A 136,688-nucleotide genomic window follows, 5' to 3' on the forward strand; every position below is an offset into this window, starting at 1 on the left:
GGCTGTAGCTAGCTTAGTTTGATGCTTTAATTTGTAATATAAAAATGCATAATTGCTTTCTTTACATCTTCTAAGAACATAGAAGGAAGGCATGAAAGGCATGCCTGTAAAAGGAACAGAAAAAGGAGATGAGTAGATCACATCTGCATACTTGGCCACCATCTGCTTGATAAAATGCATAAAATATATAGCACTAGTAACAAAATAGGCGTTTTACTTTTCAGTAACTGCATATGCTCTGCACATTAGTTGTTCTTTTTTTCCTCCCCCCCTCCCCCAATTACGGGTTAATTAAAAGGTTTTTGTCAATCTCAATGTGATATTGACCAAAAAAAAAAAAAAAACAAAAAATCTCTAAGTGCTATATCACCGCGTATTCAAAAAAACTATATATATGTCCATGTGTTATGTGTCAACAAATATAAGAAACACGAAAATTAGGCTCGTTCTTCGTTTTGACAAATGTGATAAACACTTAAATTCCAGAACCATAGTGAATATTACGATATGGTTAAAAAGGTGTTTGACAAAATTGGACCAATGGACAAGGAAAACTAATTTGCAGGACTTTGAATTTTCTATGTTATGAACTAGTGTGCTAACACATATATACTTGCTTAATTCATGCATTGGTCAAGTGTTTGATCCACCCTCGTGAAACTTCTGCCATTCTCTGAGTCTAAACCTCATGAAACACCCAAAAAGAAAGTTAAATTAACAGAACCAATAGTGAAAAAACAGAAGACTAAAAAGATTGAAGTTGTTCATGCATTTTCAATAAAACCAAAATACCAGAGAAAACCAACGTGGAATTGATGCGGTCTTTTGTTTCAGGTATAAATTGCGAACTTCAACAAAGCTTCAACAAAGCCGTCGACTTTCTAAGTATACCTTTTTTCCCTCCCTAATTGTACAACTTCTTACTTTACATTTCTATACATGGAAACCACAACCGAAAAAACAAAAAAGTCCTAAAACATGACCTGTGTGAGTCCTAAAAACAATTTTTTCTTGTTTAGGCTAATGAGTCTCGGTACCACACTTTAAGCATTTTAGGGTAGGTCATTTTATTTTTTGTCTCCCCCACATGGGTTAGGGTGTGTTTTTCATTTTTACTAAGTTGGTTTTTTTCCTTTTTTTTTTTTTGAGGGAATTTTTTAGAAAGGCAGAGAGAGAAAGATCTAAGGCTAAATTAAAGCAACCCAGCCGACAAACAAAAAAGGAGTGGCTTAGTGGAGAATCACTTCTTTCCTTTTCAAAGGGCTTTTTACATGTCTCATAAGGTGTCCGTACAATTGCTTGTTTTAATGGCTGGAGCAAAGTATGGGTTTTGATAGAAAGACCATGCCAGAGCACAATGATGTTAACTCAAACCCAGCCTCACCAGTCTGGATCTAATTTCAATTTTCTATTCTTACGTTGTAGTACCAGTTCAAAATCAAACAGAAAATTTTTTCTAATGAAATACAGGACAAAAACTGGGGAAGTAATCTAAGAAATACAGGACAAAAACAAGGGAATTTTAGAATACATCAAAAAAAAAAAAAATGCTGATTTAAGCTAAAATAAGAAATACCCTTTTGTTTCTTTGAATAACAAGCATTGAGATAAAAGATCATATTCAGGTCAGACAGGAAAAAAAAAAAAAAAAAAAAAGGAAAAAACAAACTATCTTATTAGGTCAAACTATGTGGGGACTCAGCAGGGAATCTGCAAATTTCAAATCCTTGTGGGGGAAAAATATGGCCAATAAGATTTTGTAAATCTGTCTGGTTTTTCCTACAAACATAATCATTTATGCAAGGAGCAAGGAGCCAAATGCTGATGAACTTAAAAAAATAATAATAAAAAAAAAAACCCAGCTATCGAGTTTTATTGTTTAGGTATTTTTACAGAATTAACCTTTTCCATACACGGACTGGTGGTTGTACATCTAGTCTGATTATGTACGCTGTTGTTGAATCTTCAAAACAAGTCGCATAATTTGGGCGGCACAGATGATGTGCAATTGTGTAATTTCAATTCATGGAAATGTCAAAGGGTGTGGGCCGATCTTATACAATATATATTTTTCTCTTTATTCCCTTTTGAATGGAACCAACTAATGTCTTGACTATATTACCAAAAAAGAAACTAAAGGCTTGACTACCTATGAACATGAATCATAAACAAGAAGCAGAAGAGTTATATTTTGTTTAAAAAAATAAATAAAATAATTTTCTAACTCTGTAAAAAATTAAAACAGAGGAAACAATCACTTTCAAGAAATATTTAGGTTTAAGCTGGTAATTTTTGAAACAATGTTTAATTCCATCTGTCTCTCTCTTTAACTACATTCACCAGCCCAAGATAAAGTCATTCCACCGCAGAATCAAATCCTACCCACATGAGAAAATTGAGAACCTATTTTATTCCTCAAATTTTTAAATAAATAAAAATTCCTGCAAATTGGGTCAAAAACAATCACACTAAAATAAGGGGTCCTCTTTTTATTTATTTTATTTTTATTGCAAACTTTTTTTTTTTTTTTTTTTTAATTTTATTTCGTTATATTCTCTAGTTGTAGTGTGTGGCAGATTAAGAATTGTGTAATTCAAGTGGTGTAAAAAAAAAAGCCAATCTCCAAGCACTTTTTGGGACTACAAATACGCATCCCAGCCTTCAGTTTTCCCTCATGCTCAATCCCCTATCCTCTACATCTCTCTGTCTCTCTCTCTCTCTCTCTCTTCGAACCTTTTCTATTCTAATCCATAAGCTTCAAATCCTCTGTTTTTGCTCTGCTTCTCTCTCACTCTCTCTTTTTCCTACTAAACAACAACCTTCTATCACCCACAAGTCCTTTTCCTTTGATTTTCCATCAAAGACACTCAGTTTCTGTTTTCCTTTTTCCTAGTCGGAGAAGTCCAGACAACCCTTTTTTTCCTTAGCCATTTTTGTGTAACATTTTCTATATACAGGGGAAAGAATTATGGCAACCATTGTATGCCAAGGTTTACAACCATGTCTAGAATCTCATATTGTAGAACCAAGAACACTGAGGCTCAAACTTTCTTCTTCATCATCTATACCTCAATTCCCACAAACCCATGAATTATCAGCCATGAAATCCTGTTTTATGGATTCAAATACAAGAGAATTTGCAGAGAAGAAGCAGATCATCATGAATCATCATCATCATCATCTTCAAGATAACAACAATCAAAACTCCAAGAACTCTGATTTGGGTGGTGGTTGGAGTTTCCTCCAGGCTCTTTCTCACCAAGTTGTTCCAAAGGTGGACAAGGAAACCATTTATGTTCACCCTCTTGTCAAACGCTCATCTTCCACTCTGAGTGAGAAAAGCTTGGAGCTCTGCACTGAAAATTTGGGAAACGAAACGGGCACCGACATGATCGAAAGCAACATTTTCTCGGAGAAGGAATTGTCTGTGGACTGTTTTTCAACGGTTGTTGGGAATGATTATTTGCCGCAAAAGGAGGAACAGAGTTGCAAGGAGGAGAAGCAGAGTCAGCCTTTTGTTGCTAAGAAAGCAACAGATCGAAGTTTCCCACCTCCTTTGACAACGATAAGAGGCAGAGATTCTCTACAAGTTAGGCCCCAGAGAGAGAATGGAAGGCTAATAATTAAGGCAGTTAAAGCTCCATTAAAGCAGAGTTGCTTTCAAGCTGAAAGAAGCAATGGCCGCCTTCGACTGTGCTTGTTGGAAAATTTTGCTCATGGTTTTGACTCGGAATTTGAAAGAGCTACTATTAATGGAGAAGAAATATTTAGTGAAAATGAAATAGAAGAAGACGACGAAAATGACAGCAAAGAAGAAGAGGAAGAAGGAGAAGAAGAAGATGATGGGGAACAAGTAGGTGAAGAAAAAAGAGATGAAGTCGAAGTTGGATTGGAAAAGGAGATGGATGGTAATTATGTAAAAGCTGGGGGTGAAACTGGAATAATGGAGAAATATGGGAGGCCAAGCTGCAGATGCAAAGAAGGAAGTGAACAAGAGAATAAAACAGTAGTATTAAATTGGGAGCCTTTGTTGGTTACTTCTTAAAAAAAAAAAAAAAAAAAAAAAAAAAAAAAAAAAAAGCTTAATTTTGGAACGTTACTAATTCTCTATAATCATTTAAAAAAAAAATATTCCACAATTTTATGTTTTGTCTTTCTCTCTTTTTGTTCTCTTTTTCACTTCCATGAATTCTCTCTTAGCTTCTTTCCTTGGGAAAATAGAATATGCTTGTGGTTGGCAGTTATTATCGTTACTCTCTCTCTCTCTCTCTCCATCTCTTTCTCACACAAATCCATTCTTCTCTTCTTTTAGCAAGATCAATAATCAACTGAAAACAACACACTGCAGTACTATATGTGGGTATATCTGTGTATATGTGTGTGTATAACTATATACATATATGCATATTATAGAAAGTCGCACATATAATTTTGCTATGGCAAATTTGAATATTTATATAAGGGCGTAGACAATCTCTTTTCAACAAAAGATTAAAATCTCTGCTTAAATTATGTATAATATGGGTTCATACACATAGTAGGCATATAAATTCACTATGGCATAATTGTATATATAATTAGTGAAAATAATATATCATCAAACAAAGAGATAACAAATTTGAGGTGCCAACATTATCTTCTTCTAAAATACTACAAATTCCATCCCCATTTTATGGTGTTGGTTAATTTTTGGTGAGAAAACAAAATTCCTGTTAGAAGATCATTGTTCGAGTTATATATATTATATAGTTGTATTATATTTGTTCCTAAAAGTTAAAAGTAAGTTGATTTAAAAGCCAATCATTAATTTAACTATTTATAAACTATGAATCACTAAAACCCACTTAAAGTGATACAGGGTATATTAAAATAATTATACAGCAACAGGTTTTAATGTATACATATGAAAATATTTCAATTTGATATGGGATAAATACTTTTTTGCTACAAGATATGAGATAAATACTTGAGCGGTCTGAGCTCCATCCACAATATATATATATATATATATACACATAAATAAATTTTTTTTCACCAAGGAATATTGATTCCTTGATAGCAATCATAGAGATCACAGGCAATTTTCTTATGAACACGAAGTAGTAAAAAATAATGAGCCTCTGGGTAGACTTTATTATATACCTTTTGTGACTTTGTGTGCCACGTAATAATCAAAATAAATTTTATATAAGGTAAATGTAAATATAGTGTGTGCTTGTTCTGTCAGAATATATATATATGTAGATAGCCAAAAAGGTGGCTAGCTAACAAAACAAAGGCAGGGATTCGTATCGCCTAGCCGTACAGCTTTTGGGGACCAACAGATCCATTTGTCCTACGCCTATAGATCTCTCTCTCTCTCTCTCTTCAATCTTCATCATCAATGAAGATCACAAAACAGACTCAGACTCAGACACAGCTCTTACGCAGCATAAAAAAAGATGAGTTGCAAGTGGGTACGAGAGACATTATTATTATACACCCACATGCAACTTGTTGGAGGTTTATAGTACCCTTTAACAGAGCTGCTTTCTTCACCACCCTTCAAAGCCAAACATATGCACCGACCGTTTCCATTATCATAACCTGTTATCAACTAGTTTCAGCACAAAAAAAGTTATCTGTACGTGTATGTATGTATATATACATATAGAAAACAATTATCACATTAGAATATCTATCAAATTAATCATGATAATATATACACCCAAATATTAATATGGACATAAAAATAGAATTAGCGGGATATGAATCGCCTAATACTTTACAAGGTCATATGGTATATATATATATATATATATAATACAAATAAAATTTTGTAAAAACAATCTCTAGTTGATGATAAAAATATATACTAAAATAATAAGTATATATATTTTCAATTACATTTTTAATTTTAAATTAAATTATTAATTAAGATGCCATTTGTAATATTTGACAATTGTTTTAAAAAAAAAAAAATCTGTTTGTATATATATTTTGATTAGGCTAAGCATTGACTTTAAGTGAACAATGCATGATATATATGTGTGTATATATATATATATATAATATTAATGCTGATCGGCTTGGGCTTAATAATCGGAGAAGATTTAGTCTGACACCATATGATCGGTATCTTTGTCATGATGATCACGATCGATATCGAGTGCATACAAATTCATTTTTGACAAAGTTTGAAATATAGATTGGTTTTTTGTTTAGGATATTGTGCAACAACACCTTTTAATGTGTTAAAAGAGTTTTCTAACTTTTTCTTGAGTGAAGATGATGCCTTTTCAGACATTTTAACGATATATGTTAGATAATGAAAATCATCACATGTATATATAACGACAATTTATTTCCGAGAAGAGAGGAAGACACTGTAGAACCGTGGAGTTAGGCCATCCATTCATTTGAAATATCGGGCTGCAAATGGATCATGCTATTTATATTCCATTCGCGTTCAAAAACCTTCACTACTTGCTACACACATCAATGGATATATCAACTCTTTTACTGATATTATCATTTCCCAGTAATCGACAAAGTATATTTTTTAAAATAAAATATATGTTCGATGGTGTAATAATAGTTTAAATTGTGATTATTGTAATGTCTATTTTTAAAAAGATTTTTGACTTGTGATGATATTATTCACATGTGGAATGATTATATTAATTAATTATTAATATATTTCATTGTCATGAATGAAATATATCCTATAAAATTGTTGCAGGATATGTATGACTTAAATTTTAAAATGTTGTACGATTATTTTTTCTAAAACTTTTGAACTTTAGCATAAATTTGCTTTATATTAATTTGGACACCTAGGCATTGATATTTTTTGGGCAGAAGAAAAATATCTTCTTTGTTCAACCTCTCTCAACAATATAATTCCATCACCTGTAGTAATGTCCAGTTCATCGCTAGCTAGGCATATACCCACCACATGGCAATAATTATTAGGGCTTAAAACTCAAAAATTTGAGAGATGATACAATTAGCAAATTTTATATATATATATATAGAGTTATTTTTTATGTTAAGATATTTTGATTTTATTAAAATACACGTAATTATCTATGTATGATAAGGTTTAAAATTTAAATTTTAAACCATACTGCATGCCATGAAGGTGTATCCTAACTTTAATAAAATCTTATACATAAAGAGACATGACAAACAAATCTTGTGTATAAGCTTTGCTGCTTTCCACGTATATAAACCTACAACGAAGTTTCACAAGAGAGCCGCCATTATAATACATGTACACCGAGCTCTTTATTAATGAAACAACAAATAAATTTTGGTATATGGTCCTGGACATTTGAAAAACATTAACGCATATCCTTCCAAATGTGAAGCACGAGCTGGAAACAAGAAATTAAAAATAGTCCACATTCCCTTTTTCTCTATCCACAACGTCCCTACCAAAATAGACAACAAAAGTGCAATTTAATTATTTACAAAAACGTTGCTCTACTTCTTAAAATTTGCATAATCACACTCTTATAACTCATTCGACAGTATTGCTGATGCCATTGATAAAAGCCAAGTCATATAAACTAATTAAAGGCCATTTGAAGGACTTTAGAAACCCAATTTTAATAATTAGCTCTTTAAAATTTCCAAAATGTATATGCTGTATGGAATCCACCAAACCATATATATTTGTTCTGATCCATAACACATTAAAGACCAATAATGCATCTCCAAATCATATATACATATAAAAGTTTAATTAGGTGGTTTTGGTTTTTTTTTTTTTTTTTTGATGGTTAAAGAAAGCTAATTAAAGATGCATTACTATTGGGTTTTTATGGAGTCTTTAATAAAGGAGCTTAATTATAAGTTTCTTTGTAGTTAAGGGACTCGAAAGTTTTTGAATTTCAATCCCCTATTTGTGCAAACCCACAATATGGAAGTTCCACTATCTCCTTTTGGTAAACAAAGTTTTTAAAAGCCAATAATTACCCCCCCAAAAAAAAAAAAAAAAAAGATTTGAAAAGCCAATTCGGATTTTGAACCACTCAAAAGCAGCTTTCTAAGGGGGAGATTTTTGTTTTTCCTTATACTATATATTTACAGGTGGGTTGGTTACAATATGAATAAAGAAAATTTTATATGGGGAAAGTAAACTAAAATACTTAATTTTAAGGACCACTTAGATTTGCTTAACTTTATTATATTTAATCAGTTAATTAATCATCAGCAATAAATTTTTTTTTTTTTGGTTGTTGAATCATCAGAAATAATTAGTTTCCGTATAGGGAAGTTTATGCATATGCTTAGAGCTACTAACCAAAATTAATCCATTTTGAGACTGCATGAACTCATGAGTAAATAATGATGACGAAGTTATTTCCATTGATATTGGAGAGAATTGAGGCAATTTGTCTTGGAAAAAATAAAGAGGATAAACAATGCAAATTTTGGAGAGAGAAAATGAAAAAGAAAGAAAAGAAAAGTAAGAACAACAAAGTAGCTTTGATGGGTCTAAAACAACAATGGCGTCACCAACAAAAGGAGCTACTTTTGTATACGAAGAGAGCAACCTATCATTCTCTGCCTTAATACCCCACCCACCATATCCACATTGGATACAAATTAAACCCCGTTCCTCAAAAGGACAAAAACATCAACAAATTGACTATTTTAGTCTTTGCTGTGGACAATTCAAGGCCCCATAGTAATAAATAATTTTAGTAAAATAATTATTATTCTAGAAATTTAAAAAAATTAAACAAAAGTCATGCAGAATGACATATTTGCTCTACTGAACTTTAAGAATAATTTTATTTAAAATAAATAATGTTTAAAAAAAATTGTATTGTTTTGAGGGCCTCTTTTTCTTCTTCCGCACAATAAATCCTTTTTTTTTTTTTTTCCCCCTATATTTTCAAATGGATAAGAATGTAAACGAAGGTGCAATAGTGACACCTAAGAAAACATATATACTATTTTGTTTCCAAGTAAACGTGATACAAGCACACACACGCTCATACTCATATATACACAAGAATCATATTCATTCTCAACCTCATTGTTCAAACATTAAGATCCAAATATTTCTTTCAATTTCTTGTGGTTTTTATGATACATTGTGAAGATTGGTCATGTGGGGATGAGTTATGAGTTTGATTCTCTCCACATAACAAGGTTTTGAATTCTTTTCCAAACCCTCTTTTTTTTTTTTTTTTTTTCATGAAGCAGTATTAACCATTACATTATCCAGGTTGTATATCACTGTCTCTTTCTTTGAATTCAAATTTTATCAAATAATGGCTTTAGAAAACTAGGAACCTTTCAAAAGGTTTATAATTTTTACATCGATGCTTATAAATTAAATTATTATTGACGTTTCACTTTGTATGTATATAATTATACTTATGTATGAAGGAAGAAAAAATCTTTTCTAAGATCGTTAGTATTTTCCTAATCTCAACAGCTTGAAGTTCTATGTTCTTATCCTGTATTTCTCTTTTATTCCTTTTTCTTGTATCTTAATTTTTATTTTTTTCCCCCATACATGCATACTTTCTATTTAATGTCACGGTGACATGAAATACATATTATTTATCAATATTCTACTTTACTTTGACCAGAAAAAACAAAAAAGTTTGCACAAAGAAAAAAAAAAAAAAAAAAAAGAAGGACAAAAACAAAAACGTGAGGAAGACACGAAAAGGGTCTACAAGACTTATATATAAAATGAGACTTAGAGGTAGAAGAAACAGAGAATTACCTACCTCACCAATAAAGGAGTACATTCATGATTAAGTCTTTGCCCAAAACAAAAAAGAAAAAAAGAAAAAAAAAAGTATATTCATGATCAAGACCTCGAAACATTCTTATAAACAGAGAGGGATGGTCCACCTATCACAATCACAAATTACTTCTTGGGTTTTTCAAGCTTGTCTAAGTTGAAAAGATTCATCATGTAAAGTTTTCTTTATAAAAAATAAATAAAAAGTGGTCGGTTTATTATTTTTCACCATCTGGGCAGCTAATGCTAGACAAGATACAGCTCAATGAAATTAATCTGAATTTCCAATGAATATTTGACATTAATGGAAGTAATTGATACAACTTCTTTCTTTAACATAAAGGTTGATTGGATGTCAATTTTTTGTTTGGGGGGGTGTACAATTTATAGACATGTTAATCACTGAAAGATATGTAAAGGAAATTTGGTTTTGATAATTGACCCCTCTAGAGTTCAAACATTCAAACAGCCTTAGAAAATTATTTGAAATTACTTTTTCATCTTTTTTTCATGTTGCATAATCTTCTTTACTTTTTTTCCTTGAGTGATATTTTCGTTGTATCATTATCTAAATCTCCAAGAATCCAGGTCTTTCACGTTAACAACTTCTTTTTTACTACAAAAAAGATAAAAAAATAATAATATTAATAATAAAAGATACTCCCACTACATCCCCACAAACATCTTTTCATGCTCTATTGCCCTTCAAATCATTCAAAATTTCCGCACCTCATTCAAAAATTTCTGCCTTTTTTTTTTTTGGTTATTATTATTATTATTGTTTTCATGTTTCTGTGTTCCAGAAAACTTTCTGCCAATCAATCTATTAAAAATAAAAAGTTTTTGCTTTCAGTCTTTTGACCATCAACAGCCAAATTGTTAAAAATTGCCTGTTAATTCAATGAATTTTGAGAATAAGGGAGGAACAGAAAGAACTTTTTATCAGAATTTTTATTGCTCTTTCTGATGGGAAATCATGGATTCACCGTAAGGTTGGGTCTGATTGGCCATTTTTGTACAAAAATTAGGAAACAAGGGGACAATTTAATGGAGACCCATAAAATAGCTCCATGCTACTCATAAGACCCACATCATCATATTCATTTCCCAACCAAACTCATGCTTCTTTGACTTCAAATTATTAAAAAAAAAAAAGAAAAAGAAAAAGAAAAATATGTTTATTGATTCTTTGCTGTATTTTGAAAACATATCATGTTTTCAAAATGTATAAAACAGTATAATATGGCACACCGAAATTAAATAGCACAAAACAGTATTATTCTAAAGTTTTCAAATATGAATAAGAAAAGAAAGAAAAATATGACATATAACAAATTAAGAAAAAGAAACATCCCTGTTATTGATGGGCTCTTAATCAATGCCATTTATCCAGCCAATCTGGATTCTGTAGGCCATAATATATTTCCAAACCCCTTTTGCTTCTTTGACTTCAACAAAATATTAAAGTTTGTCCCCCGTTAAAAATATTTTTAAAGACATGTTTATGATTTTTAAATCAAGAAACAAGATATGTTATAACAATGGCTATCTCACTTTCGCTGAATGGGCTCTAAATCAATAATGTTTCCATTCTCTGCAGTCTATTTGGATTCTTAAAGTCAACATATGAAATCCACGAAGGTACAAAAATTTAGCCCGTGATGGTTGGAAGCTTCTCTATTTTTAATTGGTCTTATGGATTCGGTGGGATTAGGCAAAACACTAGTGCAAAAATAATGCACCGAGTTGTTTACCAACTAACTGGCAAAATAACGAGATAAATGAATGACATACACATCAGTTTGCTAAATCTGTCGGTAAACAAACTTTATAAAACACTATGGTACCCATAGCATTAATCAATTAAAAGCTTGAAATCTTGCTCATGAAATCAATCAACTATGTTTTACGTTCCTATTTGACATAAGTAAATTTGTCATGTGTTCCTGTCCAAATGCTATGCCATATGATTTTGTCCAAATGTTGTTTAAATATATACTAATATAATAACTAGCAAGTATCAATCTTAAGTTCTTCTGTGGTGCATCAAATGGAAAATTAATATAAATGTCAAAGAAAAAAAATCTTTGTAGTGCATTAATTTATTATACCACTCCAGAAGCATCTAAAATGGGATATATTATACCTCTCGAATAAAGCAACAATTAAGCATAATCATATACCCAATCATACTAATATCGCTTTATTAACTTCTGGTTAGGATTGGTAAAACAAGTAAGACAAATCAATTTTCATTTTTTGTGATCAGTCATGCCGCTAAATCTGACTAAAGTAAAATCAATTTATTTTTTTATTTTATTTTTGGGGTAATGGTTATAAGGCTTTGTAGCAGGGTTATCACATGTATAAATCAACGGAGAAAAAAGTAAGAGGAACTTGGGGATGAGGGTCGCACATGTTTACTAAAAGCACTGGACTCTTGGGCAATGTGCAAAATATTTATATATGATTCACACAGACTCAATTATTTCATCTTTCCTATTCCGTAAAATAACATAAAGACTTTATATAGAAGATAGAAATTCAGAAAGACATATAATATATACAAAAATATTTGGTTACTTATAGGAGACATTTTTTCTGCCAAAACACAAGGGACTTAATAATACAGTGGGATTGAGAGGTTGCACAACCCTGTTATTCATGCAGATTTGTCAAGGTGACCCAACTGTATGGGTCAATATCCGCAACAATAACAGTTCATATAAATACGCCAGCAAGTCTAATCATCTCTGCATATTACACTTTCCTTAAGACCCGTTTGAAAAATTTAAAAATTATGTGCTTTTCATCCAAAAGTGATTGAGAGAATCATGTTTGTCACAGAACAAAGAACAACCAAATTTTGAGCTTCTTTTCTCAGTATACCGTTATAACTTATAACTAAAGCACAGGATTTCATTGTGTTAAATCTATTTACATGGAACATGAGGTCTCACAACTTGTGCTAGAGTTTGTCCTTCTTTTTATGAAAATAAAGTTTTTTAAATTTTATGCTTACTTCAGCTCAACCAAGGAATCCAACTATTTATCACTTGCCTCACTTCCTCTCAAGCTCTTGAACAAGTTCTTCTTTCCACTTCCTTTGTCCCTCAGAGTAAAACCATTTTGAAAAAGTTATAAATAATAAAGAAATCATGTAAGGAAACATAAGCTAAAGTAAGCCACTATAGAAACAATTAGATGGTGAGCCTTGGCCTAAACGGTCCTTCATTCATGATCATCAAGACGAAGCTCTTTCCATTTGCTAACTTGAGGTGGCTGGATTTCCTGTAGAGCTCTACCATGCAGACCACTAGCATCTGATACAATTTTGGAATGACTTGCAGTCACAGGGCTTGCAGTTTTGGCAGCATCAACCCTTGCAGAGAGTCTTCTACTAAGTGCTTGTTTGGAAGACCTGCTCTTAGGAGGCAAATTCCAATGAATTGAAACATTTACACCATTCGCAATTCCATTCACACTTTGAGGATCAGTTGCATTCAATGTGCAATAGAGCTCTTCACGTAGAGGGGTCTTCAGCTTCTTCAGCTAATGCTTAATATAGTTTCATAAAGCATGTTTAGTATTTTCACAGGCATCATCTGCAATATGCTTGCTTACAGATTTTTAAACGACATATATATATATATATATATATATATATATTTTTTTTTTTCAACTGATTCTTTAATGACATGGAATTATTGAAAATAAAAGGAATCTTCGCGGTAATCTTATCAGTTATCCATATGGTTAAAGACCATGGTGAACAAAATCAACACCTTTTCGAGGACAGCTCTAAGACTCTGAAACTTCAGATCATCATCATCTGCCGATTGCCTATGAGCAAATTCAAAGTCACTTTCCTCCTTTTCAGATGCTCTGGGATTGCGAGCAGCCTTATGAATTGTCTGAGCAGGAGATAAGTTTCCACTTCTAGCCAACTCTATGCTTCCATCCGACTTACTTGGCCAATCATCAGTCGGTTCATACATACGATCAAAAATCTGGTAGAAAAGAAAAATAAAATCCAGCTATCAGTATTTAAATTTAATACTTAAATAACATGTAGAACAGAAAAAAGGTTCATTACCTTGGCTAAATCATTAGACGCTGAGGCAGATATGAACTAACCATAAGATCATCTTGAACATCAATCTGACATATCACATCATCGTAATTCATTTGTCCCCAGTAAGATCTCACTCCTGACAAATTCTCAGGATACATATATATATATATATATATAGTTAGAGTCTCACACTACCCAAAAATATCCTTCAAGCCTGCACAGGTTGACCTTCTGCTTGCAGGGTTCAAGCTGCAGCATTGATTAAACTCAAAAATCCAGACTGCCAACAACTAGTAATCGTTCCACAAAAGAAAACAGTTACAAAGTTCCTAAGATTTGCCCCAGGTGTTGCCATATTGTTTCTAGATTCCTGATAAAAGGATAGTCATGAGAAGGAGAAAAAGTGTAATAATAGGACAACTTTACCGACCATAAATGAAGTGCGGAATACTCTATGAGATTCCTGATATCTCCCCAGTAACAAATGGATATTGCTGCGCACAATTAGCAAAAGTTAATTGTGTAATGAGTAAAACTAAAGGAGGATCATGTACATGCACATAGAGTTGGAATAAAGATATGTAGGTATAGATGTGTGTGTAAGTTTTCATGCAGTTAATCCTGATTGCTGCTTGTTCTATAAATGAAATTCACTATGAGCGGCTGCAACAAGTCTGACGCAGCAGGCCTTACATTTGGTTCCCTCACACCACATTTATGTTTAAAAGGAGAGACAATGAACAAAAAAAAAAAAAAAAAAAAAAAGAAACACGCATGTTGTCGGCTTTCTAGAATATGCATCAGCAGATTCAGAGGAGCTAAAAAGAATATGCATGTTGTCACCTCCCTAGAAAACATAGAGAGTGCTATAAGGGATTTACAATTTACTCTTGTAGCATTTCAGTAGAAAATCTTTGGCTTCAGCAGAAAGATGCTTAGGGTTTGGTGGATGTGATCTTGTTGCTCCAACATAGAAGAGAGCTAGCTGCAACCTGAAAGAAACAACTCTCTTAGTTGAGAAACAACTCTCTTAGTTGGGAGAAAAAAGAAAAAAAAAAAAAAGAACAGCTTAAAAACCTCTTATAAATTCTACTCATCAAGCAAACTAGAAAATGTAAATCTGACAAGCAGCTCTATATGTGCACCTCCTGATACCCCTGGCTCCAAGGAGGCTTTCATGTAGCCATCTCAATCACAGTGTATCCAACATTACGTATATCAGTAGAGAGCTTCATTACGAAAAAGTAATCTAGATTTTGATGTTTCATTACACAGCTAATTGGAGAAATGAATAGATTATACATTGCATGAGAGCTTGGAAATATGTTTGAGATTGGAGGTCAGAATTACAGAAATTTTTTGTTTGTTGTATTCTTCATATAGTATCTTGATAATACATAATAGTAGTCACACCAGTGAACTTGATTCTAGTTATTGAAAGTATGGCTTAAATTTTATTGTCCTTGGTAGAAAGGTATGAAATTGGTCTTACAAGCTATGCCCAGTTTGGAGAATAACTTTCTGAAGCCATCCAGTGTGAAGTAGCCTGTATCAACAGATAAAAAACAATTCACTAAATGTAGTCTTTAGAAAGTAGATAAAATTTGTGGATAATTAAAGACAAAGTCATACCAGCTCAACAACTTTCTTTGATGCACCAAAATCTGCCAGTTTAATGAATTTATAGAGCTATTAACGATATTTAGTCTCTTTATGAATCATCAGACATAAGTAGTATCCTTATAGGGAATTTCATGCATGTTTAGATCTATTAATCAAACTTAATCCAGTATAAGAGACAAAAATGATGAGTAAAACAATGATGACAGGCAATTTATCTTAGAGAGGAACCAAAAAAAAAAAAAAGGGGGGGATAAAAGGATGCAAATTTTAAAGAGAGAAAATTAAAAGAAAAGAAAGAACCAGAAAGTTGCTATGGTTGGTTTAAAACCCCACCACCATATCCGCATCGGATACAAATAAAAACCCCTTCCCCAAAAGGACAAAAAACTTCGACAAATTGGCAACTTTAGTCTTTGCTGTGGACAATTCAAAGCATCATAGTAATAAATAATTCAAGAAAAATATTTTTTTTAATACAGAAATTAAAAAAAAAATCATGCAGAATATTTAATTTACAAAACTTTGAATATAATCTAATTTTACATTATTACATAAACATGTTTAATATAATATTTTCCTTAAAAAAAAAAAGAGCTAATATACTATTTTAAGCCTCTTTTTCCTCTTCGACAAATTGATTCTCAACTTCATTATTCAATCATGAATACCCAAATATTTCTTTCAATTTCTTGTGGCTTACATGCTATATTGTGAAGATTGGTCATGAGGGGATGAGTCATGACTCATGACGTTGATTCTCCCCACTTATCAAGGTTTTGATTTCTCTCTCTTCCACACTCTTATTTTCATGAACTAGTCGTAACTATTACAATGTCCAGCTTGTATATCATCGTCTCTTTCCCTGAATTCAAGTTTCATCAATAATGGCTTTAATTAGGACCTTTCAAAATGTTTATAATGATTAAAGTGTTTAACTATCTATGTACATAAGATTGAGTGTTTAGGAAGAGTAAGATTTCAATGTATAATTATAACATCAATTTGTATAATCTTATCAATCAAATTTTTTTTTTTTTATAAGAATTTACAAATCATTGTTTTGATTTGTAAAGAAATTACTTATATATGAAGGAAGGAAAAAGCTTTTGTAAGAAAGTTGGTATCTTTTTAATCACCAACCACTTGAAGTTCTATGTTCTTATCCTGTGTTCCTTTTCTTTTCCTTTTATTTATTTATTTCCCGACACATGCATAGTCACGGTGACATGAAACTTATATTATGTAGCAATATTTTACTTCCAATTAAGAAACATAAAACGTGAGGAACAGATACCAAACCGGTCTAGAAGATTTAAATCATAGATAAAATGAGACTTAGGAGGCAGAAAAAAACACAAAGAGAGAGAGAGAGAGAGAGAGAGAGAGAGAGAGAGAGAGAGAGAGAGACATCTACCTACCTCACCAATAAAAGGAGTATATTCTTGATCAAGATCTTGAATTATTCTTATGAACAGAGAGTCATGGTCCTACTAGCTATCATAAATCACAAAAATCACATCTTGGCAGCTAATGTTAGACAAGATAGCTCAACGAAATCTGAACTTCCAAAAATAATAATAAGGAGTGCTTTGAAAAACAAAAATAAAACAAAAGAAGCAATGTTTTGAAAAACAATAAAAATAAAACCAGTGTTTTGCCAAAAAAAAATAATAATAAATAAATAAAAGAAAAATTAGCTGTGCAGCGTGAATACTCTTTTTAACTCTTAAGCCCGATTATTGCATAGTCCACCACATTCTTTTCAGCCTGATTCTCTTGAGAGTCTGTCTACTCCAATCCTTTTGAGCCTAATTATTTGCAAAGTCCTTCCATCTCGCATGATTCTCTACAGCCTGATTGCATGTCTTCAGAGTCCACCACACTGTCCAAGTATATCCTTTTTTCCTGTAAGTAGGTCAGACTTTCGGCTATCCCTTCCCGTTGTACATCATTACAAACACCTGAAATTACTATTTTTGTTGGAGCCGCTTCTCCACTTACGCCGGCGACGACGCTGCTTCGTTGGCAGGGCTGACTTTGCTAACAGGAGGATCACCACCAAGAGAGAGTAAGGGTCAACAACTACATGAGTTCAGGCACAAGTTCCAACCAGTTTGGTCTTTCATCTTCAGCCATTGGAAAAAAATAAGAAATTGAAAACAAGCTATTAACCAGAAACTAAATCAACTCGAGGAACAAAACGAAAGAAGAGTTGCAGAGGAAAGCTGAGAAGAGATATGTAGTAATGTTTGGTAGTGACTGTTGTAGCTAGTTGGTTTAGAAAATAATTTACTAGAAGCCAATGTGGAAGATTTAGAAATGGAGGCTGATAAAGATTAGGAAATGACCATATTTTATGTAATATGGGGCATATTGGGTTTAGAGTTTAAAAGTTAGGTGTTTAAAAGTTTAAAAATATTTGATTTAGATTTTGAAAAAATTTATACAAGTTTAATAATATTTAATTTAAATTTTAATAAATTTTATTATAATTTATATGTATTCAATTAAAATTTTGTAAAAATTTTTTAAAATTTAAATATATTTAAAAAGATATTTATTTTAAAAAAAATTTTAAAAAATGATGGATTTGAAAAAATTTTTAAAATGAAATTCTAATGAAAAATGTCAATACAATTTTGATTCTAAAAATTTTGTTGACCTTTTGTAAATTTTTTATATAGTTTATAAAATTCCACAATAATTAATCAATTTTTTTTAAAATCTTTAACTCGTTTTAAATCTTGAATATACCCTTAAGATTCTACCTTAAGAAGGGTGAATATTCATTTTGACTACTTTGTTTGTAATTGTCTTGAAGAAGGGTGAAGACTAAAAAAACGTAAATCAATTTGTATATTTTATTATATACATTTTTTTTTTTTTTGGGAGAAAACAAAAAGTTTGATTTGAACTTTTATCTTTTTTTTTAAAAAAAATGAAAACTAGTAATTTTGAGTTGGGATCCAATATTTTGATCGGTGAAATTGAAGATTGACAGATGATTTAGGTGATATTATTTTAAGCTTTTATGATTATAATAAATATAAGACAGTAAGTTTATTTGGATGTTATTTTTTATTTTTTTATTGGGGGATGATTTGAATTCGAGTCAGTGGTTTATTTTATTTTATTTATTTATTTATTTATCATTAGGATTACTTAAATCCACCACTAAATTTGTCTATCTATTACTACTGTTATCATTATCCCAGCTTAGTGATACAATATACAGACTTCTTACGTAATATTAAAAAAATAAAAATAAATAAATAAATAAAATAAAATAAAAAACAGAAGAAGAGTGATTTATAAAAGAATACAAAAATATTAGGTTTCTTACAAGTGACAATTTTTCTGCCAAAAACTTAATACAGTGGGAATAGGAGGTTGCACAGCATGCTACTCACGCAGACATAGCAAGGTGACCCTTCTAAATGGGTCACTGACTGACTATCCTCACCAATAACAGTTCATATACATACACTATCACTTCCCAGGAATGGAAAGCATAATTTATTTCTGTATGACAATGTAGATACAAAAATAAGGACAAACAAACTAACTCATTTTCCAGGGAATGCAACTCGTAGCCGCTCTCTCTGTCGAATTAGAACCGGATCCTTTGGGGATGATGTCTTTCCTCCTGCATGTCGCATCATCTCTGCATGTTGCACTTTCGTTAGGATCCATTTCAAAAAAATTAATAATTATGTTCTTTTCATCCAAAACAGATTGAGAAAATCATGTTAGTCAGAACAAAGCAGAACCAAATTTTGAGCCATTTACATGGAATGGAACATAAGGTCTCACCACACCTTGTGCTACAGAGTTATTCTTCTTCTGCTTTATCGACTACTATTCTTTATGAAAATTGATTTCTTTAATTTTATGCTTATTTTGGCTAAACCAAGCAGGACATATTATGTTTCAATGTAACAGAGCATTTGTGTTTCAACTGTAATTATGCTTATTCAGTGACCTATATAAGTAACTTGTGGTCTGGAACTTTATCACACAGAAATAATTAAATTTTGCACATCCAATAATCAAGACTGCACCATGATTATAATCATAACAGTGGCCAAGAAGGTCCTATAAGATATAAAAATAAATCACAACTGAAAGTCATCTCAGGAATCAAAATATATAACACTTGCCTCGCTTCCTTTCAAGCTCTTGAACAAGTTCTTCTTTCCACCTCCTTTGCCTCTCAGAGAAGCTTGCACTGCAAGTAAAACAATTTCAAAGAAGTTAAAGCAGAAAAATTAATTATGTAGGGAAGCAAAAGCTAAAGAAAGCCACCAGAAATAAGATCGTGAACCTTGGACTAAATGATCCTTCCTGAGCATCAAGAGGAAGCCCTTTCCATTCACTAGCTTGAGGGGGCTGGATTTCCTGTAAAGCTCGACTATGCACAATGCTAGCATTTGATACAATTTTGGAATGGCTCACAGTCCCATGGCTTGCAGTTTTTGCAGCATCAACCATTGCAGACAGTCTTCTACGAGGTGCCTGATTGGGAGACCTGCTCTTGGGAGGCAAATTCCAATTATTTGAAGCATTTACAGCATTCATAATTCCATTCACTCTTTGAGGATCAGTTGCATTCAATGTGTTATAGAACTCCTCATATAGAGGGGTTTGCAGCTTCTTCAGATCTAATGCCTGATATAGTTTCATAAAGCATGTTTAGTATTTTTCACAAGCATCTGCAATATACTTCCTCACGGAATTTTTAATGACATGGAATTATTGTAAACAAAAGGAACCTTTGGGATAATTCATTAGTTATCCATATAATGAAAGATTATGGTGAACAAAATCAGTACCTTTTCATCAAGAAAAGCTCTAATTTTTGACTCTGTAACTTCATCGTCATCCTCAGCAGCCAATGGCCCGTGGGCAAATTCAAAACCAGTCTCCTCCTTATCAGATGCCCCAGGACTGCCGGCAGCCTTTTGAATTGTGTGACCAGGAGATAAGTCTGTTCCACTTCTAGCCAACTCTAGACTCTCGTCAAACTTACATGGCCAATCATCAGTTGGTTCAGACATAGGATTAAAACTCTAGTACAAAGGGAAAAATCCACCCATCAGTGTTTAAATTTAAATACTCAAGTAATTTGTCAAACAGAAAAAAAGATTCATTACCTTTGTTAAATCATTAGAGACTGAGGCAGATTTGAACTTGACTAATGAACTAACCATAAGATCATCTTGATCATCAATCTGACACATCTCATCGTCACAATTCATTGGTCCCCAGTGAGAGCTCACTTCTGACAAATTCTCAGGATATACAGTTGAGCACCTCACACTACCCATATCAAAAATATCTTTCAAGCCTGCGCAGGTTGACCTTCTAATTGCAGGGTTGAAGCTGCTGCGTTGATTAAACTCAAAATTTCAGATTACCAACAACTAGTAAGAATTCCAAAATGAAAACACTTACGAGTTCCTAAGATTTCCCCCAGGTGTTGCCATCTGGTTTCCAGATTCCTGATAAAAGGAAAGTTATTAAGAGAATGAGAAATAGTGCAATAATAGGACACTCAACTACTACAAGATAAAGCAATTGTACGGACCATAAATGAAGTGCGGAATACTCTATGAGGTTCCTGATACTCCAAAGTTACAAATGGATGCTGCATACAGTTTGCAAAAATTAATTTCTGTAATTAGTAAAATAAAAGTAGGATTATGTACAAGCACACAGAGTTGGAAAGATATGTAGGTATATGTGTGCATGCATGTTTACATGCAAGTATTCCTGATTGCTGCTTATTCTGTGAACGAGGTCTAGCATAATATGCAATTCACTAGTACCTGCAACAAGTCTGATGCAGAGGGCCTTAAGTTTGGTTCCCTGCCACCACATTTAATGTGTAAGAGAGATAATAAACAAAAATATGAAATATCAGTCCGTAAATTATTGCTCAGCATATTCAAAGAAGATAAAAGAATATGCCTATTGTCACTCTCTAAGAAGAAATTGAGGGAGAGCATAGAAGAGTTAAAAAGGCGTATAGGAAGGGGAGAATGTTATAAAGGGTTTATAATATTACTCTTGTAAGCATTTCAACAGAAAATCTTTAGCCTCAGCAGAAAGATGCTCAGGGATTGGTGGATGAGATTTTGTTGTTCCAATATGGAAGATAGCTGCAACCTGAAAGAAACAATTTTCTAAGTTGGCAACCTTTTGGGGAAAAAATACAACTTAAAAACTTTTCAATTAGTAAACGTAAATATGACAAGTAGCTTTATATGTGCACCTCCTGATACTGCTGGCTCCATGGGGGCTTTCCAGTAGCCATCTCGATCACAGTACATCCAACACTCCATATATCAGCAGAGCTAAGAGATAAAGTTAAAAAACTCATCAGGTACAAAGTTAATTATTAAAGAGGAAATATTTTGATGTTTCATTAGCCTGCTAATTGAAGAAATGCATAGATTACGCATTGCATGTGAGTGAGGAAATTTGTTAAAGATTGGAGGTCAGAATGAGTTTTGTTTGTGGTATTCTTAATCAAATATCTTGATAATACATAAATAGTAGTCACATCAGTGAACTTGATTCTAGTTATTAAAAGCATGTCTTAATTTTATTATCCTTAGTAGATAGGTGTGTTGTTCTTACAAGCTATGCCCAGTTTGAAGAATAACTTCAGGAGACATCCAATATGGAGTACCCTTCATTGACTTGGCACCATTTATAGTAGCCTGTATCAACAGATAAACACTCACTAAATGTGGTCTATAGAAAGTAGACAAAATTCATGGCTAACTAAAGATGAAGTCATACCAGCTCAACAACTTTCTTTGAGGCACCAAAGTCTGCAAGTTTAATGCATCCCTTATTATCAACAAGGATGTTTGCACCCTATATGAACACGGCCATTGTTGGATATGAGAGAAATGGGAGAAACAGATCAACTTCGATATGACAAAGGGAAGTGAGGTTACCTTGATGTCCCTATGCATAATTCCATTCTTGTGAAGGTACTCAAGACCCAATAATAGCTGTTTCGTGTACATTCTTATGACCTGTTTGTTTAGCAGAACCAAAAGAAAAGTCAAGCTGCCATATAGCACCCCAGATACCTGAAATTTGTCGATAAAAAAAGTTACAATCACATACAGACTCAGGAAAGGATCCAAATTTCCCCAGTAGAGATGATATCGATCCACCCGGAACAAATTCCAACAGAATGTTCAACGACTCATCCTCTCTAGCAGTTCCCAAGTACCTCTGAAGATCAAAACAAAGATTGGAAAAAATTAAAAAGCGAACCATCGTCACTTCCACAAACACAGGGTAAAAAAAATGTACTCACAACTATATTTGGATGTGAAAGATTCTTCAGAAGCTTTACTTCTTCCTCCAACTCCCAAATCTGAGCCTAATTTCATGAAAAAATCAACAAAAAGAGAATTAGTAGTAGTAATTCGTTAACATAACAGAAAAATTCCTTCAATGAAACTAAGCTAAAAAGCAAAGTGTGCTTACAAACTGCCAATCATATAACGGTCAAAAACAGTTTTTAAAAAGTTTTCTAGTAAGAAGAATTTAAATGAGATAATATATACCTGTGTTTTCTCCTTGGAAGCACTATTTGCCGCGATCAGAACCTGAAAGTAATTTAAAATTTTAAGAAATTCAAAATTTTAAAAATTTAAAATTAAAATCAAACGCATACAGAACCAAAATCAATAGGGCAAAACAGAGTTAAAAAAAAAAAAAAAAAAACAAAAAACATAGACTACCTGTTTGATAGCAAGAAGCTCACCGGAGTCCAGGTTCATCCCCATGTAAACCCTACCAAACGCACCGGAACCAATCAACTCGCCCTTCCGCCACCGGATCGGCGGCGTATCGTCCTTCTTCGGAGCCGGAGGGAGAGCCCGAAGAGACTGTTTGGAGAACAATCCGATTCGCGATTTGCGAATGCTGGTGCCGATTTTCTCGACCAGACCACCGAATCCGCCATTATCATCCACACCTTGAGTTCGGAACACTAAGGACCGCCGGACCGATCCGAAGATGTCTTGCATCGGAGTGAGGGACAGGAGGTTTTGGTCGCTTGCTTGTGGCTCACTCAGTGGCAGTGTAAAACGTAGACGTGTACGGACGGCAAAAAAGCTAGGGTTCTATGAAGATCATTGTCTGAGACTTTGAGAGAGAGAGAGAGAGAGAGAGAGATGAAGAGAGAGAAAGAAGGAAAATTTTTTAGACGTTGGGAGAACAAAGAAATTTGAAAGGAGGGAAAAAGGAAAATGAGGATCTATTTCAAAAATAAAATAAAATAAAATGATATAAAAAAAAATGATGGTTTTGCAATTGTGCCCTTATGCTTTTAGTATTTTCAGTAAGAGGCCCCTTTAATTTATAAATTTTCAATGTTGGCCTCCATTTTTAAGTTTCTTGACATATGTGAACCTATTAGTTTTTTCTTTTTTTGTTTTTCCCCTTGAATTCTATTTAATTTAATATCTAAAATTTTTCAGAAAAAGTATACTAAAAAGAAAAATTCAGACAATTTTTATTGCTTGATGTTAATTAGAAATATCAATAAAAAAATTTAAAAATATTTCTTAAGAAATAAAAAAAAAAATTCCATCAAAGAAATTAGATGTGATTTATTAATGTGATTGTTTTCAGTTTTCATTTTTTATTTTTTATTTCCGTAATTTATTTATTTGAAATGTTAATAATAATAGTTATAATTTATCAAAAATTTTAAATAATTATAATTAAAAAAATAATAATTAAACATCATACAATTTAAAATTGTATTTAGTTTAATATATATTAGTAAATTTTAATTACTATTAATTAATATTTAAAAATTAAATTAAATTAAATTAAATACAAATGATAATAAAATTAAAAATCGACAACATCAACAAACGGTAACAGAATAAGGAAAACAATAAATTGAGTAGGAAAAAAATTAAAAAGAAAGAAAGTGGGGGGTAAAAAACGAAGGAAAATGGACCAACCAAAAAGGTGGGAAAGAAAATAATAAAACGGTAATAATCCAAGGCAAAAATATTCAAAAAGGATATCAGAGACTCAAGAGTGAGTGTGTGAGAGAGAGAGAGAGAGAGAGATGGAAAGCAAATTATTCACGTTTGCGCTTCCCAAAAAGATACACCAACTGTGAAAGCCAACCCTTCTTGGTCTGTCTGTTTGAGTCACTTTCAGTTGCTACTTCTCGTAACCTGCATATCTTAACTGGTCACCATACTCGGTTTCAATCTCCAAAGGCTGAAGCTTTCTTTTACTTCTTCATTCTCTCTTCAAAACCCATTTCTCTGTTGTACAGAATAAGGATTGGGATTTGAAGAAACGGGCTTTTGGATATGGAATCTCTGTCAGAGGCAACATCAGGAGCCATTGGAGCTCTGGTTAGCACCACCATCTTGTACCCACTTGATACCTGCAAGACTAAATATCAAGCTGAAGTCCGAGCTCACCATCAGCAGAAGTACAGGTTGGTTTCTTTTGCCCTTTGGGTCCCACGTAGTTATTTAATTTTTTTTTAATGAATTATTTATAATTCTGTGCTGTTTCTCTGTATAACTCTTTTTCTCGTAGTTTTATTTTCGTAAATTTGGATACAAGTTGACATTTTTGTCTCCGGTTTGTTGATTTTCATGGAGATTTTGATTGAAATTTACACGATATAAGAGCTATGTTCCAAGATTTTTTATTTGAATCGATTTGTTAGGACTGGATTTTGGTATTTTTGATATCATAGATGTCCTTGCATAGTAGAGGACTCAGGAAAGCTCAGCGTGTATAGATAGTCTTAGAATAGTTAAATCCTGTTTTTCTGTTTGCCCAATGTTGTAGTCTAATAATTATCCTGCCTCCTATAGAGCGGCTAGCTGATTAGCTTTTCAATCTTCAGCAACTGCTTAGAGATAATCTCTGCCTTTTTCAGGAGAATTTCTGATGTTTTATGGGAGGCAATTTCTACCCGTCAGGTGCTTTCATTGTACCAGGGCATTGGGACAAAGAATCTTCAAACCTTTATTTCTCAGTTTGCCTACTTCTATGGATACAGCTTCCTTAAGAGGGTGTATTTGGAAAAATCCGGAAACAAAAGCATTGGAACTAGAGCAAACTTGATTATTGCCGCCGCTGCTGGGGCTTGTACAGTCATATTGATTCAGGTAAGACCATGCATTCACATATTATTTATTTTATGGTAATGGAACACTTATTAGTCTTTGTACCATGAATATTAGCTGTTTCTGTGGGGTTCTACAAAGTTCATATCAAATTCCCTGTTAGATGCATATGATGGATGCTTGTTGGTCCTCCTTTAGTTACTACCACTATCACCAGGAAACTAAATAATGTCCTTGAAAGTAGAAACTGCATCTTTTCTTGTGGACATATAACACCTACCAATAAGGTAAAAAGCACAAACAGTGGTGAAACTGTGAGCATGTGCTGTTTCGTTAGATTCATTGATCCAATTAAAGTAGATTGCTTATAAATGAAAAACATTTTCACATCATACATTACAGAAAAGAGTTCTAGTTTAAATCCCTGCGATAGCTTAACTTGTTTTCACGTTAACTATTCCAGGCATTAATGTTTGACATATTATCTCTGATTATGCTCTTCAGCCCTTGGATACAGCATCCTCAAGGATGCAGACAAGTGAGTTTGGAAAATCCAAAGGACTTTGGAAGACACTTTCAGAGGGCACTTGGAAAGAGGCATTTGATGGTCTTGGCATATCTCTTCTTTTGACATCTAACCCTTCTATCCAGGTAACTTTATGTGGATTCTGGTGCATAAGTTGCGTATACTCTTAGCATGGATGTTTCTTAGATGTACTGTGCGATCTGTTTGGTAATAATTCCTATAAATTCTTGGAGGTTAAAGAGTTGGTATTGTATTGAGCTTTTGACGAGGTGGACTACGGCTCCCAACCTCACCATATTAGCATTCTAATTGCAACGTGCAGCTTTTTATTTGATAGATTTCCCATTTTCCATTGTTGCATATGAACCAAGAATTCCAAGAGATGACAAACTTTAAGTTGAAACTTGAACTCCTGTGGTACAGTACACTGTGTTTGATCAGCTGAAACAAAGACAACTGAAGGGGAAGCTGAGCAGAAAAACGGGCACAGAGTCGTCCCCAGCAGCTCTTTCTGCCTTTTCTGCTTTCATGTTGGGTGCTGTCTCAAAGTGTGTTGCTACCATCTTGACATACCCAGCTGTCAGGTTGACAGCCAATTCATTTCTATACCTTATGCAATCAAATACATAAATAAATGAATAACAGATATTGCATTTATTTGGTTATAGTATTTGGATGAAGGAAATTTTTCCAAATGAATATTTTTACTGTTGTTGGTTGCTTTTGTTCATGTTTATCAAGGCAAATGACAAATTTGAGTTAACAACCACAAACTGCCACAGGTGCAAGGTGATGATTCAAGCTGCTGAAACAGAGGAAGATGAGACCCAGGAAGCCGCTGAAAGACCCAAAAAGACAGTTTCAGGTGCCATTCATGCCATTTGGAAAAGAGAAGGACCACTGGGATTTTTCAAAGGATTACAGGCTCAGATCCTGAAGACTGTTCTAAGCGCAGCATTACATTTGATGATAAAGGAAAAGATTACAAAGACCACATGGGTCCTATTACTTGCACTTAGAAAGTTTGTTTTCATAAATCGTAGCCGATTAAAGAGTGCTTGAATTAGAAATGACATTGAAGTTGAATATATGAGCTCAGCTCCCCACATTGAAGAAGAGCTCCATTGAAATTGTCCTGCAGAAGAATTACGTAGCAGCAGAAAGAAATAAACAATGGTGGATATTAGAGGTCCATTTTATATCTAAAGAAAGGAAATCCAAATTGCGTAAAACTGTCTTCTTTTTTATTTATTTATTTATTTTTTCCTCCTTTTCGTCTATTAGATATCTGTCTAATAATATTCATATTGTTTCGTCCATTTTCTGATCTGGAAGTGAAAATTTTCAAGTATCTGAATCTGTTAGCAGCTTGTAAATTGTGTAACTAAGTTACTAATGGCATCTATAATTCAAGATGTTTTTCTTCTCAACTTGCAATAAAAAACGCACTTTCTCTTTTTCCAATTTCTTTTGAAACGCTGGGAATATTTAACATGACAACAACGCCAAGCCTTGTGAAACGAAAGTCAATGATCTGATTATGTAAACAGGTGTTTTTTGCAAGTTGGCGCCAATAGCTTCCCACCTAGGGAATTTAGAAGATTTTCTCTTTTTTACTTCTTGTTCTTTTTTTTTGTTTTTAACATTAAATTTTAAGGTGCTCGAAATATTTAGGAAAGAATAAGATATTAACACATTGGAAATAGTTTTTTTTTTTTTTTTTTTTTTTTTATTTTATGCATGAGAAGACAAAGCATCCTTGTTTTTTTCCTATGCATGAGAAGACAAATCATCCTTCTTATTTTCCATTTGGGATCCGGATTTTCAATATGATTTATGTAAACATTTTCCCACGAAAAAGGGAAAGAAAGATTAATGAGAAAATTTTGCAATGACATTTAGATATTATTGAATTACTGTATATAGAACTGTCTAAATTCTCTTGCATGAACAACATCTCAAAAATTGAGAAGATTGATCAATAACCGTGAACGACAAAATTCTACTCCACACACATCAGTCAACATCCTAGAACCAAATAAAACTTGGTGCATCAAATCAGCTCAAATGTTTACAAAATAAAGCAACATCATTCAAAGATTTCATTGTTTCTGACTCCGTTGGAGAAGCATAAAAAAATCCTCTTGTAAATTATAACATGGCTTTTGATTGTCTTTTCCAGAAAAAAAAAAGAAACAGGTGGTGAGCAATCGTAGAGTATAGCTATGCTTTTGGTTTACAACAGTAAGATAGAAGCCATCAGCAAAACTAGAAAGTTGTACATCTCATGGATATTGAGAAAACTGGCTGCACTGCTACCATTATCATTAGTGGCTGGCACAAAGCTTCCCTCAGGCGTTGATGTGGTCAGTACAACAACAATCCAGTCATTTTCAGAACCGATCCCAATTCCAGTAAATTTTGTGTCGTTGAGAGAATCAGAGTACTGAGATTTTGTGAAGTTTGATAGTACAAGAGTTGGATCCAGGTTGGGAACACAAGCAGGTAATACCATTCCATCCCTTGTGTTGGAGACATTCAAATGGCATTTAGCTAAAATGTTTGGATAGTTGGGGAAATTAGGTTCAGTCCCTGGTACTGTGTTAGCACCTGTAGTGTTAGTGCAGGGTTGATTCTTGAATTCCTCAGCTACTCCATCAGCAAGACACTCAGCATTTTCGCTGTTTGTTAGAGCCGACAAGTTTAAGGAAGTCCGATAACTGTTGATGCCTTTAAAAAGAGCATCTTCCTCATCTGCAGGAAAAAGGATGGGGCAAGTTCAGTATAAGAAATAAAACTCTCTGAGAGAAAGATCCAAGGGAGCTCATATCCGTATTAAATTACACAAAGCAATGCCGTTTAGTACTGTTTGCTAATAGCATCCACTTATGCAACATGCAAGTTACAATCATAGAGAAATGTTAATTATGGGTTATGCAGGATAGCAAGAAATTTTTGGTAAAATAATATGCTAAACCATTCAATAAAACCACCTAATAAATGGGGAAAAAAAAAATATATATATATATATATATATTTATATTTATATAATTTCGACCCAGTCAGAATTTACATTCATATTAGGCTATTTCCATGGCATCTATATTCCATTATCATGTATTCCACTTTTCGAGCTACAATTAGTATCACTATAGCAAACTATAAAGAACTTCCAACATTTCACGAGGACGACTACTCTTCATGTTCTTAGATCTCTTGTGCACCTGATCACGAAAGCCTTATAAAATCAAGCTCAAAATTACTAATTATTAAAGCAAAAGAATACATCGCATTTGCAAGAACCAGATCTACAATATCAGTAGCTAAACACCATTTGTTCGCTATATAGATTTTGATCGAAATGAGTCAAACACCTGATCAGATCTTGTCCAAGCTGGGTTTCAAAGCTCACATCTAAATTCTCACCAAGAAACCTAAAGAAACAAAATCTGATCGAAATATATATATATATACACACACACACACACAATTCAACCCCAAATGTGATATTTAATTAAAGCACAACTAAAGCCTCAGTAGCTAGTATATTAATTCAACCCCAAAGGAAGCTTACCATTGTCGGCTCTAACGGAGTGATTGAGCAAGAGAATGGAACAAAGCAAAAAAGGGAAAAGAATACTACGCAGCAAGGACTCCATTACCGGTGAAGAAGCAGAAAGAAACTAGTACCCCAAGAGATTTTGCAAAGAAAGACAGTAGGCAAATTCACCAGATTTCTCTGTCTCTGTCTAAAATGTCTGCTTTCTTCCTATTTCTTTAGGCTCAAGCTATGAAACCACTTTGGATGATGACCTTCTAACCGACAAAGAATACGACTGCGTTTTACATACGCTTTCTTGGTCAGAACAAAACGACCCAATTCTCGGTCCAAACTGGCAAATTTGCGTGTCTAAATTTGGTTTCATGCTAAAAAAATCTGATTTATACACGCTTTTCAGTCTTTTTAATTACCATTAATATTATAATTATCAGCAATAATCTCTGTTTGTTGCTGTGTCTAAGTCCTCCTATTGGCTTTACTATGTTTCAGTCTCACCTGCCAATTATTTGCTTTTAACTCCTCCATACCATATTGTTGATTTCTTGACAGCAGAATTGAATATTTTTCACAATATATATATATATATATTTAAAGTGACAGCTTTATTGCTAATATATTTATGTATGATCCTCTAGAAGATTGCAAGTTGTAACATCATTTGCTTTTTGAATATGTTCCATGAATGTTTCCTTTTTTCTAGACTTTAGATTTTTCATGTTATGGCTTTAGAGCCCTACTGGTTTGAATTGAATTAATTGTATTAGTGAAAAGTAATATTCCACTTTTAAAGAACTTTTTTTCTATTTAGTTCTATCTGATTTTTGCACATTCATAAATTAAATTGGAAACATCTCCAAGCAATTCACGAACACAATTTTAATCATTTTTTTTTTCAAAAATGTTTATTCAGCTAACAAACATTAATTATTAATATAATCATGTTTAAAATCAGATATATATAATAGATATTATATTACTTACCAACCATTCATTGTTATTAATGGTCAACGATGGCTCCTCACCATCAAAACAAAGATCAACGATGTCTTGTAAGTTCAGTTGCCGTTCTCCTGTTGTAATTGACCGGCCCTAGAAGGTCCGGTTGAGGTAGCTTCCTGGATCAATCAGAAGTTGGCCCAAAACCTGAAACACAGCCCAATGAGCGGTCCAAGTGGATTAAATGATTTTTATTTTATTTTATTATTTTCATGACCATCCTCTAAAGTAATACTTAGCAACCAGTTTAGTGAACTGCCTCCTTTTATTTTCTTTTTTATATTTGAATGGAGGATTCACACTCAAAATTATTATCAAAAATAGTAATTTTATTATGAAAAAAATGAACCAGAACTTGTTAAAGAATTCTACAGAGAATATAAATTCCCCAGAAAAAAAATAAACAGGACAAATTATTTGTTGAAAACACATATTAGAGATAGCATATATAGGAACAAAAACAAATATCATATGAGAAAATCATACAATTTTAGCCAAAAATTTAAAAAATCATACAAAATTGTATACATATCTCTTGGGAGAACCAAATATCTAAAAAAAAACAGCATCACTAGAATATTCCTTGCTTTGTAATTTCACTCCAAATTCAATGTTTGATCTGTACAAAATTTTCCTCCACGTAATGCAAAGACAAAAACACAAAATGAAAATTGGTGGATGCAATTGGTTTAGGATAACGTGGCCCAATCTTCCAATAGCATGCAAATTCCATGTAAGCAAAATCTCAGAGTCCTTCAACTACAAACACCACCACCATTGCTATACTTTTTGCTATAGCTCTGCCTCCTCCTTCAATAGGGGGGTCCAAATACATATATAAAACTTTGATTGAGCAACATATTCATGCAATTCCCATTTTCTCCTTAGTTTTTTTCTTTTTTTTTGTTTTTCCATATAGCCAAAAATGGCAGTGTCAGCTGATTGCCGAATGTCTCTCCCAGCTGCTACCCAGATACGTGGAGCAGCAGGATTGGTGGGGAGGAACTGGAGGCTTGTGAAGTTCTGTAATGGAGAACTAATGGGGAAGAAGCTAAAGCTTCAGGCTAATGATAGAACTAAGAATAATGTTACGCAACGTGTTTGTATGTCTCTCACTACTGATGTTGCTGTGGAGGCCAAGGTTAGCTCTTTATCTCTCATTTTAGCACTGTCGTCTAATAAGGCACTGGGCCATTGTCTAATAATGGCAACCTTTTTTCCGGTTCAGATAATTAATTGACTACTATTTTCCATTTGGGCTTTCATGATTGTTTTGTTTTGATTTGACTCCAAAGTCCAACCCATGATTAATATTATGTATCAATAGATTTTCCCATCTTATATATGACCCCACTGGCAGTGGCAGTAGCATTTTCAGTCTTGATAAAGCAGATTCTCAAAAATGAATTTATGTTCAGTGGCCATGTGAGATTAATCAGAGAAATGAGTAGTAATGTAAGAAAGTATGATTAATCACCAGTACCGATGAGAATGTTCACCTTGTCATGGTGGATGGTTCACCACCAGTAGCTATGGTCCACCATATTACCAACCTTCTTATCTATATTGACAGCGCCCCAAAAGATGTGGAATTTGATGTTTTTATTTTATGCAGTTGAGGGACTTAGACATGGAAAAAAGGGACCCAAGGACAGTGGTGGCAATTATACTAGGAGGAGGAGCTGGAACTAGACTTTTCCCTCTCACTAAGCGCCGTGCCAAACCTGCTGTAAGTCTTACGTTCTTCAAACTTTATGCATTCATAGTGATCATACATTTTTTTTTTTTTTTTTGGGGTCCTGTGTTTGATTTTTTTTATATGAATTTGTATGGTCATTTTGTGGACTCAAATGGGTCGGTAATATTTGACCTTATGATACTTGTCACTGTTTGGGCAGGTTCCTATAGGGGGATCATACAGACTGATTGATGTGCCAATGAGCAACTGCATCAACAGTGGAATCAATAAGGTTTATATCCTGACTCAGTTCAACTCAGCGTCACTCAACAGGCATTTAGCACGAGCTTACAACTTTAGCAGTGGAGTTACCTTTGGAGATGGCTATGTTGAGGTATGTCATGGATATTACATCAGTATGCACGTGTTGCATGTTTATGCATAAACCATGAATACCAACCTTTGCCAATTTTGTAAGTCAATGAGAAAATTTAGAAAAAGAATGTTTTGTGCCATGATCAGTACTTAGTAGTTCTTAAATTGTTGTCCGTTTGCCAGGTTCTAGCAGCCACTCAAACTCCAGGAGAGGCAGGTAAAAGGTGGTTCCAGGGTACTGCGGATGCTGTACGGCAGTTTCATTGGTTATTTGAGGTATTCACAAATCAAAATATTCAAACTTAATTAATGGATTAGAATGTAGCACTTTTGAATTGCTTATAACCTCTACTTTGTTAAAATATTCAAAGAAATCTTAGTGGCTGAATATTTTGCCAAATTGTATGTCAAGATTTCCATTTTTCAACCTACTTTGCTGTGTCTCTTATTTGGCATAAGCTATGGAGCCCTGTAAGCCACATTATAGTATTTCTCTGTTGGAGGAACTTGAAGTCAGCTGCTAATCCAGGCGCCAGATTCAGAAGAAGTAGCCTGCTCTATATTATACTTGTAGCAAATCCCAGATTTTCGAAGTTAACTTAGACCATATCCTGGCCTACTAGTTTGCTACATAAGCACATAACCATGGACATTTCTGAAATCTACTAGGGAAGCCAAGCAATACTGCATAGCGTTCTTAGCCAAATTTTCAGAGAGTTTTCATAAAGCAGAAATCAAGTACATTTTAAGAGGAGATTTATGATAAGCTAGCATTGTTACATGTTAGAATAAGGATATGCAGAACATTTTCTGTCTATTCAATATTTATTAACCGTGGTTATTTTGCTCAAATGATAAGTTATAGAAGCTTATAGAACGAAAATACATGGCTAAATTAAATCAAGAAGTATGATGATTTATAAATAGGCTTTTAATACTGCAGGATGCAAGAAGTAAGGATATTGAGGATGTGCTAATTCTATCTGGAGATCACTTGTATAGAATGGATTACATGGACTTCGTTCAAGTAAGGCAGAATATACATTTTAGTTTCAATGAGTAAGTTCAAAGGCCAAGTCTCAAATAAAATTTATCTGTCAATCTGCAGAAGCATCGGCAAAGTGGTGCAGATATCACAATTTCTAGTCTGCCAATGGATGACAGGTAGATTTTGTATTTTTCAACAAGTTAATTTCCTAAAAATTATCTGATACTGTAACAATTTTGACTCTTCAAAAGTTCCATTTAGTTATGTAAGCACACCAGTGTAATGAGCAGCGTATTTTCTTTTCAGTTCTAGTTCAATTTTGACAGTTTTTAATCACCAATTTTGAGATTTTATACTGTTTTCCCAATAGACGAGCCTCAGATTTTGGTCTTATGAAGATAGACAATAAAGGAAGGGTCCTTTCATTCAGTGAAAAGCCTAAAGGAGCAGACCTGAAGGCTATGGTAAGAGTTCCAACCTTAACTTTTCACTACAATTCAAATTGGTATTACAGTTTGACTGCTTATGCTAGTTTTAATAATTTTTTTAGGCAGTAGATACAACAGTTTTAGGACTTTCACGGGACGATGCTGAGAAGAAGCCATATATTGCATCCATGGGAGTGTATGTCTTCAAGAAGGAGATCCTTCTGAATCTTCTAAGGTACTGAAAAGCCTGAAGTTTTCTTTTAAATGTTATAACTAAGCATGAGAAGTCTGAAGTCAAGCACAATTATAAGAAAAATTAATGCTAGTAGTTTGAACCAGATGGCGATTTCCCACAGCCAATGACTTTGGATCAGAGATCATCCCTGCCTCAGCAAGAGAATTCAACATAAAGGTTTACTATCTGCTTGTTCCTGGATTTTTAACATACTATTTAGACATAAATATCCATAAACAACTAATTGGTGGGAAAAGAAAAACGTTGATTTGACCTGCTATATACTATTATTATGGCTCTAGCAGTTATTATATCTATGTATGTTCCTTGTAGGCTTATCTGTTCAATGATTATTGGGAAGACATAGGGACTATCCGATCCTTCTTTGAGGCAAACCTTGCCCTCACTGAGCATGTAAGCACCAAACTCTTTGAATTCCAAAGGACCATATCAAGAAAATTCTTGCACTCTTATATAAGATAAGCTAAATGCCTCGATTCCATGTTGTTTAATGATTTGGTCATAATCTTATGGTACTCTTTTAAAAGAAATGTAGAAATAAGGTGACCTCAGAGTGCTAAAATTAATATCTTATGTTTGCTTAACTGTGCCTTTCAGCCACCAAAGTTTAGCTTCTATGATGCAACAAAACCAATGTATTCTTCAAGAAGAAACTTGCCACCGACAAAGATTGACAACAGCAAGGTTAGTAGACCTTTTTTCTTCAACTTGATGAAGCTTTTTACAGAGATGGTGTTGAGCTTAGTTAGATAATATGTTTATGCGCATAAATGAAGTTGGAAAACACCAGTATAGAACCATGATGAAAATCCTTTTGGAAGTTAGCATGCATGTAGCATTTCGGCAACATTTCTCTTTGTTAATTACTGCATATTGCTTAACCTTCGATTGGCTTTTTAATCAACAATTACTTTTCAATCTTATGCAGATTGTTGATTCAATCATATCTCATGGAAGTTTCTTAAACAATTGCTTTATAGAGCACAGTGTTGTTGGAATCAGATCCAGGATAAACTCTAATGTTCAGTTAAAGGTTCGTTCTAAAAGAGTCTTGTTTATGTTGCAAGTCATTAGCTTGGTATACTAGGAGTGAGAAAAAAAGAAAAAAAAGAAAAGAAAAAGAGATTGGATTTATTTTTAAATACTTTTGGTACTTCACCTTTTACAATGATTTCTTAAAATACATGCAGGACACAGTGATGCTTGGTGCTGATTTCTATGAAACTGATGTTGAAGTAGCATCATTGTTATCTGAGGGAAGAGTTCCTATTGGAATAGGAGAAAATACAAAAATCAAGTACAAAATACTTAACCATTTTTTTTATTTTTTTATTTTTATCTTCCCAAAAATTCTCATCCACAAATAAATTTTAGAGTAACCTCTTGTGTTTAATCATGAATTTTGCAGAGAATGCATCATTGACAAAAATGCGAGAATTGGAAATAATGTTGTTATTGCAAACTCAGAGGTTCGAAAACTTCTATAAAGTTACAATTATATTTACACCCATTTTCCCAATTTCTTGAATGCATTTCCACGAATTAAAATATATTAGAATTTATATTGGTTTAGTTACCTTTTTTTTTTTTGTTTTTCCTCCTCTGTATCGCAGGGCATTCAAGAAGCTGATAGATCCTCAGATGGCTTTTATATCCGTTCAGGAGTAACCATTATATTAAAAAATTCAGTAATTAAGGATGGAACTGTTATCTGAAGCATTTCAACCTTCAATTTTTTTGGTTTGTAACATTTGGGTAGAGAAAATAAAATAAAAATAATGAGTTGCTATTAATTACTTTGACTAATGTCTGTAAATTGAGGCATCCTTACCACGTGGATGTTCATAATCCTTATTGGTTTTGTAAAATCTGCAACATATATTAATCTCAATTGGAGTGCCAAATCTAGTTCTACTTTCTCAAATTGAAATGGGCACAAGCTAATAATATGTTGGTCCCTGACTAACAAAAATACTCTCGTTTTAGATTCTTTAAGGATTGGCATGTGAATGGATATCAAAATTTCTGTACGGCGCACAAAGCATTACAAGAATAGGAGGAACCAATTTTACAAGAACCAATGTGGACATTAAATTGTTTCTATATAATAAGCTCTTCACAATTGAACATTAATTCATTTTCATATCTTTGCAAAACAAACCGTTCCTGCGGAGTTATAATGCTGGTAACAGTACATTTCTCAATGGAAAATGGTTTTCTTCCTGTTCGTCCGGCACGATGAAGATAATCTATGGCGGTTCTTGGCAGATCAAAGTTGTATATATGAGTAGTTTCCGGCAAGTCAACTCCCCTAGCAGCTATATCTGTTGACACCAGAAGAAAGCCGCCTCCTTGTCTTACTTCCTGTATTAGGTGAACAAATACATCAAAAAATATCGACATCAAATAGAGCATATGGACAATACCATTTTGCAAAACTTAACCGGCCCTTGTTTTGTCTGTTGTTCATGGTTACCTATTGATGGTCATTAAGAAAACTATTGTTATAATGGTTTTAGAATTTAGTCTGGTGAAATATTAATATAATAAGTAATATTTGACAGGTAATCAGGATCTGACAAACACTAAAAATGCTATAATTTGGTTTGCATCGGCACCGGCACTTCACCGTCATCTTAGTTTTCACCACGTGCTATGCAAACAGAAACAAGTTATTGACAATATCTGACAACTCAGCTCTATTCTCTTGGGATTATGATATAAATGAGATTTCATTTTCCCTATGTTTAGGTTTACCTTAAATAGACCTCACAGTTTGTCATTTTCCCATGGTTTATTTATGAAGACTGACAATTCAAATAGATTCCTGAAGGAATTGACTAGCACTTAATGATCGAACAAGAAATTGAATAACTTACCGATAAAGAAGCTGCTCGTGAATTGAAATTCATGTCTTCTTCTAAAAGGAGGATTTCTGAATCACCACCATATGAAGCCTTCAAAAAATTGATTAATAGAGTCGTTTGCGGAGCATTTCCAGCTTTCTTTGATTTTTCAGACTGAATAAATAGACAAGATATTAAATGGTTTGAGAAATCTGTCATTTAAACTGAAGGGATGCAAATGAAAAAAGACTGATTGTGCAGAATAAGCAAGTTCAAAAAGATTACATTGCCATTATTAGGATAACATTAAACAACTAAATTGGCCTCTAAGAAAAACTAACAATAATAAATTTGGAAGGATGTTACATACAAACCTGCTCACCGACAAAAATAATGCCAGAATCTGGTGCATCAGATTGTAATAATGAAAGCAAGGTTTGCTGCCTCCTGTTCTTAGCACATAACTGTTAATCAACATAGCGTTAGCACATTTTAGATGACATCTGAAATACAGACATGAATTCAAAGAAATCACTGAGAAAGATGGTAAGTGTTCAAAGAAATAGTAACAGTCACAGACATATATAACAAATGTCTGTCAGTAAAATAAATAGCACATGAGAGTAAGTTCTGTATTATAGAAAACCATACCACAAATCTATGAACTATGCATGTTGGCATGGGCTCAATTGCATTCACATGTACATGAACAACATCGCTCTGAAAGGTATAGATATCAATATCATATTTCAAAACACTAGGAAGCATAAATCCAAACAGAAGTAACATAGAAATAGTGGCAACCTTGGTCCATTTCTGCTGTATACAGTCATGTAAAAAATGCCTATGCTGAGGGATAGACGCACTGGCAAAAACAGTCTGACGATTACTGATTGTCGAATACGATGTCAAAAGTTTTCGAAGAGAACTGACTTGTTTTGATGAGTTGAACATGAAATCAACCTGACCAAAGAGTTAAAACTTATTTTACGATGTAGCAAGTAAAATATACACAATAAATAATTGGCACCTTTTTGTTTAACAGCCTGAGAAACAAATCCGTCTTTAACGTAAATGATTGCCTACTCATCCGTTTTTCAAGTCTCTAAATACACGTCCATAACATACTTTTCTTTCAAGCTAGAAGGAAATAAATAACTGCTAAACTATATGAGGCTTTCACTAAACCATTTAAAATCACACAGCAGTTTTTCTCCACGATAAATTCTCTTAAGAGGCTCTGATATGTATCAATGGCAGCAATATAAACTATTATACAATCTCATATTAGCTACATAAAAATTTATATTTAAAATCCTAGCATGTTAGATAATTCAACCTGAAAATGATAGCAAACTAAATAAAATCAAATTGAATTTCAATTTACCTCATCAATTACCAGTACACGCATTGAATCAAGAGTAAAGATTTGCTTCTCAAGCATCTGGCACAAACTCCCTATGGTCGCAACCACAACTGTAGGAGGCTCCGCCTGAAAGCTTCAAGAACTCAATAAGTTTCTCCATAAAAACAATTTATCTTCCTACCACATTTACAACGTTAGTTACCAGTTAACGCACAAACATGGAAAAAGAAAGAAAAAGAGAAGTTTACAAAACAAAAATTTGATAATTGGATAAGAAAATGGATTAGGTGTAAAGGAGTGAAGTGACAACACAAAATGCAGTACCTTTAGCCAACTCTTGTGTCTTCTCAACATTCCTCCATCTAAAAGAGCCATGACCGTGCACAATTTCTGATCCAATTCACTTTCCATAGGTCTTGCAGCTAACATCCGAGCAACTTTGGTAACCTTGGTTATCAAAATGGAAGAAACAATTAAAAAAATAAATAAACTAAAAATAATATTGCTGCACATTTCAATAATTCATGGATGGCATTCTTACTTGCATACCAAGTTCCCTAGTGGGCACTACGATGAGTGCTTGCACAGCTGATCTTTGAGTTTTTACAACAGAATATATCAACAGCAGGTAAGTGAGTGTCTTCCCAGAACCTGTCTAGAGGACCAACCATGAAAAAATAACTAAATTAGCTTTGTCTATAACAATGTGGTATATATTGTTAAAGCATTAAAGAAATCACATATTCATATTGCTAAAGAGCTAATTGGAACGCCATTCCCAAAATTGTATGAAGTATACAGAAAACTTAAAAATCAAAACTTTCAAAAAAAAAAAAAAAAAGGGGCCTAAATTGACCTGAGCGTGAAGCACACAATCGCGGCCGGAGAAGAGGGTAGGCAAAGCTTGTCTTTGTACATCAGTTGGTATTACATATCCAACTTCCTCTGCCCTGCAAACGCTGATACGCCATTAATGTTTGGTCGTTTGGATAACTAAATATAAATGTATTCAAAACTGCGAAATGCCCATGAGCTTGCCTTTTCAGTACGGGCTCAGGAACGTGGCCTTGGCAAATTTCACGGAGAGTTAAGGTCTCCTGCGATTGGCTAAGGATGGGCATGGAGCAGAGAGCTCTGTTTTCGCATGCAACAATGGAGGAAATGGGCCTATAATTAGGGTTTCGAGAATGGGAAGGGATATAAGAACGACATCGCTTTGCAGAGGAAAAAGGATGGGGAAGAAGAAGAAGCAGAGAAGCTGAAAGGACAGCCATTGACGCTCTCTCTCTCTCTCTCTCAAGCTCAGAGAACTTCGAGCAAAATTTTTTTAATTAATTAATTAATTAACTAGGATAATAAACTGAAAAAATCAACTGGGACCCATTCTAGAGATCGTCCAAAAGGTATGTATGATCAACGGTTCTGTTCTGATCAATATACATCTAAGGTATTCTGTAACGGACAAGGACGCGGATTGACGATAAGATACAAATCTATTACTTGCTATTATTTATGGAATATTAATTGTTATTTTATTTTATGTTTTTTGGTTTTATCTCTTTGTTGGATTTGTTAGACGGTCACATAGTTCTTAGATAACTATACTTTTCTGTATTGCTCCTTGCATTTCTTTGTATTTCTTAAAAAGTTCTTATTATTTTGAGTAATTTATGATTGACCCCCAATCTATTACCATTTATACACATATATTTTTTATTTTGACATTTTCAATGCCGCGTCATATATAACCAAATCTGAGCAATTAAGACTTGAATATCACGGCATATATGGAAAAAAACACACAATTAAACAAAGAAATTAAACATTAAAAGCTCAAATAGGATTTTAATTAATGTTTTTATCTCTTCTTTTATTAGCCAAGCTTTTAAATTAATTCCTTGATCATTAGAGGAAATGATAATACATTTATTATATATCACAGATTTATCACTTCTTTTTTGCTATATTTATTTATTTTTTTCCCCTTAACTTATCATCTTAGAAAACGATAATCAAATAATATATATTTATGAAAGTTGATGTGGTAGTAATTTTGAAATAAGATAATTGCAAGTACTTATTAAACAACACATTAAAAAATAAAAATAAAAAAAGAGCAAGAGATTAAAAATAATAAAACCGAAAAAGGAATTTTCTTTTTGATAAAACCGAAAAAGGAAATTAAAAAAAAAAAAAAAAAGAAAAGTGAGAAAGATTGATTCCATCAAAGCGTGCGTATGAATCGGTTGAATTTCCAGCGTCTTCAGGCAGTTGCTTTTTCCCGTAATTCCTTTCTTTGACCATTTGCACTTTGTTTTTTTTTTTTTTTTAGTTTTTTTTTCTCTCTCTTTATCTTACACTTTTCTAGGGTTCCTTTCTTCTTCGTCTTCTTGTTCTTCACATTCTTCTCCACAAAGTCTTCGCCTTTTTTTTTTTTTTTTTGGAACCTTTCCTTCTCTGCATCTTCTCACATTTTGAATCACTTCCTTACAGTCTTCAATGGCAGATTTCGCTTCCTCTTCTTCTTCTTCTTCTTTGAATCCGCTACTCTTTTCAGTTTCAACTCCTCCATCGTCGTCATCAACCAATGAGACCTCCGAAGAAGACTCTTGTAGTATCTGCCTTGAGCCTTTCAGCTCCGATGACCCTGCCACTGTATGATCCTTTGCCCAATTTATCACTATCACTAAAGATAATGAACGACAAATTAAACGGAAATTAAAAAATTTTCATTTTGATATATATATATATATATATATTGGTTTTATTCTTAGAGCTCTCTGATTTATTTTCATGTTTATTATAGTTTTGGAAGTGGTCTAATTTTTAGTTTTTTTTTTCTTTTTTTTTTAAATAGAGAATTTAGCTTATTGCATTGCCCAAAATTCAATGGGAAAGGATCAAAATTTGGCATTTGAATATCTGGAATAAGATTAAATATGAAATTTTTTTTTTTTTTTTTTGGGGTTTTGTAGTCTGCTTGATGTTCTCAATTACAGTCTGTGATGCTGGAATGAATCAATTGATGACTTTAGGAGGGTAATCGGCTGTGATCTATTGTCACTTGCTGTAGAATTTATTATTTGAATTGATTGTGTTGGATTTGATGATCATTTTGTTTATGCAGTATAAAGCGTGGTTAAAAAAAAAAAACAAAAAAAAAAAAACCAAAAAAAAAAAAATCCAGTTTTGCTTTATCGTTTTTTGGGTTGACTGGGGAAATTACGTCAAGTTATTTTTTCTTATTTTTCATGAAAGCTGTTGGCTATGAATGCAAACGGGTAAAATAGGATTTTTTATTTTTTATTTATTTATTTTTTTGGGTGGCTTTTTGCAAAACAGCAGATGTGTTTGAGAACCCACTTTTCTTGTTAGCTATTACCGTCGTTCTTTCCACGAAGTTTTATCAAATATATATATATATATATATATTTGGAAGGGTTGCAATTTATTTAGAGTTAAATACTGAATCTCTTAACCCTTTCCTGCTTTCAGATTACTAGCTGCAAGCACGACTATCATCTTCATTGCATTCTCGAATGGTAAGCCCAATTACATCAATGTAGGTTGTTCTTTTGAATTTATCATGATGGCGCTATATTTTTACATTTGTCGATGCATACTCTTATATGTTACACGATTTTAATGAGCATTTTTTTGCGACTATTTTATTCTTCTTAGGTCTCAAAGAAGCAAAGAGTGTCCAATATGTTGGCAGTCACTTGCCTTGAAGGATCCTGCCTGGTATATATATTCCTTATCCGCGATTATGCATAATTTCTTGTTTGTTATTTTGTTTCTGTTATTTATTAATTGATTAATTCTACTTGCATAGCCAAGAACTTCTAGCTGCAGTGGAAAGGGAAAGACACTCAAGGTCAAGGAACGTATCTTCTGTAGCATCACCGCCTATTCGTTATTTCCTTGACGACTATGATGTTGAGCATGTGAGAGTTTATTTTACCTCTGTTTTTATACATTATTACTGCTTGGTGAGAACGGATTCTAATGATCAGAGGCACAATTGAATTTTCAGGAATCTTTCTCAGATGATTCTGATTTTGACGGACGAATTATGCAGCATCTAGCTGCTGCTGCCACTAGAAGATCTCGTTATCGCGGAAGGGAGAGGCATAGGTCTTCTGCACAGGCTTCTTCTCCCCCATTTGTTGTTTTTACTTCTTATGTAAATATGCCTGGCTTGGAGCAAGGATGCACAACTTCTCCAGATGGATATCACAATTCGAGTTATGGATCATCACCAACTTCTGGCACACCACCGGCTGCCAACACTCAACCTTCGTTTCCTTCGCCTGTTGTTCCGTCTGTTGTGAATATGAGCTCAAGCACTGATGTTAATGATGGTGTCACTTTCGAACCCAGGTACGAGCCTATGATTAAATTTCTAGTTTGTATCTTTGCCATACATAATTTACTGTGGCAGGCCTGAATTAATATATTTGCTAGTAACATGGATAAATGTTTAGGCACCTTGTAAACAATGATGCTGGCAATGCACTGTATCAACTGGGCATTCGTTTTTCGTTTTTGTTATCTTCTAGCTTACTGTTTTTGCATCATTGTCCAGAGTTCTAAGCAGTCAGCCTCCACATGATCACCCAGAGAGACCAAGCTCATCTGAGATGTTCACTTTCCCGGAGTCCATCAAGTCTAAGTGGTCCGCTGCTTCAGCAAGGTAGAATCATTTAGTTCTTAGTTCTCTTTTTAGTCAGGTCCTTTCAACCTTTCCATACCGACTAGCATAAATATTTATATGACAGATATAAGGAATCAATCACAAAAAGCACCCGAGGCATTAAGGAGAAGCTAATGGCTCGTAATACCTCAGTAAAGGAGTTAAGCAAAGGAGTTCAGCGGGAGATGAGTGCAGGAATTGCTGGTGTTGCAAGAATGATTGAGCGCCTTGATCTTACCTCCAAAAAGGCTGGAGGCCCTGTTTCTGTTTCTAGTTGCGATGGGGGTTCTTCCAAAGGAAAGGGCGTCCTGGAGAATATGATTGTTCAGTCTCTAAATAAGAATACTGGTAAAGTTGCAAATGAGATGAGTTCAGATCCAACGTCATACACACATGTTTCAACACCAAGCAGGCTGGAAGTTTCTCCAACACAGGTTTAAAACTTTTACTCTAGAACATTGTTTTAGTGATTCATTATCTTTTGCTTAAATGATATAATACTTCATGAAACCATCTCAAACTTGAAAAGCAATTGAAACCTTATATATGCGTAGATTTCATTTTTATACCCAGAAGTCACGCTATTCAACTATATCATACAAGAATAATATACCAACTCCATTATGTTTGTTGATTTTATGTTCTGTTTTTGTTTTTCAGGGTGGGCATTAAATTGAGCATGGAGTTCACAGATCCAGTAATGACTGTTTTTTATGCGTCCAGCTGAAGGCATGCTGTGCAAGTGACGTCTAAATACGAAAGAAACCAGTCATCTTGTTGGTTTGCGTCCTGCGCGGGCATTCACCTCTCTCTCTCTACATATATATGCGTTTACTTAGACTTTATATATGTGTTCGCGGCATGAATATTGATGCATGGATCTTCTATTACAGTCTTTTTATTATTATTATTATTATTATTTTTAGTAAGTTTTCAATGGATGTTCTGCTCTGCTTGGTGTTTAGCATGTGTACTAATTTGCTTCACTTTCCATCCTGCTTTACCTCTAAAATGCTTGTGGATGGATGAATGAATATTCGATTTTAGCCGAGACATTGTTTCTCGGAGAAAACAAAGAAAAGAACCTCATGGTATTATATTTTTATATTGGTATTCTAAGATGTATACATATGTAACGAAGGCACACTACACCTTTCTGAGTACATAACCTCTTTATTCCTTTACGATGAGCCAAAAAGCTCTTTTGAAACAGCGCGCTATAGATTTATAGAATAAACAAACCAAGGAGGAATGTTCAAGAATTCACGATCATCCCACCTAATAAAAACAAAAAAGAATCACTTTATTGGCATCCCGGAATATATTCGATGTATGAGCATAGAAAAAATTGGAGACTTTTCACACATACCATTGGGATGGAGAACTTGGCCAGTGTAATAGGAAGAATCAAAGGATGCCAAGAACGCGTAACATGGTGCACAGCCCTTTCCATTGGTACGTCCGACCCTAAGCTCTTGATCATGTACTCTGGCATCGGTGCCGGTGCAGTGGAGTCCAAACTGGACCTGGGGCCACAGCATTAACGCGAATCCCCCTACCTGCCAGCTGAAGAGCCAGACCCCTAGTGAAGGCAACAATGGCTCCCTTTGTTGCACTGTAATCCAGCAGAGTTGGTCCACCAATACATGCATTCACTGATGTCGAGTTGATTATGCAGCTTCCCTCCTTCATGTGCTTCAATGCATGCCTTCCATTCCACAAAAACTGAGTTGCAAAACTATGCAAAAAGTCTTGGCTCCTTTTTCATTTTTTTTTTTTTTTTTTAAATGTTCAAATTCCAGTCGGGTAATGTCTTTTTTACCTGACCATAAAGAACTGAGAGAAAATGTTAGTCCTAAAGACCCTCTCAATCCGAGGCTCAGTGATCTCTTCGACCGAGTTGCTCAAATGTTGCTCAGCTGCATTGTTCACCAGTATATCAATCCGGCCAAAGCGTTTCACAACCTGATCAACAACGCTTTTGCAATTCTCATCAAACCCAACGTCTGCAGGTATGGCTAATGGTTCTTCTACGTGGCTTCTCCTTGCCTCTTTAAGCATAGTGAGTGTTGTATCCTTGTCTTTGTCCTCTTGTCCCTTTGACATAAGTAAAAGCAACATTTGCACCTTCAATGGCATAGCAATAGCAAACAGCCTTTCCTATTCCCGAATCTCCTCCAGTCACCAGTGCCACTTTTCCCTGCCAAAATTCCAAGTTTACATATTTTGTTTAATGGATTGGCTTGAAAATAACAGTAAAGGAAAAAGATAGTTTTAAGAAAGTTGAATTACTTGGAGCTTGTTGGCTGGCTTGTAGTTGGGGTTCATGGTTTGAGGAACTGGGTTCATGATATGCTCTTTGCCTGGCTGAGTATGTTGGCTTTGAGTTTGGAATTTTTCCCCATCGGATGCCATACTCCTTACCAGTCGAAGCTGAGAATGAACCAGAAAAGGTGTTGGAAACAAAGCTTTAGTTTTTTGAAGAAAAATGGGCATAGCCCACCTTAAACAGGGGCTATACATATATAGGGAATACAAAGAAACGAGTTGGTGATGTTGAAGGACCTTTTGATAACCTGGGTTTAACCATTCGGTGGGTCTAAGCAAGCGTCAGTATATTTGCCACGTCAACTGCATGCTGCAGTACGTATCAGCTAGGCTTTTCCACGTGGCAGAGTGGTCAAGAATGGAGATGAGAGATAGACGCCTGGGTTTTCTGTTATATAAAATGTGGACTAGAGAGGTTACTTCATTTGAGTGATGCCATTTAAAGACATGGGTTTGTAGGGGAATAAAAATTATATGTAAGAACTAGCTACACTTCTTTAGAATATGGTGATCAGGTATACATGGCGAAGTTGCCATGTGGCCAAATGAGTCATACGTGGCTTTCCTTCCAAAGTAACTGCTTCTAACATTGTTGCAAACCATTTTTAATCCCTTTTATTAATTTGCTGCACTCAGTTTTTAACCTCATTGGGATATATAAAACCTCTTCAGGCTAATTTTAACTTGGAAAAAAGACCCAAGTATTAGGTTTTAACAAATATTCTTGACTGAAATGGTTGTAATAATGCAGAAAAGATATGCTGTGATGGAAGTTTTCTATTGTGGGAAAATGCAAACTTTTAAACGAATGTATTGCATTACATTGCTAGTTAGAAATTCACTCGATGTTCGTAAAACGTATAAACAGGATTAGTGGCACATTTTATTTAATAGATGGCTAGAAGCCAAGACCGAGGAAAAGAAACCCAAAAGAAAAAATGAATAGTGTATACATATAAAACATCAGCAGCTACTTGATGCCATTTTGTCTAGAGGGTAATGGAGATGCTGTGATGATAGTGTAGTCTTGTGTGTACATGGCAATCAAACCAAGCAGCATTAGATCTGTCCCAAGATAACCTCTCCACCTGAAACCTTTACCTCAGATGGTGCTTCCTCTACATTAAGGGCCTTAACCTTCCCATCAACCACATAGGCCGACCATCTGCACCAGCAAAACCAACATCATAATTAGCCATAAGATACTGTGCATACCAGGCAAACCCCTTTTGATATGAATGGGTGAATTGTAAAAAAACAACCCTATGCTCTTCAAAAATGTAGGGGAAAGAAGAAGGTCAGCAGACAGATTATATAAAACAGAAAAATAACTCTGGAACATCCAAGGCCACAGCTGAGCAAAAGGCAACCGTTTTCCTCGACAAAGCTGCTTTTGATGATAAACAATTAGCAGCTCAGATGATACCTTTGAGATCGAGGTCCAAGCAAAGCAGCGGAGAGATCTTTATCCAATTCCAAACTTTTGTGGAAGCTCCCATCAAAGTCCCCATAAAACTCAATCTACAAAGGCAAATGTGCAAGTAAAACAAGCTGCTCAAATATTGCATCGAACAAAGAACAATGTACAATACGTCAATGCTATCATATCAAAGGCAAAGAATTGTACATTCTAGTCCAATAGCATGTCCATGAAAAGAAGAAGTGAATCAAGCAGCTGCTTTATAATAGCGTAGTCGTCCCGATTGTAAATTCTATACATATGTGACTATTAATTTGATTCAAGAAGCTCAGAATTTACCATGTTTAACGAAAGCTACTAGCATTAGAAGGTTGGTAACCTCAGTTGCCTAAATACTATGTACTTTCTTCTTATTTCTTTTCATGGCTTTTGTTTTTTGACGATGGAACAAAATTGACAAAATAGAGAACTCCAACTTCTGAGTCCTGAGAGACATTAATACATTAAACAAAAATACACCCAAAGAGACTACCTAACTTCAAACAGGTCATTTAATTTCCACACAACTCGCAGAATCATATGATGAAGTCTTAGGCAAAAGAACTTAACTTTATTAAGCGATTAAAATTCCAAGTAAAAATGCAAAGTGGACACATGCAAACAAAAAGCATTAAGAAGAGAAGCATGCTATTAAATATGAAAGTCACATGATATAATAATGAAAGCATTGGAATTTGGGCAAACAACTTACAGCATCTTTGGCTTCAAGTTTCTCTGCCCAAGCATTCATAGTGTATGGATCATTAACAGCTACACAAATTACAGAATCAATCCCTTTAGCCTTAAACTTGTCAATGTTGTTCTTGTAACTAGGCACATGCTGCTTTGAACAAACTCCTGTATATGCACCCTGGAATGTTGTAAATGCAAATATTATATAAATTATCTAACCATAAATATCAAATAAAGTATGTTCGTTCCATTTCCAGTAATGAGCTAGAAATCATCACTAATTATTTTGAATTTCAGCATTATATGAGATTAGAAATTAGCTTTTCTAGTATTGATTTGAAAATGGGATCGCTTGGCCATTATCGAATAATACTCCAATGGGAAAAAATGAAAACTTTATATAAACCAAAGGATGTATAAGCAAAAAAAAAAGTAACAGAATAAGTAAAAAATCCTGTATAGGAAGTGGCTTTATCTTTGTTTACATAAATTTGGAACCAACAATATATTACAGCAAAATATGAAGAGTAACTTACAGGGAGTCCAAAGATGACGACTTTCTTGTCCTGAAATACCATATCACAAACCCCCACCACCAAAAAACACAAAACAAAACAAAAAAACACAATCAATATCAATCCCAAATACCCACTTTTCATTAGCATTCTGAAAATACTTTGCTTGCTTTACCAAAAGAGAAATTGCATCCAATATAAGCATTCAAAAGCAAGAAAAATAATCCCCATACATCTTTTTGTTTAATTTTTTTGAACAATATAACACCCAGAAATTAAATTGATGACAAAAGTTAGGAAATTTTTATTTTTATTTTTTTAGAAAATTGAATATGGTACTGTAAGCTCAAATTAAGACAAAAATTAAATTAAAAAAAAACCTTGAAAATGTCTTTGACAGGAGTAGTGGAAAAATTCGATGAGACACCTTCGTCCCAGGAGCGAGCTTTCTGGAGGGAAACACTGGGAGCGGCCGAGACTATGTCAGTCCCAACTGCAACCGCCGCGAAGGCCCTCCATGACCCTCCGATTGCAAGACCCCCGGCCACCGATCTCATTGCTGAGCTCGTTCGCTTGAGTAGAGTGGACGCCATCGCTGCGACTCGGACTCGCAGACTCTGTCGATTGACCGATTCCTTACTGAGTTGCTGCTAAGTGCTACTGCTAGGCCACCGCTACGCTGTCCCCAGCATTGTGGAAGGTGGTTGTCTTATGTATGGGGCTAGAATGGGATTTTTACACTTGGATGGTTAAGACGATTTATTAATAGGCCCAGTCCAGATTAAAATGGGCTTCCATCGTTTGCTTAGAGGGCTACCCTGTCCACAATAAGAGGGTTTATCTCTGACAAATTTCATTCAAAGAGTTAATTTGAGGGTTTATCTCTGACAAATTTCATTCAAAGAGTTAATTTTGTTATATGATTATACATATTTATATAAATTCAAATCTCTTAAAAACATATTATGCTTTAAACTTTTAAACAACCATGTTTAATCATACTTAAAGAGTTACATGTTAATTTAATTAATCGCGGGCTTCTTTTCAATTTTAATTTATAAAAAAATAGTAATAATGATATGATTAGAAAGACAGAGAGAGAGAGAGAGAGAGAGAGAGAGAGAGAAGACAATGGAATGTCTGTGAATAACACAATATTTTAACCTCCAATTTAGCTGGTTTTACACATTAAAATAATTGAAATTACTAAAGCATCATCTAACAACTCAGTTTCTTTTCATTCATAAATGTTTTTTAATCACATAAATCAAGTGAAGCCATACTTTCGAGTTCATTATGCTACAGGGTAAAAATTTGAAAATTTCACGTCAGAAATTGCTTTAGAGATTCCCATTACAAATAATTTCTTAAACAGTAAAATAATTTATTACAGTGGACCATCAAAATACTAACTTCCTGAGAGAGGGCAACTTAAACCTACATCAATGATGGTTCGGTTCCCGAAACACCGATGCTAATCACCCATTTACAGCACCACATCTGCTTTCTAGCAACTGCAGCAACTCAAATGTCAAAAGTGAGTAAAATTGGGAAGAAATCAAGCACCCAACAACCTCAGGTCCCTGAAACACAAAAATATTTAACAACAAAATTAAGTATAGAAGAACCAACACCTTGCTATATTTCTGCAGGGGAAAATTTGAGAAATATATAGCACTCGTAGGGAAAAATATCAGATTCTCAGAATATGAAAATACCTTATGCATCTAGTCCAAACCGTTGTTGAAATGTAAAATCCTAGAGCTAAGCATAAGAAGGCAAGTATAAGCATGATGCGTAAAGCAATTAGACACACGGATCATAAAAATCGTAACATGAAGAGTCCTTGAATTAATTGTTTTCCCTTTTTTGCACTACAGAGTCTCCCTATTTGCACCAACATCTACACAGAAATAAAAAACTTGAAAATTCTAGACAAGTATAAATTAACCTCTAAGTTTGCAGTCCTTAATATGCTTGATTGGTATTATCTGTGAGGGAAGGGGAGGAATAAAAATTACCTCTTTATTTATTCTGTGAATGCCACTTCTCTATGCTTCCATACCAATTCCACTGGAAACATAGAGCCGCAACCCTCAATAACCCAGCTGCAACTACCTCAACGAAAGCCATTAGAAATGATCTCTGTGGTGAAAAACCAGCAGTTACTATAGCCAGTAAGTGACCCTCAGAATTACAAGGAACAATAAAGCTGCCAGATCTTATGCCATTAAAAGCTTTCTTAGCAACTTCATCAGGTTTCATTGCCCCAGAAGATTCAGCTAATATGCTGGTAAGCGGCGGTCGTACCTTGTTCTCTGCAACAAACCGAATTTTCTTAGTCGAGAATCACATAACAAAAGTCCCAGAAAACAGAATGATTTTTTTTATTTTTTATTTTTTAACCTTGCTCAAAACCAGGAGTGTCTGTATCGGGAGGGAAAATCAGAGAAACATGAATATTGTCTGCAATAACCTCTTGTTGCAAAGCTTCTGCTAAACCCCGAAGCCCAAATTTGCTCGCTGAGTAAGCAGTGTAACCGTAAATCCCCACCTAACCAGTAAAAAATTTCAAATTTTTTAATCAGAATTCGATGAAAAGTGAAGGGAATCGAACTGGGTTTTGATTGGATTTTTGGTTAAAAATAATACCTGACCAGCTTGAGAGGACATTAGGGCAATAGAGGCCGGTTCACGATTCCCTCTTTTCTTCATCCCAGGCAAAGCAGCTTTGATCACGTTGAAGCTGCCCATCAGATTCACGTCCAACATGAACCTCACCTCATCTAATCCCTGCTTCTCCAGCTCTTGAGGTACAAAAACCCCTTGATTCACGATCAACACGTCGATGGGTCCAGCCTCCTCGACCGACTTCCAAACGGCGTCGCAGTCTCGCACATCGGCGGCGAACACGGAGACGTCAATCCCGGTGGCGAGTCGTATTGCATGTTTGGCTTCCTCGAGCTTGTCGACGGAGCGGGCGAGGATGGAGACGCGTGCGCCCTCGGATGCAGCCCGGTGGGCCAAGGCAAGGCCGATGCCGCTTGATCCGCCGGTGATGAACACGTGGCGATTCTTGATTGGGATCCTGACTGGTCGGGGTCGGACTATGAAGTAGAGGAGGAGGAGGAGGAAGGTGAGAGGGAATAGTAAGAGGAGGAACCAGAGATAGTTGGAGAGGTTGAGGTCCGCCATTGATGAAGCTTCGAAAAGGTATTGCAAATAAACGGTGGTGATGTGGTTGATCTCCGTTTGTGGTAGTAGGGTCATGTTAGAGTTAAAAAAAGATATGAATCTCGTTTAAAAGTGGGACAATGGAGGCGTCCACACTGATCTTGCCACATCAGCATTGGGTTAATCGTAAGCAAATGTGTCCATTTCATCAGTGGAAAAAAGGGTATCTTTTTCTTTTTTCTCTTTTTTTATATTCAGAATTTTACTCCTTAATTTGTAATTTTTTCACACTGTAATAAGAAATATACAAAATGGGGAAAAAAAAAAAAGAAAAAAAAATTAAAAAAAAGCTCAAATCAACTTGTTATTGATCGAAATACATAGTGTGTAAGGATTGTTTATGATTTGATGGAAAGGGGGATTATGGCTGGAATCCCATTAATATTTAATTTAATCCACAATAATTTGTCACCATATTCTTTTTTTCTTTTTTTTCTTTTTTTTTTTTGGAAAGCGTTTACCACCATATCCAGGTGGTCAATTAAGACCCATTAAGCAAGAAATCCAGATTTGATAAGATAAATTAGAAGATTAGATTGAATATTGATCTCTCTCTCTCTCTCTCTCTCTCTCTCTCTCTCTCTCTCTCTCTGTATCTATATATATATATATATATATATATATCACTATCTCTCACCACTATGTATTTAAAATCCAAATTAATTAGCTCACAAAGACTTTTAGCATGCCTCCTTTAGGATAAAAGACAACTAAACTGAGAGCTATGGGCATTGCCAAATTCAGATTGAAAACATAATAGTTTGTGGGCATTTTTAAATATAAATTAATAAAGATCAGAAAAGATCATGTTATTATCCTTTGTCCTCTGAATTATATCAAGAGACTGAACCAGGCATAAGATAGTAAACAAGTTGGTTTTCCTCAGCAAAAATTGATAGTAAACATAGTTGGTTATCTAGCACCATCATCGGTCTATACGACATTCCATTGAAAATGAAAAATAATTAATGTTGGCCTCTTACTTAACAATAATGGCCCATAATTATTTACCAAAAAAGGAAATGAAAAAAATAAAAATTAATGGCCTATAGATTTAACAAACCCTATTTAAATTTCCACATAAATAATAATCTTAAAGTTAGAGAAACCAAAAAGATATTCATAAATGTTGTATATAGGATTTTTCTTATAGATATTCACTACCAGGTCAATCCAAAATTTAGATACTTTGTCCAAAATCTTAAGTATTTTATAAACAAATAGTACATTATTCATTCTTTGTTTTGTGCATAACTATTAAAAATGCTATCATTTAAACCAATTATACATGTAAGATGTCACGTCGAGTTGATAAGCACAGAGAATCTGAATGTTTTTCAGTTCATAAACTTTGTCGAGTGGTCTGCCATCCATGATGGGGTTTTCATGGGGTCATGATAAAACTGAAGCCCATTCCTTGAGTCCCTTTGTTTGTCACTTCCATTCTCCTTCAAGGTGTGTAAGGTTGCTTATGTTGAATGGATAGTTTCTGAAGGGTAAATTTCATTCAAAATCTTTTTAGTACTGTTTAAGATTTTTAATTATAAAAAATTAATTTAAAAAAATGATAGATAAATTTTGAATATAATTTTTCATAAATATGAATTTAAAAATAATTAAGATAAAATTGAAAAAATAATTTCATCATTTTCCGAATCATTCTAAATAAAAACCCAATAAGATATGCATAAAATCAATGAAAATACTGTTCCCTTGTCAATAATTTGCTTTGGTTGATGTTCACTTCATGGTTTTATGTCCTTAGTTGGACATTAGTTGATGCTTTAAGGAATCAATAGATTAGGAAAAACCCAATAAAGACAGCACAGCAGTGGCTTTCAAAGTTTGATTGGACGTGGAGGGATTAGGTCCACATGTTTGATAATATGTGGGGGTTTACACCTTCAGAGTAAGTTCAAGTGTTGCATCATCATCGATTCATCTTGGTCTGTCTTTGGTCTACTTGTTATTTGCGAGTGTATTTTACAATCTCCAAAATGGCAATTACTTTCCAGTGGGTCTTGAATTTTAGATATTGGGCACCAAAAAGATTCATTTTGTTCTTTCAATAATTCATCAAGTTTTCTTTGTGATTTAGTTAGCATCTTCAACTCGGTCAAAGTACTATATATATGCTTTTTGGATAATTAACTTGGGCAAGTACTATAATTCTAAAACAAGATCCAACCAAATATTCTCTAATACAAGCCATGAATTTTTCAACTTATGCCTCTTTCTTTCTCCTTTCTTTTCTTTTTTTGTTTTTTTAAGGTTGGGGGGTAGGGAGGTTCACTCTCAAAATTTAGAATTCCACTAAATATTGTATGGGAAAAAAAAAATTAATATATATATATATATATATATATATGTATGTATTACTTTTAAGGTGAGCACTCTGTTATTCTAACAGGGCAGAAAAAAAAAAAGAAAAAAAAAGGGCCATGTGAAATGAAGGATTGCTAAGCAAGGTACAATGAAAATTGAAAGTCATGTCGGAAAAAGAAATGAAACAGATGGCCCCAAAAAGAAATGGAAAAACATGGTGAGCTTGAAGATGACTATGAAAATGAAAGGAAAAAGCTTAATGAAATGAAAAAGTAAAAATATTATGTAAAGGGTATGAAATATGAAGATATTCTAAACGAAGTGAGAGATATTTACCAAAGCTTGTTTTTGGGTATCTTAGTTTCGCATTTACTGGCTCATATTTTCAGTTCTATATTATAGGATTTCAAATACAAGCTATGTTTTGAAACTTGAAAAAGGAAAGAAAATTTCATTCTCTTTCTAGGGCTGGTACTGTAAGAGGAAGTAGCTACTAGCTAGTGGCTGGTGATTGGGTAAATATCAGACGATTCAGACCCAAACCATACAATTAAGAAACTATCAAACACTTTGTCAAAGAGAAACCTTATTGATCATGATTAAAGATAAGAGCCCGAAGTTGGTGCCTGCAATGATGCAACTCACAACGGGCTTGATAGAATCCAAGACTGAACAAAATAGCATACTTTGAATCTTGATATCATAATTTTTTGCTTTTAGGTCGGCATGTAACCACTAATTTGTTTCAACGCTGTCACTTCAGCATCGTTATTGTTCCTCATTATTCCTACAATAATAATTAATCATAATCCCAAAAATTTTATTCCAGCTCGGAGATCCAAAAGGCTAACAAAAAAATATCACCCATATTCCCTCTTGACAGAAAAAAAAAAAAAAAAAAAAAAAAAGAGTTGGATTTTTGCTCATCAACTTGTGTATCTTTATGCATACCAAATTAGGATTAAAGAGCTTATTGTTTGATTCCCAGATCTTCCAACATATAAAGAAAGGTAATTATTTTGGGCAAAATTAAAGTTAATGAACAACTAAAATGAAAATTTCCATTTATTGAGACAAATCTAAACTAAAATAATTTAATATATAACATCAAATGAATTTATCCAAACTTAATCCTATATCAGACTCAGTAGAAAACCATACATGTCCATAAACTGGAGAGGTACAAAACCTTTGTTGAACCTCTTTTTTCACACACTGAGTATATATATATAAATATAGACGTAGATACGTAGAGATTACCCATGTACAAGATTTCCCATATGTAAAACCATAAAATCCTAATTACCATATAACATATTTGGCAAAAGGGGTATTTAATTAGTAGGTGATTATTTCAATTCTACAATTGGTATTAAGATCTATCCCCTGCCATATTTTGGTTTAAAAGAAGCACTGGAAGGCAGTTGGGAAGCAATCTTATTGTTTTCTGGTTGTCTTTGAGATTTTGTGTTGTATGAAGTAAATCTTCCTTGTCTGTTCTTCCTTCTTGGCTGAGATGATTGAGGAATAAAAACACCAGTCCCTTTGCTTTCTCTTCTGCAAACTTGCTCATATAGAAAAGGCGATTGTACAGGAGGATGGGTTGCATGAGAAAAAGCCTGAAACAAGTTTAAAAACACAGTAAGAATGATGATGATTCAGTAAATAAAGTTACTTAATAAGCAGAAAAATATGAACTTTGACTAGTAAGGTATAAGCTTCTCTTAAATGATTGAAGAAATGAAAAAAATGATTAACCTGGAGAGAAACTGAAGGGCAATTTGCAAGTGGGTCTTCTTCATCATCCATGATTAGAAGAGAAATCTGCTTGCTCAAATCTGCAAAGAACGAATCATCTTCTACTTCCATAGCAACTTCCATTATATCTTTCAGGTTTTTTTTTTTTTTTTTTTTTCAGTGTTCAGCACCAGAAGTTTTTTCTCTTTTACAGGCTTTAATAGGTGTTGTTGTTTCTTTCTTTTCTTCCAGTTCTTTTTGGGTTAGTAGGATTTAAATAAGGAAAAGGCAAAGGGATGGGTGAGTTAAACTTCATGGGGATGTGCATGTGGGATGGTGGGGTATGAGTGGCAGTTGGCCTATCTGTCTTAAGTCCCACAACCCCACAAGAATCATGTAGTGTGTCATGATATTATCCAGTTGCAAAAAGAGATGAGGAACAGCCGGCAAAAATCCTGACCCGTATATCTAATCCAAGATAGGCTCAATCTATATAGCATACTTGGCTGTAATTGAGTTCTTTCACTCATCCAATTTTTCTTGTATCCAAAAATAATAAAATATAAGGCATGGTTCAAAACATTTCATAGTCCACAGAAACAAGCCCAATACAAAGCAGAGGTCGATAATAATATTTTTTTGTTTGTTTGCTGAATGAGGTTTTCTGGGTTATAATCTAATGCTTCTTATCAAATATCATATATGGTACATATTAGTGAAGTAGTACTTCATGAAAGGGAATTTTATTTTTGATTTTTGATTTTTTATCTCGTAAAATGATTGAGAATTCTTATTAACAAAAAAACATGGAAGGGAAACGGATCTATTTTGGTTTTAAATGAAAAAGCAAGTGAAAAGAGGAAAAAGTGGAAGTGTCAATATCAAAGACACCATAGGCGCATAAAATAGTACTTGGGTGATTCACCGCAGTTATTATGCATCTGGAAGACCCATTTAACGGACGGTGGATCACTGTTGAACACCTTAAAAGTGTGGGGTCCATTGTCATAATCACCAAAATAGACTGGTTGCCACTTGCTAAAAACAGTACAACTCTGCAGAATCTGCAAATTCATTGCAGACTATAAGATAAAAATGGTTTTACTCGTCTTGTTTTTCCCTTTGTTAAGGCAAAACAAAGAGAGAAGAGAGCATTAATAAATGGAGGAAAAAGGTTGTTGGCCTACTGGGTCAATCGTACAAACTACAAAGCAACAAGTAACATTTATTATCTAAATTTTTCCACTTGTTTCTATAACTCCATAAACCAGCTAGAGCCTGCAGGACTTCAATTTAACTCTTCTTTAGAAAGCAAAGTAATGAATCTTAAGTTTTATGTGGTCCACATTTCACACTGTTTGCTTGCTGGCTAAGGGACCCCCTCATTCACCAAACAGTGTGGGCTTTCAAAATATTAGGACCTTTCAGATATTTTATTTCCTTACCTTTTGGAGTGGAATGTTAGACTTTTTTGGTGAGTAGTGGAATATTAGCTTGTGCTTTCTTCAATTTCATGTCTCTTCTTTGAGATCCTAGTTTTTTGCAGCACGTAAAAATGGCAGTTTTGAATGCTGAAAGATTTGAGGGTCCAATTCATGTTTGAGAAGTGTAAAAGAAAATGAATTTTTGAAGGTGGATAATTTTATAAAGACTACAAGTTACGGGGTTATTGGTTCAGCTAGTTTTATTACTAGGCAATGATCATAGCAAAGGGGGCTTTTCAGCATGCATGTTGCTGTTTTACTGAAGGATCTTATGGTATTGATTTACGGGCAGTAGATAGAATTTAGACCACAGCTTTGGAAGCCATAACAAGTAAAGTTTTCTCTTCGATATTTTGCTTCTGGGTACGCTGTGACTAGATACGTGCTTGAGAATCATCTGGTAGTAGGAGTGACTGTATTTTGGGTTCCATTCAGTGTCTTTCTTTTTCCCTGTCTCCCAATCTCCAATCAAAAGTAGCTATCTTCTTATCTATTCACTGAACTGGGGCAAACATAAAAAAACAAAAAAATTCGCCATTTTGGAAGAGCACCATAAAATACACATTAAACAAGTGGAAAATAAAAGATGTATCATAATGCTTATCATTGTAAATCATAATCTTATCCCGTATCAATGAACAAAACATTATTTTGGTTAAACTCAAATTGCAAAAGTAACTCGGCCCTCTTGATCATTAATTCACAGTTCTAACGTAATTTCAGGAGATCTACAGATAAAAAGAAATTTACAAATATAGAAAGGCATCCAACGTTGCATAATCATTTTCTCCCTTTTGCTGCAATAATTAGAGAGAGAGAGAGAAAAGAGAGAGAGAGAGTCTTTAAAGCTTCTCAAGTTCTAGTTCATGTTAGATCTAGATCCAGTAAAAGATTTAAGCCCCACCTGCTGTATCCATATCAGTAACCCCGTCAACTCCCTTGAAAGCCACACGCAGTTTTATAAGACTGGAGGTTTTTTTGTCATTCTTTATAGTTGTCCCAGTTGCATGGACAATGTCCTTGGAAATTTTACCCATCAGTTCAAAAAGCGGTAAGCTAAGGTTGGATCTTGTCATCTCTTCAAGTACTGGAGGCGCCTGCATGTATAAGCTCTTCCCTCTATGAGTGATGCTTGCTTTTGATAAGTGCAGCTTTGGGTGTTCTTCAAGTAAACCAATGAACTGTTGCCACAAGAATTGGATCAGGATTGATATACAAACGAGGAATGTACTAATCATGCATCAAATTGTATTTTTATTGCCATGCTTGAGTATTAACATCATTCACTTTTGAGTCTCTGGATAACGAACAAACAGTGAAGAAAAACCGGTTTTGCAAACTTTTGTTCATTCAGAATTAGAGGTCTACACCACTTTGGTAGAGTACAGAATTTATTGCATTCTAGAATTTAGATGTAAACCTTATTGATGTAAATGCAGCATAGAATGCAGGATGAAGTCTTAGAAAATGTGAAAATTGTAATAAACAAGACATGAGAGATTAGTCTGCAAGAACAGAGACAATTCCCCGCTAGAGAAAATTGACCTTCTCCAGATGATATTATCAAAACCATCTCGAATATGAACTTCAACAATTTATGAGAAGAAAATAATTCAAAGCAAGAATAGACGAGAAGGAAAATTACCTTCTCTAAAGTAACCGAAGTATCCAGCTCAACCAGAATACCAGGACCACATACAAGGCAGTCCCTTTCCCTCACAAATTCAGTCACTTTAGTGTGTAAACCTTGTGCGCCATTATACCTGGAAAAGATTCTGATCAGTCCTCCAATACAAGCAAATATTTAATTAAAAAATATAAACCACAAAGAAGATCCAAATAATAAAAACCATCTTTTGCATTCTGATAATAATTAAAAGTTGAACATGAATTAGCAGTCTCATCACTAAAACAGATTTGAAAATGTGATATCACCTGAGAAAAGAATTAGAGAAACCATAAATATCCCCCAATTTATGCTTGCTTTTATAAAAATTATACTTATGCCCACCAAAATTTCATCTTTAAACAGGTAAGATTTGGCCAGAAGGTAGCAGAATTTTAGTTATAATTCTATTTTCTTATCATTATTTTCCCCACTTAGTCCACATAACCAGAAAGTCGAAAGGAAAAAAACAAAAATAAAAAAATGTCAACTATATCTCCTTCTCTCTTCTTTTTATGTTACTTCCTGTAAAAAAAGAACCCATAGTCCAACATGCATGTTTGCAATCATAGCCATTCAAACAACCAAGACTAAATAAAGTTAATATGAGTAACAAAGAAGAGAAAGGACACACGTCAAATAGTTTGATAGAGTTTTGCTGCATCCTGATGCAATCTTTAGTGTTTCCAGTGCACAAGCAGCTGATATAATCGCATTAGTTGAAGCAATAGCCGGTATGATATTCTTCACAACACCCTACAAACACAAAACAAATAATCTACTTATAAAAGAGGAAAATGAGATATTGTATTAAAGATGTGAAGCTTCAACCAAAAATATAGACACCCTAAACTTAGGTCCCTTTTTTTCTCTTCTCCTTTTTTCTTTAAATCAATATTGATTTTTTTCATAAGGATTTTTTAATATGCAACAGAACATAATAAAATAGACAGCGTTTAGCATGTATCTACCTGAGTAAGAGAATATGTAACTCCTGGAATGCCAAAAAGCTCAGCTCTCTTGACAGCCTACGGAAAACAGAAATATAGGGATTAATAACAAATTTATAGCAAAAAAAGAGGAAACACTACATAAATGCTTTTCACTGACCTCATTATAGACCCACTTCATGTGTTCCGGATCATCTGGATCAAAAGTCTTACCACTGTGAACCTACAAGTAAATTGCATACAAATTGCCTAGAAATCAGATTAAGCTCTAAATCACAAACTGGGAAAGATAGACTCCAAAATAAAATAAAAACAAAAATTAAAATAGAGAGACACAAAAAGATAAGCAATCAATTACCTCATCCCATTTAATTAAGTGAGCATATTCAATACAATGAGCAGCAGTTCTAGGCGTTTCTGCAAGAGTGCATAAAGGGAACTTCACTTGAGGTGGGAAAAGCCAGATGGTACACTCAAAGCATGGTGTAATCCCTGGCTTGATAACCCTAGCATGGCCTTTAAAACCTTCAGTTCCACCATCTACCATAGGTTTGATTGTTTCCTCTAATGGATTATCATCAGCATCGTACTCTAAATTCCCGGTCCCCACCAAAGAACATGGAAAGAAAAAAATACAAATTAGAACTAGTGGAGTATTGAGAATGACAAATTTTGAATTGCATGGGTAGGAACTGGCTAAAAATAATCTAATGCATAAGCTAGAGTAGGTGGTATAAATAAGCATCAAGGCAAATATCAGAAACTATAATATGATGGATACCAAAGATAGAAGTTGAACAATAACAGATCCTGGTCTGACCTTTAGTCAGTCACTACAAGTCTAGCTAAGGCTCTCATGACCATAGAATAGAAACTTGATTCACATAAGCACACCACCGTTAGTTATGGTTATTTTATATCTATTGTGCTTATTGCCATGAAGAAAAAAGAATAATGAATCAACATGTAATGCTTATCATTGATCTTAACTCTAGACATCATGAGGTTTACATTATTTAATTTCTATGCTCTTAAGGAGATTAAACTAGTAACAAATCATGTGTCCAGGAAACACAACCATAATGAAGTTGGGAAGTTATAAGACCAACGAAATAGACAAACAAGTGCAAAATCGCAGGTGAAATATCAGCATAAGTATCAAAACTTACAACCATGAAAACTTAAGGAGTACTTATAAAAACAGAAATCCATATATCAGGAATGGTATATGAGATGCATTCAGAATCAAGAGGTTAAGTTACCAACCTAGAAAGCTACAAGCTACTGCATTGATGTAGCTTCGGGCCTCAATCGAATCAAGACCAAGGGCAATAATACTGAAATTACTATAGAATTCAAGCTCTTTATCTTCAATCCGGGCAAAGTGTGGCACTATGTTCACCCCACTAACTCTTTCCATTACCCGTTTTGCAGCCACCTCGGCCTTTGGTTTACCAACATCTTCAACTCTACAATGACAGATAAAAATTAAGAGAAACAATATGAGGAGAAATTGCATCTTATAGGCACAAATAACACATATAAATAAATAAAATTACAGGTCTTTTTTCACAGGTACTGTGTAAAACAAAAGCATTGCAAATTTTGTTTTTAAAAAAAAAAAAAAAAATTCAATGCTAATGAGATAGTAGCAAGCTTCAACCTTTTGATCCTGTGTCAAAAAATCCATTACTAAATCGGCTCATACGACGTATATAAATGCAAAATATCATGTCTATGATCCGTAAGTAACCGAATATATAACCTGAAGAGGAATTGACGATTGAGATTGGAGACCTCGATGCGGTCCATGTCTATGACTTCGAGCTCTCGAAATCCAGACAAAGCCAAATCCTTTAGGAGTTCACAGCCCAACCCACCAGCCCCTACCACCAATACTTTCACGTACTCTTTAAGGTCGTCTCTCAGCTACAACCCATTAAAAAAAAAAAAAAAAATTCAACTTTAATTCAATTTCAGTTAAACCCAGAACCACAATCCGCATAAGAAAGAATCGCAGGTTAACTGTTTGTTAAAATGTCAAAGAAAAGCCGAGAAAGAGAACGAAAAAAGAGATGGGTCTTACTCCGGGCCCGGGTTCGAAGGTTGGTTCGACGAGATTACCGGGCCTGAGTAGGAGCTTATCGAGGTCCCTCGATCGGCTTGGTTGAGTCGCAGTTTCAGCCATTTGAAACTCTCTCTCTCTCTCTCTCTCTCTCTCTCTCTCGCTGTGTTCTGCTTCGTTGAAATTCAAAGCCCCCCCTCCAATCTCAAAACTCGAAAAATCGCCTGCTACGACTCAACGGGGAGTGTGGGAGAGTTCGAAAGGAGGAAATAGGAGGAGCTGTGTAGCTTGGCTCTTACGCTTTGCCTGCCTATGTTTCACTCTTCTCGCTCTGAATTTTTTATTTTTTTTCTTTTTTTTCTCTGGTATGGAAAAAAATCGAGAATAATATCGAAAAAGGTCATAAATAAATATTGGAATTTTAGGTTAATGTTAGGTTTAACATAATTTTAAAATTGAAATATTTATTACAATAACTTCTGTTTATGTAATAAAACCAGATATTTGTAAATATGTAATTTACCATGACTGAAATTTTCAATATATATATATATATATATATATATATATATATTTTTATGTGTTGTTCCATTTATAAAAGTGTCAATACTAAACAAATAGTTTTACAGTAGATATTGAAAAACTTCGTTAAGAACAAGTTCTTGCTTTTCATCATCTTTTAATGGAATTTTCTTCATAATATTCAAGCCTTTTATTGGTTCAAGTACCAAATTGAGCCAAAAGAAGGTATTGCCATTCATCAAGCAAACATTGTAGAATATGTAATCTAATTGTTGAAGCTAAAAGCTAAAAAACATATTCAAATTTGTAGTATTTTCTTTTAGTAAATTTTGCAAAGTCGAACAAATATATTTACAAAGTTAGAATGAGAGGAAAGCCTTTTATTGTGTTAAAGTTATTCCACCAATACTTTCATACTTCCTAGCTCCCACCAATACCACACCCAAAGCATGTATGAAATAAGCACGCACTAAATGATACAAAAAAAATTCCATAGATAGTTCTTCTAGTTCTTCTCACACACCCAGATGAAGGTCAAAAATCCCTATGAATATGATGAAACATGAACACCTCAAAAAACTGGAAAAAGCAGAAGATGAAGCATAAAAAGAAAAAGGAGGTTTTTTTTTATTTTTTTTTTATTTATTTATTTTTTTTACAATACTCTTGTTTTGTTATTGCGGGTGGGTTTTGGTTAAAGTCCCACATTGAAGAAATAGAAAAGAGTGGGAGAGAGAAGGTAATATAAAAAGAGAATGCGTAGGATGGAGGAACATACTTACCTGGACGGGGTCAATGGACGATCAAGAAGGTCTATGGCCTGGGTTGGTGACCTCCATTGCACTGAGGAGGGGTGCCCGCCTATGGTCTCCCCAAAGTGGGAGAGCCAACGTCATAATTTGTGGTAGTTGGGGCCTGCGTTCGCGCGGCCCCTCTTCAAGTCAGAGTTCAAAGTTTTTGTTTTACGTTTGTTGTAGGAGACCTAATTGTTGGGTTGTAGTTCACTGGGCCCAGTTTGGTTGGTTAGATTGTCGTACGAGGAGCTTCTGTAAATTATATTGCTTCAAAATGATAAACAAAGAGGAGGAAGGATAAATGTAAATATATAGTTTATAGACTTGGTATATATGATTATGATATGTTTCTACAAATTATTGATGGTGTGCAAGTTTTAAGTTTCTCACTAAAAGGTGATGAAGAATCCAGCAGAGCAGCTCAAACTAATTTGAATTGGCAAGCTATGTTGGACTATACAAGATGAACAATTTTATTCTCCAATCTTAAGGTCTTTTTAAGCTTCTTATTTTTATTATGACAAGTAAAAAAAAAAAAAAAAAACAGAGAGAGAGAGAGAGAGAGAGAGAGAATAAATTTTGAATCATGACTTGTTTTGATTGAATTGGTACACAAAGACAAGGAGATTTATATTCTACAACTTCTATATTTGAGACTTGATTAACTATCGATGTGCTTTTGGTTCTCAAGCTTTTCACCAAAGAGTTATGAAGATTCCAGTAGAGCAACTCAACTTCTGGAGCTAAAACCAAGTTTGAATTGCAGGTTATGACGGATCGCATAAGATGAACAATTGATAAAATAAGTTAACCATTATTCTTCACTGTTCATTACCAATTGAATTTAAGTTTGGCCAGGGATGCAAATTACAATGTACAAATACAAAATTTTTGCTAATTACATCTTCTCCGACTGATTAAGCTACTTTACCTGTTATAATCACCAAGAATACCCAACTTCATAAAATTTTCTCTACAGTATCATAATTTTTATTCCAAAAGAACCCCTGCCCACCCATCTGGCCCCTAAATATATGGAGATTTTAAAATTATAGACAAAATTGTTTCTCTAAACTATCAGATCCTTGTACCCCCTTTCACCTAAATTCAAATCTATGACAAAAATTCATGTCATCTGCTGTGTCCTTGAGTATTTCCATTTTTTTTTTCCTCCAAGATTTCTTGGATCATCCCTGAGCATAGAACTTCAGCTTTTTCATGCTGAGATATAAATATGAGGATTTATTTCTTACTTTTCGTAGTGATTGGTTTCATTTTCCAGTTGCCTCATGCTTTAGGATTAGAGCGTACAGCAACTCATTCCATGTATCTGGGACTCCAGGAAGACACCAGTGGCTGCAGTCTTGGCGATGCAGAGGCACTGGAACCATGTTAGGACGCAGATAGTATATAGATGAATGACCATCTTTTCTTCTAGCTGTCATCCGAGTGACATTCAATAACTTGAGATTCTTTGCCTTGGATGTGTTCAAGTGAGCTGATAAAACAGTGTTCGCTATCTTGAATTGAACCCAGTTTTCAGATGGCACCAGTGAGGACCCAATCTCTGGCATGGTCTCTAAGTGACAGTTTCCTCCAGTCCTCCAATCCCCACCTCTGAGTTTTGGAAAAGAATGTCAATAAATTATGTGGTGAATCTAATATTAGGGCCATGACTTTCTTAAAATTTACGAAACGACTTGAAAAACCTTCTTGCAATTAAAGGTTTCTACTATAAACTTCTAGCTTGTAGCTGTTTATTTATACTATATTATCTGTTTGTGCAAACTTTTTCAACAAAATAAGTATAGTTAAGAAACATTAGATAAATATTTCATTCAATTTTCCCCTTCTTGAAATTATTCCAACATGTCTCCCAAGTACCATGCGATCACCAAGGTTAAAATTTTGAAGGAAATTGAGAAATTATGCACATGAGATGTAACATGATCAGGATTTGGATGAGCTTGTCTTCCATTAATCCTGAAATTTAACTTGTATAGGACACATATCCTATAATGAAATTTGTAATCGAAAACATCTCAATTCTACAAGTGCCTTTTTCCTTGCATAATTGAGAAATCTAATCTCCCATCCCCTATAACAAACCTTCCCAATGAACAAAGCTTGACAAAATTGGATGTAGGATACAAAGAATAACAGGCAAAACAAATCCTTAAGTGAGACAGATACCTGAAATGTACAGGGGCATATGTGCGAAAGAAAACTTGGGTCTTGGTTGGATTTATCATATTGTCCATCCAGTGCACCACAGTCTCCATGGACCTTCGGTATGCATCCTCCACCTTCATATCCATTTTCACTTCTGCCCCTTCTTGGAAGTAACAACCCCTACCAAAATATGTCAGAATTTAATTATTTCAACACAACTAAAAAAAAAAGAAAAGCAATCATGAAAAAAAGTTCTAACTTAAAACATAACTAATCATAACCAAAACAAGTATTGTCTCTGCCGCTTCTACCCCATGAAATACCTACTTCGTACTAGTTTCTACTAACTTTTTGTACAATTTTCTTTTTCCAAATTAAATTGAATATGGAAAGCCAAAACCCAAAAGAATAGTTTGGCATGACCAACCATATATTCACATATCCTGGTTTCCTCTTGGGCCCACGAATATCCAGGTATATTGATCTTACCAAATGCAAATTAATTAGCTTAATGAACACATAAAAAGATTCTTGAGGATCAAATTACCCTCTTATAGTCTTCTCATAATTCCACCAGTGCCCTGTGTTAAAGACTAGCATATCTGCGTCTATCCACCTATCAGAAGTCCAATCCATTTGATCCAATTTCAGGGTTGTCTTTATATTTTGTGCAACTCCAGCAGGAGGCCGGCTCTGCAAGACAAGAAATGGAGCCCTGTAGTACTCCACAGTGCAGTTAAAATCCTTGAACTTGAACACCAAGAATCCCTTGTGCTTTGTAATTGGGCTACCATTCACTTCATAGATTGAGTCCTTATTTGGAACTGCAGAAGAGAGCATGCAAAGGAGTGATTCCCATTGATTTCTCCCAATTGAATCGCCAACAAAAACCAGTCGTTTGTTTCGCAATTTTTCCAACATCAACTTAGCATCAAATCTGTTTCCATTTGTGACCAAAGAGGTTAATATGTTACTTTCATCACCAGTATGTTTTAGGAGTGTTCACAGTTAACAATATAATTAAACGATTTTTTCCAAAATTTTTCTTACAACTACCATAGGAAAAGAATTCCCAATATTATCCAACAAAATAAAAGCTTAAGAAACTTACATAAATTATCAGGTAAAAAAATAAATTGCATAAAATCCAATATTTCTAGACAATAGCATAAAATGTTATATAACCATCATATCTAGATACAAAACATATAATCAATGGACGATAGCAGAGCTAGAATCATCCAAAAGTTTCATATCAACATCCAAAAGTTCACGGGCATATAAGGTAGGGAAAACGAAAAAGAAAATTATCGCATCAATAATGACAGTATAAAACCAACCAATTTCCTATCCATCACTCATAACCACTTGAATAAGAGATAACTAGATTTATGGTTAAAGAAAATAGCGTAGTCATTTTCAGTATCGAAAGTTCTAAGCTTGATAGTCACTCCCTTGTAATGAATAGAAAAAATCAAAATAAGATAAACCCTCAAAGGACGCCACAGATACCAATCATAATATCGTAGTCATTTTCAGTACCGAAAGTTCTAAGCTTGATAGTCACTCCCTTGTAATGAATAGAAAAATCAAAATAAGATAAACCCTCAAAGGAAGCCACAGATACCAATCAAAACCACACAATATGAAAATTTAACATCCTCATGTATTCCAGAGAAAATGCAGCAAAATTGATAGATAAGAGTAAGACAATTTTCTAATTTCATGTTTTATGAGTATTCTTGTTTCCGAAGATTAGTCAAATCAACTCAGCCAATCAAAGTATTCTTTCGGGTCTAAACATGGTATTAGAGTGTAAACATGGCAATCCAATATGAACGGATTCAACCGTTAAATATGGAAGAATGTTCTGTGCTTCCGAGATTAATAAAAAAAAAATAATAATAATAATGAGATTGACAAAAAACTGTCTTTTTCTTATTCCCCCCTGAATTTTCTCGACAGACAAACAGTTTTAAAAGCAATGGATTGATAAATAAAGAAATAAAATTTATCAAAAACCTGGGCAAGTTGCAACTTTTTGGTTGCCATCTCCACTTGGTGTAGAACAAATCACGGCGACCATTCTCAGAACACCGAAAGCCATCATCCAAAAAGTTACAATCTTTGGACTGATACAGAGGATATGACTCATCCCAAACCCATTCACCTTCAAACACATCACAATCACCACCCTTTTCTCCGAGATACTCAACTCTCTGATCTTCGCTCAACCCATTTGTCTGCAACCACATGAACCTCTCTGATTGGCTCGATAATTGAAACCCTTTATTAACGGCTCTAAAATCCAAATAGAAAAAGCAGCAAATCACAGAGACTGTGAGCAAGAAGAATCCAAGAACACTCACATATGGCTCAAACAGTTTCAAACGCTTAATTTTCTTAAAAGCTTCAAAGAATGGCATGGTTTCAATTTCTGGCTGAGATGGGTTCTTTGACATTTGGAGCAGGAAAAAAAAAAAAAAAAGATTTTGATATACGGGTATCACTTTTTTGGAGGTACTGATCAATTCTCGGTATACCAAAAAGAGTTGAAAAAGCGTGATATTAAAAAAGATAGAGGGATAGGTGCGGAACGCAATGTTTTTTTGTTTTTTTTTTTTTTTTTAAAAACAGAAGAATGGATATTCAAATCTTTGCTATCGGTTCCCTTTGCTTGGTAGGTCAGTCTTGTTTCGAAGTCATGAATGAAAAACTTAATAAAGGAGAACCAGATGGGTGTTAGGGAAGCAAAGTAGCATTCATGGCGGAGCTCATCATAAATTCTTTCCCTTTTCCTCCTACCCACTTGAGAAATAGAGAAAGAAACAAGAAAAAAAAAAAAGAAAGAAAAAGAGAGTGCTTAGTAGAATAATGAGAGAGCAAATACTAATAACTTTTTATGAATATACTATGATTTAGGATCCAAAATCCAGTGATATATCAAAGAAACAAAATCCTTCACTTAATTCACAGTGTGTGAAAACGGAGCTAAGAGAGAGAAAGTGAGGGGGAGAGAGAGAAAGAGTTTGAGAGAGAAAGAGGTTTGAAAATGGTGGTGTGCAGTAATAATAAAGATATAGAGAAGGACACTCGTGGGTTATGGCAAAAATGACTGACGATAGAAAGTGGGCAACAACGGAACCCCCCCTTGGTGCTACCCCACGTTTTTCCAAACCATAACGTTCAAACTTGGACTCCTTTACAGGAAAAAAAAAACAAAAAAAACAAAAAAACAGAACTTTGTCTTTGCTGATTGGGTCGTGGAATTCACGCATGCCATGCAAAGCGTGGTTTTTATTTTCTTCTGTCCAACGAAAATCCCGACATTACGATTGCTGTAAAGCAGTTTTTCGTAAATAGTTTAGCCTACGTAAAATTAAATAATAAATAATAATAATACATTTAAAAAAAAAAGAAAAAGAAAAAGAAAATATATGAGTATTAAGTTACAAATTTTATTGATTTTATAAAAACATTTTCTAAGCCAAAATTTAAATTTTTTTTTTTAAAAGCCCTACTTTCAAAATGTTTTTAAAAAAATTGAATAAATTATTATAAATATTTTTTAAATTAACAATTAAACATTTATTATCTTTTTAATTAAATTTTTTTTACATAAATTTTATTGAAAAAAACTTTAAAATTAAATTTTTTTTTTTTTGTATAAACTAGATCAAACACACCTTAATAATTCTTTCTTAATTTGCCCGTCCATTTTTTAAATTAAAAATAATAATAATAATTATTATTATTATTATTATTTTGTTTTTGGGAAATTTATGATGGAATGGAAGTGATAGGGAATATGGAAAATATATGGAATAAATGAAATCGTTACCTAAATTCTGTACATTTAATGAGTAATTGTTTGATTTTCTTGCAAATAAAATTTTGACGATAAGCCAAGAGCCTTTTTCAATGACAAATCAGTCAAAATTTTTTTCTAGGAGTTTGTCTATTTTAATTAAATAACCTGGCATGAAATTTTGACTAATTGATAATATTGCTTTTTTTATAATAATAATATTGTTTTACTTATTACCATAATATGTCAGTTTGATTAATTAATTTAATATTAAATACTTTTCATAATTTTTTTTCTAAGATTCCATAATTAATAATATATGATTCTTATTACCAAAAAAAAAAATTAATAATATATGATTCTTCAAACTAGTAAGGTTATCTATCCTGTTGAAGACATAAATATACATAAATAAAGCTAAAATTAAAGCTCATGTAAGAATATTTCTTTTAAATTTTTCCTTTCTTTTTTTTTTTTTCAAATATATCAATTAATTGAACTTTTAAGGATCTGACAGGTGTGACGGATTCTCCAACAAAATATTTGTCAAATCAATCGAGTACTTCTATTTGCAAATGATGGATTATCCAAAAATAATATTATCTTTTAATTGTTTTTGTAATGTAAACTGGTTTGTATGAAGAGTGATTTTCAATTTTTGTTTAATCAATCTAAAATTTGATATTATGGTAATTCAACATATTGATTATCATATTTATGAAAATAACATTATGGTTTATTGTTTAAAATATATTTGTCATCTGGCCTTTCAAACATACACAACAAATCAATCATTTATCCAAAGACTCCAAAGAAAGTGGACACAAATATATATATATATATATATATATATTTTTTTTTGGTGCCATTATGTACGTTAATTCCTATTGTCCATTCACATGATGCTTCTTTTTTTTTTTTTCTTTTTTTTTTCTATTTATTTAATTTTCTTTATTTGGAAGTTGGGAAGGTTCTAATTCTAAATTATAATCTGAAAATAGTAACATTGTTATTGAATTTCTCCAAATTTACATGATGTTATTTTGAAAAACTTCAAAATATAAAATCTTAGTATGTTTAATATTTTGACAAGGACAGGTTTGCTCAAGTGGTACCAAAATCATTGAACCAAATAGGCATATTCCCTCCCCCCTAATTCAATTCGCTCCCATGTTGACAAAGGTGGCTTAAGTAATGCTACAATAACTGTATATTTAACACTTGACTTGTGGCACAGAACTAGATTTTTAACTTCTACATAATGTTTATTGTAACCCCAACCTCCCAACAAAATATAAAAAATAAAAATAGGAAAAATAAATAAAAAATAAACTTAGCTAGTTGCTTGTTGTAAGTGCATTTTTATTTTATAATTTGTATTGGCCTTTTTTTTTTTTTTTTTTCCTCGCTTGAAAATGATTTGTATTGCTTTAATTTGGCAGGTAGACTCGTCATAAACTAAAGATTGCTTTAATTAAGCAGGTACACTCACTTGTCATATACAAAAGATAAAGCATAAGAAAAGTTTTATAAATTAAAACTCACACTCATCAATCAGTATGGTTTTTTTTTTTTTTTTTTTGGGATGAATGTGTATCAATCTAAGTTGTTAAAAATAACTAAATAACTAAATAAATAAATAAAAACTCATTAACACCTCTTGATTAAGTTTGGTGTAAAAGAGGTCAATGCAATTATGCTATGTCTATTTCTTTCTTTTCCACGAACCTTCTTTCTCATCATATGCACTCAAAAACAGCATTATATGTACTTAAAAAACAGAAAGGTCTCAAAGTCATAGCCTGAGAAAAGGAACAAATAAAATATAAAATAAGAATTCATAAAAAGGAATTGCTCCGGCCAATGAGAAATAAAATAAAATAAAAGTACACGTGAAAATAGTCTGGTTCTGGTGTTAAATTCTAACCACTATGGATTCCGACGAAGGGGAGGTTATATATATATATATATATATATATCACATGCCACTTGTCTGGGGACAAAATCGCACACTACCGGCAACATAACGTACCCGCCATGTCCATATTATGGTTTTTGGCTATTTGCAGTCTGATTGTACTGATATTATTAAATGGAGGGTCCATGGATTTGAGCTTTCAATGAATACACTCATTTCTTGTAATATGAGCAACATCAGCACAGAAAGGACTTGCATATTCAACCATCTAAATACGTACCTCTTGGTAATCATTTTTTGGAATAGCTTCGTGTTCATACCAATCTCCAGTGTCTTTGAAGTGAGAGTTTAGTCAAATAATGAGAGTTTTTTTCTTTTCCCCTGCAAACTGTAAAATAGATTTAGATGATGATGAAGAAGAAACTTGCATCCCAAAAGCGAGCAAGAAAGCAACCCATATCTGTAGCCCCTATTGTGGAGAACCCACATACTCTTTAGCTGAACATACAATGGAGCTGATTTTACATGGTGTCTCCATTAATTTTGATCATTATAAATAAGTGGCTAACTGATCACTTCATTGGGCGTCTTGAAATTCCAGAAAAGTGAAATGGGTGTCAAGCATTTGAATTGCATTCCTATGACCTTTGCAGTGAGTTCCTGAGTCATAAAATTCTCATTGCTCATAGTTCAGAAAGAAAGAAACACACAAAATAACACACGAGAACGAAACCATCAATTATGTATCTATAAATAGAACGGTAACTTTAATTGTTAAAATCAAATAAAACTAAGTGTTCCTTTAGAATTCCAGTTGAAGTCCTACATGCCCCCAAACCCTCAGCAAAAAGTAAAAGAAAAAGGAAAACAAAGTACAAAATGTGTATGGCAAAGAAACATCCAAATACTACAAAAAGAGGCCCCATAATGCCCTACCAATATACATCATATTGAGGATTGTCTGAACCATACACTGGTTGCACCAGAAAATTTTTGCGCTCCTCAATTGGGCAACCAAAGAACGCCCTCACCCTCAAATTATTTTGAATGAGAAAGGTAAAAGCTCTATGGTGTAATTTCTTATCAACACCTAGATTCACCAATTCTGCAAAAACTTCTTCCTCTGAATAAACGCATGCTCTATTAATGTCTTCAGTTATGTTCTCAAACTCTCTCTTACATAACTAATCAATTGGAGCATTGCGTTTCTTTCCTTTCAAAGATTTTGCAGACTGATTATGGTATCTATAGTATGCCTGATGCAAGTATAAGGCATATGCAAAATGATAAAGAACTTGGATGACAGCCATTCTTCTTCTTCGATCCCATTTTGCCATCCAATCTTCTTCCTCAGCATCTGCCTGATTTTCTAGCCGATTCATGTACAAAATCTTTCTTTTAGTTAAGAAAGAAAATAAATACTGCGTAAAATCTCCATTACTCTAACTAAAATTCACATATGTAGAGAGCACTAGTTTCCACACATGGAGATCACATTGCCAAATTTTGACACATACAACATAATGATCCAAGGAACTGTAGCAAATTTTTATGAACCTCAAAGATTAAAACTTTAGAATGTTTGAGTTTGATCTACCAATCAACTGAGATGGAAACCACACAAGCAAATTAAAGAATAAGCACACAACTAGTCAAGAAGCAAAATCAAATAAATTACACTACCATATGCATAAAGATATAAGAACCCATCAGTAGAACAGATACACACAACTATAAATGAGCATTACCTTTTTCCCCCGGTGCCCTACTTCTTGGGACGACTTGCAAGCTGCAAGTAATATTAACACTTATAATGCATCCATGTGTTCCACATATATAATGCATGGATAAAACAATGGCTTTAATATTCAAAACCATAAAGAAACAGTTCGCCTTGTTTAGATAATAAACCCAAAATTTAAAGTGACATATGGAATAATGCGTCAAACCAATTTCCAATTAACCCACAATTTATACATCTCCCCATATTCACAAAAGAAAAAAAAAAAAAAAATATATATATATATATATATGGATCAAACCCAAGTTTTTCCACAACAATACCAATTTGACAGATATAGACCGAATGAATGTGGGTTATCAAACTCATTAAGCTTCTAAACTAACTGGGGGGGAAAAAAAAATACACGTGTATGATATAGTCAAGCTCCACAGAAGGCTCAAAACCATACCTTTCGGAATCGGAACACAAGTATACAAGAAAACTGTCCAGGTCGGCTAGAAACTTGTTTTGGTCGCGGGGCACTGTAAAAGCTCTACAATACTCCCAATAAATTAAACAAAAAACCCAAAAAAAAATAAAGAAAATAAAAAAGCAGGACTGTTTGGGTGGTGGGTCTTAATCTACAATTCGCGGTTCGTGTTTGAGCCGGATTCTATGGAGGGTGATGAAGAGGCGGGTTCAGAGTGTTCGAGAGAAACTTGAGCTCTTTCGAGAAAGGGTTTGAACCCAAGCTGTAGAGTGAGGTATCCGAATGCCAAGGCTCCCACCACTACCACTCCCGATCTCATCGCGTTCATCTTCGTCCTGTCCCTCATCTCTTTTTCTCTCTGCAACTTCCACTTCCACTTTCCCTAGAAACAATCGATTAAGAAGAGTGGAATATAAATCGGGCCTAGCCGGCTAATAAAATTGGGCCTTGGGCTAAATTGGGCTTTAACTAGTCTAGCCTGCGGTTTACATTTTCACTATAACCAACGGTGGATAGCTGAAGTACACGTACTCTTGAAGAAATGCCACCTCTTCTACGTCAGCCAAATAGGAAAACCATGGAATTATGCTTTTTTGAGCAGTTCCAGTGTGCTTGATTACCCTGAGCGCGGTTAAGCGTCTGTGGTTCGTTGATTTTTCTCAGTGCCTACTAGCTAAAAGGTGTGACTTTTGCAATGTATTCGATTCAATTCTTGCTAAATGTTTGATCTTTTTGGTTTTCTCTTCAATCGGTTTTTGTGGGTAATTTGTTATTGTGTGTGTGTGTGTGTATATATATATATATATATATATTTTAATTTTCAAACAATGTCAATTTTATTGGATTTACAGAAAATTAGTTTCTGGGTTCAGTTTAAGGAAGTTTGGTTTGCTGTTTGCTGATTCATGGTTTTCGAACATGGCATGAATTGTGGGTTCAGTGGAAGAAACTGTATGTTGGCTTCCTCAGCTGTTTTGAGAAGGCAACAATTCTTGATAAGGTCTCTTGGAGGTTACAGTTATCATAGCCATCAGACAAGGATGCAAGAAGTGAAGTCTATGGGTGGGAACAATTTGGAGGCTGATGCTGAGAACATTTTGAGAGCAATTACACCAACCCTTGATCCCAGAAAACATAAGGGTCAGGCAGGTATGTATATATGACATCTTTGTATGGTGTGATTCCTGAATACTTATTGCTGTTGCATAAGTGAGACAAGAACTGAAAATAGAGAATGCTGTTTAATAGGGCTATGAAATCATTCACTGCTTTTAAATCCAATTTCATTGTCATCTTGTTTAATTTATCTGATGTGATTGGTTGGTTCTCTGTTTGTTATTGTGGCCAAATGAAAGAATGGAAAAAGATCTGACTGACTTTTTTTTATCTTTGTTGCTATCAGGAAAAGTAGCTGTGATAGGTGGATGTCGTGAATATACCGGTGCTCCATATTTTGCTGCTATCTCAGCTTTAAAAATTGTTAGTGCTTTGGTCCGATTTTTCTTAAGTTTGCATTTTGTGACAGCTGGTTGTTTTTCAGGGTATAGTTTATTGTAAACTCAAAGGGGCGAAATAGGTGGTTTGCTGTTTTTCTGATAACCTTCTAGTTTGATGGAACTAAGTTATGGTCTTTCCTTTCCAGGGTGCAGATTTGTCTCATGTTTTCTGTACAAAAGATGCTGCTCCAGTCATAAAAGGTTACAGCCCAGAGTTAATTGTACACCCAATTTTGGAAGAGTCTTACAGTGTTAGGTATTACTTTTACTGCCTATCTCTTTCAATATATAAACCCCGTCAATTTTTGGGATGCTTATTTTGAAAAAATTATGTTTTTTTTTAGGGATGAGGACAAAAGAACAATCTCAAGCAAAGTTCTTGCTGAAGTTGATAAGTGGATGGAAAGATTTGATTGTCTTGTTGTTGGTCCTGGCCTTGGGAGGGATCCATTTCTTCTGGTTGGCTTTTCTTGATTGTAGTTACTTTAAGAGAAAGAATTAAGCTACTTTGTTTATGATGTTTGTTGGTGACTTTTATTCCTAAACACATCTCTTTCTAATTCTACATAATGCAGGATTAAAGACTATTTTATCTATATGATCTTGGTTGTTCATGCTTAGGTGTATAGTTTATGCTGTCATAGTCATAACTTGATATGCATAGTTGGGTCTATTTCCTATAAGTTGATGCTTTTAGGAACGAATGATTCTGCCTTACATTGCTTCATTGTATGATGTGATCTCCGTTGACTCTATCCTCAATGATGTTAATGGTTGAATCACATGTCCAGGACATTGTGAGCGAAATTCTGAAGCATGCGAGAAAATCCAATGTCCCTATTGTTGTGGATGGGGTATGTGATTTGCTTGATTTGATTTCTTGAAGCTTCTATAATGGTCTCTACCTTTGGACATGTTAGATGATAGGAATGGTCTTTCCCAGGATGGACTCTTTCTTGTTACGAGTAGTCTTGATCTTGTTAGTGGCTATCCCTTGGCTGTCCTGACCCCGAATGTCAATGAATATAAGCGCCTTGTTCAGAATGTACTTGGTTGTGAAGTAAATGATGAAGATGCTCATGAGCAATTACTAAATCTTGCCAAGCAGTAAATTTCTACTCTTCTGAACCATTTGTTTTTATGAACATTTGTTTGATATGAGGCTTATATGATTTAACATACTCTGTAGTCTGTTTTTTAAACTATTTGCTGTTTGGCTATTCCTTTGTTCTATGTGTGATTGACTTGCTATTCTTATCAACGATGTTGAACCATTCTTGATCAGGATTGGTGGTGTAACTATCCTTAGGAAAGGAAAGTCCGACCTCATTAGCGATGGTGAGACGGGTACATATCCACCTAACCCTTCGTTCTGCATGTAGGTTCTGGGTTATCTACTATCATAGGTTTTTGAACAATTTGTATCTCTTTCCACGTTATGGTGGAAATCTGGGAGGCTGGAACTTGATTTGATTTTAATTTTTTATTCCTTATGCAGTCAAATCAGTAAGCATCTATGGTTCTCCTCGACGATGTGGTGGCCAGGGGGATATACTTTCAGGAAGGCAAGTGATTCATTTTGATCTTCAACACATTTTATTTGAGAGAAAAGTCATTTTTATATGTGGAGATTTTCTTCTCTTTTGCTTTTGTTAGCATTTATAAGCTGTATGTAAAATTAGATATAGATATATTTATTATATAAGGAACTTCTGACTTAAAATTTGATGTCGATAATGAGAGAAAGTGTTGCATCTGTGTATAGAACTTAGATAATAAGAGCTTAATGCTATATTATGTTGGGCTGATGGAAATGGAAAGTTTTATTCTAAAATCTACCTTTATGGATGCTCCAGCGTGGCAGTATTTGTATCTTGGGCTCGTCAACTAATCTTAGCTTCTGATGGGAATTTCACTAGCAGGTTCTAAAATTCAAGATCTTTCCAAAATCTTTATTTCCATATACTCACCTTGTACTTTGTCATTTTATTATATCCCACATGTGATGTCTCAGTCCAAGGAATCCCACAGTATTGGGGTGCATTGCTGCATCGGCTTTATTGCGTAAGGCTGCTTCACTTGCTTTCAAGAATAACAAAAGATCAACCCTCACCGGTGATATAATTGAGTGCTTGGGAACAAGGTAAGAAATCCTTATTCAACCTTATTTTCCAAGCGCTAAGTTTCTAAAAGTATTACCTTCTCCATTGCAGTTTGGAGGATATTTGTCCAGTCCATTGATGCTGTCGACTTCTAGAATGCAGAGTTTACTGCAACCGACCGCCAGAAAGAATTCAACTCCACACTAGCTGGCTCCTTGTTCAACATGATATCCTCTAAAAACAAGCTGTTTTCCTCTCGTTTTCTTCCATGTTTTCTTTCGCATGAAAATATCATAGAGAAATGGTGGATCTTACTGTGACGGTCTTACCATGTAGGAGTAGGAACTCGTTCACTTTTCTTTGTGAGACTCTTCAATGTAAAGTGCAATAGAAACACCCAGAATCCTTCTTAACTCCTGTCTTTTTTCCTTATCAATTAGCGAAAAACATAGAACGGTAGAGACAAGGGATTCAAGTTTATTAAAATATTAATAAAGTGTCCGACTCAGCAAATATGAATAACAAATTTTCAAGCATAAGAAACCAAAAAGAAAATAGTTTAAGTCGAAAACATTTAACAGAATAAAGAAAAATAAAAAAATAAAGACCAATTAAAAAAAAAAAAAAAAAAAGAAAGAAAAGACACCAATAAAATTAGCCAAAATGCTCAGTTAATGGCCAAGTTTTCCTATGTCACGATAAATCAGATTATCTGATAGCTGGTTTTGATACTCTTCTCATCAAATTCTCCATGGAACATATTTGGCTGCTAGCCTTGGAATCTTGAAATATCATAACTGGATAAAGAAGAAACATGAAATCCAAATATCCTATATATTACCAATCATCTTTTACAGAATTTTTTTTAGTATCAAACAAGCCCTTTCTATCTGTAATAGCTAGATATGAAACCAAGTGTTAAATCTGTATTGCATTCTAGACAAACCCTATTAATCATTGACATTCAAATACAAACTACGATAATAAGATCCACGGTGTCTATATCAGGTATGTTGAGGACTCCCCCCTTCCACTCAAGAATCATTGGGAGGTTGCTGTTGCTGTGGCCATCCAGGCTGAGCCATATAAGGGCGAGTCTGTTGGCTATAAAGAGCTTGATCCATCATAGGCTTCCCCACCATCACACCTTGAGTGCCAACCTGTGGAGCATGCTGAGGAGGCATGTAATAGTAAGGAAGACCATCTGCAGGTGCTCCGACAGGAAGACCGCCTCTGGGAACTGATGCAAGTACCTCGTCTTTCAAATCCTCCCTTGGAACAATATCAACCAGAAAATCGAAAATATCAGTCCTTGTAATGGCTGCCGCAATGTCATTCTTCTGCAATGTTCGCCTCTTGTTCTCCTCTGTGTGATTCCATGAACGCAGTGTCAACTCCAGAATGAACATCTCACAGGCTCTGGCAAATATGACTGGTGCTTCAGCAGATATCATCCTTACATCCTCATCAGCCTTCATGATCTTCTTTATCCTAGCCAATGGCAAACTATGGTTCTTAAACTCAGAAGTCTGCTCGATTTCCTGATACTGATTTGCCCAAAAATTCCGCAGCTGTTGTTGCAATTGCTGTTGTTGTTGCTGGTGGATGTGCTGATAAGCAAGCTGGTGCTGCGCAAGCTGAGCAGAGGCAGCAGAACCAGCTTGCTGAGTGGGAGATTGCAACAATCCAACTGATCCAGGAGGGGAGGGACCCATCATTTGGTTAGGCTGATATGGATTCACACTATATGATGCTTGGGATGCATTACCTACGCCCATTGTTGTAGGCTGTCCATGCCCTTGCTGATCCATAATGGTCAAGCTCAATTGGAAGAACTTCTTTATCACACCACTTTTGCTGGAAAGTAGAAACAAGAATAAAACCATTTAAAGCTTCTGAAAGCCCAATAAAAATATTCGAGAACAGAATCATAACACCCAAAAAAAATAGAGCTGCTGAAAATTTAGGGTAATATTTACAAACATCTATGAATAAGAAACTCAAAACAAAGGCCAATGTTGTAAAAACATTCACTATGAAATAGCTGATCGGTTTTACTTGGTGTGTTACTATTCTTCATGCCTAAACCCTCATCAAATAGCTGATCACCCTGGAAATTTTTTCATTCATAAAAAGATCCATACCAAGTTGCACAATCAAAACTATCTCTGAAACATGCTATTTCTACATACCGAAAAATTACACAATTATTAAGCATGCAAACTCTCACTGATCATAGTTTTATTGAAAGACAATTCCAGAGAGAGTAAGAGGGACCGAAAAATCATGCTTTAACAATTCAAATCCCCCCTGCTGCTCTTCCCTTCCGCTTCCCACTCGTTATGTAATACTGAAGCAGTACAGCTTGAGCATGAGTTATAAAGAGATAATAAAAGTCCCAGAAACAAACAAAATATCAAACGTTTACGAAGTAGCACGTAACCGACCTTTTAATCCTCTACCAAACGAAAATAGTCACTCTTAACAACTGCTTTTAGTAAATAACGTATCCCTAAATATGTGAAAAGCATGACTTCAACTTAGCATCACTCCTTATTCACGAGACTGGCCAGAGGATTCCAAATCTAAGTCAACTTACATAAACCCCATCTATATACCCAATAGTCCCAAAACCTAAGTTTTACTGCTAGAATAAAAGAGCTTGACAAAGAACTTTTTTTTTTTTTGGTTGGTAATAATCTTCAAGAAGAGCTTAGTCCTATTCCACTTTAACTTTCATTTGCAGCAATTCATGCCTATCCTTACCAACTCACTGAGTCAACTTGCATACAAAGCAACACCAACCGATAATAACACTCAGGGTTTTGACCTGCTTTTTCACACACACACAATTTTCCTACATATAGACAAAGCCAATCCATTTTCGAGTAAACTGAACTCTAGGGTTCCTGAAACCCAACACTTACAAACATAATACATGATCCCCATCAAGCAATTTCACACACACACACACACACACACACACATATATATAAACCATAATCCATCGATCACATACTAATAATAAAAACAGACATAAAAATAGTACCTTTACCACTCCACTTTGCTTCAAACTCTTGAGTCTTCTTCAACAACCAAAACCCTAAAAGATTAAAAATTTCTGGAAAAGGGGAAGTAAAAAAAACGTTTGGAGAATTTATCAAACGGAAAAGTGAAAATTTTGAGTGGAGAAATTGTAAAGTCTGAAACTTTTATTATTTTTATTGGAAATTTTGCTGCTACTTTGGAGGTTTGAATAATAATAAAAAAATAATAAAAATAAAAAGGTGAAGAAGTTGGGTGGGAATGGGAGTGGAAGAAGTAGAAGGGAGTTAATGTAAGCTGTGAGAGTCTGTGAATGACTTCCCACTATGAAAAAGCGCCAGTTTGGTTTTGTCTTCAGAACTATAACTTTCCGTTTGACTTTCCTCTATGACCTTTTTACCCCTCCTATTAATATCCATATTCGAAAGTATCTAATATTGTAATAATCTATCTTTTATCAAATAAACAAACCAAAGAATAAAATAAAAAAATTGTAACAATCTAATTTAATGCTTATCCTAAAATAAAATAATATATTACCCCACTACAAGAAAAATTGCGGAGTATTTTATAATTAGACTTCCTGCCTTCTTTAATTAGAAAAAGTAAACTTTAATTATTATTATTATTATTATTATTGAAAGGTGTCAATTTAGTTGGGATGTTCCTTTTTTTAAGTCTTCTTCAAATAATTCATTTTGATTATTATTATTATTATTATGTTGATAGGTTTTCAGACTAAGATCACGAGTTTCATAACAATTCTTTAAGAAGTATAAATGCTAGATTAATTCTTTTTTCTTTTTTTCTTTTAAAAGAAGAAGAAGAAGAAGAAGAAGATGATGATGATGATGATAATGATGATGATAAAGCCATTACTTTGGAATAACTAATATCTAATCAAATCAAGAGTCAAAAAGGCTTGGCCACACCTAAATGGTATATATGGACCACAGACCACTACAAGCCTATAAATAATGGAGATGGAAAAAGGTTGAGATTTTTTTTAACACTCAATTTAATTTGAGGTTTTTTTTAATATATTTTTTTTATGTATATTATATATATATATATATCTGAATGAACATTGTGATTTAATTTTCTATATAATTTGGGCTTTTAGACCGAACTGATATTGTGCAGCACTAGAGCCCCACCGATATTCCCCATCAATGCTACAAAGTCTGTGATTAGAGATTTCGTTGACTCCTTGTTTAACTTATCCTTTCCAATCACTTCACAACTTTTTTCTTCCCAAGTCTAAAATATGTGAAATAAATTTTGGGCCAATTAAAGGACAGTGAGTTTTACTTTTAAATATAGATCTTCATGTTTCCACCAAAATATATATATATATATATATATATATATATCTTCATGAAACTGAGGGGTGTATTAGATTACTGGAAAGAGAACAAAAATGGGTAGTGAATCTTTTTCATACCTAAAACCTATATAGGTCAAGTTACAACTTCTAGTTCTTAAACTTCCCTCTGTAGGTTCCCGGTTTATAGTGCAGATCCTTTGATTTTCCTCGAAAATACCAGGTTGTTGCTATGTATTTCTTCTAGAATCAGCATAGGAATCAAGGCAAAAGAGAGTTATTATTCAACCTAAGCATAAACACTGCACAAAAACATAATCCTACATAAAGATAAGCTTCTTTGAGGATTTAACCTGGCCTAGCCAATGCATGTTTCACATGTATATGATAACGAACATCATTCATTGACCCAGTTTGCCACTTGATCTCTAGGAATACTTACTTGTGCAACCTTATTAGTTCAACCATAAATTCCTTAGCCGGTTTCTGTACGAGCTAGTTGTTGGGTTTTATCTGGTTTTGGGCAAGATAAATGTATCTTAATCTAATCTAAGGATTATAGTAATTTCGAATTTGATTTGCTAATTGAAACCTACACTTATAGATATTGCTTTCTAATCTAAGGATTATAGTAATTTCGAATTTGATTTGCTAATTGAAACCTACACTTATAGATATTGCTAGGAGGGAACTAGAAGAATATACATAGAAATACCATTCTAGCTGTTTGTAGTCCATGTTACCGTTTTGGAATTATTCAGAAAGAAATTTGAACGAAGAGTAAATTGCTATGTCCCACACCGATGAAAGCCCAATTACTACTTTTATAGACATCTCCACTATAATGAACAAGCTGGAGGAATTGTCATTTTTGTACAGGTACTGTCTTTGGAGTGGAGGTTGTTTTTAAAAATAAAAACAAACAGTGTAAAATGATGACCTGGCTTGTCCTTCAGAGCTCAGATAGATCCAAGCAAGCCATTTGTTCAGGTACATTTGGATGCCATACAACTTTTTTTCATCTTGGATTTTAGTTATGTTTGGCTTGAAGGAAAGTTATGAACGATATATCTTTTTTTTTTTATTCCTTTGCAAGTGGGTATATATAAAACTATTAGACAAATCAACCAAAAGGTTGATGGATTTTTTCATTTAATTCCAAACCATCATACAAACGAAGATAAAACACAGCTGTACAATGATAAAAGCTTTGGGTAAAGAAACTAGTCTAAAGAGAAAACTGCACGACTAAACAAAGAAGCTACTTCAACCACATATCCACTCTAACGACTATTATCAAGGTATATATACATGGTCCTTGATTTTGCATGCTTTTAAATCATGACCATATAAAAAACCCTTTGTTCCTAAAATTGATAGATATCAAAGTAATTCACTTTGTGAAAGGAAGATCTACTGCCTGGCTGCAAGAACTGCTGGCCCTTCCACCTGCAAATTCACCCCCAACAAATGGACAAAAACAACTGTATCAGAAATGCAAACCATATCTTTATGTGGTTGTAATGGATTCCATTAAAGTCAGTAGAAAGTTAACTCTAAATGATCCATTGCCACAAAAAATATGTAATATAAGAAAGAATTAGTCACTATCAGTTTGCTATTGCCCAGTCTCAATTCGTCACTATCTGTTTGCTATTGCCTAGTCTCATTTCCTGCTATCATATCATAAAATAGGGACGAGGGGACTTGAAGAGACAAAATGCAAACAAATATATATATATATATATATATATTATATATCATTATCCCAACCCAAATCAAGAATTTTCCAGAGAAAATATCACAAAAATATTTTGTCCCAGAATCTCTTTGAAAATCCCAAATTTCTTTTCTTAAAACCTCATCTTTCACGTTTGGTAAAAAGGAAGAAGTAATCATTATTTATCATCAATGAAAACTCATTTAGATTCTTTACAATTTGAATTTCTGATTTAGAATTTGAGTCTGTTTGAATTTTTACCTTAAATGTTGCACCCCAGATTTCTTCATCAGTAGCAGGTATAGCAGTGATCTTGTTCTTAGGATTCTCATAGCTTCTCAGTCCTCCTACAGTTGTGGAGAAGAAACATCCTGAAAAAAATTCCAAGTCCACGCAGTCAAACAGACACATACAAGGGAGAAAAAAAAAAAGGGGGACAACTAAGAAATCTATTCATATTCTACACTTTTATCTTCTATATGAAGCAGTCAATCGTAGTTAAAAAAAAAAAAAAAAAAAGGAAAAGTATTTTAACCCACCTTGAGGGAAAGAAGCAAGAGACTTGCCACAAGCACCCTTGAGCAATTCAGCATCATCAGCAAAAGCAACATATCCATCAGCAGTGATTCCCCAATAGAGAGGAACTTTACCAAATTGATCCTGTCAAAATCAAACCACCAACCCCATTAGGATACCAACCAAATCCATATGTATTAGCTTTCATAAGGCACTTTGGCTGGTGAATAATTGACTTACAGAAGCCACAAACAGGGTCGAAGTGGATTTGTCAAAAACTATGAAAGCAAAATTTCCACTGAGATGGCCAACAACATGGTTTGGAGGGTATGGTGCTCGATCACGAAGCGCCTTATATGCCTCAATCACCAAGATCACTTCGTTAGCCGATTTGGCAAGTCCATATTGCTGCCTTAAACTTCCTAAGTTATCAAGAGCCCCTTCAAACAGGCAGAATATCTCATCCTTAACAGCAAATGATCTGTAAATTCCCAATTCATAACTTTCAGATTTTGTACATCCAAATTATGTCTTAACAGAGCAGTCCATATGAACTAATAATGAACTTCTTTGCATACTTAAAACAGATAATCCTAATACTATTGAAAAAAGTTGTTCTAATTCTATACCATTCATAAACAAGCAGAAACAGTAGCTTCCTCATAACATAAAGTTCACCACTTAATGTATAATCAAATGTGACAAGCTAACTACTCAGAAAAATGAAAAAAATAAAAACTGACAGGCGTTAAATAGACTAATAGTAGATATGAAACTTAAAGGGCCTCTAGCTTCCTGTACACACACAATTAAAAATTTTCTTCCTAATTGTTCTCACTTGGTGCAGTTCACAACTGGGTATTACTATATATTTTTAGTATTATGTGTCATGTGAAATCATATGATAAACAAAGAAATTAAAAAAAAAAAAAAAATGAGATATCACCTAACTTTTTCTTATTTACGCCAATAAAATGTCACATCTTGAAAACAGATGATTCTTTCATCCAATCAAGGAGGGAATCCAAACAATAGAGATAATCACTCAAACATACTCAAAAGCTTCTATCCCAAGAAAAAAAAAAAAAAATTAATAATAATAATAATAATTATTATTATTATTTAATAATTAAAAAAAAATTACTTTAGGTGGAAAAATTGTCAATAGGCAAAGGGAAATCATTCCCGCCCTCACAAAAGCAAAATCACGCAGTTTAAAAAGAAAAGCTAATGATTGCAAAACGGCAACTATGCGACGGTGCTTGCTCAATGCTTATCCTTAAGAAATAGTTTGAAATAGCATAAAGTGTCACTTCCTTACGAATCCAAAACTCCAACTTGAATTCTGTTGTGCCTGTATTTCTAACATGCCCACCTCATCCTCTCTATAGCTTTTACTCTCTAAAATTCACTTTCTTGAATTTATTAGGAGGGACCCTCACTTTAATTTGCATTGATCATGCCACCCCTTATCAAAAACAAAATATATACATATATATATATATATAACCCTTCTATTGTATATAAAAATGCTCATCACTTGTATTTTTCATTAAATATTCAATTTTATTTAATTATACACATATTCAACAACACACACACACACACACACACACACACACACACACACACACACACTCATTAAATAGTAAACACCTTTCTTTGCTAGAGCATTTATAGACATAAAGCATTTTCACATTCCTACCCACAGAAATTAAAAGGCAAAACAGGAATAATCAAATAATATTTTAAAGCCTTTTTATTTTTATTTTTTACTTTTTTAAAAAGAGAGAAATAAATTAATAAAGGATTTCATGTCCTCCTTTTTCCACGAGATGGGTCGGACTTGTCCGTCATGAAATGGAAGACAGAGACCACAAGCCAACCCCATTTAAAAAATCATCAATTACGTTAACTATCATCTCACCGTCCACGTGGCCGTGCAACATGAATTTGTGCCACCTGTGAGAATCAAGCCGTGGATGATGATGATGACGACGATAGTCTAGTCTAGAAAGATTCTCTATTCCCTCACGTGGACGATCACGTGGGACACCATGGTCCCACAAAAATCCCAAAAAGACCAAAAAAAAAAAAAAAAACTATTAATTTGCGGATCGAAATGGGATCTGCGCCATCGGCACAAACCTTGAGGCGATTGCGAAATCATGACCATTGAATCCCCGGACAACACCAGAAAAAAACTCAGCGATGAAAACATTGAAAAGCATATATCATTGCATTCATCAAAAACAGATTCACACGTGTAAATCGCAGGACTTGTTTATGATGATGGAAAACTTAATCAAAGCCGTAAAAAAAAAAAAAAAAAAAAATTAGTTTTAGATTTTTTTAGATTTTAATATTATTCGATTTTATCCACGCCATGAACGAAGCTTCTTTATGAGTCCTCTCTCTTTCTCACTTTTAGGCTACAAACTCCATCATCTTTTTGTCTTAAGATTTTGTGAGTTATTCATTAACCGTTTGATTGCTAGGAAATGTAAATTACCGCAAATCACGGTGAACATAACTTCGATCAAAACGAACGATCATGATAGTGTCAGAGCGAGACTTTTTTTTTTATAATTATTTTTCGGTTTGTTTTGTTCTGTTTCTTACCTTGGCCGTAACGGGGACTCATTGTGGTGGGTGTATGCCAGCTGGACATAGTCGCCGACCTGTACGGACACGGCGGAGCTGTTGGTCTCGACGAACCGGTTGACCAGAGCTGTCGCTGTGATTTTCGGCGACGGAGTCCGGCTTCCGGCGGCTATCAGCTCATCTGGAGCCGAAACAATTGAGCCGCTGAACACACCCAACATAGCGAACTACCTATCTATCTCTCTCTCTCTTTCTATAAGAAAAATTCTCTCTTACAGAGAAGGCAAAAATACGTCTAGCTGATGAAACTGGAAAGTTCAGAGAGCTTGGACATGGAATTGAAAATGGTGGCGTTGGTTGCCATTTATAGGGAAAAATGGCAGAGGGTAAAATCGTCATTTCAATTAACAGTCCAATGAAAGAAGGGGAGGCATATGGTGTGTGGGACCCAGATGCTGGCGATGATTCTTGCGCTAGGATTAGGACGTGTACAAAAGCTCGTTGTGGCCTTGTGGACCCCAACAAAAGTCTTTGTCTTTTTGGCTTGTGTCAAAAAAATAAAAATAAAAATAAAAGAAAAAAACCCACCAATTCCTTTGGTTAAGGAGGAGTAATTAGTTACGGAAGCATGCATAGTTTCCTGAGTCTCCACACCTGTATTATTCCGCCACGTCGAAGAGTAACAAATTTGGACTCTGGTTTTCTATTTTGTTATGGCTACTTTTGGAAATTTGCTTTCTTACTAATGGTGACATGTTTCATAAGTGTTGAAACTATTTTTGTAAGTTCATTGTAAAATATCTTTGATACTTTTTTTTTTTTTTTGGAATTAAAATTCTTTGATTTAATCGGGTAATTTTTCTCATAAGCCTTTTATTCCCCCACATCTATAATATTCACGCAACCAAAAAAGTTCAAGGAATATCCTTTATTTACTTATCTACTAAATATTGTTTGTTTTTAATTCCAAATATTACTCAATTAATTTGAATAATGTTTTTTTTAGCAAAAAAAAATTGTATATATCTATATATATTACGTAAATTAATTAACTTGATTAATTTTTTTTTAAAAAAAAAGTAAGTTAAATTGATTATGCACACAAAACTACCCTTTCTTTGTTCCTAACTTTTTGTTGTTTTTGTTTTTTCTTGGACAATGAAATAATCAATAAACACTTCATTACCTTGTATGACATTGTTAGTTTGCGCACGAAATAAGATATAAATGATCATCATGTTTTGGCTAGTTGAAGTTAGATGTACACCTAAAATAAGCTAAAAAAATGATTTGTTATGTACTTTTTTATATTATTGTTATTTTTGGGATAGAAATTTATTTTACATGTTTTCCTGAAAGCATTATTTTGTGGAAAGGGTTATAAGTACCTATAAGGGGAATGAAATAATAATAATAATAATAATAATAATAATAATAATAATAAGAGTATTATTTTATGGAATGGGTTTTAAGTACTTTACAAGGGAAATGAAATAAAAACTTTCAAAACAAAATAAGGGAATGAAAGAAAAAGAATAAAGTATTGTTGGTTGTTGAAAAAGAATAGAGTTATTTTGAAAACTTTAAACCACTGAAATATTTCATAGCATTAGCATGTAAGACACTCAAGCGAATGAATATCTTAATAGGAAAAACAAAATTTTGAAAAAATTGAATAATGTTTTTTCGTTTTCATTTTGCTAGAATCTTCTAACAAGACGAGACCCTTAAATTTAATACCTATTTCAAGGGTAATTATATCTTAACCCTACTTTAAAAAAATAATAAAAAATAAAGCACAAGCCAATTATAAGTGAAAGAGCATACTAATAATATATATAGATGAAAAAAGTTGCAGAAGACACATTCTTAAACTTCTACGAGTAGGTTCCCCCAACAACCCAACCTTTTTTCAAAACTTTATCTGTTTTTTAGAAACTAAAATTGTTTAGAGCCTAATCCAAGCATAATTTTGTTGGTCAAGTTAATTCTACCCAATTTGTAGGCAAGCAATCAAAATTGATATACATGCTAAGCTTAACTAAACCAACAATTTGCAACTATAGTCACAACAATATTTTGGGCACAAGATCATCATCATGATGTGGCATAGTTGAAATTTTCTAAGCTGAGGAAGCTACTGCCTACACCCTAATTAAATATTATCTCCTACTTACCACATAAAATAAACAACATAATTCATCACCTTTATGATGGTGAAATCTCAATCATAAAATTATTTACCCAAAAAAAAAAAAAATCTCAATTATATAATTAAGCGCTCATATAGTTTTCCACTTTTTATCATTTTACAAATTGATTGATGACTGCATTGAATGAAAGTAAAATCTCAAATAATTTTCACCATTCATTTTTGGTAAGAAAATATTAGAAAGTTGATAATTAATATTAGCTATAAAATATGAATACGTTTATCTTATAAAATTAATGAAAATTTTAAAAAACGATAGACGGGTCCAAGCTTCTAAGTTCCAAAAACCGAGGGTGGACTGAGTTTGCCGTGGTTTGATGTCAACTTGGGAATAATTTAGGGACACAAAAAGAAATTTCCTGTGGGATCTAAAGTATATTTATATATCTTTTTTTCATTGTTTTGCTTAAATTAAAGCATAATATATGTTACATTGAGTGGGACATGATGCAATTAGATTCTTCATGTTGGTTTTTATATATATATATATATATATATTTATTATTGAAAAGAAAAACATCAGCATCTCTTTTTCATATATATTACAAAGTGCCCCTCCTTCTCCTCCTAATCATACCAAACCAAATAAATAATGCTTTGGATACTCTAAAATAAAAAAATAAAATAAAATAAAAAGAATCTAAGATTCTATTAAGGAAACATTAATTCACTAAGTTGGAGGCCTTCGCTATGTGGTCCTGATCTAATTGTTTCTCTCACAAATTTGGAAGGCTGAGATTTGATGGATGTGGTGGGATCCATCTATAACGGTAGGTAATGGGTTTACATGCCCACATATTCTTTTAATTCGATGAAAGTGTTATTTATGGTCAATTGTAATGTAATAAATAGGTATATCTCGTACTAGTTAAATAAGTGGTAATTTCCACTTTTTCAATTTTATTATTATTTCATTTAAATTTTATTTTATTTTAAATTATCATTTATCTTTATTTGGTTTTTCAAAATTATTAGAAAAACTAATTTATCAATTTAAAATTTTTTAATCTTTAATAGTTAAAATCAACTGATAAAATTTGATAAATAAATATATTTTAATATTTATAAAAAATTAAAAAAAATCAGTAATAATTTTTTTTTAAAAATATAAAATCTAAATGAATTAATCATACAATTAAATTAATATAAATAAAAATTTACCCTCAATAAATATTGTATAAAAAAAATTGATATACTTGAGTTGCAAAACTGCGTATTCATAGAAAGAAAAAAAAATGTAAAATTACTATTTTTTTTTTCTAAAAAAAACAATAACATGCTTGGAGTTCTTCATATTTTATTAAAAAAACAAAAATATTAAAAAAAAAAACAAATTATAGATGGAAAGTAATATTCCCAAAAAATAAAAAAGGAAAAAAAAAACGAATAATAAAACATAAAGTAATGGATGACGTGTAATGGTTAAATGTGGATAAGGCTGAGAGAGATATAAGAGTAACGCCCATGGTTTTTCTTTCTTTATCACTTAAAAAACTTGTCAGAAATGATGCCCATGGTTTTTCCATTGGCCCACAGTTCTATCCTACTTCAACTTAAATTAATTTCTTCTACTGTTTATAATTATTCTTCTAAAGTTTCATATGATTTTCTATGCAAAATAAACTATGTTTAATCCCAGACAAAAATAATAATAATCTATGTTTATTCCTTAATCAGGATATGTATATATTCCAATTGACTGAAAAACAAAAAAATTAATTATTCACCAAAAAAGAAAAATAAAAAAGTAATAATGGTCATCTTTATTTATCTTAATCACAACGAATATTTCATACAGTTAAATATCAATTTTATTCCTTTTTAATAAATAAATTGTATCAAATTAAAAACCGAACAATCCACATTAAAAATAAATGCTTTGAAAAACTTATCAGTCAAATTTCTGCATTAATTTTTTTAAAAAAATAAATTTTGGTTAACAATTTTAGTTGGAACGACAGTATTTAATTAATTTTTAAAATTGTTTTCAAAATTAAATAAAAAACTTTAAATAAATTTGACAGTTGAATTTCTATTAGGTGGGTGTGGTTGAGATATTTAACCTAATTTAATAATTTTTAAAAAATGTAATAATCAGAACAATATAGTTTGAAAGTATATTGGCAGGTTAATGAGAAAATAACATGCTAAACATCTGTTTTATTTATCTTCTACATTTCAATTATATTTTTAAAATTTTGATTACATGTATTTTCTTCTTCTTCTTTTTTTTTTTTTCTTATTTTATTTTATTTTTTTATTTTTTGGTGAATTCTTATTTTGTTTTTATAGCAAGAAGCGTGGTTGAAATTATGTACCAAAATTTGGGGGTGATGTGACCGTTGAGTGGCACATTGGACCCAAAAGCAGTCATGAGATAAAATGGCCATCAAGTCGTGATGATGATGACAGGAAGTTTGAGTGAGAAACAATTTCTTTACACAAAGACGGTCATACTATTAATTTCAACCTATTAGAAAAAGATAAAATTTCATCCAATGAGAAAACAAGTTCAATGGATAAGATAATTTTTTAGTAAGCACACAATGTTAATGTTTTTGTTCGACAAAAAAAAAAAAAAATATATATATATATATATATATGAATTTATCTGTTTTTTCTTGATAACGTTATTTTCTTGAAATACTTTTCTTAAATTACTTAACCAAAAAAAATAAAATTAACAAATAGTTGAAAAACGAAAAATGAAGAATAAATTAAATTATTCTTATTCTTTCTTTCCTGGGTCTTTTTTAAATTGTTTTCTATTACAATTTCAAATGGTATGTTAAAAGATTAATGTAAGTTTCTGTTTTTAATATATATATATGAAAAAAAAAATCTTCTTCTTTTTTTTCTTTTATTGTTTTTTTTATTTCTTTTATTCTTTGAGAATAATTCATAAGATATTTGTAATAAAAAAATCCAAAATTCCGATACCAATTTTCTCAACCAAACAGATACTGATTCTGATTTTTTCCCCCATGGGTTCATTCAATTTTCTCCCAAGAAACAGGAATTAAGGGATGATGGGTGATAATTGGTGGGACCAAAGCAGTTTGTAATGATGCTTTTTCTTTTTTGGTTGTACAGTGCGTAATGATGTTGATATCCAAACAAAAACTAAGTTAAATACTTTTGGATTTGATGAGTAGGAAGATAGATACACCACCCAAAAAATATACATATATAAAAAAATGTACAAATATTTTGCAGAAATCTTCTTAATTTGGTTAGGACTTGTTCGTAAACTCATTTATTTATTTAATTTTTTGGTGGCAATTTGAAGCCACATGTTCTTTCTTTGTCCCTTGACCTTGGAAGTTGGGACACCAAAAATTGCAATATTGAAAGATGATTCACAGGGTTTTATTGGCCTGATATTTTGTGAATTTGACAAGTTAGGAAAAAAGATTAGGGGACCATCTTAAAACGTTCATATTCGGGCCATATTCCCATATCGAATATTGCATGTCAAATTGATTGGAAAAAAAAAAAATGATTGAAAGGAATTAAAATTCTGAAGTTACAATTCTTAAAACAAAAAAAGTTAGAGCAAATAATATCACTATTAAATAAAAGAAAAATTGAAAAAAATTGATTAATTTTAATGACTAAGCATTTATATTAGTATCTATTAAAGTATGGATTTAAATTTATATGGAATGTGAAAAATTTTAAATAGTTTGTAATTAGATAATTTGTTTTAAAAAAATAAAAAAAAAATTAAACAAGAGAAACCCACAGGAAGCACAAGATTTGAAAAAAAATAAAAAATGACATTGCAATGGAAAAAAAGCATTCAAAAGAAGTAATAAAGAAGAAAAGGAAATTTAAAATTAGTGCACCATTAACCACTTTTCGTTTTTTTTGCTTGTTTAAAAAGCAAGGGGGAAAAAACAAAAGAATAAAAGGCTAAATGAGCGAACTAGAAGAGACGAAAATTGGGATTCGTGTAGTCATTCCAAGGTGTATGGAGTATGAATAGTTTGTTTTAGGTGCTTGGAACTAAATGCTTTGTCATTTTTATATTATTGGTTAATTACAAAATATCACCATTTTTTTAAAAATAATAATAAGATGAAAGTGAATGATTGACTCATTCTCCATATTAAAAATAATCACAGGAAAATAATTTGAGCTTACTTTTTTGTTAGTTTATTTGATGATTGAGAAAACTATGATGGAGTCTCTATTGGTTATTGTTTTATTGTGATAAAATATATATGATCATCGAGAGCAAAGCATAGACAACCACGTAGGACTATGTGTGTATTTATGCATTCAAATTGTCCAGAAAAAGAAAAAAAGGGTCTTGATTTTCATTCTAAAATTGCTCATAAAGGAAAGAAAAGTCACACAACTTCCCAGGATTTAAAGCTTTCCAAATGGATATATATATATATATATATAGAATTCGGATTGATTTTATTTTCAATCAACATTGAAAACAAGTGTTGTTTCCAAAAACCAAAGCATGTTAAACGGCAGGACTCAATGGTATGAAAGGAAAAACAACATCAAAAAGCGATAAAAACCCATGAGAACTGACATAGAATATAAAAATCTCAGCCTAAAGAAAAAAAAAAAAAAAAAAAAGAAAGAAGGAGAAAGAGGACATGGAATATATTGTAAGAGTATGAGATAAAGTGATAAAGAAGTGACACTAACAACTTCTTTATTTTAATTTTAATGAGTCATGATGGTTTAAGACTTGCGTTTGATTGGACGAGTTACTACATCAATGGGTGGGCCTTTTTCATGTTGTATGTCATTGCCATTCTGATCAAAGAAATGGCTATTGGTTTAGCTTCTTTTTTATTTATGGAACTTGATGGGTTTAAAGTTTGTAAAATAATATGATCATCAAAGTCCCATCAAACAAGCTCATACCCCATGAAATGAAACCCACCAATTTATTTATTTATTTATTTTTTTTGTTTTTAACAAAATAAACAAATAAATAAAATTTGGCCATGAAAGTGAAAGAGAATCAAGGCCTACATGTGGAATCCATCTTTCAAGCCTTGGAACAATATCATGGTTTATTTCAACAAGAATCTAAAATTTCTATTTTGGGGTTTCGAATACAAGAGCATTAGATGTGTGGAGTTCTCAATAAGTTCCAACTAGAACTTTTCTTTTTTTTTTTTTTTTTTCATTTCATTCCGTGTTTGGACTTGCTTTTCCTATTCTATCCAAGTTCGGCACATAAGATGGCCTGGACGGTGAACCCCAAGACAATAACATTTGGGAACTTGAGTTGGTATATCCACCACCACATTCAGATGACCGACCATCAATAAACATAATAAAACCTATATATTTTCTCAAAATTTTCCACTAGTTCAGACAAAATTTGATGTTCGTACTAAAATTATTGAAGCGTCTGTATCTCCTTTTGTAACCAGATTTGTATTTTAGCTGCATCAAATTAAATAGCATGAGACTTAAGATATATTCATCTGGCACATGGTATCCTGTCATGACTATTTTGTCAAGCAAACATCTTTCGGGTCTTGGGAATGACAATACAGTCCAATGTCTAGTTAAACTCCTATCCACAGTAGATTGCTTACCTGAAAGTAAATACAAGTATGTGACAAGTATTTACATAATTGTTATTAGATACATAATCTGTAATTCCATGTTTCCTGTCCTGATTGTGAAAGCAATGGTTTTTTAGAAGTCTACTACAATCAATGATCTATCTATGCTAAATGAATTCCAGTAATGACCACTGAATGACATGCATATAGAAAAAATTCGGATATTGGTACTTTATTTGATATGGATAAGATGCCCCAGAAAGCAATAAGGAGAATTGGGATTCGTCCATGTCAGATGTGCCAGTCTTGACTTTCATCTGTAAAGAAGCCAACAACAGAGAATACAAACAAATTTTGTAAAGAAAGCTTTGCCTTATCAGTGAAACGGTACTTGTTAATGGTTTGGATGCAGAACTCTGGATTTTTCCTGGATGGTAGTATATCATCGCATAAGGAAACCTTGTTTCATGACCATAGAAATCAATAAATCCATTTTTTTTTGGTAAATAAATCAATAAATCCATTGAATATATGCAGACAAGGTGAAAAAAAAATGAAAGAAAGGTTTTCATCAAAGCATGAGCAAGAAGTATCCACAAAGTTCTAATGACATGCCGTGCAGATATTCTCCGCTTAAACAACTTTTTTTTTTTTTTTCTTTTTTTCAAGAATTAGATGTTTTTCCATTATACATACATTTGTATGGTTCCAATTTCCCATTGAATTTTCTCAAGAGACCTAAGTTACGTATGCCATAATTAAATAAATTTAAATGAAACAGAGAAATAGATCGATAATTATGTCATCAAAAACTTACGTATATAAAATGGTTTATAATATCAGGAAGGTGGTATTGCTAGAAAAATGAAAATTTACAAGACGTCATCATCCATAAGTTCACACAAAACCTAAGGGCCTCTTTGCATACATGATAGCATAATTGTGGTCTGATATGCTAATATAGAAAAGTTAGGGAGTAGGAATCAGGGGCTTGAAAATTCATGATTAATAAAGTCTCAAAATCAAACTATATCATAAGAGCCAAAAACAGTACATGGAATAGCAGGTAGATGTCCATTCAATCATGTCAATAGAATTTTGGTGCCACTAGCAAATATACTGATTCATGAGTAGCTAAAACTTGTGCAGTATCAGTTTTTTCTGTCTAAATTTCCAATTCCGGGGGCCAAAATGATTCCATTTCATTCATAAACGGAGGAAGAAAAGGAAAAAACCAAAGAGGATCTAGAAAATGTTTAAATCTAATTATTAACGAAACAGAAAATAAAAAGTTGGTGGTTGTCCAATTGTTTCAAACCAAGACCATAGCAGCCATAATAGACCTGGAACATGTTCTTCTTATAATAGGGTTTTCTCTATGTGGAAGACCATTGTAATTATGGGCTTGCATAACCTAAAACAAAGCCAAAAGAACGCTTTTCCTTTTCTGTTATATCCCTTACCTTAACATACTTCAGCAATGCCAAAAAAAGATTAAAAAATTTAGCAGCTATGGACCAAGAAAGGAACCTAAAGAGCTGCTGTGGTTCAGAGAACTTACAAGATACAATATTAAAGATAATTCATGCAGTAAGATTAGGCTCCAAGAGATCGATGCAGAATATGTATTAGAAAAGAGTGGCAAGCATAACTGGTTCAGTGCATTTTGTAGGGTATTCATATTCAGCGGTTGTGATATAAACTGATAAATATCGCTACGACTTAATTGACTGTAAGAGAAATACAGCACAAGAAAGCATCCAACTAACTGCCTGAACTTTGTAACAATGAGAAGAAAAGAAGGATGCAGCAAATGGAAAAAAATTATGAATTAAAGCAACCATATTACAGATGTGTTTCATCGAATTCATGAGGCACCAAATTGGTATCATATAAACACCAATTTTTGCATCTCTAAGATATAACAAGAATAAAAATGATTTATTAAGGACAATTACATGAAGCAAGAAAAGTTTCTCCACAGAGTTGCTGGTGCCTTCTGTAAAAGGTCATGAAACAATCCAGAAAGCTGTTGAATACTGATTGTTTATGAATTAGACACGTAAGGGAAAAAGACTAGTGGACCATCTTAAAGCGTACGTATTCCATTTCCATATATCCTTATGGAATATTTTATGTCAAATTGATTGGAAGGTTTTCAAATTCTGAAGTTTCATTCTCAGAAAAGAGTTTAAGCAAATAATGTCACCATTAAATAGAAGGAAAAAAACAGGAGAAACCTCCAAGAAACAGAAGATAAAAAAAAATGACATAGCGATGGACAAAAAGCATTCAAATTAGTGCATCATTGCCACTTTGGTTTATTTTTCTTGTTATAAAAGTAAAGAGGAAAGGAAAAAAATGAATAAAAGGTGAAATAAGCCAATTAGAAGAGACGAAAATTGGGATTTACGCAGGCATTCCAAGGTGTATGGAGTATGAATGGTTTGTTTTAGGTACTTGGAACTAAATGCTCTGTCTTTTTATATTATTGGTTAATTACAAAATATCACCATTTTTTTTTTTTAATATTAATAAGATGCATAGTGAATGACTGACTCATTCTCCATACTATAAAGAATCACGGGAAAATATTTTGAGCTCAAATTTTGTTAGTTTATTTGATGGGGAAAGCTATGGGGTCTCTATTGATCATTGTGATAAAATATGATCATCGAGAGCAAAGCATATACAACCAAGTAGGACTATGTGTGTGTTTCTGTATTCAAATTGCCTGTCTAAAAAGAAAAAAAGTGTCTTGGTTTTTATTAAAAAGCACCAAAATCAACATGAAGTTTCTTTTGGGAGGGATTTTCATTCCAAAATTGCTCTTTAGGAAAGAAAAGTCGACAATAACAAAAAGCTTTCCAAATAGTTATATACAATATTTTCATCATTGAGGATTATATCCCTTGCATTAAATATCTATGAAGTTGTGGATTTATCAAAAAAAAAAAAAAAAAACAAAACAAAAAAAAAAAACAAAAAATCTATGAAGTCGTGCGTTTCAAACACGTCGCCTTCACCTCTTTAAATTGGGAATTGTTATAATGATTAGAAAAAAAAAAAAAAAAGCCTGTTTCTAAGAACCATAGCATGTTAAACGGCAAGACTCAATAGTGTTAAAAAAAAAAAAAAGAAGAAGAAGAAAAAAACCATAAAAATCCATGGAAAGAGGACATATATTATTACAAATCTCGGCCAAAAAGAGGAAGAAAAAAAAAAAAAAAAAAGAAGGAAAAAAGGACAAGGAATACACAGTAAGAGTATGAGATAAAGTGTTAAGATGTGACATTAACAAATATCAAGTGTTTTATTGTAATTTTAATAACTCATTATGAGATTATAACTTGCATTTGATTTAAGTGTTACTGCATCGATGGTAGGCCATTGCCATGTTGTGTGTCGTTACCGTTCTTATCAAAGAAATAGCCATTTGTTTTAGCTTCTTTTGTGTGCATGGCACTTTTAGGTTTTGAGTTTGTTAAATTATTATAATCGAAGTCCCATCAAATACACTCACACCCCATCAAATGAGATCCACCAAATCTATTTTTATTTTCTAAATTCAAATTGAAATTGGGCCTCTATGTCCATTGTTTGTAACCCATCGTCCGTGCCTTGGAACAATACCAAAAGATGATTTATTTAAGGAAGAGAATATAAAGTTTTAAGATTGGGTTACAGAAAATACAAAGAGGACTTATAAGTTGTATTCAATTTAGAGTTTGAGAGATTTTAAAATTGTTTATAAGTTTAGAGGTATTCGATTTACATTTTAAAAGAATCTATACAAGTTAAATGATATTTAATTCAGATTTTAATAGATTTTATAAAAGTCTATTAAAATCCATATATATTTAATTAAAATTTACTAGAAATCTTTTAAAATCTAGAGTTATTAAAAAAATTATTGATTTTCAAAAATTCTGTAAAATGATAAATTTTAATAGATTTGATAGGATTTTAAGAGTGAAATTGTGAATAAAATTGTCAATATAAAATTTAATTTTAATCCCAAAGATTTCATTGGATTCTTATAAATTCTTTATAGGATCTATGTAATTCCATAACAATTCATCAATTTTTTTAAAATTTATAACTCATTTTAAATCCATTAAATTCTAAATTGAATAAATCCTCTTAACAAATTTTTGAATCTAATCCTTCATGAAACAAAGAATAACAAGTTGCAGTCGATGGCTGTCCCATGTCACAGACTAAGACTGTATAGAAGGTAACCAAAAGAATGCTTTTCATTCTCTTTTATATCCCTTACCTTAGCAACCAATGCCAAAAAGTTTCAAAAATTTAGCTGCTTTGTATCGAGAAAGGAACTAACAAAGCTGTTGTGGTTCCCAGAACTTACAAGATCAATATTGTCTCAGCCTCCCAGAACTTACAAGATCACTAAAAGAGATGCATGTAGAACAATGTATTAGAAAAGACTGGCAAGCAAACCTGGCTTGGTACATTTTTGGGGTTTCATATTCAGAAGCTAGGAAGATAAAAACATTAGTATGATATAATTAACTGTATTTGAGAGAAATACAGCATGAAAGCATCCAAATAACCACATGAATTAACTTTGTAATAATAAGAAGAAAAGACAGGATGCAGCACATGGAAAACATTTTGGATTAAAGCGACCACAACACAAATGTGTTTAGTGAATTTAGGTACCAAATTCTTACCTAAAGCCATAAAAACTTAACTACATAGTTAACAAAAATCTTATTAGACAGGAAACTTAGTACAATACTTCGACTCCCATCCAAATTCGATGATATAAAAAAACAAAATAACACTTATGCAACTTAATTTTTCTTATGAAAGTGCCAAATTCGTATAAGATTGAATGTATGTAGATTATGGTGTTCCCTAAAAAAAATAAACAAAACATTTAGTTTAATTTTGTTATGCAAATTATATGAGATTGACAAATGTTTCGGATTATTGTGTTCCCTCAAAATAAATGCAAAATTTAGTTATTTAACATGAATTATCCGCGAACCTCTCCTTGCGTTGCTACCATGGCTTCATTAATAGCTAAGCTACTATCAATTACAACATCATATGCTCCTTCATCAATTTGATATTGGACAATAAAGAAAATCTACCTAAACCTATTAAGCCTATCAATTATGTTGAAAATGGTAGCACTTATTATTGCATCAATTATTTGGTTCCAAATTGTATTAACTTGAGGAAAGAGATTGATGAAGACCCATGACGAAGCTGGATGGTTGCCACCTTGTTGTCCAACGCCGTTGCAACTAGGGGATGATTGAATATGAGACTATGAGGGTCCAAAATTGGAATGCCAAAATTCATTATGGGCTGTACATATTGATTAGGAATGTGAGATCCCACACCGGTTGGAAAGGGGAACGAAGTATGACTTATAAGCGTATGGATACCTTTCCCTTGTAGACGCATTTTAAACCTGTGAGGGCTGGATTGTAAGAGGATTCCCCAGGTCCAAAGCGGACGATATCTACATGCGCATGGTCTAGGCTGTTACAAGGAAGGTCGACATTCTCGAGCTATACTTCTTGAGGAAGGTTGATATTCTCGGCTGTAGAAGAACCGGTTGTAGAAGAACCGGTGCTTGTTGAGGTTGATGATGGTGTTGAATTGATAATACCATATTTCCAATCATTGCCTGATTTGGAGTGTTGTTGTTTTATTGTATAGGCTATATAGCTGCTACTTCTATTTATTCATCAGGCTGAGGTTACTGTAGGTTAGTCTGTTATAGTGCTTGTTGTTGTTCTTGGTTAGTCTATTATAGTACTTGTTATTGTTCTCGGTTAGCATAATCAACAGCAATAGCGACTATAGCTTGCCTCACTGTTAGACATAAATGTCAAGACCCGCCTAGAATTCCTATCCCGGAACCCTAGACAAGCCTTGATCCCAGGGAAATACCACCGAACCTTCCAACGGAAAATTCGGCAGCACCTCCCCTAAGGGTAGGACTTACCAAAAATTACCTGCACTGAAAACACACTTCTATTCTCATTCCCTTATTCCTCCCGCAAAACTATAAATTGTTTCTACAAATTTACAGCACTTCACAACAATAACGGTAAACCAGTGCATAAATAAACATAAGTGTCTAAATAGTATACAGAGCTTTATGAAGTGCTATTCAACAGAAATACAACAAAGATGGAAGGAATAATACAACTGAAAGGAATGAGTACAAAAGTACTTCTTGAAACACGATAGCGGCAGAGAACTGGTTCGCCCCGGAAGAACGTCTATCACCCCTTGCACCTAAGGGAACGGAACTTAAAAACGTGAGATGCTAATCATCTCAATGAGTGACCCTAGCTACTGAACACTTTACAATAGTAGTAATAATATAACAAATAAGGGAATTGAATTAATACCAACAATTAATAAATAAATAATAATAACAGTTGGAAATAATAATTTTCCCTCAAAACTCTCACTAATCACTCCATTGGAAATGTTCCATTTTTAAAACAATTTCACAAAACCCGATATTCGTACCTCCCGAAAACCAAGGGATCAAACCATTTGATAAACAATAATAAATAAATACCCCAATATATAATTAAAATGTAATAAATCATAATAGATAAATTTTTGAACACCTTTGGGGTTTGAAACTTTATCTGAAAAATTACACTTGACGCATCACACCATATACCGGTGATGCCCTCCGATACCCAGCGTCCTGAGCACCGACTGGCGGGGAGATTAAAGAGAGAAACTTGCAAACGACACTTCGGCGTCCCGACAGTACCGCTGCTGAAACCATCATCCCGGCCAAGGAGGGGGGCGGCTGTGGCCAATAACAAACTTACCTGCCTACGGTCCAATGGCAACTCACGGGAGAAATAATAATACTTGCGCGCTGAACCACATATACATATACCAGAACACCAATACTGTATGAATGCATCTAAAATAATTATTAAACCAACTGTACCGTTTTCCAAAATTACCGTGGGAAATATACCAAAATTTCATACTTACCATCCCATATATTTTTATTTAACAAACCGGTACGAAAACATCGATAACAAATAAAGCCATAATTTTCTTGTAATACGAGGTTCAACAATTAAAATACCGCGGGCATAATCTATAAAACTAAACCACCAATTTAAACAAATATTTTCATAAAATATTTAACCCAATTATGCCCGAAAAAAAAAAACTTAAAACCACGTACGATTATTACCGAAATATACTTTGCTCATGCATAATAAATAAATTAAATCACAATAAAATCATAATTAAATTGTACCACATGAGCATAATTTAAATACCAATTAAACACCAATTAAACATAATTAATTGCCCAAAATATTTTTAAAAGTGGGTCACTCACCTTAAGCGCGTAAATCAGCTAAGATCCTCCGCGGGATCAACTTTACTACTCGTACGCGCACCTAAAACATCCACAGTATACCAATCAAATATATTAATATTTTAATCGGGTAACTCCCAAATGGGTACCCGAGGAGCGAACATAAACGACATCTAAAAGTTACGAGTTATATACCGAATCGAAGCTTGAGTGATGAGGATCAAGGATTCGATCTTACTTTCCGGTGGTCGGACCTGAGGTGGCTGGAATCTCGCCGGAAAGCTTTGGATTCAGGAGGTCAAAAACATCTCCCAAACCATCGCGAATTGGCGAAAAATGATGTCGGATTTGGATTCAGGAGGTCGAAAACAGTGGACAAGGAGCGGCGGTGCGACTGGGTACTTGCCGGAACAGTAACTTCCAGCGAGCCGCCGCGGTCACCGGCAACCGTCGCCGGCGGCGGCGCGTGCGGTGGCCGTTGGCTGGGATTTTTGGCAGTTTTGTAGATCAAGGGGAGAGGATTCCAACGGGACCGGTGGTGAGGCAAACGGAGGCCGGACGGCGGAGAAATCGGGGTTTGAAGATTTTCGGCCTCTCGCTGGAAAACGCTCTGATCCCGGCGCGTCGGAGGTCCGGTGGCCGTGAAATTTGGTGGGTAGGTCGGATTTGAGGAGGTGGTGAGGGGTGGCTGGTGCGTATGGCCTGAAAATGGCCGGAAACAGGGCAAACGATGGTGGCCGGTGGTGGAGGGAAAAATCGCCGCCGAACTTCGCCGCCTCGATCCGGGCGTGTCCGGCGACCAACGGCCGTGAGATTTTGGGGTTTGGCCGGAAATGGGGAGAGGCTTCCGTCTGGCCGACGCGTGTAACGTGAATTGGCCAGAAAATTTGAAGATTCCGGCGGCCAATCGGTTTCTCTCTCTCTCTCTCTCTCTTCCCTGAGATTTTTGTCAAATAAAAGCCACCATGGTGACACTGTTCATCCACGTGGACCAATAAGATGATGACACGTGGTGTTACTGTGCATTTAAGCCAGATATAATAAAATATTACGGTATCCGGCAAACTTCAAACGTCCATAACTTTCTAACCAAATGTCCGATTTAAGCGTGCCGCTAGTCTATGAACTCGTATCGATGAGTACTGTATAACCATACAAGAGTCAAAACAAAATTACACAACGAGAAAAAGTCAACTCCCAGCACCTTTTGGACTGTTTGCACCTCGACTTGTTTTGCCCATAACTTTCAAACCGTAGCTCCGTTTTCGACGTGCTACTAGTCTACGAACTCGGGGCATCATGCACTTCGACACGGTACCCTGGTCAACTAGAAATTCCAACTGAAACAAAAAGTCAACTTTTGACCCGCTCGGTCAACGGTCAACCTCGATCAACGTGCACAGATTCCGATGTGATTTGGGACGGGGTGTTACATAAACTTGATATAAATATGGTTCAAAATACTAGAAATTTAAGTTCAAATCCAACTACCATCACATTACCATCCATTTAAAGAATTGACACTTTTAAGGGTCACATTTAAAAAATTAACACTTGTAAGAATAAAAAATGACTTACAAGTGAGGAGATGTTAGTCACAAATTTAATTAACAGTTGTAAGGATAAAAAATTGACATTTGTAAGGGTAAAAAATGACATATAAGTGAAGAAGAATGTTAGATACAAACTTGATATACATAATGAATGTACATCCTAATAGCTTAAGCTTTTAACATCAGTGGTAATTCAATACTCATAGAAAGAGCTACAAGCAAGGGGAAAAGTTAGACACAAACTTAATATATATAGTAAATTCACATCCTAACAACTTAATTTTTTGAAATTAGTGGTAATTTAATACTCACAAAAAAAACATAGTCGAAGTCATCATTGCTAATTTCTTCTAAGAGAAGAATTTGATAGAGTTATGACGTCAGTCCATGTTTCCTTCATTGAAGTAAGTACCTTTGATAGAATTTTATGTAAAATAATTGTCCAATTGTAAACAAACTAAACTAACCTAAGCTAGGATTATATGACCAAATTAATTAAATATCTTAGAAATAATTAACAGTTAACCAATATTGTGCAACATACATTACATACCCTAGGCAAACAAATTTTGTAGATGAGGTGCGATTTTATTGTCGTTGGGTATAGGATCGATGGATCGAAGCGCCTGTAGTGCTTAGTTGTGACCAAATCAGATGTATTGTTGAGTGTTGGATCTCATTTTGATCATATTCGACCATGACTTAATTGAACCGTGCTTCAGTAAAGGTTTGGAGCAATCCAAAAAGCTAACATTATCCATATTGAATTCTATAAAAGGATTGTGAGTAAGTTATGTACACTCACTTTACTTACATCATCAAAATACAGAATTTGTCTCCATCAATCAGTTCAATCTTAGAAACCAACATTGTGATTTCCACTGCAAACAGTGCCTGACCACCATCCCCAAGGGTTTGCACTATTTTTTCCCCATCTTTGGCCAGAATAATCCACCTTAATACATAAATCTGTCTTTGTAGTATGCATGGTTATCATCATTAATGTCAATAGTAACTTTTGTAGAAACTCGAAACACATAAAACCTCATCCAATTATTGTGCCAAATAAATATGATAGCACCAATCTTGAACCCACCGGCAACTCATTATCCATGATTATTGCAACATTCTTGGGAAAATAATGGTTAAAGTCCTAAACTTCAACCAAACCATTCCAAGACACTAATGGACAATGCATAAAGGTAATGCTTGTAGTATGGTATATTATATGCTTGTGGTATATCATATCTGAGGAGAATATGAGTCTGAGTGTTATCAAACCTAGTCTGTGTATTATTAATATTTTGTTGATGTAGAATGCAAATTTTATCCCACAAATCCATGCATAACTACGTTTGAATAACTACTGCTTTTCGGATCAGACAACAAGATAGCTTAGAAACAATGGTGGTGGATGGGAGTTCAATTCTAGCTCTCAGAGTGGATTGAGGAGACATCCCTTCTTGGATAATTTGTTGAAAATTATGACCCACTCGTATGATCCCATGCAACGAGAGCTATCAAATCAGAGGCCTTGGAATATGTTCTTGAGCTTATACACATTTTTCTCAGCATTGAAGAAGCAAGGATGGCTTTCGGCTTCATGAGTAAGAAGCATCAGCCATCGAGATTGATTAGTACAGGAATTCCATGCTTTATACCAAGATGAACAAACTTCTTTGAACCGAATGATATCTTTAAACAAGTTTTTCAAGATTGATTCAACTAGTTCGCTTGGAAGCTCCAACCAATTATTTGGCATTGGCTATGGCTGCTATAATCGTATACTCCTCTTTGACTCTGCCTCTGCCATTGCCTAGATTGTTGTTAATTAATCCGGAAAACTTAGCTTGAGGTTTCGATACTAAGGTTTCGATACTAACAGTGTATACTTGAGGTTTCGATACTAACGGCGTATACATGTTTTATTATTATCAAGAAACTAGTTCTACTTCTTTCTCAACTTAGATTAGTATTTCATAACTGATAAAAATAAAATAAAGAGATAAATATCGAAAAACATTCCCCAATTTATTTATATAATTCAAATTTGGCCTCTAAGGCCATTGTGTGGAACCCATCTCCCGAGCCTTGGAACAATCCCAAAGTTTTTTAGATAGGGTTTTTGAATACAAGAACTTTTGATGTGTGGAGTTCTCAATATCAATAAGCTCCAAATAAAACTGTTTTCTTCATTTCATTCTCTGTTTGGACTTGCTTTCTCTGTTCTATACATGTTTGGCACATAAAATGGCCTGAATGATAAACCCCAAGACAAACAACATTTGGGAACTTCAATTGGTATATCCACCACCACACATTCAGATAATGGACCGTTGGTCAAAAAAAAAAAAAAAAAAAAAAGTCACTATATGCTTTCTCAAAATTTTCCGCTAGTTCAGACAAAATTTGATGTTCCTATTCAAATTAGTCAAGCCTCTGATGTCTCCTTGCCTAACAAGAATTGTATTTTAGCTGCATGGAAACACATGGAGCCTATATATATTCTACTGGCAGACGGTATGCTGTCATGACCATTTTGTCGGCAAACATCTTTCCAGTCTTGGGGATGACATACCAGTGAAATGTCAAGTTAAATTCCTTCCCCAGTAGATTGCTTACCTGAAAGCAAATACAAGAAGACAAGTGTTTCGCATACTCTTTATAAATATATAACTTGTAATGCTACAATTCCATTATTGATTGTGAAAAAAATTATCTTTTAAAAGTCTACAGTCAATGATCTATGTATAATGAATCCCAATAATAACCTCATAATGACGTGCATATAGCAGAGTTGAGATATTGGTGCTGTATTTGACAAGGATAGGATGCCTCAAAAAGTGATAAGGAGAGTTTGGATGCGTTTGTGTCAGATGTGCTACTCTTGACTTTCATATGAAAGGAGCCAATAACACAGAATATAAACAATTTTGTATAGAAAGCTTGCCTCATCAGTAAACCTGTACTTGTTAATGGTTTGGATCCAGAACTTTGGATTTTTCTTAGATGGTAGTATATCATCCCATAAGGAAACCTGTTTCATGACCGTAAAACCAATAAATCCATTGAATATGTGAAGACAAGGCAAAAAATGATGAAATGCATAAAATCAATAAATCCATTGAATATCTGAACACAATGCCAAAAAAAGAAATGTTTCAGAAAGGCATGAACAAGAAGCATCCACAAAGTGGTAGTGACATGCCATGCAGATATTCTCTGCTTTACCTCTGTTTTCCAAGAATTAGATGTTTTCCATTATCATTTCCAGGAGAATTTGCTCAAGAGGAAGTTATGAATGTCACCATTCAATAGTTTAAATGAAAATGAGTAATGGATTGAAATTTATGTACTCAAAAAGTTACATATATAAAATGCCTCGTAATATCAGGATGGCAGTATCAGGATGCGTTGTAAGATTCCATTTCATTTATACACAGAGGAAGAAGGGGGAAAAAACAAAGGACCTAGAAAATGTTTGAATCTAATTATCCATGCAACAGAAAATAAAAAGTTGCAGTTTTTGTCCATTTATCTCAAACTATGACTATAAGCACCATGATAGGCGTGGAAAATGCTCTTCTTATACTAGGGCTTTCTCTATGCTTAAGGAAACCAAAATAAGCCCTTGCAATTATGGGCTTACATAACCTAAAACAATGCCAAAAGATTGCTTTCCTTTTCTTTATAGCCCTTACCTTCACATACTTTTGCAATGCCAAAATAATTTCAAAAATTTAATTCAAGCGAAATGGAATCAAAAGATTATAGCTGCTACAGACCAAGAAAGGAACTAACAGGCTGCTGTGCTACCTAGAACTTACAAGACCATTATTTTAACCTTCCAGATACAATATTAAAGATAATTCACGAATAAAATTATGTTGCAATATATGCAGCAGAACAATATATTGAAAAAGAGTGGCAAGTGGCAACAATACCTGGTTCAGAGCATTTTGTGGGGTTTCATATTCGGCAGCTAGGAAAACAAATACCTGTAACATTTAATTAACTGTGAGAGAAATACAGCAAAGAAAGTATCCAACTAACCACATGAACTTTGTAAATGACAAGAAAAGACAGGATGCTGCAAATGGAAGACATTTTGAATTAAAGCAAGCATGTGACAGATGTGTTCAGCAAATTCAGGCACCAAATTCTTACCTAAAGATATAAAATGATAAAAATTTAACTACAGCTTAACGAAGATAGTGTATTACAAGGAAACGGAATATAATGTTTGACTCCTATGAAACTTTGATGATATAAAATAAAAAAGAAAACTTAAATAACTTGATTTTTCTTATCAAAATGCCAAAATCATAGAAGATTGACATATGTAATGGGTGGAAATCATTGACAATCACATGCGAAAGCCTGATGTGAGAAACTGCTACTTTCTTACCTCCTCAGACCATATTACATGCAATAATAGCTTTTTTTGTATCACAGAGCAAGTAAAACTCAAATTTATCTGGTGATTGAAACCAAGTATTTTCACGATGATTTGACAGTGACAGCAAAGACTATTAACTAGTTAGTTAATGAGCCCTACAACATGTGGACACAGGACACGAACACATGAATATCCCAGGACAAACATGACCCTGGAAGATGAAGCATATAGATAGTTGATTGACAAACCGCCTTTGTATTCCACGTTAACATTGACTGGAAGTCAGCTGAAATATTCAATAGCAAGCTGACCTGTATGAAGAAGAAGCTAAAAGGTAATTCAGAACGTCCTTAAGAAAATAGATCATAACCCTTAAGGGACATACAGACAAACAAGTGGAAAACATTATTAACACAGAAATCAATTAAAAAAAGAAAAAAAAAAAAAACTATAATCACTAGCAATACATTTGCAAGTTTAGCCACTATTATATTTAAAGTTGGTAGCAAATAACAAAAGCAATTCCAAGAGACCCACTTCGCTCTATAATGAAATCTAGCCATATCAGATTGGAGTATTTCTATTCTTAAGGACATGGATTCACGGACAGGTGAAACAAGTCCTTCAACAGTAAGCAATGTCTGGATTTGAGCCAGAGTCTATAGCCCACCCAAAGAAAAAGAAAAAAAAAAGACGTTACATGGTCAAGCACAATGAAGAACAACCACACCCTAAATCTCAAAATAAAACCGATTATCATCTAGTAATTCCACGCTCTAAATTCTCGAATATATCAGAAAATACATACAGATTTTTAAATCTTCCCCGGAGAACCATCATTTCGTTTACACTTTTTGACAAACTTTTTCTTCCAAGACAAAGACATAAATACACACATACACAAAATAACACGAAATTAGGAAAAAAAGAATACCTCGTCATTCCCAGTAGGCTGCTTCCGAAACCAATTGACATTTAGAACCTGCAGAACAAGAAAACTCTTTTAAAATTTTCATAACCAACACTCTAAATTCTAAAGCCAGCTAAAAGAAACAAATACGAGAACGCAAACCCATTTACACCATCCACGTATAAATGAAAAAAAAAAAAAAAAAGAGAGAGAAATTCAGAGAGAAAGATAGAGAGAGACCTGAACACTGACGGATGGTGATGGGACGTTGAGATTGTCAGGAAGAGAAGCCATGGCGCATATTAGAGCCAACAAGGTCACGCCCAATGTCAGCACTCCATGGACTCTGTACCCTACTGTATACATTTTCACTTCTCTCTCTCTCTCTCTCTCTCGCTTTCTCTCTCTCAGTCTCTCTAATGGAGTCGGAGAATTCTTCCACTCTTTTCTCCCACTGGAAGTGAGTGTGTGAATATCAAAGATGGTCTGAGAGCGGTCTTTACCAGTCCGTTTGGGTTCGGGTTAGGCTGGAAAGATGGCGTAAATATTTGGGTCGGGTCCCTCAAAATTGGATCCATTGAGCCTTATAATTACTGGGTCAACTTTTTTTTTTTTTTTTTTAAGCATTGATTTTTCTAATTAAATACTGAATACACCAAATATCATATTATTTGTTTAATAAAAAAAATAATAATAAATTATTATTTCTCTAATGTATATACCAAATACTTAAAGTTAAAGCTAAAATCATTGACAGTAAATCTGCTCCTTCAAAACATTACTGGTGGAGATTATATATGGGGAAAAATTATTTGGTTACCTGGTCTTTTTAGAAAACCTATACAAGTAAATAAATCTATGACCAATTAAGTCCTCATTTTAGGCATGGATCACAAATTGATGACATATAACATTTTTTTTGAAGTTATTATATGTTGCCAACAACCTGTATTATTTTCTCACATAGCAAATTAGCAATCTCATTAAAATTAAAAAAAAAATAAAAAAAAAGAAGAAGTTAAAATAACACTTTCTTTTAATTAATTCTCTTCGAGTACATAAACTTGCTAAAATCGTGCGGTTCTGCTTTTGCCATAGAGTTTCAACGGCTATTGTCTATCTGAAAGTACATTACAAAAGAAAATAAACCTAACCAGGAGGACTAAAATGCTCAAGACAAGTATTTATATACAAACGTATCCTTAAAAGCTTCTTAGGACTTTAGTAGTTAGGATTCATTTAACAATGGCTGCACCAAGTACATTTTTCTTCTGCATTTAACTAACTTGATCTGAAGGCCAAAGACTGGCCAAGTAAACAGGTGTTTGGAGAGGTAGCAGGACAAATTGGTGGGTGTCTTAGCCTCAAGAAACGAAATACTAGAGCACCAAACACAGCTCCAATAGTTGGGGCAGTTATATAAATCCATATGCTTTTAAAATTCCATGAAACAATTGCAGGTCCTACTGACCTTGCTGGGTTCATTGATCCTCCTGAAACTGGCCTGAAATTCATAACCAGATTTGATTTATTATTGACTAAAAAAGAAAAGGAAAGCAAAAATAAAAGGAAATAAATTGACATACCCTGTGATTAACACAGCAAGTCCAATTGAAATACCAACAACAAAACCAGACAAATGTCCCACCTGCATGAAAAATAAGTTTTCCAAATAATGGAGATTAAGCCCCGATTAAAGATGACTTCAATCATTGTTTAAAGCAAAAGAGAAATATGTGAATATTTTTCTTACAGATTGAGCTTGTTGAGTCAATGAAGCAGCGACAAACATAATGATGAAAGTTGCTATAAGCTCCACAAAAAAGGCAGAAGTACTGCCTTGTAAAGGTCTAGTGGTCATGAGGTCTGATTTTATGCCATAAACTAACATGCCTGAATAGGTTGCCATTACAGAACCCATTATTTGTGCAAATATGTAAGGAGCAACCTTTAAGATAACAAAGAACACCATTATTTTGGGGTCTACACACCTTAAACCGAATTTAAAAAAAAAAAAAATATATGTTTTCAAAAACCAAAGAAAAAAAAAGTTTTCAAAAACCAAAATCCAAGCTCTTAAATAAACAGATTAGAATGATTAAGTACCCTGGACCATGGAAAATGACCAAAGATTGCAAAAGCAATTGTGACTGCAGGGTTAACATGTGCACCAGAAATCGATCCTATAGAGAAAATCACAACAACTACTGTTAGACCTGCTGTGCTAGCATATTCCAAAAGACCGACTTCTCCTTTCATCAGCTGTGTGCTTGCTATGATCCCACAGACGCAGAACATCAGAATAAAAGTCCCTACCATTTCTGCCAAAACCTGCATATATATATATATATACAAATGGTAAACATTGAACCCTATCTTAGATTACATCAAATCACATTAAGGTTTTAAAATATGTTATCATAAGTAACAACTTAGGAAAAGAGAAAGTTCAACAAGTGCTTTACCACCAAATTAAGGTTTTCTATTCATTGCTCAAAGGTAAAGTTTCAAAAACTTATAGGTATGTTTAAAAACACTAATATGCCTATCTTGTTTAATAACACGCAAATTTTTGAAGATCCTTTTAAGAGAAAAATGAAGTTTAGCAATGATAAAATCAATGTGTTGAATAGTGCATTGGCTTTCCCTTTGGTAGGCCTTCTTTAGGCCTTTCTCTGCCTTTTTTTCTTCTTGACACTACACCAGCAACAACAAAAATAATAATCTGTTGATGTAGAAATCATCTTAGGATGCTAAGTTGATAGATAAGCAAAATATGCTGTTTTCAGACCCAAACCAATTACCATAACAATCTAAAACCCATCATTAGAAAGCAGATGGATAAGAAAATCAACCAAGTTCTTAAAGATTCACTTACCCCACGTCCAAAATTCGGTTCTATTCCATTTGGAAAGCAAAGGAAGGGAGAGTTTTTCAAGACACTTCCGCTTTCTGACATTGCAGTAGAACCCATTTCTTGATCATCTTTAGATTCACCACTACTTGTTGCATAGTTTGAGAGATCAGTAGATGGTTGCTCTTCAAATAAGGCTTTCATGGTCAAGCTTAATTTTTCCTGCACTTAGCTAAAATGGAACACAGAGTTTTCAGTTCAAGTTTAAGGAATCTGAAAACTGAGTCTTTAAAGATTTACTGAGCCTAACCTTAAGAAAGCTAAAGACGTGCAAAGATTGTGGAGAACAGAAAAAAGTTGAAATGTTTAATTTAATTTATATTATATTATATCATGTCTGATTGAATCATTGGGTCTAACAAATTAGATGGTTTAAATAGGTAAAATACTAAAAGTTGTTAGTTGCTCACACAGTTTTGGTTCTTTGAGAGAAGGGCTTCAAAGTTTCAGATTAGAAGTTGGAAAAACTTTTCAACACAATTCTTGTGATTCCTCTTGAAATGTGGAATAGACTAAATTGTGCTTCTTACCTGTTCCATTTTAAAAGGTGAACCAATTTTTTTCCCCCTAAACTTTAAAATTTGGTTGCCTTGCCTTCCATTTCATTTTCTTTATCCCACTGAAATGTTTGGTCATGGTTTTATGTACTTCCTGTGAAATACCCCAAATTCTGTACATTTAATGCTTATGACTAGTTGCCTTAGTTTTTATGATTAAATCAGTCAACAAATTCTGTATTCATCCCTCCTGATTCTGATTAAATAAGTTGGTTACTTTTAAAGTAGCATAACTATATTTTTTTATGTGTGTTTGTATTCTTTAGAAGGGTTGTTTCACAAGCTAGATATATAAGAATGCTTGTCAAGGTATCAAATGGCTTGGCCAATTATACAATTATTAACAATGATGGGTCCCAAACAGAATGAGAGAAAAGGAAGATCATCGTCCACACCAAAGATTGAGATTCCTACTCAGTAGCCACTTTCAAGTTTGACATTGAAATTTCATTTGCATGGGCTCCAATCCTAGACCGGGCCAGAAGTGTCCAAAAGTATGAACGGTCCAAATGGAAGATAATTGAGAGCTTTCATTTAAAACAAAAAAAATCCAATTTTTTGGACCTTAAAAGTTTCCATTTAAATCAACCTTCTTTATTGATTTGGATCAAAATATAGAATGGCGGGTGAGAAGACTAAACTCATATGGGACGTAGGCAGGATTGCTTGCATACCAAGCACGAATATTTCAAATGCTTGTGAAATTTATCTACGAAAAAAAGGAACTCCGCTCTTGTTTATGATACCATTAAATGCCATTTTAATTGCTAACAAATTTTCTTCATATAGTTGTAACAGGGCAATTGGCATATAAAGTTCTAGTTACCTTGAATAAATAGCTGAAAACCAAAATAGTCACACTAAATCTCACCCGTTGGATATGCACAAAAAAAAAAAAAAATGCATATGATCCAATTTGATCATTCTGACCTAGTAAAGTAACTTGTTATATATACAAGTTGCAAACATGTCTATGCACATTGGATAACCGTTGTGTACATAATTTGGTTTTCTAAATACCCTCACAATTTGTCAAGTTTCTCAATTACCAAATCTCATAGTCCAAGATCTCAACTTTTCCTCTTCATCAAGTTCATGATAACCTTCCTCAATTTCCATGAGTACACTATCTCATCCGATCTTGATGCTCCTCTTCTATGGCATTCATGCAAACTTCCTCACCCACCATTTGGTTGTTTCTATCGTGAATGCTCCAATGCCATTGTTCAAGCATCCCCAATTATAATTTTCCAGAATACTATATTGGACTTAAAGGACAGAGACTATCCCTTTTAAGTAATTGATTCATTAGGAAATGTTGGTGTGAAGCATAACACGGTAGTCCCTTATACTAATAGAGTATTTGTGAAAGACTTTGGAAGAGCTACAATTCCTTCCTAGAATGAAAACTGTGAAGCCATTTGGTCTCTGCCTCTATGCTAGTGCAACTGGGTGGAGCAGAGTGGATTTACACGTTCCTGAGTTTGATTTGGTTGGGAGAGATGTGACATTCTTGGCCTTTGTTAATCGTGGGAAGATGGCTAAAGTTTGATCTGGTTGAGTTCAAGTTGGGTTTATAATTTAATTCTTCGTTATACTTTGTTAGAACTATATGTGGTAGCTTCAATTTTTACACCTGGGGGGCTTGACTCTTTTTGTGTTTTCCTCAAGCAATATCCATATTAAGCTCTGTAGGCAAAGAAGTCAACCCTTTTAGAAAATAAAGTGGATGAATAAATCATAATCGTATATATATACAATAATCTCTTTCTTTATGGATAAATGCAATTATAAGCTATTTCAATTAAAAAAGAATTAGAAAACAATGTAATAATAAATCAACTATATGGTGCTCTAGTTTACACTTTACACATGTATTTATGTGTGTGTAAGTGTGTGTGTGTTTTCTTTTTTGAAAATAAAATCTTTTCGATCACTTGACTAGCGCTTTTGACATTTTTAGAGCTAATTGGAGTTTGGAATCAGTAGTAAAGCCATAGACTTTAATGGTTTTTTTCGATGAAGGCCTACAAAGACCACATGTAGAATTCTGGGCTCAGCCAAAGAAATTCTTGTCTATGGAATACTAATCTATGAATTAGGGACCATTATAATCTATTGGAGAAGCACAATAAAAAAGCCTTTGAGCATCCCACCAAAAACCAGTAGCTATCTAGCTCAATGAATAATGCAATTTTCTTTTCTTTTATTTTCTTTTATTTTATTTTTTTCTGAAATATAGAATTTGGCTGTGAAGGTATGACTGATATATCAAATCTTATGTTCATGCCAAAAATGGCGTAAATGACATCATGTATATCTACAATCTTGCTTTGATTTGTTCTTTTCTCCAGAAACGATCACACGACAATTACTCCGTGATTAAATGCTCAAAGTCATGAGTCGTCGACATGTATAATTTTTAAATTATTTATTTATTTATTTGTTCTTTAAAATAAACTGGGAAAAAGAAGACGTGATAGTCTCTAGCAAGCAATTTATATAATTGTTACAGCTAATGATAGAATATAAAAAATATATCATTTATTATATTAAAAAATTGTACAAATGAGATTTAATAGATTGTCAATGCAAAGACGGATGTCATATCAATTTTTTTTTTTTTTTGAAAAATTAATTTCAATGTCACAAATACTATGTTCATATTAATCACTGAAGGTAGCTAGATAGAAAGTAATTGGAAATATCATATTCTTGAGTAAAAAGATGGTCTGCGTCTTTTTTGAATTAGCAGAGTAGCAACTGAGGCATATACTTCTGTCAGATATGATATAGATTGCAGCATATGCAGAGCAAATGCAGCAAAAGATTAACCTGAAGATCACACATTACTAAATCTGTTTTTCTTTCTTTATTTTGTTTTAGCAACATAACCTAACATTATCGATAAGAAGACAAGTAATTTGAAAAACCAAAAGTCAAACAAACAAACAAACAAAGAGTTTAAAAAATAAGAGTCCAGCTGGCACTCCCAGTTCATCATCTTTGACTATTTGGAAGCATATTCTTCAAAAATACCAAATCTGCAAGCAATAATGGCTTTAAAAAGCCATATTCACTCTATTACTTCTTCATCCTCATCAACTTCTTAGTCATTTCCCAACAATGGCTTCCCTATCCTCCTTCAGTTTCCTTCTTTTCTCTTCTATTCTCTTTCCCATGATCTCCTTCTCCATCGCCCAAACTTCATTCCGACCCAAAGCCCTCCTTCTTCCTGTAACCAAAGACTCTTCCACACTCCAATACCTTACACAAATTAACCAAAGAACTCCTCTAGTCCCCATTCAACTTACACTAGGTCTTGGCAATGCATTCCTTTGGGTAGATTGCGAGCAAGGTTATGTCTCATCCACATATAAGCCTGCTCGTTGTCGCTCGGCTCAGTGCAATCTTGCTCAATCCAAGGCTTGTGGGGAGTGCTTTTCTCCTCCTAAACCAGGCTGCAACAACAACACTTGTAGTCTCCTTCCAGACAATACCATAACCAACACTGGCACAATTGGTGAGCTAGCACAAGACATTGTCTCTATTCAATCCACCAACGGGTCTAATCCAGGCAGAGTGGTCTCTGTCCCAAACCTGCTGTTTGCTTGTGCCCCAAGCTTCCTCTTGGAAGGCTTGGCTAGTGGTGTCAAAGGTATGGCTGGTCTCGGAAGGACTAAAATGGGCCTCCCTTCGCAATTTTCTGCTGCTTTTACTTTCGATAGGAAGTTTGCCATCTGCTTGAGCTCTTCAACAAGATCTAATGTTGTCGTATTCTTCGGGGATGGACCTTATGTGTTTCTTCCTAGGAACTTTGATTTGTCAGAGTCTTTGATTTATACACCACTATTTATCAACCCTGCAAGCACTGCAGGTGCTTTCTTCGAAGGCGAAAAATCAGCAGAGTATTTCATCGGAGTGAAGTCCATTAAGATCAACAACGAAACTGTTCGATTAAATACTTCGTTGCTATCCATTGACAGCAAAGGAAATGGAGGAACAAAGATCAGCACAGTGAAGCCCTATACAGTTTTGGAAACCTCCATTTACAGTGCTGTGGTTGATGCATTTGTGAAAGTGCTAGCGAAAGTCAAGAGAGTAGCGGCAGTGCCACCATTCGGGGCTTGTTTTAACTCAAGCAACATCGGTAGTACTCGAGTCGGTCCAGCAGTGCCGGACATTGATCTTGTGTTGCAGAGCAACAGTGTGTTCTGGAGGATATTTGGAGCTAATTCAATGGTTCAAGTTAGTGAGGATGTTCTTTGTCTTGGATTTGTTGATGGAGGTGTAAAACCAAGGACTTCCATTGTGATTGGAGGACATCAATTGGAGGACAATCTTTTACAATTTGATATAGCTACAAACAGGCTTGGATTTAGCTCTTCATTGTTGTTCAGACAGACAACTTGCTCCAATTTCAACTTCACAAGTAATGCTTGAATTAAGCAATTAAAAGCAAATCCCATATTATTACTACGATTGTTGAATTTTCAATTAGTTCATATGTGGTTGTGGAAACCCTTCTAACTGGACTTTCCTTTAAAAGTCAGAAGAAAGCGTGGCTGGATTTGAATAAGACTTTCCTCTGCAAAATATTAATGTATTTCCGAATTAGTTGATGTGTATTATTTTTTATAATAATTTGCTTATAGTTTTCTTGATATGGATATGGATATATATATATATATATATTAGCAAAATTCTGTTTTAAATAATGTTGGACAAATTCCCCTGCGGAGTAAGGCGTTGAATGTGGTGCATTAAGTATGTCAAAAAGCAGATTGCTAATTGATATTTTCAATTAAGCAACTGTTTTAAGTTGAATAAACAATTTTTATAATATGATTATTCACATATAAGATTGACTCTTTGAGTTTTCTTGTTTAGGGTGTATACAGGTTACATATAATAAAGTATTTTTGTAGACAATATAATAAAGTATGTTACTCTTAAACAGATTATTGATTTATCTATTAGTTATTAAATTCTGTACAGCTAAGCTTTGAATTAGATAAAGTAAAGCCACCATATATATTTTATGTGGCGGACCGCATGGAATTAACTCAAGTCTATCTTATTTTGGTTCTTTCAAGTCTATCTTATTTTGGTACTTTCGTATAATATATACATATATATTATCACAACTTAAGGAAGGAGGTATTTTTATCCAAATTGAAATATGAATTCAGGATATAAAAATGTATAATTAATGATTTTGAAGTGGCTTGTTCATCATATTTCAGTTTGTAGTTCAATATGATTATATCAATGCATGTATAATCCCATATATTTCAAGTTACATAATATATATGTTTTATCATGTTAAATAAATTAAACAGCTTGATCCTAAGTTCATGCTAGCTAGTATTTTTTATTTCAAAAGATTAAAAAAAAAAAAAATTGAAAAAAATAGCTAGTATTCTTGTGTGGGACTAATTTTTTACACAACCTCATTGTGAGATGAAGAGCCAAGGTCAGCGTTCCCGAAAGACAAAAACAAGAGTCATCATTAATCAATATCATGTGGAGACTGTTATTAATAATTATGCTTTTGTAGTCCATAGTCCACATAAAATATGTTCTAATGACATTTAAAGAGAGACTAGTTAATACTTAATAACCTGGTTTAATTTTCTTCCAAAAAATAAAATAAAATGGTTTAACTAATAAGAAAATATGTGTTTTAATGTATAAATGAGTGTATGCTCTCCATTATTCCTGTCTCTTTATGTATATTTAATAGAGATCATATGTGGAAATAATCCGTTTAATTTGGGATCTCTATATCCCATACTCGCATAAATCCAACAACTAAAAACCAAAACAAAAGATGAGAGCTAGCTAGTATGATCAACAGTTTATTATTATATATGAAAGAAAAAGATAATTATACATAATCAAAATACCACTCTAACTTCAAAAAATTTATGTTGCTCTCCTGAAATCCAAATATATTTAAGTGCTGCTGATTATAATTGTTTTTAAGCAATAATATATTAGTTGTAATTGAAAGCTGATAAACTGTTGGAACAACTAGTTTGTCTAAAGAGCAGTGATACGCTGGTAAATCGAAACTTATAATTTTAAATATTATATTTATTTCAAAATCTATATTTTATTTATAATCTTTTAAAATACATTAACTCTTAATTTCTTTTATTTTTATAAAAGAGAAATGACTAACTTATTTTTTTATTTTTTTTTCTTTATTGAGAAATATTTCTTCAAATAATTATACAAATGTGTATCATTTAAATAAAATCTAAAAGCACGGTTTGTCTATAACTTCAAGTATATCATTTCAATTCAAACACTAGTTAATAACATCCACGAAACATATTTTTCGCAGGAAAAAAACCACATAAAGAAAATTATATACTAATAATTAGATCCAAATGCTAATAAAGGCAGAAAGATTTGAAAAAACCATTTCTAATGTGTGCTTGGCTCTCTCTCTATATGTATTATTTAAATGACAAAAAGAAGATCGCTTTACTATTTAACAAGTCATTATATCTTTATTCTCAACCAAAAAAAAAAAAAAAAAAAAAGTGTCATTATAATCTTTAACCTCGCATGTGCGGCACAATCAATGTCTGCTTCTTCTTCCTTCTTCTTCTTCTTTTTATTTTTTTATTTATTTTTTTAAATTTTTATTTGAGTTTTTTAATTTTATCTTAGTCACAGTTGAATTCATATTTATAAAAAATTATACTCAGAATTTATTTGTTAATTTTTTAGTTAATTTTTATAGATAAAAATCATAAATATCCTTATAACAAAGTTAAAAAAGTTTAACTGAAATTTATTTTTATTTATTTATTTTTTGGAAAAAATTAAAGTTTGCTTTGTTGTCATAATTACTGTGATGTGGTCACATTTAAAATATATTCTACTATTTCTTATATACACCCTTTATTTATGGAAAATAATAAGTCTTTAAAAAAAAAAAAAGGTACTTATATATGCTTATAATTTATGTAATAATCAACTTAATATACATTAATAAATACAAAAATGGATAAACAATTTGCTCATGGTGCATATCATATAATTCATGCTCAGGGAATCTGGGGCAAAATCATTCACCTTATAAAAGTAAAGCAGCAGTTATTAATTAAGCCAATATTTAGTCCGTTACTTTCAAAGAAAATCCTGATTATTAATTCAAATCAAACAGATTGAACGTGGAGAGAGAGGGCGAAAAAACAAGAAAAGAAAAAAAGAAAAGAGAGCTTGCTCAAACTTCAAATAAAAAGGTAATACTTAATAAAAATAAAGAAACAACCTACTTCACATGGATATCACCAACAAAAACCCACTTGACATGGACAGTCCGAGAACATAATCCATTATTTTTTTAGTCTCCAAACACACACTTCGATTATTCCATACATTTGAGTGGTACTGATAATTGCATCCTAAGCACTGTTACTTTTAAAATTAAAGTTGGAGCAAGTAGTTCTCATGAAGAACAGTGAGGAGCTGAATCCAAGCCTGTTGTTTGCTATATCAAATTGAAGAAGATTGTTTTCCAATTGATGCCCACCAATCACAATTGAAGTCACTGGTTCTATTCCACCATCAACAAATCCAAGACAACTAACATTTTCATTAACCTGAACCATAGAGTTGGCTCCATATATGTTCCACACCACATCTTCACTCTGCAGGACAAGATCAATGGACGGCACAGCAGGACCGACTCGAGTAACATCGATGTGGTTCGAGTCGAAGCAAGCTCCAAAGGGTGCCACAGCTGCTACCCTCGGGACTTTAGCCAGTGCTTTCACAAATGCACCAACCACAGCTTTGTAAATGGAGGTTTCTAATACTGTATAGGGATTGACTGTGCTAATCTTCGTTCCTCCATTGCCATTTTTGTCAATGTTTAGCAAAGAAGTATTGAAACGGACAACTTTGTTATTGATTTTTATGGACTTTACTCCAATGAAATACTCCGAAGACTTTTCGCCTTCAAAGTAAGACGCTGCTGTGCTTACAGGGTTGATGAAGAGCCGAGTATAGGTAAGTGACCTAGAGACATCAATACCGGGATTCAATACATAAGGCCCAGCACCGAAGAATACGACACCATTAGATGTTGTTGAAGAGCTCAAGCAAATGGCGAACTTCCTATCGAAGCTAAAAGCTGAAGAAAATTGGGAAGGAAGGCCAATTTTAGTCCTTCCTAGACCGGCCATACCCTTGACATCATTAGCCAAGCCTTCCAAAAGGAAAGTTGAGCCGCAAGTGAATAAGAAGTTGGACACAGAAACCATCTTACCGAGGTTAGACCCATCGGTGGATTGAACCGAGACAATGTCTTGGCCAAACTGACCAATGGTGCCGGTTTTAGTAACACTATTATCAGGGAAGAGACTGCAAGTGTTATTATAACAGCCTGGTTTAGGACGATCAGAAAAGCAGGACTCAGAACAAGACTTGGATTGAGCAAGGTTGCAAGGAGCTGAGTCGCAAATTGCAGGCTTATAGGTGGACGAGACATAGTCTTGGTCACAATCTACCCAAAGGAATTGACCCCCAAGGTCTAGTGTTAGTTTAACTGGGACTAGAGGTGTCCTTTGGCTTATATGGGTAAGGTATTGGAGGGTGGCAGAGTCTTTAGTCACAGGCAAAACTAAAGCCTTGGTTCTGGAAGAAGTAGTGCTGGCTATGGAGGGAGATAATATGGGAAAGAGAAGAGAACAGAAGAGAAGGAAACTGAAAGAGTAGTGGTAGAAGGAAGCCATTGATGGGGATGGAGTAAATATTGGAGTGCATGGCTATATTTATAGCTGCTTGATTGGAGTCCTTTTTCTTGAACTTGACCTATAAAAGTATAAAATGGGTTTGGGTCATTTTTAAATAGTATATGCTGCAAATTGGAGTGGAGACCTAGCTGCATTGATAACATGTTAATCATGTGGGGAATAGGGATGCCCTACGCTTGTCTTTTTCCTCTGTTTGTACCCTGTACTTAATTTATACTCATGTAGGTTTAATTATTACAGAATCAGGGAATATTGGTAATTAATTTCCAATTCACCACATATACTCACGATATAGTTTTTTTTTTTTTTTTCTTTTTCTTTTTATTCTTCATCCTAATGTTTTAATTTTAGGTCACTTGTTTGGATTGAGCAACTTGACTTTTATTTATTCTTCTTTGATGACTTCCGTGATCGAGATCTAACATGTCAATTTAACGAAATATTTTAAGTTTGAGCTCAAGGCCTTGTGTTTTGAATAAATATTTTTTAAGCTTCATTAAAAAAGAAAAAAGAAAAAGAAAAAAAGAAAAGAAGAGTTCATTATTATATCTTGTTTTTAGTGTTGGCAGCAAATGTCGGTCCTTAAATCTGACAAGTTTTCATAAAATAGAAGATAAAAAAAAGAAAAATAAAAAATGAAAGGGTATTTGCCCTTTTTTTCTCTTGAATTGTATATGTTTTGGCATTTTAGTTCATGAATTTTTTTTTTCGCATTTTGATCTTTGTAGTTAAATTTCATTTAAAAAATTGTCTTTAAAGTGTCAAAACATGATCAGGACTAATTGTGCAAGTGAAATTCAATTTAAAAACCCTTTATACAAGCAAAATTCAAATTTAGAAACCAAAATGTTAAAAAATTAAATTTAAATAATAAAATGTCAAAATAGAAATGCCCAGTTACCCAAAACTAAATGTACCTATTATTTTCACACACTTTTATGTGTATCACATCAAACGTACTCCACATTGGGCCATTCTTTTATATTTTTTTTGCTCTGTTTATACACTGAATTTATACTCAAGTAGGTTTAATTATTACAAAATCAGGGAATATTGGTAATTAATTTCCAATTCACTACATATACTCACGATATAGTTTTTTTTTTTTTTTTCCTATGTCTTTTTCTTTTTCTTCTTTATCCTAATATTTTAATTTTAAGTCACTTGTTTCGATTAAGCAACTTGACTTTTGTTTATTCTTCTTTGATGACTTCTCTCATCGAGATCTAACATATAAATTTAACGAAATATTTTAAGTTTGAGCTCTCGGCCTTGTGTTTTGAATAAATATTTTTTAAGTTTAATTAAAAAAAGAAAAATAAGAGTTCATTATTATATCGTGTTTTTCGTGCAGCACATGTGAGATCCTTAAATCTGACAAGTTTCCATAAAATAGAAGAGAAAAAAAAGAAAAAAATTAAAGGGTAATTGGCCCTTTTTCCTCTTGAATTATATATATATATATATATATATATTTTGGCATTTTAGTTTTTAAATTCTTTCTAGCATTTTGATCTTTGTTGTCAAATTTCATTTAAAAAATTGTCCTTAAAGTATCAAAACTAATTCTGTAAGCGAAATTCATTTTTGGAAACCTCCATTTACAGTGCTGTGGTTGATGCATTTGAAAGCGCTAGCGAAAGTCAAGAGAGTAGCGGCAGTGCCACCATTCGGGGCTTGTTTTAACTCAAGCAACATCGGTAGTACTCGAGTCGGTCCAGCAGTGCCGGACATTGATCTTGTGTTGTAGAGCAACAGTGTGTTCTGGAGGATATTTGGAGCTAATTCAATGGTTCAAGTTAGTGAGGATGTTCTTCGTCTTGGATTTGTTGATGGAGATGTAAAACCAAGGACTTCCATTGTGATTGGAGGACAATCTTTTACAATTTGATATAGCTACAAACAGGCTTGGATTTAGCTCTTCATTGTTGTTCAGACAGACAACTTGCTCCAATTTCAACTTCACAAGTAATGCTTGAATTAAGCAATTAAAAGCAAATCCCATATTAATACTACGATTGTTGAATTTTCAATTAGTTCATATGTGGTTGTGGAAAACCTTCCTACTAGACTTTCCTTTAAAAGTCAGAAGAAAACGTGGCTGGATTAGAGTAACATCGATGTGGTTCGAGTCGAAGCAAGCTCCAAAGGGTGCCACAGCTGCTACCCTCGGGACTTTAGCCAGTGCTTTCACAAATGCACCAACCACAGCTTTGTAAATGGAGGTTTCTAATACTGTATAGGGATTGACTGTGCTAATCTTCGTTCCTCCATTGCCATTTTTGTCAATGTTTAGCAATGAAGTATTGAAACGGACAACTTTGTTATTGATTTTTATGGACTTTACTCCAATGAAATACTCCGAAGACTTTTCGCCTTCAAAGTAAGACGCTGCTGTGCTTACAGGGTTGATGACGAGCCGAGTATAGGTAAGTGACCTAGAGACATCAATATCGGGATTCAATACATAAGGCCCAGCACCGAAGAATACGACACCATTAGATGTTGTTGAAGAGCTCAAGCAAATGGCGAACTTCCTATCGAAGCTAAAAGCTGAAGAAAATTGGGAAGGAAGGCCAATTTTAGTCCTTCCTAGACCGGCCATACCCTTGACACCATTAGCCAAGCCTTCCAAAAGGAAAGTTGAGCCGCAAGTGAATAAGAAGTTGGACACAGAAACCACCTTACCGAGGTTAGACCCATCGGTGGATTGAACGGAGACAATGTCTTGGCCAAACTGACCAATGGTGCCGGTTTTAGTAACACTATTATCAGGGAAGAGACTGCAAGTGTTATTATAATAGCATGGTTTAGGACGATTAGAAAAGCAGGACTCAGAACAAGACTTGGATTGAGCAAGGTTGCAAGGAGCTGAGTCGCAAATTGCAGGCTTATAGGTGGACGAGACATAGTCTTGGTCACAATCTACCCAAAGGAATTGACCCCCAAGGTTTAGTGTTAGTTTAACTGGGACTAGAGGTGTCCTTTGGCTTATATGGGTAAGGTATTGGAGTGTGGCAGAGTCTTTAGCCACAGGCGAAACTAAAGCTTTGGTTCTGGAAGAAGTAGTGCTGGCTATGGAAGGAGATAATATGGGAAAGAGAAGAGAACAGAAGAGAAGGAAACTGAAAAAGTAGTGGTGGAAGGAAGCCATTGATGGGGATGGAGTAAATATTGGAGTGCATGGCCATATTTATAGCTGCTTAATTGGAGTCCTTTTTATTGAACTTGACCTATAAAAGAATAAAATGGGTTTGGGTCATTTTTAAATAGTATAGGGATGTTAATTGGAGTGGAGACCTAGCTGGATTGATAACATGTTAATCATGTGGGGAATAGGGATGCCCTACGCTTAGTTGTTGTCAGGACCCGTCCAAGATTCCTCCCCGGAACCCTAGACAAGCTCTGATCCCAGGAAAATACCACCGAACTTTCCAACGGAAAATCCGGCAGCACCTCCCCTAAGGGTAGGACTTACCACAAATTTCCTGCACTGAAAACACACTTCTATATTCATCCCCTTATTCCTCCCACGATACTACAAATTGATTCCACAAATTTACAGCACTTCAAAGAATAACAGCAACTCAGTGCATAAATAATAACTACATGTCCAATACAGTATACAGAGCATTATACAAATGAATATAGAATTTTTACAATGACAGATAAAGAAGTAATACAAGATGAAGAGGAAAAAGGGAAAAAATACTTCTTGGACTTTCGGCAACGAACTGAGATGTTAGGCTCGCCCCGGACAATCAACGTCTCCCAACCTGGACCTAGGGGAACGGAATTTAAAAACGTGAGATGCTAATCATCTCAGTGAGTAACCCTATCTACTGAACACCTTTAATATTAATACTTTACCAAATAAAGGGATTTAATTAATCAATACTGAACAATTAAATAAATAAATAAATAAACAATTGAGGTAATAATTTCTCTCAAAATCCTCACTATTCACTCTGTTGGAAATGTTCCCCTTTTAAAACATTTTCACCAAAACCCGATATTCGTACATCCCGAAAACCAATGGATCAAATAATTTAATAAACAACAAATAAATAAATACCCCAAATATAATTAAAATGTAATAAATTATAATAAATAATTTTTGTATTCTTTGGGGTTTGAAATTTCTATCCGAAAAATTTGTACTTGACGCACCACACCATATACCAGTGATGCCCTCCGATACCCAGCATCCTGAGCATCGACTGGCGGGGAGATTAAAGAGAGAAACTTGCAAACGGCACTTCGGCATCCGAACAGTACCGCTGCTGAAACCGTCATCCCGGCCAAGGAGGGGGGCGGCTGATGCGCAATATATAAGACTTGCCTGCCTTCGGTCCAATGGCAACTCACGGGAAACATAATACTTGCGTGCTAACCACATATATATATACCAGAACACTAATACTGTATGAGTGCGTCTAAAATAATTACTAAATTAATTATAACCGTACCGTTTTTTCAAAATCACCGTGGAAAATATACCAATTTTCACATTTACCATCCCACATATTTTCCTTTAACAAACCCGGTACGAAAACATCGACAACAGTAAAACAATAATTTTCCTCGTAACACGAGGTCCAACAAATAATATACCAAAGGCATAATTATAAAAATTAACCACCAAATTAAACAAATATTTTCATAAAATATTTAAACCAATTATGCCCAAAAATAATATAAAAACCACACACAATTAATTAATGAAAATACCTTACTCAAGCGTAATAAATACAATTAAATCATAATAAAATAGTAATCGGGAATTTCTTAATGACCTAAAATTCCGTTTAGCATTAATGAGTAAATATATATATAAAATAATATTTTTTTCCGATTATATTTAAAATACGCCACATGAGCATAAATTCCAGATATCAAATTAACACAACATAAATATAATTAATTACCCCAAAATATTTATTAAAGGTGGGTCACTCACCTGGAGCACGCAATTAAACCACGATCCACCATGGGATCAATTCCATGACTCATCCGTGCTCCTAGAACATAATTTACACACAGTCAAATAAATTAATATTTTATTCGGGTAAATAATACCCCGTACCCGGGGGGTTAAACACAAACGTTAACCAAAGTTGACGAGTAATATACCGAATCGAAGCTTGAGCGACGAAGATTACAAATCCGGTCTTACTTCCCGGAGATTGGACCCGAGATGGCCGGAATCTCGCCGGAAAGCTCTCGGGATTCGACTCCTCAATTCTCCCAAACCATCGCGAATTGGCGGAAAAGGATGCCGAATTTGGATTCAGGAGGTCGGAATCAGTGGACAGGGACCGGCGGTGCAACTGGGTACTCGCCGGAACAGTGATTTCCGGCGAGCTGCCGTGGTCACCGGCAACCGTCGCCGGCGGCGGCGCGTGCAGTGGCCATTGGCTGAGATTTTTGGCGGTTTTGTAGATCGAGGGGAGAGGATTCTAATGGGACCGGCGGTGAGGCAAACGGAGGCCAGACGGCGAAGAGATCGGGGTTTGAAGGTTTTCGGCGCCTCGTCGGAAAATGCTCCGATTCGGGCGCGTCGGAGGTCCAGTGGCCGTGAAATTTGGTGGGCTGGCCGGAAATGAGGAGGTGGTGAGGGGTGGCTGGCGCGTGTGGCCTAAAAATGGCCGGAAAGGGGTCAAACGGCGGTGGCCGGCGGTGGAGGGGAAAATCGCCGTCGAGCTTCGCCGGCTCGATCTGGGCGCGTCCGGTGGCGTCTGGTAGGGAAAATTGGAGGTTGGGGTTGCGGGGAACTAGGCTTCACCGGTGGCCGGCGCGTGTAGCCCTCCGGTGGCCGGACGGTGGCCAACCGGTGGTGGCCGGTCGTCTCTCTCTCTTTCTCTCTCGCCTCTCCGTCGTTTTTGCCAAATAAAAGCCACCGTGGGTGACACTGTTCATCCACGTGGACCAATCAGGTGACGACATGTGGCATTTCACTGTTCATCGATTCAAAAACATTAAAATATTACGGTATCCGGCAAACTTCACTCGTCCATAACTTTTTAACCGTACATCCAAATTAGGCGTGCCGCTAATCTGTGAACTCGTATCGACGAACACTTGACAACCATACCAAAGTCAAAGCAAAATTGTACAATCATAAAAAGTCAACTCCTGACACCTTTTGGACAATTTGAATCTCGACTTGTTTTGCCCATAACTTTCAAACCGTAGCTCCGTTTTAAATGTGCAACTAGTCTATGAACTCGTGCCAACGTGTACTTCGTAACAGTACCTCAGTCAATCTAGAATTACATTCGAATCAAAAAGTCAACTTTTGACCCCTTCGGTCAACGATCAAAGTCAACGGTCAACAGTCAACCTCGGTCAACGTGCAAAAATTCGGACATGGTTAGAGACGGGGTGTTACAGTTAATCAGAATTGTCTTTTTCCTCTGTTTGTACCCTGTACTTAATTTATACTCATGTAGGTTTAATTATTACATAATCAGGGAATATTGGTAATTAATTTCCAACTCACCACATATACTCACGATATAGTTTTTTTTTTCTTTTTCTTTTTATTCTTCGTCCTAATATTTTAATTTTAGGTCACTTGTTTGGATTGAGCAACTTGACTTTTGTTTATTCTTCTTTGATGACTTCCGTCATCGAGATCTAACATGTCAATTTAACGAAATGTTTTAAGTTTGAGCTCTCGGCCTTGTGTTTTGAATAAACATTTTTTAAGCTTCGTTAAAAAAAGAAAAAAGAAAAAAAGAAAAGAAGAGTTCATTATTATATCTTGTTTTTAGTGTTGGCAGCAAATGTTGGTCCTTAAATCTGACAAGTTTTCGTAAAATAGAAGATAAAAAAAAAGAAAAAGAAAAAATGAAAAGGTAATTGCCCTTTTTTTTCTCTTGAATTATATATGTTTTGGCATTTTAGTTCATGAATTTTTTTTTTTCTCATTTTGATCTTTGTAGTTAAATTTCATTTAAAAAATTGTCTTTAAAGTGTCAAAACATGATCAGGACTAATTGTGCAAGTGAAATTCAATTTAAAAACCCTTTATACAAGCAAAATTCAAATTTAGAAACCAAAATGTTAAAAAATTAAATTTAAATACTAAAATGTCAAAATAGAAATGCCCAGTTACCCAAAACTAAATGTACCTATTATTTTCACACACTTTTATGTGTATCACATCAAACGTACTCCACATTGGCCATTCTTTTATATTTTTTTTTGCTCTGTTTATACACTGAATTTATACTCAATTAGGTATAGTTATTACAAAATCAGGGAATATTGGTAATTAATTTCCAATTCACTACATATACTCACGATATAGTTTTTTTTTTTTTTCCTATGTCTTTTTCTTTTTCATCTTTATCCTAATATTTTAATTTTAAGTCACTTGCTTGGATTAAGCAACTTGACTTTTGTTTATTCTTCTTTGATGACTTCCTTCATCGAGATCTAACATATAAATTTAACGAAATATTTTAAGTTTGAGCTCTCGGCCTTGTGTTTTGAATAAATATTTTTTAAGTTTAATTAAAAAAAGAAAAATAAGAGTTCATTATTATATCGTGTTTTTCGTGCAGCACATGTGAGATCCTTAAATCTGACTAGTTTTCATAAAATAGAAGAGAAAAAAAAGAAAAAATTAAAGGGTAATTGGCCCTTTTTCCTCTTGAATTATATATATATATATATATATATATATTTTGGCATTTTAGTTTTTAAATTCTTTCTAGCATTTTGATCTTTGTTGTCAAATTTCATTTAAAAAATTGTCCTTAAAGTATCAAAACTAATTCTGTAAGCGAAATTCAATTTAAAAACCCTTTATACAAACGAAATTCAAGTTTAGTAACCAAAATATAAAAAAAACTAAATTTAAATACTAAAATGTCAAAACATATTTAATTCAATAAGAAGCTAAATGTATCTATCATTTTCACACACTTATATATTCAACGTAATCCACATACGGCCATTCTTTTGTATTTTTTTATGACAAGTTGACGACAACCTTTAGAATTAAAAAAACAATGATGCATTAATAGCAAATTAATATTACAAATCTATGCATAAGGAAATATTCCGATAGCTTTGTCTTAAAGCTAATAATACTTAAAAGCAAGTCTTATTCAAATAAGAACATCAGAGTTTCATATCTTAACTTTAAAAACACAGTAAAAATCAAAATAAAACACAGCTAAAATCAAAATAAAACAAAGCTTCCATATGGTAATAGTTGAAGTGCTTAAGCATTGGCTGTGAAGTTGAAATTGGAGCAAGTAGTTTGCGTGAACAGCAAAGAAGAGCTAAATCCAAGCCTGTTATAAGCTAAATCAAACTGAAGAAGATTGTCTTCCAATTGATGAGCACCAATCACAATCGAAGTTGTTGGTTCTACTCCTCCATCGACAAATCCAAGACACAGAACATCCTTCTTAACCTGAACCATGGAGTTAGCTCCAAATATCCTCCAAAAAACCTTGTCGTTCTGCAACACAAGATCAATGGCCGGAACAGGCGGCCCGACTCGTGTACTACCGAGGTTGCTCGACCTAAAACAAAGTCCGAACGGCGCCACAGCTGGTACTCTCGGAACCTTTGCCAGTGCTTTCATAAATGCATTAACCACAGCATTGTAAATGGAGGTATGCAAGACCGTATATGGATCAATGGTGCTAATCTTTGTTCCTCCAATGCCATTGCTATCAATGGAAAGCAGTGAAGTATTAAAGCGTACAGCTTTTTCATTGATCTTGATCGACTTCACCCCAATGAAGTACTCTGCTGATTTTTCGCCTTCGAAGGAAGTCCCTGCTGTGCTAACCGGGTTGATGAACAGAGGGGTATAGGTAAGAGACTTGGAGATATCAAATTTATTAGGAAGGAACATATAAGGTCCATCACCAAAGAATACAACACCATTGGCTCTCGTTGAAGAGCTCAAGCAGATAGCGAACTTCCTTTTTAGGCTAAAAGCAGCAGCGAATTGCGAAGGCAGGCCGATTTTAGTCCTACCAAGACCAGCAATACCTTTGACACCACTAGCCAAGCCTTCCAAGAGGAAGCTTGACCCACAAGTAAAGAGAAAATTAGGGACAGAAACTACTCTGCCGGGATTAGATCCGTCAGTGGATCGGATTGCGACGACGTCTTGCGCTAACTCACCGATGGTGCTGGTATGAGTGACAGTGTTGCTTGGAAAAAGACTGCAAGTGTTATTGTTGCAGCCTGGTTTGGGACCAGAAAAGCATTCACCGCAAGCCTTGGAATTGGCAAGGTTGCACTGAGCCGAGCGGCAACGAGCAGGCTTATAGGTAGATGAGACATAACCCTGTTCGCAATCTACCCAAAGGAATTCAGATCCAAGATCTAGTGTAAGTTTAACAGGGACTAGAGGTGTTTTTTGGTTGATTTGGGTGAGATATTGGGTTGTGGAAGAGTCTTTGATTACAGGAAGAAGGAGAGCTTTTGGTCGAAAAGAAGAAGTTTTGGCTATGGAGGGAAAGATGATGGGGAAGAGAAGACAAAAGAAGAGAAGGAAAGTGAAGGAGAAGTGGGAAGCCATTGCTATAGAACGAGTAAAAACTTTGAAAGGGGTTAAGGAGTAGAGAAGTAGTGAGAGGATATTTTATAGGTGGTTTTGAAGAATATTTTGCTGAAAATGGTAGTGGAAGCTAAATCTAGTCAAGGATGGCGATCTTGAGGGGTGGCCAACTCGACCATTATATTAAGTTGACACTGTTTGTTTACTGACTTTGGATTTCAAGTTACTTCTTGTTTTATCAATTAATGTTTGGAATTGTAATGTGGCTTATTATTGCGAAGTTTCATGTGCTATTCAGCTTCAAAATTTGTGTTGTTGTCGGTCACAAAATAGGCTAAGTTAATTTTTTTGGGGCTTATACAATAAAGTTAGATAAACGTAATTATATATGTATGTATATTATATAAGACTCTTGGATTTTGGGGAATTTTAATGATATATATATATATATTATATGTATATGGGTCCATATATGTTGGTACTTTGTTTTATTCTTTTAGAAAAAGCTTTCAACTTTTAGAAAAGTTTAAATCCCTCTTAGCATGGATTAGCTTTTTGTTTTTTTTTTTCCTTAATCAATAAGGAGTCAAGAATATTTTTGCGTGCGAAAATTCATAGCAACTTGAGTCGTGTCAGAGAAATCAATTAAAAATATCTTAATAATGTTGGTATAGAATCTACTACATGTCAAGTTGTTATTCTATAAAATTGTTATCCATAATTAAGCACTAGGACAGTTTCCATAAATAACTAGTTTACCAGTTATGTAATTTACCAACTAACCCTTTTAAAATGATCTTATCCAATTTTAATTTCGACATCTTTTATTTGGATATATCTATTATATTGGGAGTACAAACCACGTTATTTTTTTGGTAAAATAGAAACCATGTTCACATGCCTAGAAGTTATCAATTTCCTCATCTAAACTCCCATACTTTAACCTTATTGTTAATTAATTGCTAGTATTGATTAAAGACCACTATGTCCTTGTCTACATTAGGGAATGGGGATGAACCCTCATCATCAAAATAAAATATTGAAATCAAATAGTACTAGGAGTACCATATAAGATCATAGAGCATATATATATATATATATATATATAAATAGTTATCAATTTCCTCATCTAAACTCCCATACTTTAACCTTATTGTTAATTAATTGCTAGTATTGATTAAAGACCACTATGTCCTTGTCTACATTAGGGAATGGGGATGAACCCTCATCATCAAAATAAAATATTGAAATCAAATAGTACTAGGAGTACCATATAAGATCATAGAGCATATATATATATATATAAATAGTCATCAATTTCCTCATCTAAACTCCCATACTTTAACCTTATTGTTAATTAATTGCTAGTATTGATTAAAGACCACTATGTCCTTGTCTACATTAGGGAATGGGGATGAACCCTCATCATCAAAATAAAATATTGAAATCAAATAGTACTAGGAGTACCATATAAGATCATAGAGCATATATATATATAAATATATATATAACACAGAATATAGAAAATGATATTTAACATGCGTAGTTACTTCTTCCTACTGCTTGGAACTGATAACTTTCAGAAACATATTCCTGATGGAGAAACAACCATTATCTAAATTGCAGATATAGAATAACACCACGCACTTATGAATGTCAATCATTATTCAGATCAGATATTCATTTCAAATCTTAACCCAAAAAAAAAAAAGCTGTTGACTTTCATGCATATACATATTTGAAAAGATGGTTCATATCTTTTCCTTCATGAATCCGTGGTTTTAAGCATGAATATTAGTTGTAAAGTTGAAGTTGGAACAAGATGTTTGTTTGGAGAGCAATGAAGAGGTAAATCCTAGCCCATTATTAGCTAAATTAATCTGAAGAAGATTTTCTTCCAATTGGTACCTTCCAATGGAAATGGAAGCTCAACTTGTGAACTTCTCTCCCTCTCTTATCACGAATGACAAACACATCACATCCTTGACAACCTCCACCGGTAAGAGTTAGCAACACAAGATCAATGGTGGGCATCGATGGCTCAAGATGTGTCCTAACTATGGAGGTAGAGTTAAAGCAAGCTTTCACAAATTCATCAACCACAACAGGATATATCAACTCATCCAAGACTGTGTAGGGAGAATTGGTGCTTTGTTGATGAGCTCAAGCAAATGGCTAATCTGGACAAAAAGATAGGGTAAATGAAGCAATTGGATGGAAATATTATTATTTAAAGTTCTTTTGTGTGCAATTGATTTTGGTGAAGCTTTTTATTACTATTGGTTCTTACAATACATTAAGTAATTCATATTGCAACCAAAAAAACAAATTATTTCTGGTACTCTGTCAAGAGTACTCTGTTTTTGGTGTAGCACAAAAAGGTATAGTTCACCATTAGGTCTTGTTTTAAGAGCTCCAGCAAGCAAACTGTGAATTTCTTGCTGAATATTATTGTAAGATTAACTAAGCAAAAACAAATTAGGAACGAGTTTTCGAGGGACAACTTAATTAGGCTACGAAAAACATAATGGCATAATTAAATTATCTTAAAATTAAGGAAATTAATCGCATTCAAATTGTAATAACTAAAGAAAAAAGAAAACAAATTGTAATAACACCACCAACCTGTACATTATTCAAATCGGATAATTTCATGTCTTAACTTAAAATAAAACAATATTGGTGCTTGCTTGTGATTCAAATTTTTTAAAACATGAGCTCAATGATCCTTTTAAGCATGAATATTGGTTGTAAAGTTGAAGTTGGATCAAGAAGCTCGTTTGAAGAGCAGAGAAGAGGTAAAGCCAAGCCTGTTAATTATTAGCTAAATCAAACTGAAGAAGATTGTCTTCCATTTCATACCCTCCAATGGAAAATACCAGACTTAATGTGATGCTCATCGTCTGCCCTAAATGAATGTATGACATATGGATATCACATCCTTGGCAACATTCATCATGGAGTTACCTCCGTTCTGCAACAACACGAATTGAATGGTTGGCACAGCCAGCCCCACCGGGTTGGTATCATTAATGTATTATGTAGGTCGTGTTAAAGCAATGGACGCCTAAATAGCCTTTTGGGCTTGGCAGTTCTATATGGAGATTTATTTTATTTTATTTATTTATTTATTTTACTATATTATTATTATTATTATTATTATTTTTTTTTTTGTGGGGAGCGTTAATAAAATGATTCTTGTTACAATAAATAGAGGGAAAAGAAAGAGACCTATATTTTTCCACCATCAACAAAAACCAAACAATTTCCTAGCCAATTGTTATGTATAATCAATTCCATAAGGTCCACCACATAAAATAAATATATGTTTTTTGGATTTCCTTTATCGAATTCAAAGCTTATCTTATTATATAGCGCAAAAAAAAGGAAAAAATAAATAAATAAAAGCTTATCATTTTTCATAACCGAGTGAGATTTATTTGGTACAAATATTGATACACGGTACTTTAGTATATATTTTGATAAATTTATTTTATTGTTACATCTAGCATTATTCTTCAACTCCAAATAATAATAGGATTAAAAGTAAACTAACTTGCCTTTCAACTTTTGGAAAATCAATTAGCAATCTGCTTTTTTACATATTCAATGTACGACATTTCAACGCGTTACATCTGCAGGGGAGTTTCGCCATATTATTTAAACTATATATCAATAAAATATAAGCAAATATTAATAACAAATAATATAGACATCAACTAATTTGGAAATATATCTGATAGCTAAAAGTATAATATTTTTTAAAAGGAAAGTCTTATTCAAATCGGACCACGTTCATTTTGAACTTATTTCTAGACCCCCCAGGAGGAGTTTTCCACGACCACATATGAGCTTAAATTGACTTCAACAATCATAGTAATAATGTGGAATTTACTTTTAATTGCTCAATTTAAGCCTTATTTCTAAAGTTGAAATCGGAGCAAGTTGTTGAATGTGTTTCTCTGAACAACAACGAAGAGCTAAATCCAAGCCTGTTAGAATCTAAATCAAACTGAAGCAGATTGTCCAATTGATGCCCTCCAATCACAATGGAAGTCCTTGGCTTAACACCTCCATCAAGAAATCCAAGACACAAAACATCCTTCCCAACCTCAAGCATGTAATTAGCTCCATATATCGTCCAATACACACTTTCACTCTGCAACACAAGATCAATGGCCGGCACACCTGGACCGACCGGAGTACTGCCGATTTTTCTCGAGTCAAAACAAGCCCCGAACGGTGGCACGGCCGCTACTCTCTTCACATGATTCCCTAACGATTTCACAAATGCATTAACCACAGAATTGTAAATGGAACTTTCCAAAACTGATAAGGCTTCACTGTGCTAATCTTCGTTCCTCCATAGCCTTTGCTGTCAATGGATAGCAACGAAGTGTTTAACGGGACAGCTTGGTTATCGATCTTGATAGACTTTACTCCGATGAAATACTCTGTAGATTTTTCCCCTGGGAAGAAAGAACCTGCTGTGCTTACAGGGTTGATGAGGAGCGGAGTATAAGTCAAAGACTTTGACTCATCGAAATTTCCAGGAGGAAACATATAAGGTCCATCACCGAAGAATACGACGCCATTAGACCTTGTTAAGGAGCTCAAGCAGATTGCGAACTTCCTATGGAAATTGAAAGTAGCAGAAAATTGAGAAGGGAGGCCGATATTAGTCCTTCCAAGACCAGTCATACCTTTGACACCACTGGCCAAGCCTTTTAGGAGGAAACTTGATCCACAAGTAAAGAGTAAATTAGGGACAGAAACTACTCTACCGGGTTTAGACCCATCGGTGGATTGGATGGCGACGACGTCTTGTGCTAACACGCCGGCTTTGCCGGTGTGAGTCACACTGTTGTCTGGAAAAAGACCGCAAGTACTATTACCACCACAAGACTTGGAATTGGCAAGGTTGCACTGAGGTGAGCCGCAATGAGCAGGCTTGTAGGTAGATGAGACATAACCTTGCTCGCAATCCACCCAAAGGAATGCACTGCCAAGATCTAGTGTAAGTTTAATGGGAACTAGAGGAGTTCTTTGGTTGATTTGGGTAAGGTATTGGAGTGTGGAAGAGTCTTTGGTTACAGGGAGAAGGAGGGCTTTTGGTCGGAATGAAGTTTGGGCTATGGAGAGGGAGATGCTTGGGAAGAGAAGAGAAGAGAAGAAAAGAGAAGGAAACTAATGGAGGATAAGGAAGCCATTGCCAGGAAAAAGATTAAGAAGTTGATGAGGATATGAAGCAGTAATGAAGTGCATATGGCTATTTAAACCATCGCTCGGAGTTTTGGTCGTCATTTTGAAGAGTATGCTGCAAATAGTCAAAGATGATGAATTGAGAATGCCAGCTTGACTCTTCATTTTTTTTTTTTTTTAAAATTTTGTTTTTGTCCGCTGAGTTTTGCTATTAATTTCTTACCAATGGTGATAATTAATTATCAGTGACAAAAAATTATTTAAACAAATTCTTTTATGATAAATGATATATATTCTGTATTCTACCATTAGCTATAACAATTATATAAATTTCTTCCTACAGATTATCAGGTCTTCCTTTTCCCAATTTATTTTAAAGAACAAAAAAAAATGTTATTTATGTCAACGATTCATTACTTTGAGCACCTAATCATGAAGTACTTATCGTGGGATTGTTTCTCAAAAATAGAAGTCAAAGCAAGATTGTAGATATACATGATGTCATTTACACCATTTTTGGTATGAAGATAAGATCACATATACCAACCATACCTATATAGCCAAATTTTATTTTTCAAAAATAAATAAATAAATAAATAAATAAATAAACAACCATGCATTATTCATTGAGCTAGTTCTCAACTAGTTTTTGGGGGATGCTCAAAGGCTTTTTATTGTGTTTCTCGGATTGGAATCTTTTGTCTCTTTTGTGTATGACTAATTAATTGTGTCCCACGTATTACAAATTGACAAATCATTTTAATTTCTACGTCTTTTTCCTCTTCACCTCTCTCCTTCAATCAAGAGAGAAGTTTTTCATCCGTTGTTAACACTCCCACAAACAACAAACTGTATTTTTCATCACCCTAGCCTTTTTTATTTTTTTCCTCCCAAAAAGCTTTTTCTGCCATTTTTTATTCCACACCTGGCTAATAAACCAATTGCCTTTGACCTTTATGAACAGTGTGCTTATAGCTTAAAAATGTTAACCCTGTGTATATCATGACGGTAAAATGCATGCGTAGTGTACGCACACCCTATTTTCTTCAGATTACAAAGGCAAATTGGGAACATTACCTATCCAATCCATCCATTTATGCCTAAAACAGCAACTCCGAAATAGGGGAAACTTTAGGGGTTTGGTCGAAGAATTTGAAATTATTACAAGATATTGAAAGGTTGTGGGTGTCAATTTTACAAGATATTGAAACATAAATGTTGAATATTTGTTTACGGTACTATCTCCCACCACTCTTTTTTCTTTTTAATCTAGTGGGGGCAATACTTAAATTTGTTAGGTGCAATCCTTAACGAACTGACATTGGCATTCATTGTCTACCAAATTGTTCATCCACACAATATCAATTTGAGTTTTGCAAATGCTTTATATGCCAAACGCCTATAGAAACACGTATGTATTTTGAGAAACAAAAATACATGCATGGTAGTCTTGCAAAGTGGTTGAAAGACATGCACTCTTTAAGTGTCACATACTAGAGTTTTCGCTTATGACCGAAAAAAAAAAAAAAAAAAAAGAGAAGAAGCTTTGCTAATTGGGCCTAGACTTGGATTCACAGACCCAGTCTTATTTTGGGCCTGCTTGTATTGAACATTCTAAGTTGACCCAAGCCGGAGTCGATTTTATATAGGCCCTATTAATTTATAGTTATTTATTTAAATTTTGTTTCACACAAAAAAAAAAAATTATTATTATTATTATTATTTTTGTTA

General features: G+C 33.9%; 21 protein-coding genes, 2 long non-coding RNA genes, 1 other non-coding gene and 2 pseudogenes across 41 annotated transcripts; 7 read left to right on the forward strand and 19 right to left on the reverse strand.

Annotated features, from left to right (window-relative positions):
- The first annotated feature begins 2,666 nt into the window (after positions 1–2,666).
- LOC107423014 (protein FANTASTIC FOUR 1) lies at positions 2,667–4,244 on the forward strand. The gene has a single exon (XM_016032519.4). It carries the CDS (start codon positions 2,969–2,971, stop codon positions 4,043–4,045), a length of 1,077 nt encoding a protein of 358 aa, XP_015888005.1. The 5' UTR covers positions 2,667–2,968; the 3' UTR covers positions 4,046–4,244.
- Positions 4,245–13,420: 9,176 nt separating this feature from the next.
- LOC112492418 (uncharacterized) lies at positions 13,421–17,842 on the reverse strand. The gene is made up of 6 exons (XR_009638258.1): positions 16,871–17,842; positions 15,462–16,314; positions 14,907–15,375; positions 14,711–14,821; positions 13,851–14,323; positions 13,421–13,764 (listed from the first exon to the last, which is right to left on the reverse strand). It is a non-coding gene; the product is annotated as an uncharacterized LOC112492418 (long non-coding RNA).
- An 897-nt stretch (positions 17,843–18,739) lies between these two features.
- LOC107423026 (mitogen-activated protein kinase kinase kinase NPK1) lies at positions 18,740–23,727 on the reverse strand. Of its 4 annotated transcripts, none has more exons than XM_016032537.4 (17): positions 23,222–23,726; positions 23,045–23,086; positions 22,792–22,857; positions 22,596–22,706; positions 22,421–22,501; positions 22,260–22,337; positions 22,095–22,177; positions 21,727–21,808; positions 21,520–21,620; positions 21,281–21,320; positions 21,040–21,099; positions 20,907–20,953; positions 20,606–20,834; positions 20,285–20,521; positions 19,777–20,120; positions 19,613–19,680; positions 18,740–19,116 (listed from the first exon to the last, which is right to left on the reverse strand). In XM_016032537.4, exons 1-17 carry the CDS (start codon positions 23,507–23,509, stop codon positions 19,019–19,021), a joined length of 2,055 nt encoding a protein of 684 aa, XP_015888023.1. In that variant the 5' UTR covers positions 23,510–23,726; the 3' UTR covers positions 18,740–19,018. The 4 variants fall into 4 exon arrangements, with proteins under 4 accessions (XP_015888023.1, XP_015888022.1, XP_060671212.1 ...); XM_016032536.4 differs by having other exon boundaries at positions 20,606–20,837; XM_060815229.1 differs by lacking the exon at positions 21,040–21,099 and having other exon boundaries at positions 23,222–23,727.
- Positions 23,728–24,530: 803 nt separating this feature from the next.
- Positions 24,531–28,316, forward strand: LOC107423022 (peroxisomal adenine nucleotide carrier 1). Its single transcript, XM_016032530.4, has 5 exons — positions 24,531–24,951; positions 25,405–25,636; positions 26,099–26,245; positions 26,544–26,704; positions 26,903–28,316. Exons 1-5 carry the CDS (start codon positions 24,821–24,823, stop codon positions 27,180–27,182), a joined length of 951 nt encoding a protein of 316 aa, XP_015888016.3. The 5' UTR covers positions 24,531–24,820; the 3' UTR covers positions 27,183–28,316.
- LOC107423016 (uncharacterized GPI-anchored protein At3g06035) lies at positions 28,150–30,036 on the reverse strand. Its single transcript, XM_016032525.4, has 2 exons — positions 29,695–30,036; positions 28,150–28,874 (listed from the first exon to the last, which is right to left on the reverse strand). Exons 1-2 carry the CDS (start codon positions 29,777–29,779, stop codon positions 28,357–28,359), a joined length of 603 nt encoding a protein of 200 aa, XP_015888011.1. The 5' UTR covers positions 29,780–30,036; the 3' UTR covers positions 28,150–28,356.
- Positions 30,037–31,399: 1,363 nt separating this feature from the next.
- Positions 31,400–36,196, forward strand: LOC107423052 (glucose-1-phosphate adenylyltransferase large subunit 3, chloroplastic/amyloplastic). Its single transcript, XM_016032569.4, has 15 exons — positions 31,400–31,819; positions 32,294–32,407; positions 32,577–32,750; positions 32,915–33,007; positions 33,675–33,758; positions 33,840–33,895; positions 34,090–34,183; positions 34,270–34,382; positions 34,487–34,559; positions 34,716–34,796; positions 35,001–35,087; positions 35,332–35,436; positions 35,594–35,700; positions 35,812–35,872; positions 36,017–36,196. The coding sequence occupies exons 1-15, from the start codon at positions 31,604–31,606 to the stop codon at positions 36,116–36,118; spliced, it is 1,560 nt and encodes a 519-aa protein (XP_015888055.3). The 5' UTR covers positions 31,400–31,603; the 3' UTR covers positions 36,119–36,196.
- Positions 36,197–36,447: 251 nt separating this feature from the next.
- Positions 36,448–39,943, reverse strand: LOC107423054 (DEAD-box ATP-dependent RNA helicase 58, chloroplastic). 2 transcript variants are annotated; one of them, XM_016032570.4, is made up of 10 exons: positions 39,654–39,943; positions 39,472–39,565; positions 39,157–39,270; positions 38,940–39,062; positions 38,637–38,741; positions 38,054–38,212; positions 37,901–37,969; positions 37,624–37,713; positions 37,283–37,423; positions 36,448–36,767 (listed from the first exon to the last, which is right to left on the reverse strand). In XM_016032570.4, exons 1-10 carry the CDS (start codon positions 39,887–39,889, stop codon positions 36,504–36,506), a joined length of 1,395 nt encoding a protein of 464 aa, XP_015888056.3. In that variant the 5' UTR covers positions 39,890–39,943; the 3' UTR covers positions 36,448–36,503. The 2 variants fall into 2 exon arrangements, with proteins under 2 accessions (XP_015888056.3, XP_015888057.3); XM_016032571.4 differs by having other exon boundaries at positions 39,157–39,266; positions 39,472–39,792.
- Positions 39,944–40,739: 796 nt separating this feature from the next.
- LOC107423049 (E3 ubiquitin-protein ligase RHF1A) lies at positions 40,740–44,248 on the forward strand. Of its 2 annotated transcripts, XM_016032568.4 has the most exons (9): positions 40,740–40,898; positions 41,109–41,270; positions 42,111–42,157; positions 42,297–42,359; positions 42,451–42,562; positions 42,652–42,998; positions 43,204–43,311; positions 43,397–43,745; positions 43,972–44,248. In XM_016032568.4, exons 2-9 carry the CDS (start codon positions 41,115–41,117, stop codon positions 43,981–43,983), a joined length of 1,194 nt encoding a protein of 397 aa, XP_015888054.3. In that variant the 5' UTR covers positions 40,740–40,898; positions 41,109–41,114; the 3' UTR covers positions 43,984–44,248. The 2 variants fall into 2 exon arrangements, with proteins under 2 accessions (XP_015888054.3, XP_015888053.3); XM_016032567.4 differs by lacking the exon at positions 40,740–40,898 and having other exon boundaries at positions 40,951–41,270.
- Positions 44,249–44,384: 136 nt separating this feature from the next.
- Positions 44,385–45,854, reverse strand: LOC107423051 (NADPH-dependent aldehyde reductase 1, chloroplastic-like; annotated as a pseudogene).
- Positions 45,855–46,434: 580 nt separating this feature from the next.
- Positions 46,435–49,034, reverse strand: LOC107423030 (peroxiredoxin-2F, mitochondrial). Its single transcript, XM_016032541.4, has 5 exons — positions 48,687–49,034; positions 48,328–48,357; positions 47,811–47,969; positions 47,066–47,160; positions 46,435–46,804 (listed from the first exon to the last, which is right to left on the reverse strand). Exons 1-5 carry the CDS (start codon positions 48,897–48,899, stop codon positions 46,699–46,701), a joined length of 603 nt encoding a protein of 200 aa, XP_015888027.3. The 5' UTR covers positions 48,900–49,034; the 3' UTR covers positions 46,435–46,698.
- A 489-nt stretch (positions 49,035–49,523) lies between these two features.
- On the reverse strand, positions 49,524–51,794 carry LOC107423024 (3-dehydrosphinganine reductase TSC10A). Of its 4 annotated transcripts, XR_001581925.4 has the most exons (5): positions 50,959–51,794; positions 50,713–50,860; positions 50,328–50,624; positions 50,025–50,070; positions 49,524–49,889 (listed from the first exon to the last, which is right to left on the reverse strand). XR_001581925.4 is itself a non-coding variant. In XM_048477191.2 (4 exons), the coding sequence occupies exons 1-3, from the start codon at positions 51,574–51,576 to the stop codon at positions 50,332–50,334; spliced, it is 1,059 nt and encodes a 352-aa protein (XP_048333148.2). In that variant the 5' UTR covers positions 51,577–51,794; the 3' UTR covers positions 49,524–49,820; positions 50,328–50,331. The 4 variants fall into 4 exon arrangements, 3 of the variants coding, with proteins under 3 accessions (XP_048333148.2, XP_015888019.3, XP_048333149.2); XM_048477191.2 differs by lacking the exon at positions 50,025–50,070 and having other exon boundaries at positions 49,524–49,820; XM_016032533.4 differs by lacking the exon at positions 50,025–50,070 and having other exon boundaries at positions 50,959–51,792.
- Positions 51,795–54,945: 3,151 nt separating this feature from the next.
- LOC107423031 (uncharacterized) lies at positions 54,946–55,866 on the reverse strand. Its single transcript, XM_016032542.4, has 2 exons — positions 55,624–55,866; positions 54,946–55,484 (listed from the first exon to the last, which is right to left on the reverse strand). The coding sequence occupies exons 1-2, from the start codon at positions 55,744–55,746 to the stop codon at positions 55,245–55,247; spliced, it is 363 nt and encodes a 120-aa protein (XP_015888028.1). The 5' UTR covers positions 55,747–55,866; the 3' UTR covers positions 54,946–55,244.
- A 1,793-nt stretch (positions 55,867–57,659) lies between these two features.
- On the reverse strand, positions 57,660–62,144 carry LOC107423260 (NEDD8-activating enzyme E1 catalytic subunit). Its single transcript, XM_016032787.4, has 9 exons — positions 61,789–62,144; positions 61,468–61,631; positions 60,969–61,171; positions 60,061–60,293; positions 59,863–59,925; positions 59,724–59,780; positions 59,387–59,508; positions 58,732–58,849; positions 57,660–58,267 (listed from the first exon to the last, which is right to left on the reverse strand). Exons 1-9 carry the CDS (start codon positions 61,888–61,890, stop codon positions 57,980–57,982), a joined length of 1,350 nt encoding a protein of 449 aa, XP_015888273.3. The 5' UTR covers positions 61,891–62,144; the 3' UTR covers positions 57,660–57,979.
- A 919-nt stretch (positions 62,145–63,063) lies between these two features.
- LOC112492442 (U1 spliceosomal RNA) lies at positions 63,064–63,225 on the forward strand. Its single transcript, XR_003056826.3, has one exon. It is a non-coding gene; the product is annotated as a U1 spliceosomal RNA (small nuclear RNA).
- A 652-nt stretch (positions 63,226–63,877) lies between these two features.
- Positions 63,878–68,372, reverse strand: LOC107423295 (protein trichome birefringence-like 11). The gene is made up of 4 exons (XM_016032831.4): positions 67,278–68,372; positions 65,803–66,192; positions 65,277–65,435; positions 63,878–64,700 (listed from the first exon to the last, which is right to left on the reverse strand). The coding sequence occupies exons 1-4, from the start codon at positions 67,715–67,717 to the stop codon at positions 64,355–64,357; spliced, it is 1,335 nt and encodes a 444-aa protein (XP_015888317.1). The 5' UTR covers positions 67,718–68,372; the 3' UTR covers positions 63,878–64,354.
- A 2,489-nt stretch (positions 68,373–70,861) lies between these two features.
- LOC107423292 (uncharacterized) lies at positions 70,862–73,339 on the reverse strand. 2 transcript variants are annotated; one of them, XR_001581943.4, is made up of 3 exons: positions 73,174–73,339; positions 72,730–72,770; positions 70,862–71,641 (listed from the first exon to the last, which is right to left on the reverse strand). It is a non-coding gene; the product is annotated as an uncharacterized LOC107423292 (long non-coding RNA). The 2 variants fall into 2 exon arrangements; XR_007242098.2 differs by having other exon boundaries at positions 70,862–72,770.
- A 367-nt stretch (positions 73,340–73,706) lies between these two features.
- Positions 73,707–77,205, forward strand: LOC107423291 (ATP-dependent (S)-NAD(P)H-hydrate dehydratase). Of its 4 annotated transcripts, none has more exons than XM_016032827.4 (12): positions 73,715–73,874; positions 74,135–74,343; positions 74,597–74,673; positions 74,837–74,946; positions 75,035–75,149; positions 75,482–75,544; positions 75,634–75,797; positions 75,976–76,037; positions 76,189–76,255; positions 76,547–76,612; positions 76,705–76,833; positions 76,904–77,205. In XM_016032827.4, the coding sequence occupies exons 2-12, from the start codon at positions 74,148–74,150 to the stop codon at positions 76,929–76,931; spliced, it is 1,077 nt and encodes a 358-aa protein (XP_015888313.3). In that variant the 5' UTR covers positions 73,715–73,874; positions 74,135–74,147; the 3' UTR covers positions 76,932–77,205. The 4 variants fall into 4 exon arrangements, with proteins under 4 accessions (XP_048333495.2, XP_015888313.3, XP_048333494.2 ...); XM_048477537.2 differs by having other exon boundaries at positions 73,716–73,874; positions 74,046–74,343; XM_025075634.3 differs by having other exon boundaries at positions 73,716–73,874; positions 74,067–74,343.
- Positions 77,206–77,601: 396 nt separating this feature from the next.
- On the reverse strand, positions 77,602–80,184 carry LOC107423263 (nuclear transcription factor Y subunit C-9). 4 transcript variants are annotated; one of them, XM_060815643.1, is made up of 3 exons: positions 79,842–80,184; positions 78,985–79,142; positions 77,602–78,649 (listed from the first exon to the last, which is right to left on the reverse strand). In XM_060815643.1, the coding sequence occupies exons 2-3, from the start codon at positions 79,008–79,010 to the stop codon at positions 77,827–77,829; spliced, it is 849 nt and encodes a 282-aa protein (XP_060671626.1). In that variant the 5' UTR covers positions 79,011–79,142; positions 79,842–80,184; the 3' UTR covers positions 77,602–77,826. The 4 variants fall into 4 exon arrangements, with proteins under 4 accessions (XP_060671626.1, XP_015888275.1, XP_015888276.1 ...); XM_016032789.4 differs by lacking the exon at positions 78,985–79,142 and having other exon boundaries at positions 79,842–80,181; XM_016032790.4 differs by lacking the exon at positions 79,842–80,184 and having other exon boundaries at positions 79,023–79,142.
- Positions 80,185–82,275: 2,091 nt separating this feature from the next.
- LOC107423293 (stem-specific protein TSJT1) lies at positions 82,276–86,340 on the reverse strand. Its single transcript, XM_016032829.4, has 5 exons — positions 86,020–86,340; positions 83,638–83,878; positions 83,421–83,541; positions 83,143–83,252; positions 82,276–82,610 (listed from the first exon to the last, which is right to left on the reverse strand). Exons 1-5 carry the CDS (start codon positions 86,220–86,222, stop codon positions 82,575–82,577), a joined length of 711 nt encoding a protein of 236 aa, XP_015888315.1. The 5' UTR covers positions 86,223–86,340; the 3' UTR covers positions 82,276–82,574.
- An 18,492-nt stretch (positions 86,341–104,832) lies between these two features.
- On the reverse strand, positions 104,833–108,471 carry LOC107423279 (signal peptidase complex subunit 3B). 3 transcript variants are annotated; one of them, XM_025075519.3, is made up of 6 exons: positions 108,213–108,466; positions 107,997–108,044; positions 107,311–107,373; positions 106,608–106,661; positions 105,614–105,700; positions 104,833–105,285 (listed from the first exon to the last, which is right to left on the reverse strand). In XM_025075519.3, exons 1-6 carry the CDS (start codon positions 108,336–108,338, stop codon positions 105,160–105,162), a joined length of 504 nt encoding a protein of 167 aa, XP_024931287.1. In that variant the 5' UTR covers positions 108,339–108,466; the 3' UTR covers positions 104,833–105,159. The 3 variants fall into 3 exon arrangements, 2 of the variants coding, with proteins under 2 accessions (XP_024931287.1, XP_024931288.1); XR_003056562.3 differs by having other exon boundaries at positions 105,147–105,285; positions 105,435–105,700; positions 108,213–108,469; XM_025075520.3 differs by lacking the exon at positions 107,311–107,373 and having other exon boundaries at positions 108,213–108,471.
- A 519-nt stretch (positions 108,472–108,990) lies between these two features.
- On the reverse strand, positions 108,991–111,169 carry LOC107423284 (probable aquaporin NIP7-1). The gene is made up of 5 exons (XM_016032820.4): positions 110,851–111,169; positions 110,079–110,303; positions 109,726–109,920; positions 109,559–109,620; positions 108,991–109,476 (listed from the first exon to the last, which is right to left on the reverse strand). Exons 1-5 carry the CDS (start codon positions 111,028–111,030, stop codon positions 109,254–109,256), a joined length of 885 nt encoding a protein of 294 aa, XP_015888306.1. The 5' UTR covers positions 111,031–111,169; the 3' UTR covers positions 108,991–109,253.
- Positions 111,170–114,560: 3,391 nt separating this feature from the next.
- LOC125423566 (probable aspartic proteinase GIP2) lies at positions 114,561–116,048 on the forward strand. Its single transcript, XM_048478185.2, has one exon. The coding sequence runs from the start codon at positions 114,570–114,572 to the stop codon at positions 115,884–115,886; it is 1,317 nt and encodes a 438-aa protein (XP_048334142.2). The 5' UTR covers positions 114,561–114,569; the 3' UTR covers positions 115,887–116,048.
- Positions 116,049–118,768: 2,720 nt separating this feature from the next.
- On the reverse strand, positions 118,769–120,199 carry LOC107423283 (probable aspartic proteinase GIP2). Its single transcript, XM_060816047.1, has one exon. It carries the CDS (start codon positions 120,197–120,199, stop codon positions 118,868–118,870), a length of 1,332 nt encoding a protein of 443 aa, XP_060672030.1. The 3' UTR covers positions 118,769–118,867.
- A 2,059-nt stretch (positions 120,200–122,258) lies between these two features.
- On the reverse strand, positions 122,259–123,374 carry LOC132803172 (probable aspartic proteinase GIP2). Its single transcript, XM_060815443.1, has one exon. The coding sequence runs from the start codon at positions 123,372–123,374 to the stop codon at positions 122,259–122,261; it is 1,116 nt and encodes a 371-aa protein (XP_060671426.1).
- A 4,856-nt stretch (positions 123,375–128,230) lies between these two features.
- On the reverse strand, positions 128,231–129,986 carry LOC107423273 (probable aspartic proteinase GIP2). Its single transcript, XM_016032806.4, has one exon. The coding sequence runs from the start codon at positions 129,774–129,776 to the stop codon at positions 128,457–128,459; it is 1,320 nt and encodes a 439-aa protein (XP_015888292.3). The 5' UTR covers positions 129,777–129,986; the 3' UTR covers positions 128,231–128,456.
- Positions 129,987–133,550: 3,564 nt separating this feature from the next.
- LOC107423257 (probable aspartic proteinase GIP2) overlaps positions 133,551–136,688 on the reverse strand; it is a 4,898-nt pseudogene continuing 1,760 nt past the window's right edge.

This window comes from Ziziphus jujuba, chromosome 3, assembly GCF_031755915.1.
Source record: "Ziziphus jujuba cultivar Dongzao chromosome 3, ASM3175591v1".
Taxonomy (NCBI): domain Eukaryota; kingdom Viridiplantae; phylum Streptophyta; class Magnoliopsida; order Rosales; family Rhamnaceae; genus Ziziphus; species Ziziphus jujuba.

What these genes read in the sequence shown, in the direction of transcription:
- LOC107423014 (XM_016032519.4), top strand. Translation starts at nt 2,969, where the DNA reads ATGGCAACCATTGTATGCCAAGGTTTACAACCATGTCTAGAATCTCAT.
- LOC107423026 (XM_016032536.4), bottom strand. Translation starts at nt 23,509, where the DNA reads ATGCAAGACATCTTCGGATCGGTCCGGCGGTCCTTAGTGTTCCGAACT. An exon ending in AGCTTCTTGCTATCAAACAG is followed by an intron (nt 23,087 to 23,221) that starts GTAGTCTATGTT and finishes AATTACTTTCAG; the next exon opens with GTTCTGATCGCGGCAAATAG. An exon ending in CTTCAAACTGGGCATAGCTT is followed by an intron (nt 21,809 to 22,094) that starts GTAAGAACAACA and finishes TTTATCTCTTAG; the next exon opens with CTCTGCTGATATATGGAGTG.
- LOC107423022 (XM_016032530.4), top strand. Translation starts at nt 24,821, where the DNA reads ATGGAATCTCTGTCAGAGGCAACATCAGGAGCCATTGGAGCTCTGGTT. An exon ending in CACCATCAGCAGAAGTACAG is followed by an intron (nt 24,952 to 25,404) that starts GTTGGTTTCTTT and finishes TGCCTTTTTCAG; the next exon opens with GAGAATTTCTGATGTTTTAT. An exon ending in CATCTAACCCTTCTATCCAG is followed by an intron (nt 26,246 to 26,543) that starts GTAACTTTATGT and finishes CCTGTGGTACAG; the next exon opens with TACACTGTGTTTGATCAGCT.
- LOC107423016 (XM_016032525.4), bottom strand. Translation starts at nt 29,779, where the DNA reads ATGGAGTCCTTGCTGCGTAGTATTCTTTTCCCTTTTTTGCTTTGTTCC. An exon ending in CTCCGTTAGAGCCGACAATG is followed by an intron (nt 28,875 to 29,694) that starts GTAAGCTTCCTT and finishes TTTTTCCTGCAG; the next exon opens with ATGAGGAAGATGCTCTTTTT.
- LOC107423052 (XM_016032569.4), top strand. Translation starts at nt 31,604, where the DNA reads ATGGCAGTGTCAGCTGATTGCCGAATGTCTCTCCCAGCTGCTACCCAG. An exon ending in TTGGAGATGGCTATGTTGAG is followed by an intron (nt 32,751 to 32,914) that starts GTATGTCATGGA and finishes TCCGTTTGCCAG; the next exon opens with GTTCTAGCAGCCACTCAAAC. An exon ending in TTGTTATTGCAAACTCAGAG is followed by an intron (nt 35,873 to 36,016) that starts GTTCGAAAACTT and finishes TCTGTATCGCAG; the next exon opens with GGCATTCAAGAAGCTGATAG.
- LOC107423054 (XM_016032570.4), bottom strand. Translation starts at nt 39,889, where the DNA reads ATGGCTGTCCTTTCAGCTTCTCTGCTTCTTCTTCTTCCCCATCCTTTT. An exon ending in ATTGTGTGCTTCACGCTCAG is followed by an intron (nt 39,271 to 39,471) that starts GTCAATTTAGGC and finishes TTGGTCCTCTAG; the next exon opens with ACAGGTTCTGGGAAGACACT. An exon ending in CTAGGGAACTTGGTATGCAA is followed by an intron (nt 39,063 to 39,156) that starts GTAAGAATGCCA and finishes TTGATAACCAAG; the next exon opens with GTTACCAAAGTTGCTCGGAT.
- LOC107423049 (XM_016032568.4), top strand. Translation starts at nt 41,115, where the DNA reads ATGGCAGATTTCGCTTCCTCTTCTTCTTCTTCTTCTTTGAATCCGCTA. An exon ending in CTTCATTGCATTCTCGAATG is followed by an intron (nt 42,158 to 42,296) that starts GTAAGCCCAATT and finishes TATTCTTCTTAG; the next exon opens with GTCTCAAAGAAGCAAAGAGT. An exon ending in GGTGTCACTTTCGAACCCAG is followed by an intron (nt 42,999 to 43,203) that starts GTACGAGCCTAT and finishes ATCATTGTCCAG; the next exon opens with AGTTCTAAGCAGTCAGCCTC.
- LOC107423030 (XM_016032541.4), bottom strand. Translation starts at nt 48,899, where the DNA reads ATGGCGTCCACTCTACTCAAGCGAACGAGCTCAGCAATGAGATCGGTG. An exon ending in CTGTCAAAGACATTTTCAAG is followed by an intron (nt 48,358 to 48,686) that starts GTTTTTTTTTAA and finishes ATGGTATTTCAG; the next exon opens with GACAAGAAAGTCGTCATCTT. An exon ending in AACTTGAAGCCAAAGATGCT is followed by an intron (nt 47,161 to 47,810) that starts GTAAGTTGTTTG and finishes TTGCCTTTGTAG; the next exon opens with ATTGAGTTTTATGGGGACTT.
- LOC107423024 (XM_048477191.2), bottom strand. Translation starts at nt 51,576, where the DNA reads ATGACCCTACTACCACAAACGGAGATCAACCACATCACCACCGTTTAT. An exon ending in TGTCCTCTCAAGCTGGTCAG is followed by an intron (nt 50,861 to 50,958) that starts GTATTATTTTTA and finishes TTTACTGGTTAG; the next exon opens with GTGGGGATTTACGGTTACAC. An exon ending in CACTCCTGGTTTTGAGCAAG is followed by an intron (nt 50,625 to 50,712) that starts GTTAAAAAATAA and finishes GGTTTGTTGCAG; the next exon opens with AGAACAAGGTACGACCGCCG.
- LOC107423031 (XM_016032542.4), bottom strand. Translation starts at nt 55,746, where the DNA reads ATGGAAGTTGCTATGGAAGTAGAAGATGATTCGTTCTTTGCAGATTTG. An exon ending in GCCCTTCAGTTTCTCTCCAG is followed by an intron (nt 55,485 to 55,623) that starts GTTAATCATTTT and finishes AACTTGTTTCAG; the next exon opens with GCTTTTTCTCATGCAACCCA.
- LOC107423260 (XM_016032787.4), bottom strand. Translation starts at nt 61,890, where the DNA reads ATGGCTGAAACTGCGACTCAACCAAGCCGATCGAGGGACCTCGATAAG. An exon ending in CCTTCGAACCCGGGCCCGGA is followed by an intron (nt 61,632 to 61,788) that starts GTAAGACCCATC and finishes AATGGGTTGTAG; the next exon opens with CTGAGAGACGACCTTAAAGA. An exon ending in ACTCTATCAAACTATTTGAC is followed by an intron (nt 58,850 to 59,386) that starts GTGTGTCCTTTC and finishes AATCTTTTCCAG; the next exon opens with GTATAATGGCGCACAAGGTT.
- LOC107423295 (XM_016032831.4), bottom strand. Translation starts at nt 67,717, where the DNA reads ATGTCAAAGAACCCATCTCAGCCAGAAATTGAAACCATGCCATTCTTT. An exon ending in TATGAGAAGACTATAAGAGG is followed by an intron (nt 65,436 to 65,802) that starts GTAATTTGATCC and finishes ATATTTTGGTAG; the next exon opens with GGGTTGTTACTTCCAAGAAG. An exon ending in TATGCCCCTGTACATTTCAG is followed by an intron (nt 64,701 to 65,276) that starts GTATCTGTCTCA and finishes TCCAAAACTCAG; the next exon opens with AGGTGGGGATTGGAGGACTG.
- LOC107423291 (XM_048477537.2), top strand. Translation starts at nt 74,100, where the DNA reads ATGGTTTTCGAACATGGCATGAATTGTGGGTTCAGTGGAAGAAACTGT. An exon ending in CTATCTCAGCTTTAAAAATT is followed by an intron (nt 74,674 to 74,836) that starts GTTAGTGCTTTG and finishes TTTCCTTTCCAG; the next exon opens with GGTGCAGATTTGTCTCATGT. An exon ending in TTACTAAATCTTGCCAAGCA is followed by an intron (nt 75,798 to 75,975) that starts GTAAATTTCTAC and finishes ATTCTTGATCAG; the next exon opens with GATTGGTGGTGTAACTATCC.
- LOC107423263 (XM_060815643.1), bottom strand. Translation starts at nt 79,010, where the DNA reads ATGCTTAATAATTGTGTAATTTTTCG. An exon ending in AATAATTGTGTAATTTTTCG is followed by an intron (nt 78,650 to 78,984) that starts GTATGTAGAAAT and finishes TCTACTTTCCAG; the next exon opens with CAAAAGTGGTGTGATAAAGA.
- LOC107423293 (XM_016032829.4), bottom strand. Translation starts at nt 86,222, where the DNA reads ATGTTGGGTGTGTTCAGCGGCTCAATTGTTTCGGCTCCAGATGAGCTG. An exon ending in CGACCCTGTTTGTGGCTTCT is followed by an intron (nt 83,542 to 83,637) that starts GTAAGTCAATTA and finishes TGATTTTGACAG; the next exon opens with GATCAATTTGGTAAAGTTCC. An exon ending in TCTGGGGTGCAACATTTAAG is followed by an intron (nt 82,611 to 83,142) that starts GTAAAAATTCAA and finishes GTGAATTTGCAG; the next exon opens with GTGGAAGGGCCAGCAGTTCT.
- LOC107423279 (XM_025075519.3), bottom strand. Translation starts at nt 108,338, where the DNA reads ATGTATACAGTAGGGTACAGAGTCCATGGAGTGCTGACATTGGGCGTG. An exon ending in CACCATCCGTCAGTGTTCAG is followed by an intron (nt 108,045 to 108,212) that starts GTCTCTCTCTAT and finishes CTTGTTCTGCAG; the next exon opens with GTTCTAAATGTCAATTGGTT. An exon ending in TAACGTGGAATACAAAGGCG is followed by an intron (nt 106,662 to 107,310) that starts GTTTGTCAATCA and finishes TAAATGTTACAG; the next exon opens with GTATTTGTTTTCCTAGCTGC.
- LOC107423284 (XM_016032820.4), bottom strand. Translation starts at nt 111,030, where the DNA reads ATGAAAGCCTTATTTGAAGAGCAACCATCTACTGATCTCTCAAACTAT. An exon ending in TGACTCAACAAGCTCAATCT is followed by an intron (nt 109,621 to 109,725) that starts GTAAGAAAAATA and finishes TTTTTCATGCAG; the next exon opens with GTGGGACATTTGTCTGGTTT. An exon ending in CTTGCTGTGTTAATCACAGG is followed by an intron (nt 109,477 to 109,558) that starts GTATGTCAATTT and finishes TATGAATTTCAG; the next exon opens with GCCAGTTTCAGGAGGATCAA.
- LOC125423566 (XM_048478185.2), top strand. Translation starts at nt 114,570, where the DNA reads ATGGCTTCCCTATCCTCCTTCAGTTTCCTTCTTTTCTCTTCTATTCTC.
- LOC107423283 (XM_060816047.1), bottom strand. Translation starts at nt 120,199, where the DNA reads ATGGCTTCCTTCTACCACTACTCTTTCAGTTTCCTTCTCTTCTGTTCT.
- LOC132803172 (XM_060815443.1), bottom strand. Translation starts at nt 123,374, where the DNA reads ATGGCTTCCTTCCACCACTACTTTTTCAGTTTCCTTCTCTTCTGTTCT.
- LOC107423273 (XM_016032806.4), bottom strand. Translation starts at nt 129,776, where the DNA reads ATGGCTTCCCACTTCTCCTTCACTTTCCTTCTCTTCTTTTGTCTTCTC.